At 35.1% G+C, this 144,179-nt stretch overlaps 9 protein-coding genes and 3 long non-coding RNA genes across 20 annotated transcripts in view; 7 read left to right on the forward strand and 5 right to left on the reverse strand.

Moving 5' to 3' along the window:
- Positions 1-419: 419 nt before the first annotated feature.
- On the forward strand, positions 420-3,631 carry echs1 (enoyl CoA hydratase, short chain, 1, mitochondrial). Of its 2 annotated transcripts, none has more exons than XM_073919409.1 (8): positions 420-1,211; positions 1,552-1,882; positions 1,964-2,091; positions 2,175-2,274; positions 2,378-2,482; positions 2,569-2,688; positions 2,790-2,857; positions 2,946-3,631. In XM_073919409.1, exons 2-8 carry the CDS (start codon positions 1,672-1,674, stop codon positions 3,009-3,011), a joined length of 798 nt encoding a protein of 265 aa, XP_073775510.1. In that variant the 5' UTR covers positions 420-1,211; positions 1,552-1,671; the 3' UTR covers positions 3,012-3,631. The 2 variants fall into 2 exon arrangements, with proteins under 2 accessions (XP_073775510.1, NP_001004529.1); NM_001004529.2 differs by having other exon boundaries at positions 428-518; positions 1,685-1,882; positions 2,946-3,556.
- Positions 3,632-5,720: 2,089 nt separating this feature from the next.
- On the forward strand, positions 5,721-18,508 carry fuom (fucose mutarotase). 3 transcript variants are annotated; one of them, XR_012388539.1, is made up of 9 exons: positions 5,732-5,861; positions 6,377-6,445; positions 6,667-6,734; positions 6,828-6,926; positions 7,046-7,119; positions 7,206-7,300; positions 16,037-16,171; positions 17,613-17,671; positions 17,876-18,488. XR_012388539.1 is itself a non-coding variant. In NM_001004530.1 (6 exon segments), coding segments are annotated over 6 exon segments (462 nt in total). In that variant the 5' UTR covers positions 5,721-5,776; the 3' UTR covers positions 7,273-7,797.
- Positions 7,454-9,027, reverse strand: si:ch211-217g15.3. 2 transcript variants are annotated; one of them, XM_009307389.4, is made up of 4 exons: positions 8,971-9,000; positions 8,785-8,851; positions 8,458-8,501; positions 7,454-8,365 (listed from the first exon to the last, which is right to left on the reverse strand). In XM_009307389.4, the coding sequence occupies exons 1-4, from the start codon at positions 8,976-8,978 to the stop codon at positions 7,849-7,851; spliced, it is 636 nt and encodes a 211-aa protein (XP_009305664.1). In that variant the 5' UTR covers positions 8,979-9,000; the 3' UTR covers positions 7,454-7,848. The 2 variants fall into 2 exon arrangements, with proteins under 2 accessions (XP_009305664.1, NP_001314692.1); NM_001327763.1 differs by having other exon boundaries at positions 7,464-8,362; positions 8,971-9,027.
- Positions 18,509-19,074: 566 nt separating the features above from the next.
- On the forward strand, positions 19,075-70,850 carry LOC141377184 (uncharacterized). Its single transcript, XR_012389307.1, has 4 exons — positions 19,075-19,101; positions 45,307-45,355; positions 47,381-47,586; positions 70,518-70,850. It is a non-coding gene; the product is annotated as an uncharacterized lncRNA (long non-coding RNA).
- Positions 23,259-27,986, reverse strand: si:ch211-217g15.4. The gene is made up of 8 exons (NR_186851.1): positions 27,841-27,986; positions 26,896-26,958; positions 26,620-26,691; positions 26,350-26,418; positions 25,998-26,145; positions 25,699-25,857; positions 25,454-25,546; positions 23,259-24,155 (listed from the first exon to the last, which is right to left on the reverse strand). It is a non-coding gene; the product is annotated as a si:ch211-217g15.4 (long non-coding RNA).
- Positions 53,019-72,176, reverse strand: LOC137487398 (uncharacterized). Its single transcript, XR_011005959.2, has 2 exons — positions 71,188-72,176; positions 53,019-53,311 (listed from the first exon to the last, which is right to left on the reverse strand). It is a non-coding gene; the product is annotated as an uncharacterized lncRNA (long non-coding RNA).
- An 11,380-nt stretch (positions 72,177-83,556) lies between these two features.
- msx3 (muscle segment homeobox 3) lies at positions 83,557-85,988 on the forward strand. The gene is made up of 2 exons (NM_131272.2): positions 83,557-84,073; positions 84,477-85,988. The coding sequence occupies exons 1-2, from the start codon at positions 83,668-83,670 to the stop codon at positions 84,890-84,892; spliced, it is 822 nt and encodes a 273-aa protein (NP_571347.2). The 5' UTR covers positions 83,557-83,667; the 3' UTR covers positions 84,893-85,988.
- Positions 85,989-86,652: 664 nt separating this feature from the next.
- On the reverse strand, positions 86,653-90,577 carry znf511 (zinc finger protein 511). The gene is made up of 6 exons (NM_001004531.1): positions 90,360-90,577; positions 90,173-90,246; positions 88,856-89,057; positions 87,180-87,304; positions 86,925-87,089; positions 86,653-86,819 (listed from the first exon to the last, which is right to left on the reverse strand). Exons 1-6 carry the CDS (start codon positions 90,558-90,560, stop codon positions 86,753-86,755), a joined length of 834 nt encoding a protein of 277 aa, NP_001004531.1. The 5' UTR covers positions 90,561-90,577; the 3' UTR covers positions 86,653-86,752.
- Positions 90,252-100,955, forward strand: adam8a (ADAM metallopeptidase domain 8a). Of its 3 annotated transcripts, none has more exons than XM_073919410.1 (25): positions 90,252-90,415; positions 92,996-93,090; positions 93,178-93,251; positions 93,335-93,413; positions 93,512-93,588; positions 93,803-93,986; positions 94,194-94,259; positions 94,345-94,413; positions 94,513-94,682; positions 95,009-95,093; positions 95,202-95,335; positions 95,830-96,007; positions 96,860-96,949; positions 97,060-97,255; positions 97,397-97,463; positions 97,548-97,716; positions 97,803-97,880; positions 98,106-98,190; positions 98,288-98,402; positions 98,497-98,680; positions 98,808-98,843; positions 98,935-98,991; positions 99,601-99,672; positions 99,778-99,852; positions 100,228-100,955. In XM_073919410.1, exons 2-25 carry the CDS (start codon positions 93,022-93,024, stop codon positions 100,270-100,272), a joined length of 2,454 nt encoding a protein of 817 aa, XP_073775511.1. In that variant the 5' UTR covers positions 90,252-90,415; positions 92,996-93,021; the 3' UTR covers positions 100,273-100,955. The 3 variants fall into 3 exon arrangements, with proteins under 3 accessions (XP_073775511.1, XP_068081042.1, NP_956931.1); XM_068224941.1 differs by lacking the exon at positions 90,252-90,415 and adding an exon at positions 92,783-92,903; NM_200637.1 differs by lacking the exon at positions 90,252-90,415 and adding an exon at positions 92,800-92,887.
- A 146-nt stretch (positions 100,956-101,101) lies between these two features.
- On the forward strand, positions 101,102-109,441 carry spef1 (sperm flagellar 1). The gene is given in 7 exon segments (NM_200527.1): positions 101,102-101,228; positions 101,457-101,568; positions 102,391-102,541; positions 102,675-102,717; positions 104,804-104,873; positions 104,981-105,077; positions 108,473-109,441. Coding segments are annotated over 7 exon segments (696 nt in total). The 5' UTR covers positions 101,102-101,113; the 3' UTR covers positions 108,581-109,441.
- A 13,659-nt stretch (positions 109,442-123,100) lies between these two features.
- erlin1 (ER lipid raft associated 1) lies at positions 123,101-138,731 on the reverse strand. Of its 3 annotated transcripts, none has more exons than XM_005156834.5 (12): positions 138,658-138,696; positions 137,641-137,768; positions 136,242-136,323; positions 135,013-135,059; positions 134,816-134,877; positions 133,439-133,564; positions 133,201-133,274; positions 133,064-133,122; positions 130,526-130,617; positions 130,355-130,444; positions 128,095-128,174; positions 123,101-125,881 (listed from the first exon to the last, which is right to left on the reverse strand). In XM_005156834.5, exons 2-12 carry the CDS (start codon positions 137,745-137,747, stop codon positions 125,672-125,674), a joined length of 1,029 nt encoding a protein of 342 aa, XP_005156891.1. In that variant the 5' UTR covers positions 137,748-137,768; positions 138,658-138,696; the 3' UTR covers positions 123,101-125,671.
- Positions 138,732-139,222: 491 nt separating this feature from the next.
- The window catches only part of cfap43 (cilia and flagella associated protein 43), a 25,273-nt gene continuing 20,316 nt past the window's right edge, over positions 139,223-144,179 (forward strand). The window contains exons 1-12 of the mRNA XM_692047.6: positions 139,223-139,288; positions 139,562-139,815; positions 140,235-140,331; positions 140,435-140,602; positions 140,728-140,878; positions 141,612-141,771; positions 141,867-141,946; positions 142,061-142,192; positions 142,813-142,929; positions 143,055-143,135; positions 143,238-143,386; positions 143,493-143,596. Coding sequence (XP_697139.4) covers positions 139,248-139,288; positions 139,562-139,815; positions 140,235-140,331; positions 140,435-140,602; positions 140,728-140,878; positions 141,612-141,771; positions 141,867-141,946; positions 142,061-142,192; positions 142,813-142,929; positions 143,055-143,135; positions 143,238-143,386; positions 143,493-143,596 — 1,534 coding nt within the window. The 5' untranslated portion in view covers positions 139,223-139,247. The remainder of the gene's footprint in view (positions 139,289-139,561; positions 139,816-140,234; positions 140,332-140,434; positions 140,603-140,727; positions 140,879-141,611; positions 141,772-141,866; positions 141,947-142,060; positions 142,193-142,812; positions 142,930-143,054; positions 143,136-143,237; positions 143,387-143,492; positions 143,597-144,179) is intronic.

The following is a 144,179-nucleotide window of genomic DNA, read 5'->3' on the forward strand; positions in this document are numbered from 1 at the left end:
TAGTGCAAATTCTTTACAATATAATGTAAAATAAAATAATATATATTTATCTGAAAATATTAATTAATAAAAACAAATAGAATATGAAATAGTATGTGTGTGCTTTAATAATAACTATAATTCAATAACAAGTAACAATACTAATAGACCATTGCATACACCATTGGCTAAAATGAACGCATAAAAGGTCATTTATGTCATTGGCAGTGACTGTTTTGCAGGTTTGGGTGTGGATAGTTGTGAAAATACAAAGTTAATACGATTAAATAATTACTCGCCTCGTTCTAGCAGCTTGATTAGAACTGTAAGCGGTTGTCAGAAAGGAGGGATTTTGTTACACTACCTGGCATCCTGACTATGCCGACGTCACTGTTGACAGCCAACCAGCGCGACTTCAGCAGCGCTACCCTTGACCCTGTACACAACCATGGCGCTGCTCTGCAGATCAACAGGGTTACTTCTCAAACACAGCAAACTGCTGCCCTCTGCTTTAGCAGCGACAAGGCAATCCAGTTCAGGTAATTTAATCATGTGTAGATAAAAATTATCGCTTCGTTTTCAGGATCTGGAGTTTTGTTGTGAATGGAAACTTGCGTCATTTGTCTGCTCTGGTTTTTTGTTACGTTACTGCTGAATGTGTTTGAGAGTATTATTGAGGTAAAGTTGGTCTTACTTTCACACATTTAGACTTTCTTCTTTTATAATATAATTTCAGAAAAGTATTCAATTCTAAGTTGTGAAATAATATAAGCAGCCACTGACTATCAAAGTACACCACTGTTCACAGTCAATCAAATAGTGCTAATGTTTTGAAGTCATACTTGCATGTTAATTTAGTCAGAATATTCAAAATACTGTGGTAAACAACATATAAGGAGCTGTCACTGAACGAATGTGCGAATATGAAACCAAATGTACCTCAATGTTGAGAGTTATAAGGAACAATTAGCTTTATATGAAGAAATAAAATTAGTGTCAGAGTCAGACTCTGAACAGTTTTCACTCAGGAGCGATAATAAATTGTAACAACCAATGCAAATAGATGGAGAGTTTACTTAAAATTTGAAGAACGCTCATAATCTTTGATCAACATAAATAAAAAAGGCATTTTGCATTGTAGTAGCTTCATGTATGCTTCTGTTTCATTTGAAACACTTATTTCAAACTTAAATTTGAAATTATAGAGATATATGTATACTCTTAATGCAGGGGTCACCAACATTTTATAAACTGAGAGCTACTTCTTGGGTATCGTTTAATGTGAAGGGCTACCAGTTTGATACACACTTCCTAATAACAAATTTGCTCAATTTACTTTTAATTATATGTTATTAATAATCATGTTAATGATTTATCACAATAGTTGTCAACAATGATTGGAAACAGATAAATATCAATCAATGCAAGTGTGATTTAAAAAGAATAGCTACAAAAAGTATTAGATGCAGCTTACTGGTATGTGGTGCTATGGTAAGCTAATTTTATAACAGGCCCACGGGCAACTCATGTGATCCTCAGGGGCACCATGTTGGTGACCCCTGTCTTAATGAGATTATTAGGGATATCTCCAGAATTAAAAGCTGAGTCAGCAATGCTGAGATCATGTATTTTTTATAATCATTTATTAAAAATCATATGGAGCCAGTGTGAGTTACTTTGACCCTTACCTTCATGTCTTTTGCAGGTGTCCAGTATGAGTACATTCTGGTGGACAAAAAGGGTGAAAAGAAGAATGTTGGCTTCATCCAGCTGAACAGACCAAAGGCCCTGAATGCTCTTTGTGATGGACTCATGCTGGAGGTGGGCAAAGCGCTCGATGCATTTGAGATGGACAGTGAAGTGGGAGCAATCGTCGTCACCGGGAGTGAAAAAGCCTTTGCAGGTGTGAAACTGTAGGTGAAGGCAGTTGTGTTGTATTGAACTGATTTGAAACTGTTGTTGTGTGTTTTATCTGCTTTGATAGCTGGTGCTGACATTAAAGAGATGCAGAATCGAACCTTCCAAGAGTGTTATGGTGGAAACTTCTTGGCACATTGGAACAGGGTATCAACAGTCAAGAAGCCTGTTATTGCTGCGGTCAATGGGTTTGCGGTGGGTAAATGTTTTTAATGCATTCACCTAAAAGACTTTTAACATTAATTTACATTTAGGCATAAACATAATGTCTTCTCCAGCTTGGCGGAGGATGTGAGTTTGCTATGATGTGTGACATCATCTATGCTGGAGAGAAGGCACAGTTCGGACAGCCAGAAATCCTGCTTGGGACCATTCCTGGTACAATAAAGCATCCTTTCATGATTTTTCAGATTTACAAATGACAAAGAAATATAAATGCAATACTTACAGATCACAACATTTCATCTTTGTATTGTTCCAGGTGCTGGTGGCACTCAGAGGCTTACAAGAGCAGTTGGAAAATCCCTTGCGATGGAGATGGTTCTCACTGGAGACCGAATCTCAGCCCAGGAGGCAAAACAGTCTGGTTTGTCTTTTAAATTTACTTTTGCACTACAGCCTTTTTCTTCTTTTCTTATTTTAATATATGAACTAATGTATTCTTCTATGTAGGCCTGGTTAGTAAAATATTTCCTGTGGATCAGCTGGTTCCAGAAGCGATCAAATGTGGAGAGAAAATCGCTGGCAATTCCAAACTGGTCTCAGCCATGGCAAAGGAATCTGTTAATGCCGGTAATGCACTTTTCTAATTAAAACAGATTCATGCATCCAAATTTGACTACAAAAAATGTATATGTATAAGTTTTGACAGTTTTAATGACTTTTGTCTGCAGCATTTGAACTGACTTTAGCTGAGGGCAGTCGGTTTGAGAAAAGATTGTTCCATGCAACCTTTGCTACGGTGCGTCACTTTTCTTCCATTTATTCATTTCCTTTTTTGAGGAAGAAAAATGACTTCATACTTAAACTTGTTGTGTTCTCATTTTTAGGAGGACAGAAAGGAGGGCATGTCTGCCTTTGTTGAGAAGAGAAAGGCTGCTTTCCAGGACAAGTAAAATTCCAGTGGAAAAAAAATGTGGTGACTTTTAAACCATGAATAGTTTGGGATCAAATGCTGAAGTTAAAATACTCAAATTTGCCTTAATTTTCTCATCAAGCATTTATGGACAACAAAAACATGAAGATTTATGAAACTGGGTTGTTTAACTGTAGTACAGCGAGTTCACATTTAGCTCAGATGATCTATATACATAAACTTTTTAATCATTGTCTAGTATTATTGATGATCTGGCATTAAATATTTGTTGTTGCACTGTAAATGGAGGATTGAAATGATCATTCATGCGTTGCAATATACATTTGAACGCTATAGAAGGGCCGTTGCTGTATAGCCTTCCTATACTGTTTGTAATCACCACACAACAAAGGTTTTGCGAAATATCTCTGATTTGACTGCATGTTGATCCAGTCATTCTAACAAATGTATTAGCAGAAGACATGAGATTCGAGTTATTGCTCTTTGTACACACTAGATGGTGCTGTGGTTGTATTTACAGTCACTCGTGTAGAGAATTCAGTGAGAAAATAAAATGACTGCTATAGCAGGCTGTTCTGTAGCGGTAATTCTTGGAATGAATATCTGCTGTTGAAATAAAATACTTGTATTATCATTTAATATTATTACATTTTCTAATTTGATGTAGTGCAAATTAAAGTTTTGAAGGCAGCTAGTTTCTTTATACAGTGCATAGATTATATAAAATAATATAATACACTTGTTTCGTGCTGCATCCTGAACTTTATTAATGGTTCGCCAATAAGATAAATTAAATAAGTACATTTATCTAAGCTTGTTCTCTGGAAAGTTCTCAAAAAACCTATCATATTTTTATTAATTCTATAGCCTATTTTTGAGGACGGACTATAATTAGATTATTTGTTTATTCGCATTTTATTAATATAAGCTCTTTCTTTTTAAGATTGTTTAATAAATAGCCTTTTTTCTCGTTTTTGCATTGCATAAATAGAAATATGAAATGTCTAAACGCTCAAACTTTCTAAACTTTTTCCAAACTTTTCACAGAAACAGCAAAGTTTTCAACGTCGCTTAATTGTCACATGTCATGTTTAGAATCACCAGAGGACTTACAGCCCACTTTTACGCATTAAACACCGACCATTTTATCTGACAAAACGGCGTCCAGAAAGACCACAGCAAATGTAATTATAAGACGAGCCTATTCATCTCAGTCGCACATCAACTGAGAGCATTTTCTCACTTGAAAATCTCGGCTCCTTTTTTCTTCGCACGGCGTCTTTCCAAACACTCTCAAAAGTCCATAGCCTAATTGATTTTAATTTTCATTCAATATTCCCTCAGAGTCCAGCTTTCTTCTCAGCCCCTGGAACAAAACTTCTAAAAGAGGAGAAAAAACTTTCTCTCCACACACCGCAACAGCACAAAGGTCTCCTTAAAGACAGCAAAAGAGAGGTTCCACTTTGAAGTCTATCCCCTGCTAACGAAAGGTCAAAATAATAAATGTAGACCGAATTGAGGCGCTCAGCGCAGACAAAAGGGGCAAAACGTTACATTTTGGCAGAGGCAGCTCCTCATAGCGTGATAAACTCATTTAAAAAAGCAGAACCAAAGAGTGAACAGCATGGCTCCTCGGTAAAAGAAAAGAGCTTTGAACTGATCAGACAGTCTTGGCTCCTCCGAATGTCTTTTCTTCCATCAGTCTTCCATCTTTCACTCTACATTTCGCAGCTGCAAAGCCTCCATACACACACACACCTCTATTGGGGCAAATTTCTCTAAATTGCAACCACATCAGCAGCAGCTCCTCTTCATCAGTAGCAGCAACACGTCGAGGTGTCCTTCTTCATTTTGACGCGAATTTAAGCTCAACTAGCTTGCTAATTATTCTTTTTTATCTTTAAATAAATGTCCCAAATAGGCAAGCCTATGTATAAAAAAAAATTTCAAGTGTTGTGTTTCTGCATAATTTACCTTATACCGACAATAATTTTTAAGACATTTAAGGCATATAAAAGCCAGTTTTAAGCATCATCACCTTGTGTGATTTTATTGTCAATACAATTAAAATAGCATGCGTTAAAAAATCATCTCAGAATCGTGGTCTCAGTGATGGGATGGAGTAGCCACACGTAGGCCTATATTTTTCCACAACATGTTAGTTTTAGTTCGAGATTCGCCTAATTAGCCTGTGTGGTTTATAAGATACATTATGGTAGTCTGTGTCGCTATTGCGGAGTCGTTTGTAATGTGAAACATTAGGTATTATGAAAACACCTGTTGATATGCTACATTTAAATTTAATAGCCAAGTCCTGTTTTATTGTAGAAGTTTTAATTCATTGTTTTGTATGTCGCATAATTACATAGGCTCACCAGTTATTTAAAACGTATGCTATTTAAAATAAAATAAAATAAAATTATGCTCGGCTTTAATATCGGTCATGTTTACCTCGACGAAATTCTAATTAGCAGTTTTTACCCTGTTTATCTGTTTAAGTTATTCTGTCTCAAATTTTTAGGTATCTTGCAAAAAAGTACGTTCATAAACACATTAAAATCCTCTAAATCATTATGAAACCAAAAAAGATGTAATAACCAGTCGTATATGAACACATAAAAGTATAAAATAGGATAGGCTACAGTCTGGTACGCAAATTACGTAGTCTAAACGCAGATTGCGTTTGAAACGTAGCTTTTATTGTGTTTGGTTTAACCAATTGAAAGACATCAAACGGTCACATGATTCCTCATAAACTTGCTCGTGTGCTGTCACTGCTTTAAAATGGTTATTCTTAAAGGAATTCCCTCTGTACTTACGCCTGAATTATTGTATGTTTTGGCGCAAATGGGCCATGGAGATGAACTAGGTAAGTCGATAATGAGATCAGATCACAGCATGTCTTTTTTACGAACGTCAAGCCAAGCATTCTGAAGCTGTAGGTAACATGAACGCACGTGATGTCTGGAGAAATACAGGACAATATACTTATCTGTTTGGGTTCATACATTGTCATCGGTCTGCATAAAGTTAGATACGATGTAAAGTCGCCATGTATATAACTCCTACTTCGCCAGCAAACCGGGAAGTGATCTTACTTTGGCTGCGCTCCTCACCGCGCAACTTTGCGCTTTCATTCCGATCATCAAAATGTCACTCAAAATCTCTGTAGGCTGTCTCTCATAAAAATGTCACATTTTTATTATCGCTAAGCCAAAGCACATATCCACTCTTTCGACTCCCACTGATGTTGAAGAGCGTCGGTTTTCTGTCCGTCTACAGCTTTAAGTGGCTCTGGTTTGTCTTGAGAACAGACGAGACATCATACAACAATATTATACCTAAGAAATGAACGATTGTCTTCATCTGTCACTTTTTTTTAAGTTCTTGCAGATGCAAATTTTCCAACCTCATCTGTTTGTAAATGTGGTCCGGTGGAGATAAGAGCAGATGGTATGTCACTTCAAACGTGAAAACCAATGAAATGTATATTGTTTATTTAAAAAATAAACTGCTAAAAAGTGTTATTATAAATAAATATATCATGCTTTTATACAAATCTCATGTTTATTTATTCTGATTTAACATAATTACATTAGTTCTAGAATAATTAATAAATAAATCATAGTTTTCCAATAAGCATTAATTGCAATGTTTAACCAAACTGTTTTAAGGTGTGCGTATACCAGAACTTCTGAAGGCAATCCTGAAGCTTTTTCCTCTTGATACTTATGATGAGTCGGTGAGTGCTGACATGTGGCATTTTTTGAAAGTTAAACTCAGTTTGCTCATGTTTGTAACTTTACATAATTGTAGGTTTTGTCTGAATTGTTAGGCAGCTGTCATGGACCTTGTGCCTAGTGACTTATTAAAGGGGCTGAAAGTGCCGATATGGGACCAGTACTCAGAGCTCCTAAAACAAGCAGGATCAGATGTAAGCAGTTACATACAAATAAAGTCATAACTCATATGATGAGGACTATTCATTGCTACTAAAATGTTGTGTATTCAGTATAGGTATAGTAGAAATTAACTTTTTTTTTTCCTTCTCAGGGTAACATGAAGCCTGTTGAGCGGTTTGCATTTTATGAGCGTGCAAAGAAAGCATTTGCTGTAGTTGCAACTGGGTGAGCATTTAACTATTATTTATAAGTGGTCTGTTTATTTCAGATAATAATAATAATAATTAATTGTATTTAAATCTCCCTGTTAGGGAGACTGCACTGTATGGAAATCTCATCATCAAGAAAGGTGTCATTCCTCCTGAAGAACAATGCTAAAAGAAGAGAGCTCTTTGTCAGTGCTAAAGTTAGTAGACCGATAGATATTGCACATACATTAAAAAGGATTGCATATAATTGTATAAAAATGTAAGTTATTAATTTTATTTTTTGATTTTGATGACAAACATTTTTCTTTCTGTTGATAATCTCTGTAGGTCTCTGGAAATCAGGCAATTCATTTAATAAAACAAATTTAAAAATAACATTTATTTTAGTTTAGCTTTGCAGGTGTAGCTCGATCCACAGCTGATCACATTTCATTTTGTGAGTTAACAATTAAGCTTTGTGAATAGCTTATTTCTAAAACAATGAAAATGTCATACTTTTGCCCTCTTATAAAATACATTCAGTCATTGTATTATATATTTTCAAAATAAAAGATTCCTACATTTGTTTAAAACATTCAGTACTAAACAATAAGTTAATAAGGCTTATTAATTATTGTTTTGATGAGTTCAAGACATGCTAAACATTTTGACATGCTAAAAAACATTTTCAATTAAATAAATGTATTAATTGGAATTAAAAGGATATGATCCATAATTGTAGTCCCTTAGACATGACATAATTTAATCATTGCTTATGATAAACATCATCCAGGTCTACCTCTGGTTCTGTGTGAACCCTTTTGGGGCGTATGGGCAAGAAATAAATCGGCTGAGCCTCTTGGTCAGACGGTTGTCCTCTGACTTTGGCGTGGTACAGGTCATCTTTGTCCTCTTCAGGGCTTGAGTAAATGGGTCTGACATTATTACCTCCAATTACATCCTTCTCTCTTCTGATTGGCTCCTTGGCTACATTAAACCTGCCATGGTACAGATCATCTCTGTCTTCTTCTGGCTTGTCATACTTCAGTACCCGGTCATATCCTTGTGGCTGAACATAGATTTCAGGGTCAACTGGATGTTTCATGTCAAAGGGGTGGTAGAGAGCGTCTTTATCCTCTTCAGGTCGGTTGTATTTCTGCAGGATTTCGTCTTTTGCAGCTTTCCAAACCATCATGTCAGGATCGATGTCAAAATCTGTAATATCCATGTCCTCCTTTGGCTCCACCTCCTTCATTCCTAGGAACATCTTCTCATCAAAACTGCTTTGGAAAAAAAAGATGGTCCTGATTCAATTATTTGTGAGATTATTTATTTATTTATTTATTTATAGTTTTTTACATAGACAAGTACTTACACTATAGTGTCCTGAACTGCATTGTCAGCCTTGAACACTCTTTCCTATAAAAGTAACAAGCCAAACGATAACCTTTAGATATTTTTTTATAACATATACACAGATCAGTGATCAAAGATAGATTCTGAATACGTCAAAATGAAAGCTAACTTGTTTACATCTTTTTCTTCATGCTCAGAAACGCAAGAAGGGTCATGGCAGACCTTGTAAAAACAGCTGTAATTAAAAGTGACTATAGCCATTGTTTATTTTTTTCTTTTTGTAACGTAAGACAGTCCAAATATTTTTCTGTAAATTAAGAGTGTCCATATTAGAAGTTAAACATACCCTGGGTCTGTATGGTTTGGCTGAAGTGCTGAACAGCAGCACTGATAGGCAGATTACAACAGAAAACCTTTAATGTGGGAAAAAAAAAAACACACAAATGTTCGTGGTCATATCTTTGCACACTGAAAAATATTTTTTAAAAAGATAGAAGAAACTTACAGAGAGACATAACAAGCTAAAGCTCACCTGATCATGGTGGTTCCTTCCACAGTGACTGTCACAGTGAAATAAGGAAGCAGTTTTAAATGCAAATATGATTACTAGCATACTTACCTGTGATAAATGGAGATCAAAGTTCAGCAACAAACTGACTTTGGACCTGCAGGTGCTGTGTTTTTATTTTTTCCTACCATGTGTCTCGGTGTAATCATTTATATGATGATGATGATGATAATAAAGTGTTAATTTCTTTAGAAGTTAACATCAAATTGAAATAAGCATACGTCACAATTTATCACCCAATCATTGAAATGTATTTTAAATAAAACTGACATGTTTAGCTTTTGATGCGGAATTGATATTATGCTATCTATATTATGGGGAACGAAATTATTGACACTCAACGTAAAGAGTCTAAAGTTCACAGCTGAAAACAAATAATCAATTTATTTATCAGACCTACGTTATCTACAATAATTACAATAAACGCAATGATACACGTGTGACTACAGGCAGAAGAAAATCGGAGACTATTCAACAATTATAGTTGCATTTACGTAACGAATTAAAATTTGAAAACGTAGGCTATTTTGACTTTATATAAGTTGATGTTAGTTATACTAAAATGGACTAAAAATGAACAACACTTGAAAATTTATGAACAATCAGTTCAACATTTGCTAATGCGTTAATAAAAAATCCAAAGTTTTAATGATCAGTTGTAATAACCAGTTAATTTAAAAAGTACCGTTGATATTCAGCAGAGAACTCCTAATGTTTTGGGTTAAGGATGTTTAAGGCAGGCGTCCGACAACTAGACGCGGGGAAATGCAGGAAGGGTCAGGTTTGGGTTGAGGATTAAGGATTAAAGGTTAGTTAGACTTCGGGATTCTGCCTGGGCTCCAACCACCCAAGTGGTGCTCTTTTCCCAAGCATCAAATAAAAACACAAGCGTGCAGTCACGGGGTTACAAACACGCCGCACATCCACAACGCGGAGCTCGAGAAATCATATCTGTCAAGATTCACGTGACGTGAAAACGATATGCTGTCTGTAATATTTCATAATGTTTTAAAAGTAGCAAGCCAAGCACAAGCTTTTAATGTAGATGAACTCTTTTGAAATGTTTGTGGCTTGATATTGGTAGGCTAATTATTAACAAAACTGAATTCTAGTGTGGATGTGGTGAACTCCTTAACAGATTCTTATGGCTAGGTTCAACAACTTAATTTGTGTAATTAAATGGTGTGAAGAAGTTAAAAGTATTCACAGGAATTTTTTTTTTTTTGGAAAATGTTTACAGACTAGCCCTATAGGGTTTGCACTGGATCAAAGCAGCTTCTAACTCTGATTATATTCATTTATTAAAATAACTAACGTCAACACTTTACTCTGAAATGCTTCAACACCGATAATTTAACTCTAATGAATTTGCTGTGTATTCAATTATGTCAAAGTATTATACCAGCATTTAAATGTATCTTTTGATACAACTCTCTTATAGTGTTATTTATTTTGTGGATAAGCTACATGTTTACATTATTCTTTAATACATATAATTACAGCTGTAATTAATTTCTGTAAATATCAAATTTAAAGCCCTGACCAAAATACTTATTAAACGTTGCATCTTGCATGGTCCCAGGGCCCACTAGGGGGCCTTAAAAACTCCTAATGGGGTTGCAAAATAAAATAAAAAAGATATAAAACAATAAGATAAAGCAAACTAAAGTTGTGTTGCTTATTAAATTCTTTTTTGTTGTAATTTAAAAGCCAGGCTTCTTGCACAATATGAGGCAATAATGATTTCAAAGAAGAAAAGTGTATTAAAATTAATTAAAATGTTATTTTTATAATAAGTATTAATCATTTTTCTAACTCAATGTTTACACTTTGTCGTAATTCACATAGTTAATTTAAATTACAGCAATTTTTAATAAGAATTCTTCATCTTCTTCTTAATATTATTATTATTAATATCATTATTATTGTTATTATTATTATTATTATCATTGTTGTTATTTCACAGTTATGTAAGGATTTAACATAATAATAATAATAATAATAATAATAATGAAATAGTAGTTTAATTTCCTTAAATGGAGAATAGAGAAAAATAGGAGAGAGAATCCAACCTAGTTATCTCAGAGGAAAATTGGTTAAATATCTACTAAGTACAGGCCACATCTTCCAGTACTGGTACTATATGTAGCGAGATTTTTGCTGGAGAAATCTGACCAGATAACCCAATCAAGTTAACATGCATGCATGTTTTACCCAGTGTAAACTGATCATTATATGTATTTGTTAATGTGGAATTTGTGACCAGTCAACTGTTCATTTAATTTCCTATGAGTTATAATTTTTTTTACATATGATTTATTGTTTGTATTTGTATTTTTTCCCTTTTTCTTCCTTAAAATATAATAATATTTTATATAATAATAATAATAATGAAAAAGATATTTGTTAGGAAATTCACTTGTTTAAAAAAGTTTATGTAAGCATTTAGTTATTAAAAACTATTAAATGACCACATTTACTTATTAATCTTGAATGAAATACTTTTTAAAAATATATCACTCCTAGTTAGAAAATGAGCAACTTTGTCAGTTTATCAGAATGAAATAAAAATATAAGTCTAATATAAATTTGGGGAGAGACTTCAAAAAGGTTGCTTTGAATCTCTAACTACTAAATCATTCCCTAACATGAACAAAAAATCTAAAAACCTTAAAAAATGTACTTTAACAATTAATCATTTAAAAAAATTTCTGATGCAAGTTTAGTTAAACTTAAAAATGTTTTGTATTGCTGCAGTGGTGTATGAATAATGAATAATTTTTGATGCAAGTACAGTTAAACACAAACCTGTAATTGTGTAGTGGTGAGGACAAACAACTGCAATTAATCAATTGCAACTATAGTGCATCAAAAGGCCTGCAAGACATTGATCTGTGTTGATTCACGTTGTAAAAATGGCTGCGTGACAGGCCTCACAGCATCATGTTTGTTCAGAAAGCCCCTATTGTAAACCCAATTGCTATCCCATAGTGACTAACGGCACCCGTGCAGACGTTCTCATCTCCCACAAAACTGAGTCAAGGAGGAAAAAAAAGAAGTGTGTGCAGTGGCGAACGGCGTCTGACTGTGCGGCGTGAGACTGAAGGAAGACGAGCTCTCTGTGATCTTAATGCCAAGTACTTGGCCTCATTACTGGGCTTATTGCAGGATCAAGAGAGAGATGATGTTTACTCACGGCTCGAGTCACAGTCTTGCTTTCACCTGGAAAAGGCTGTTGCTAAAAGCTTTGGGCACAGGAAATGTGTGGCACCTGAGTTCCTCGCATGCAGAGTTTATTCCAGTCAGTGCATCAGCAAAAGCCTCGCAGGCAGAAAACATTCTCCTTTTCTCACCGCCGTGACTGTGTGCTTACCTGTAATTAGACAGATTGTGATTTTAATACAGCCGAAGCACTGTTGGGCCCCTTACTGTGCTTTGATGCTTGTCGTTTAGCTGCTATAAGATTTAAGTGGTTAAAACAGGGAATGATCAAACCTTGCGTGGTTAATGAATGCAAATTATGGAGTTGCACAGGCCTGGTGATGTCTTGTTGGGATGTTGTTTGGTTGTTGTTTTAAATGCATGAAGAATGTATATGTGCTCTGCTCACAAACCGTGACTAAGGAGAACATGTTTGCTTATTTAAAAAGTTTATGAAGTAGATTTATTCTGTACAAACCACAGGAAATGGAGGAGGAGAAAAATGTAAGGGCAACTTAGAAGAACCTGAGAAACTGAAATGAACTTAATGTCTTTTATTTGTTAATTGTTTGTTTGTTTGGAGAGAATTTACATAAAAAATGGTCAGCATGTGAAACAAAATAGAGAAAATCATATTGCTCTTGATATGCATTAACAGGGGTGGATTTAACCAATAAGTGAGGTAAGCGGTTGCTTAGGGCCCCAGGAAGTCTGGGGCCCCCAATAAATATCTAAAAGTATAAAATACACCTATAAACTATATATAACATCATTTACTATCGTATTTTGTATGGTATGAGTTACAGATATTTTGAAATACAGTTTTAACAATTAAATATGATTTAATATTCAGTCGAATATAATATTATTATAATAATGTAATATGTAATCATAAAAAATATTACAAAATAAAATGTCCATTATGAAGCAATTCAAATAATTTATTTATATATATATATATATATATATATATATATATATATATATATATATATATATATATATATATATATATATATAATATTATTTTTAGTTGTAGTTCATTTTAAGAAAACAAATCATTTAAAATGTAGAGATTGCATTAATTTAAAATGTCAAAAAGAAGATTAAGTGATATAAAAAAAAGACAGAAATAAAAATGAAATAAAAGTAGGGTGCATTTCAGTACTTGGGCCCTATGGCTGTAATTGCTTAGGGCCCCAAAATCACAAAATCTGCCCCTGTGCATTAAGGATTGAACATTTATCTAAAATCAAATGTTATTAGTTGGTGAAGGTCTTATTTGTCAGATTTGTTTTGTCAATTTAATTTTAAAAATAGGATTATCTGTTAAGAGAAAATTTGCAGCCAAAATATTCAGTGGACATGAGGAAATAATGTTTAACGTTGATCTATAAGTATCTTTGTGGATATATAAAAAAACCTGAAATGTATGATGCATAAAAATCATAAAAAGCACAGTTGTTATGGTAAAATGAGAGGACAATATAAAAGTAAAGTGTCTTTTCATTTTAGGAAAATAATGGGATATACGCATATAGTGTTTGTCAGCCAATGATGAACCTCGGATGAAAGGTGTATGTAACTATTTTTAAATATTTCCTGAGGTTGCTTTTACAGCATCAATGTTGTAATGTACTGTAATTCAAATATAATCAGTTAAAAAGACTTAAGCATCTATTTGGTTGTTAAAGCGTAAAAAGAGACAAAAAAAAACAACAGTTTAAACACAGGTACTGCATTAGCTAGGCTAGCGCAAAAACTCCATTGAAAATTAAATTAAAAATAAAATTATTTTCCTTATGTTAAAGACATGGCGCAGAAAAATCTAATTTAATGCAGTGCTTCTTGTTTAGTCTGTTACCTACTTTATATTGTATGCCAGCCAATCAGTGAAGATTGCTGATTTTTAATGAAATCTGATTTTGTTTGGGATGACAATTATCCGGAAGCTCTGGGGTTGGCTGACTGAAATTAAAAGTATGTGTGCATATACCCCATTAAAAAATTCCAGTCAGAACACAAAGAAACATGCCACATACTATAACACGTTTACCTCTACAATTAACTTTATGGATTTGAGTTTTAAGTGACTTAGCATACAATTCTTAAAAGTTGTTGTTCTTCATAGTTAAAGTCTACAACAATATAAAATGTATTAATCATTCTGAATCAGTAGTTCATAAAATGGTATTTCTATTCTTTTTAGCTTTCATCACTTCTTGTGTGATATTTTCAAGCAGTTTAAATGTTTTTAAGTGCATTTGATGTGGTTGTTTTCTTAAGGCTATGAGGGTTATTATTTCAAGATTATGAGGGTTAGCGGATATCTTAATGACACTTAAAAGAAAACAGTATATCCGTAGAGTTATTACACTAAATCTGTTTATCAGAAAAATATTATTTTAGCACGTGACCATTTGAAAGAATAAAAATGGGGGTATTTAGTCTCTTTTTAGACAAATGTGTTGCATTTAGTTATAATATGTATTAAGTATTTAAAATATTCATTTTAAATTGTAATTGATTCTCTCAGATACCAAGTATGTGATGAAACTATTTTAATATTGGAGCTCATTCATTATAGTAGTCTGCTAATCATGCTGTCATTTCTAAACTGAAAACTAAAATAAAACACAGCATTTCTTACTCTTATGGTCCTCAGCAGCTTATAAACCACTCCTGACTCAATATTTTTCTCAATTTATTTCCATTCCGATTCCTTTAACTCCTAGACTATGTGTATTGAATATGTATGAAGACAGTTGTGCTTTGTCTACTAAAGAAAGAAAATTTGGTTGGTTTATGGGTCACACTTTACAATAAGGTTCATTAGTTAATGTTAATTAATGCATTTACTAACATGAACAAACAATGAACAACACATCTACTACTGTATTTGTTCATGTTAGTTAACGTTAGTTAATGAAAATACAGTAGTTCATTGTTAGTTCATGTTAACTCATGGTGCATTAACTAATGTTAACAACCATGGACTTGGATGTTAATAATGCATTAGTAAATGTTCAATTATGCTTAATAAATGCTGTACAAGTGTTGTTCATGATTAGTTCATGTTAGTAAATGCATTAACTAATGAACCTTATTGTAAAGCGAAAAACATATTAATTGCCCCTCCATTGGACTTAGGTTGTAAAACCTTACAATGTTTGGCTATTGAAAAGCTCACATATATAAGGAAAAATCCTCTGAATTTTGTGATCTGGCAGATGCCTTTGAACTTTGTGAAAAATTTAGATATTGAAGCAGCTTTGGAAGTCTGAAGTTGTGGAATGTGAATTGGTGTTTGATGAGATTTTTTACTTATTTATTTATTTTATTATTAATATTTTTAATAATAATTGTTATTTAATTTGTATTTTTCCCTAAACCTGTCTGGGGTACGTTTTGGCTATTGGGGTTTGATTTATTGTAAAACCTTGGGGAAAAAAACTTAATAAAGACATGTTGTACACATAAACTCCACTCCTGTCAATGTGTGTATAATCTGTCCTGCATTGTTCTTCAAACTATTTGGTTGGATATAAACAAATAAATTACAAATTGAAAACAACTACAAATGATTGTCTATTTACTTTTATCTAATGCTAAAACCTTCTTTGTTTAGCCTTCTGTTCTTGCACACTAGCAGTGCACTATAAGTATCTTTAAATAAAATGAACTCAAGAATAATAACACTGTTCAAAAAAGGCATCAACAGTCATTTCTGGTCCTGTCAGAAATGTGTTACACGCGGCTGATGAACAGCCACACCCAACCAAGCTGGATTTAATTAAATTGACACTGCTGTGCCTTTACTCTCCATCAGGCGCACAGTTGCTGAGTGACGGACTGTAGGAGCTAATGGCCCTCGGCATGGAACTAAATTAAGTGCTACAAAGTATTTATTGGGGCCAGTTATGTGGACCTCGCGCTTGATCAAGCACCTTTTCTTGTTGCCAAGGTAATCAGGCTTTGTATATAGAACAATTTCGAGAAAGAAAAGCTCTTGAGTGCTTTTATAAAGAACAAAGAAAAAAAAACAAGTAAACAAAAAATCTGCACCATCGAGCAAGGAAATATGAATGAGCTTTATACACTGTAAAACATGCAGGGTTCCACACAATCGATTTGTGTAGGGACAACATGAAGGAATGAATTTAACTCATTTGTTTTTATTAATTTAAGTGGACTGAACATAAAACAATTATGTTGTCCCTAAGAAAACGAAGAATAGTGTTGTTTTAGCTCTTTTAAAATAAGCAAATTGAGCAACCAGCAAACATAGTTGTATGAGTCCAAAATCAAACAAAAAGTGCTCTAGGGATATTTAATGTGTTGGTGCGCTTTAAATAAGGGATTCATAAAGATAAACAACAAAATCAAAAGTCCAAGGCACTCAAGTGAAAAAAAAAGCCTTTATTAACATGGCTATTCTTAAAAAAAGATTTTGTTGTTTAAAGTTTTTAAGTGTATAACTATTAAGGCCATTAAAAATTTTTTTATTAATATTTGAGCTACAGTGATACACTGAAACAAATGATGTCTGCAAAATTGTTGCAAACAATTTATATGTGTTGAATTCAAACAAACAAATTAAATTGAGTAATGTTCAACTTAATTTGTTATTTAAATCCAATGCAAATACATGGTTTACAACTACTTAACTTAAGAAAATTTGTAAATCTAAGGAATCATCTCTGAATAATTTATTTTCAGTAGGCATGTTATGACAACCTTGGATAAAAACTTACGGTATGGTATTGTGATTACTGCTTTAAAATAAGTTATATAAAAAAGTACGTTTATCCCATTGAACACAGTACATTTTAATTTAGGAAACATGTAAAATATTTTGGAACAGCAGATCAGGCTAAATAATTCCAATAAATCACTGACTTCTGCTGTCTTCATTCTTCATTAGTTTCAAACACAGATTTCTTTACAATATGTGTGTGTGTGTGTGTGTGTGTGTGTGTGTGTGTGTGTGTGTGTGTGTGCGTGTGTGTGTGCTTGTATGTGTGTAAAAAATGTACATATACCTTATGAACATAGCAGATTATTTTAGCGGTTTAAAAATGTGACTTTTCCAAACCACGGTAAACCTTGAAAATGGTTGTCATCCCATGTGAATGGCATACTCTAAAAAAGCTAGAGGTCTTTAGAGGTTATTGACATAGCATTTCTGTTTAGAACTGTTCGAAATGTCATGATGAACCTTTTATTTGCTCTATTGTTTATTAACTTTTCAAATCTGTACTTGTCAAAGTACCTCATTATTCATTTTTTATAGCTCAGTCATCCAAGCACACCCTGCCAACACTGTCAACAAGTCCTTTTATATTGTTATATATACATTTTAAATCTCAATCATGTCTTTTTAAATTATGTTTTTACCTTAATAGAACATAAGATGACCAGCTGTTAATTTGGGGATGCATAACTCATTCCACTTCTCCACGGGGTAAGTAACAGATATATTGAAGTTATGATTATGCATAAACACACAGTCACCAAAGATATGAATGCTATTCCATGACTTTTTAGCTCTTTATCTTTTAGGGTGACATTTTGTCCACTTTTGGCATTGATAATCCCGGCTGTTTGTACACAAACAAATGAAAGAGACTACTGTGACTGTATATGCCTATATTGTGTTTTATTACAGATGCTGTCGTATCCTACTGTACAATCTTATGGGAAAATGTCACTCAGTAACACCATAATAAACGCACCTAAAGGCATCGCAGAGAATGGAGAAGATATTTTACTGGAACTTTGTCTTCATACATTTTGTTTTACCTTTTATGCATTTATTTTGTTAATTTTTGACTAATTTATTAATTTATTCAGCTTTAACTGCTATTTGAGCACTGTGTTTTTGCTACAAGTTCACATAAAAACTAAAAGTGGCAAAGCCTATGCTGTTGTAGGGGATTTTCATGTGTTTATGTGCTTGTTAGGTCTAAAGCCAAGATTTAAGACAAATAAATAAACAAACAATAAAAAAATAAATAAACAACAAATAACATCAATAATACTAATTTTAATCTAGATTTGTTTGCCAAATACCGGGGCAGCTTCATTTCTTAACAGGACATAATGCTTAGATAGAACCTGTCTGTGTTTTCTTATTTAATTTTATTTAATGGTTTATTTGTGGCACTACGGGTGGAGGTTTAAACACAATAAAGATAATGTTTAAAAATTCCAATTCTAATTAATTAAAGGATGATGTTAACTGAAAATGAACGTATTAAACTAATTCATATTAAAAAAAATTTAAAAACTATATGGTCCTATAGCTTTGTTCTTTCTTTAATTATTTTGTTCTTTATTTAACCTTATATTTAAGAAGGGCTCTGCTTGTTACAAGCCTAAAAGCTAATTTGATACTCTTTAGAAATATGAACATTATAAACAAATTGCTAATGTTGGACATTTTTTTGTAACATTTTAACAGTACAAAAAGATATATATATATATATATATATATATATATATATATATATATATATATATATATATATATATATATATATATATATATATATATATATATATACATACATATATACATACACATGCCAGGGGGTAAGCATAAATCAAATAAAAAATATACATATGTAAAAATCAAATAAATACATTGTAGAGTTCACAAAGTTTTAACGTGCGAAGGGCTTTCTTATTTAGAGAGTCTCTGATACTACTAATATATAAGCATAATTCCGTCTTGTTAATGTTGGACATAATGATTGGCTTTTTACATCCGCGTTTTCAAACCCCGCGTAACGACGTTTCTGAGGTCAGTGTCACTGATTGGACAAACGCTGTACGCTTTAATGTAACGTTGTGCAGCTTTATGTCATCTAACTCACTTTTTGGACAACAAAGGTAGGAATTCAGTCTCTTGTTCACACAAATAATTGCCAACCAACGATAATACCACCATTAACTAAAACAGACCGTCTCTAAAATTTCGCGTTGTTTCCTTGACAGTGTACACATCGACTGTCGGTTGCCAAGATTCTAAATGCAAACATTCAAGTACCACGTTTGCCTTCGTTAACAGCTCAAGTCCTGCTAGCCAAGCTCTGGAGATTAATTTACCAAATTAACAATCAAACAGTGGCACCTGCTTCAAAATTACAATTAAATTGTGAAATGTTGCTTTACACGAGGTTAAAAAGCCGCGCTTTGAATGAAGATAATCCGGGGATAGGCGCTGTGTTAAAGGCTCTTTAGCTTAGTGAAAATCCGAGTTTCATAAATTTCTGAGAACTAACTTGCATAAATCCGTATTGAACAGTTGGTGGGCATAGTCAACATTGCCCCAGCTATTGTATTTCCAACAATTAAATCAGTGCAACCTTATTTTCTTGTACTCCAAGTCAATTATATAGAGTGTTAACTGAACACCCTAAATGCAACCCCCCTCACAAACTTAACATATTGTCAAAGGCTAAAATATTACAAGATGATCTGGTATATTGCTATTTATAAAATGACAAACAAATCTTACTTGGTTTGTAAACAGACAGAGCTCATGAGAAATGTGTAAAGCAACAAATGTTGTACAGAGAGTTAGCTGATTTATTAATCAACACAACCCCTAACCGCAGATGTCAGCAACATCATCACTGCCATATTTCTATACCCTCAAACACCCACACAAACCATATGCCTTGTGTAGACATGATGGGTTATCAAATCGAAATGAAATATCTTGATCTAACAGCAGCACAGACAAGCATTTTTGTCTCATAACTTTCAAGGGCCGACTAGATATGATCTCATTTACTCATAAAATGTAAACCTGGATTTATTTTCTTTGGGCAGGGTCCAAACTCCCACTGTGTATGTTCTTCTTTGAGTTTCTCCAGGAATGTTCCAGAACTCTGCACTCCTCAGTCACTGCGGCTAACAGAGAAACACGAGTTCTGTGTGAAACTCGGGCCGAGTTTACTCACTGCTGCCTATAGAACTTTGCTGTACAAAAAAACAAAGCACTTAATAAGGCACACAACACTGACTGTTTAAAAAGTTCAGAATGAACCAAATAATTGCGAATAAATACACATTTTGTTCCTGTAGTTGTCAAACAAAAGTGCACTGCATTTAAATTACTGAGAGCTAAATATACTTGGTGTGTGTAAACACCAATTTTAAGCTTTATCGGCACCAAACACATGCAAAGTAAATTTTTAATTTTCAGCAAATCTGCAGACTAAGCACAGTGAAAACAAGACGATTTATTTATTTGTCCTGGCTCCACATTAGCAGTTGAACGCTATTTGTTTTAGTTGGTCAAAGAGCAGTCTGTGGCATTGAACCGAGACAAGTATGTTACCTACATTCCTTCATGAATGTAACCCTAGCAAAATTGCCCGCCTCACTTTAGGAGTCAATGAGTCACCCAAATTATTCATTCTGCCTCTGTTCAGCATCTCGCCAATTAATTTAGATGACTGTTTTGACATGTCACTGTAAATCTGTGAAACCACAGGTTGTATTAAATTGTCAAACCCAAATATACTTTGGGTACATTAAGGGCTAAGTGGCAGAAAATGATATGGAAATGGGTTATGCTCTCTTTAGTTCTAAAGGATGCAGTTCGTGCCAGATTTGATAGTGTTTGATAACTCAGCATTTATGACTTGGAACCCCCTAATTTTCTATCCAGTAAATGACTTCAGTTCACCTTGTAACAAAAGTTACTGCTTCTTTTCTAAGGTTTTTAATGTCTGGAGATTTAGTTTTTTATTTTTATGGCACAAAATGTAACTTAAATAAAAGAGTCTCTTGTTAAGCTTCACAAAACATTACATTGGACTGTGAAATAAAATATATCATTTAATTATAAACAAATGCTAAATTGTTAAAATATAGCGAATTATTACAGTGACCGAGAGAGCTTAACGGCCTGCAATTTAAGAAAACACATGCAACATGCAAACATTTTACAAAAATGCACTGCATTTTCTCACAATGTAAACATTTGATAAAACCTGCTGCATTTTCTCACAACGCAAACAATTGATTAAACGCGCAGCATTTTCTCATAATGCAAGTGATTAATAAAACGCTGCATTTTCTTACAACGCAAACAATTGATTAAACGCGCTGCATTTTCTCATAACGCAAGTGATTAATAAAATGCTGCGTTTTCTCACAACGCAAACAATTGGTTTATTGTGCTGCATTTTCTCACAACGCAAACATTTTACAAAAACGCACTGCATTTTCTTACAACGCAAAAAAAATGTTAAAACACTGCATTTTCTCACAACGCAAACATTTTACAAAAAAACACTGCATTTTTTCACATCGCGAAAATTTGATAAAACGTGTTGCATTTTCTCACAACGCAAAAAATTTAGAAAACGCTGCATTTTTTTACATTGCGAACAATTGATAAATTGTGCTGCTTTTTTCACAACAGAAACGATTGATAAAATGTGCTGCATTTTCTCACAACGCAAACATTTTACAAAAACACTTTGCATTTTCTCACAACGCAAACAATTGATAAAATGCTGCATTTTCTCACAATGCAAACATTTTAGTCTCTTGTTAAGCTTCACAAAACATTACATTGGACTGTGAAATAAAATGTATCATTTAATTATAAACAAATGCTAAATTGTTAATATATAGCAAATTATTACAGTGACCGAGAGAGCTTGAAGGCCTGCAATTTAAAAAAACACATGCAACATGCAAACATCGCAAACATTTTACAAAAACGCACTGCATTTTCTCACAACGCAAACAATTGATAAAACCTGCTGCATTTTCTCACAACGCAAAGAATTGATTAAACGCGCTGCATTTTCTCACAACACAAATGATAAATAAAACGCTGCATTTTCTTACAACAAAAACAGTTGATTTAACGTGCTGCATTTTCTCACAACGCAAACATTTTACAAAAATGCACTGCATTTTCTCACAACGCAAAAAATTGATAAAACACTGCATTTTCTCACAACGCAAACAATTGATAAAACGCTGCATTTTCTCACAATGCAAACATTTTACAAAAACACACTGCATTTTCTCACATCGCGAACAATTGATAAAACATGCTGCGTTTTTCACAACGTAAACGATTGATAAAATGTGCTGCATTTTCTCACAACCCAAAAAATTGATAAAACACGCTGTGAAATGTACAAATAAAATGTATCATTTGATTATAAACAAATGCTAAATTGTTAAAATATAGCAAATTATTACAGTGACCGAGAGAGCTTAACGGCCTGCAATTTAAGAAAACACATACAACATGCAAACATTGCAAACATTTTACAAAAACGCCCTGGATTTTCCCACATCGCAAACAATTAATAAAACGCTGCATTTTCTCACAATGCAAACAATTGATAAAATGCTCTGCATTTTCTCATAATGCAAACATTTTACAAAAATGCAATGCATTTTTCTACAACACAACGGAAATGTTTCAAGGAGATTGTAAAACGTGACGAAAGCAGCTATTTAGGTTATGGTCATTAAGGCTAATAAATACTAAAGACATAGGAATCGGGATATTTAAAATAAACAAAGTATACACTGTAAAATGTAATTAGTTGACCTTACTTAAAAAAAGTATGCAAACTCGTTGCCTCAAAAAAATTAAGCAAAGTAAACTTAAGATTAGTGAGTTAGAAAAGCTTGTTTTTTTTAAGTGTGCAGTACTATATCAAGTAGTACCACTAACACGTTTTTTTTATGTTCATGTAACTTAATAGCCATGCTTAGTGTTAACTTAATTTTTTCATTTTGTGTTGATTGCTTGATATAAATTTAACCCCACTTAGAATTACTAAATACCTACAACTTAACACTATCAGTTCTGCTCACTCATTTTTTTAAATTCACTTAAATTAAAGAAACCAATTTCCTTTAATGGGTCCTTCTTGGACCCAAACCTGGGCAGCTGCAAAATGTGGCCTTTTCTCTTCCCCATTTATCTATTTTTGCTGTCCTTAGTGATAAAGGCAAACACAACACAAACATATAATTTAAAAGAACACTCACGGGTTTGATTCAGCTCCATTACAAAATTTATTCAATGCACATTCAAGTACAAAACAGCAGCTAAACAACAAAGTTGTGGTTTGATTTAACTGTATAAAATGACATGGAAAAATATATAAAAAAATAAAATAAAAACATTTCTGTGAGCTAATTGTATGCATGTCTCCCAATATTAAACAGGTAACTACAGGACGACTTCAGTGCATGCAAAATCAGTGCATTTCTGATCAAAACCGAAAGTACAACATACTTTTGTGTCCCAAAGTGAGCAGTCCAAGGATTAAACCAACACAAATAAAAACATCATTAAAAGTTTTCCCAAAACACAAATGTAAACAGGATAACCTTGCTAGGTTATTTTCTGACATTATCATCTAATAACATCTAACAACTCATTGCAACACAACATGGCACTATTTCCACCATTAGCATACCTGCATAACATGGTAGACTTTAATGGAATATTCTTTTTTTTTTTTTCCATTGAGAACGTAAATAAGCGAGAACAGTTCCATGAAAGCATCAAACTTTCTCTGATAAGAGGAGAACATTAATGGCTGCAAAGCTTACAAAGTGCTATCTGACAGCCGATGGCTCTTTACTGTTCTAACCCAGAAGACTGTTCTTCAGGAGTTAACAGTTTTGGTGGGAGGTTTTTCTTTACCAGTCCAAGCATCACAGTCTGAATGAAGTTGAGTGTATTTGCCATGCATTTTGGGTATCCAAATGCAATGCATATGTAAGACCAAACAAAGGACAAACTGCCTGAGGCAAGTTTTTAACATGATCCATGAGAATACCTCCCTCCAGAATGATGGCAGTGGAGATGGGCTGGAGGTCCACTGAGCTTTGACCCTCGTGAGGACTACAGTGATGCATTCTAGGGCCTCGTCTCTCTCTGTATCCTAAAAGACACACATTCTTCAGCATTGCAATTTATGCTATTCTAAAACAATCTTTTTTTAGTGTTGTAATGTTATCAGAGAATATGGTTTTAAAAATGTTTTCACGCTGGATTGTAACAATAAAGCAAACAAAATATATTTGTTATGGTTAAACTAAAGCTAAAAAGGTCTATACATCCTCAAAGAGTGACACTGACTTTTCAACCTAAAAAATACATCAATCACTGTACAAAATGTATATTGTATATTGAGCAGATAGAATTACATCTATGTCAACGCAGGTATAGTTTTATGTTCATGCAGACTGTAGGATTACAAATTTAAGAATATGTTTAAGATCTATGGAAGACATTTTCTGCCAAATTTAAGTAATTAAATGACTAAAATGAAAATTAAAACCAGATTAACGATTTCATTAGAGAAAACTGTATGCAAAATGTGTGACAAAATTGACAATAAAATGATTTCATTCTCATGGTGACAGTGCATCATCCCTGTCAAATTGAAAAATATAATGCAATTGGTGATTTCACATTTCATTTTCACTACAGTCTCGAGGCAAGACAGCCAATATTAAAATGAAAAGCCAAACGTGAAAAAGAAACTACAAATAGTTTTACAAAAGCTCTTTATTAACGCTCACGCAATAATAGTGACAACTCAAATTAAAATTGTAAATTTTAGTTTTCATTTTGATTCCTCTTTTATTTTGGTAAAGTGTGTGTGTGTGTGTGTGTGTGTGTGTGTGTGTGTGTGTGTGTGTGTGTCTCTGAGTCTGTGTTTGAACCTGTGAGTGAGTCTTTTTGAATGTGTGAGTGTGTGTGAGCCTGTGTTTAAGTGTGTGTGTGTTTGTCTCAGTCTGTGTTTGAGTGTGTGTGAGTGTGTGTCTGTGTTTGAATCTGTGTGTGTGAGTCTTTTTGAATGTGTGAGTGTGTGTGAGCGTGTCAGTAAGTTTGTGTGTGTGTGTGTGTGGTGTGTGTCCACCTCCAGGTTGGTGGGTGTGTGTGTGTGTGTGTAAGTGTGTAAAATTTGCAACAAGAAATCTGTGGAGCAGTCATAGAAACTGTAGCAATAGCAATGTCCTTAAGTTATCTGACACTAAGTGTTGGCAATGGAAATGTGTACTTGTCAATAAAATTATATGATATATTTAACCCTTTTGTTGTGCCTTGATCAGACTTGACTGCAGCAGCTCATGTTCTCAATAAAGAACCCTGCTGAAGAAAGAACCAAGTCTCCTTGTCTTCAATTCTAAGTGTTCTACAAGACCAAACTTTTTCTTATGTGCAAGTACTTACAGAGCAAGTCTTGTAGAATTCACTGGAGTCATCATCGAGTAAAATGGGAATGCCTTTGAGGACAACAGAGCGAAGTACTGTGTCGTCTGGTGTCTAATGATACATAGAGAGAGAAAAGACCAGTTAACAGAGTAATTTGCAAGGCACAAGCAGACAGGAAATAAAATAGGTTGGTCTGGATGGTCTCATTTAGAACTTGATTGATGAACTATCACACAGATCAAAAGCAAAATAAACCTACTTACCATCCAGCTCATGTGCTGCATCAGCTCCCTGAGTTTCTGGCCAACAGTTCCCTATTTTGTTTTGAAAAGTTCAATGAAACGTGGGGCATACTGGTCCAGAGCCTCAAAGAAGTCTCCCTCAAGATTCTTACTGGCGATTCTATTAAACTCAGCAAACACCTGAAAAAGTAGAGAGGAGTGGGTAGGGATGGAGAGGTGGCAGAGGGATTAACATTCCAACAAGTGTTTGGATTTCTAGTCACACACCTTGAATTTGTTTATTTGCATTATTTTATTGGTTGAGAACAAAAATTGCTTACCTGTCTCTCTATGATATGTGCTAATTGGGTATGTCAAAGAACTCTGGCCACTGTTGTCTTAGCGATGGTGATGCTCCTACAGGCGACAGGATCTCAGTGTCTGCTGTGCTGCCCTCAGTGTCTAATGTTGTGGTGGGTGATGACAATGCTGTTAAATGGAGAGTCACAAGAGGGATGATTTTGACTGTAGCTTTTTCAGGTAAATCAGTTATTTCAGTCAAATTGCAGAGGGCATTATTGGAGTCTTGATCTTCATACTGCAGTTTAAAGTCATACTGCAGTGACAGTTTATCCACCAGTTGCACTTTGAATTCTTCAATGGACTGTGGTCTCTTAATTAAAGTCAACTTACTTATATCATCTTCTGCGATGATGACTCTCAGTAACAACCTCTGGTCCATTTTGATAACTGTTTGAAAATCTGAAAAGAAAGAAAAGATAATTTTAGCATCAAGCCTAGCAACATAAAAAGACAAAAACACTCAAATGCAGTATCAGATTTGAAATACCAGAGCTATAGGAAAAACTAAATCCTTGCAAAAATCTAATTATCAAGCTTTTAATCAATGAACTTCTTTAAGACAAGTGAATACAGCAGTACAAAAAGTAAATGGTAAATTACTCGCTTATGTGGTTAGACATCAAGGGAACTGTTGTCCTGGGTATGATGGACTATAAATCGAACCCACAGTATCTATAGAGACAGTCCAGAAATACTAATTACATCAAATATTTGAAATTCAAAATATGCATAAAATATTCTGTATGATGAAATATACTATAATGAAATAATTTCAACACAAGATTTTCTTAGCTTTTGTTGTAATCCAATTGCTCTGATGTAAGCATAACTTTTACTTTAGCATGCAATAATAATACAGTTATTAGTTAAAAATACCTTTTATTGCTGGGATTATGGAATGTGTGGATTGATCACCATATGCTTGTGCCTGGAAGGAAACTGTTAAATAAAAATACAACAATTTAGCACAACCAAGTACATGTGAAAGCTGTAACATAGGCCTATAACCCACAATGACAGCTCCCAGTATTAAAATGAACATATTATGTACAAGATGACCTTAAAGAATAATGTAAGGCACTGAGTATGCCAGCAAATATGTTCCCTATCATAGCAGACTATGATAAACTGAGTGTAAAGATCTTTTCAGACAGGTAAACACTCTTGTCTGTAGCGAACCAAGACTGATCTGGGTAGTGGGCACTATGGTAAACATGGAAACAGCACAGCTACGAATATTGACTATGAAGTGCGACGTGTTAAATAAAATAACATTAAGTTAGTTGACTGTGGTGGTATCCCCAATCATATGTCGACACAGAGTGGTAACGTTAATCCTGTTTTTGATAAGCACAGACTGTTATTGTTGGTAGCTAAAATTAGCATAGTCTTTACAGACAATTTTAAAATAAAATTATACATCCAGACTTGTTCTGATGTTCTGCCTGAGCTTACAAACAACAGTTATAAAACTCAGGAAACTGCCAAACCGCCGGGATCAGTCTGTCATCATCATGCTAGCTGCTAGTCAGTACTCGATGACAAATGTTACTGACATATGCTGACATGGCAGGTGGGCGCGAGCGACAGTTAACGTTACTGCTACACTAAAGTTTTTCCTCAATTTTAACGTGACAAAAGTCTTGAAAATAATAAAGTATTGACCAAGTTTCATCAAAATATAGTCACGTTATGTCCATAATAAAGTTAGCTAGCGTTAGCCGACATTACTACACACATCATTACTAGCAGGCACAAAACACTGGCGCTGACACAGAAACAAAACGATCTGCGCAAGGGTAAATTAAAATATTTACTCACCAAATGAGTGTGCCAAGCACAAGAATCGCTGTTATGCTGACGATAATCACAAGTGCAGTTGAAGCGATGTTTAGGTCCAGCTCAATGATATCCAGCTTCATCTACCGTTTGCAAAATTACGAATCCCGCCACGCCAAGACCCGCCTCACGAAGCAGCTTGATTGGTTGGGGATGATTGATTGATCTGCGCATGCCCACAGTGTCATAAACTTACTTTTTCTAAATTAATCCAGCTCAAGCAGACTGAGCTGGTAAGATTTTTCAACCTCAAAGTACAAGTAACTTACTAAAAGTGAGTGTTAATAGCAGGTTGATAAAAATTGATTAAGGTCAATTTAATATTTTTAATTAAATACCATGTTTGCTTTTACAGTGTAAACTCACCTTACAAAGATCACCTACAACTTCATTGAGCAATAGTCAAGGCACAGCGGCGCCCGTCACATTTTTTAGTCCCCTTAAAACATTTCCGCTGTGCTCCATTCTTTTTGTGTTTTAGAAAATTCAGCTTGTTTTTGTACAATGTTTGTGTATTGTGTGAAAATGCAGTGCGATTTTTAAAAATGTGTTTTGCGTTCTGAGGATTTGCAGCACGTGTGCTGTCAAATGGATTCAATAATAATTTAAAAATCTTTTCTCAATTTGCTGGTGTTTTTTGTAACTGCATGTGTTTTCTTAAATTGCGGCAGCTTAAGCTCTCTCTGCCACTGTTAAATTATAAACAAATTACATTGTTTTGTTCTTCAGCAAAAGCCTGTTAATAGATTGTAGCTGCAATTAACTTAAGCTACAGATGCGTAGTTACACATTAATACACTGCAAATTCTCGTAAATACAGGTATATTTTATTCAAATGATTTTTTTTGTGTAATAAGTACTAATATTTTAAGTTAAAAGGATTTGCTGTTAATTTAGAGAACCATACAAGATGTTTGTGACATTTTCTCTTTAATTATTAGATTATTAGAACATAATTTTCATCTGAAACTGTGGGTTTTGTTGGTTCACAAAAGTCAAGTAAATGGCAACCAGCACTACGAGAGTCAAAGAAACAAAAATTCTCACAAATTCTAAAAGGCAAATTCAAATTTGTATATATTTATATATAGCTTTTAAATAATCTTTTATTTGTTTGTAATCTGAAAATCTTTTACAAATCACACTGGCTGGAGGTTCACCTTTGCATTTGAAAGAGGAAGTTGTTTGGAAGTTGTTCAAAAGTTTTTTTTTTTACTGCAAATGAAAAACAGTAGCAGACACGAACACCACCAGCTTCCTCCTCAGAACGAAGGATGGCTCCATGTCGTCTGCTTCTACTGTATGAAGGTTTGCCTATATTGGATCCATGTGTGTCAGTTTTCCCTTGCATTTCAAGGGGATACTCTGCTTTTCTAAACATGCTGCCACCCAGAGGACATGCACTTCTATTAGAGCTGACTCAGAAGTGAAGCACCCAACCAATAATGAGATATTCTTATTAAACCCGAAGTTTTTTTTCTCATCATTAAACACACAAAGGACAAAACTAAACATTCATATAAACAGAGAAAGATCAAAGCACTGACTGATTGAAGAGATGCTTTATGTAAATGATATAGAGAAATCTGCATGTAGGGCAAAAAGAGGGTTTCAAGCTTCCAAACAATAAGAGTGTAATGCAACTTAATTTTTGATGCTGTACATTAGACTGTGTCCTTTTTTCTTGAGCAGAAAAAAAGACTATCACAGTTTTTGCACATTATTATTATTATTATTATTATTATTATTATTGTTGTTGTTGTTTTAGCCTGCACTGTTATTTTGTTTTTTTAGTGATATATATTGCGTTATGATTATAATCTCATCAGATGATTTGAATAGCGGTCAAGGTTTTAAAACTGTCAAAATTTTCTGTTGTAACGTTCCTAATGTAGGGCTGGTTGATTTGGTCTAAAATCAAAATCTCAATTAGTTAAGCATTTTATCTTGATTACAATAAATAAAAGAATATTTCATTTATTTATTATATATGATGTTTGAATGAAGGGTGTAATATTATTGATTTTAAAATAATTGAAGGGAAACACACACTATCTACTATCTATGATTAGTTATTTAACATCAACGCTGAACAACTACTAAAACACACATTAAAACATTGAAAAAAGTTAAAACACTCATTGCCTTAACAGAGTGGGGTCACATTACTCCACACATGGTAGAGAGAGTAATTGGACAAAATTTACCTGGAAAAATTAGATCGATTATAGGCTCTCAATGTCGATTTTGATTACTTTTCGATTAATTACCCAGTCCTATCCTAAGTTTTTATTTATTTATTTATTTTTTACATGTTTTTCACAACTATTTTCAGCAACAGTACATCCAGCAGAAAAGTACCCTCCACATCAAAAGCTATATTTCTTTAAATGTTTTTTAATATAAAATATATTGTGTTCAATGTGGGAAAAAAGTTGTTGTTTTTTTACCCAAACAATTAAAAAGAATATATTTTAGAGCAGTAATCACAATACTGTGATGCTGTGAAACTTATCACTTCTGTGATATTTTTATTCAAGGTTATCATACCGTCAGAATCTTGTACCGGCCCATGCCTAGAATAAGTATGTTGATTTATTTTGAAATGTATTTGCTATTCTTGACCATATTTTAATATTTTATTTTTACAAATGTTATATGAAGCAAAAACAGAGAGAATTTACTTGCATTTAATATGCTTTATACTAAGCATGTAAAATCACTTTGTAATTGAATTTATTGCTGACACCAATATGGGACTCCTCATGTTCTAATAATGTAGAAATAATATCTATTATAATAATTATAATAATTAAAAAGCTTATTTTTTTAAGGTGGAGTTTTGTAGCTTTACGAAATAATAATATCATCATTAAACGAATTTAAAAACCATTAAATTAGCTAAATCTGTTTGTTTCATTGTTTTGGAAAGAGACTCAAAAAGCCCTTACGTTTATTAGTAAACAATTTATCCGAAACCAAACATGGTAATCTTGAGCTTTCATCATCGTAATGGCAAGAACAGTAATTGGCTACTTTGTTTGACCTATTTCAGAGCACAAATATTGTCATTAGTCATAGACCAAATCCTTTAATGACATCCTGTCATTATGCTGAAGCTAATATGCTAATGGTACAAATGAATTATAAAAGAGCAGAGTTGGTTTTCATTAGCGTTGGGCTTTTAGTTGAATAGCTGGGGCACAATTCTTTAATCTAAACCATGCATGCTTTCATTTAAAGCGTGGAGAAAATGAGTGCCAGCTCAGTTTGGATAAGGCCATTTCTGGTGAATCGAAGGCAGGGGATCGCAGTTGGATTTTGATTTCTGTTATGTTAGAGTAATTGTCAAAATACTCCAAGCCAGCCCGAGCATAAATCACACAGGGCCAAATTTAAACAAATAGCCACAATTAGTGGAAAACTCTTTTGTCACAATCAAGCCGTTGTGATGAATTAGGTGTAGCGTGTTTAGACTTACTAAAAACAAACTGAATGAAGTTGAGCAGATGATCACAATGGGTGAGTTTTTTTCTGCTCTGGCAAGCGATCACACGGTCCTGTGAAAACATGCTGGTTGGTTAGTGCATCTCGGTGTAAAAGAGTTTTTCACTTCTTTTTAAACCTCATTAAACAGTATCTTCACCTGCCGTGTTCGCCTGAGAATAATCGTCGTGCCGTGAGAGTGGTGTAAAACTAGTATTTTAAAATCATGAAAGGAACAATAAAAAGTAAAGTGACTCGTGAGCTGTCAGCAAATAATGACTGCTGGCAACTAAGCGTGACACACTCACACTCACACTGGCAAAGGTATGGAGTCCAGTGTGTGCCAAGAATAAATTATCTGTCTGTAACTATTTAAAGGCAGTATTATGGTGTGATTTATGCGCAGAAAACTGCATTGTGGGCTCAAACTTTTTCCAAGTGCTGCAGCTTGCAGCAATTTAAATTATATGGGGGGAAAACCACCAAAACGACTATTTGACTGTGGTCTCGTATTGAAATTGATATATTTATATGGATTAATTTGGCTCAAAGGAGCAGTTATGCATTTAAAAAAAAAAATCTATTTAGGCACTGCAATGGTCTTTCACAGTAAACATGTCACAAATTCTACACATGTGGAGTTCATGGTCCATGGATGGCATAACTAAAACAGAACAAAATGCTTTGATTCATTTCAACAGCATTATTAGGCTTATCCTACTTTAATTAACACTGCTAATGGCTGAATGTTGCGTGAAATACAGCATGGATGTACACATCCTAGGGCCAGATTGTGCAAACATGTTTCAAACAAACCGTTGTTTCTTCAAATGAATTGATGTATATTTTTCTCATGTGATGTAGACTAAATCACATGGCCATGTATACATAAAGGTCACATTTAATGGTAATGAAGGTTGATATGCTACATATGACGAGCCATACACTGCCAACGAGTAAAAAATAGGCCGTTGGTAGATGAGTATGTGCATAGTTGTTTAAGCATGTAAACATTTTGAATCTTATACATTTATACTCAAAAAACAAATATCTCTGGCCTTAAAATAGATTTCATTTTGACACATGAAACATTTTTATGATATAATATGTTTGAGTATAATTATGGCAGTTATTACACAAAAAAAAAATTACTTGACCAAAAGCCCTGACAACAAATGTTTTTGTTACTTTAACTAACTTTAATAGGAGTTAACGCTTAAATATTTTTTTTTGTTTAAAAATTAAAATTGGCTTAAGATAAAAAATAAATTACATACCACCAAGTGATTCCAAACCTTTATTAATTTTTTTTCATGATATAAGCACAATAAAATATACACTCACCGGCCACTTTATTAGGTACACCTGTCCAGCTGCTTGTTAATGCAAATTTTTAATCAGCCAATCACATGGCAGCAACTCAGTGCATTTAGGCATGTAGACATGGTCAAGATGATCTGCTGCAGTTCAAACCGAGCATCAGAATGGGGAAGAAAAGGGATTTAAGTGACTTTGAATGTAGCTTGTTTTTTGTTGCCAGATGGGCTGGTCTGAGTATTTCAGAAACTGCTGATCTACTGGGATTTTCACACACAACCATCTCTAGGGTTTACAGAGAATGGTCCAAAAATGAGAAAATATCCAGTGAGTGGAAGTTGAGCACAAATGCCTTGTTGATGCTAGAGGTCAGAGGAGAATGGTCAGACTGGTTTGAGCTGATCAAAAGGCAGCAGTTACTTAAATAACAACTCGTTACAACCGAAGTATGCAGAACAGCATCGCTGAGTGCACAACACATCAAACCTTGAAGCGGTTGGTCTACAGCAGCAGAAGACCACACCAGGTGCCACTCCTGTCAGCTAAGAACAGAAAACTGAGGCTACATTTCACCAAGATAGAACAATAAAATATTGGTAGGGTCAGAATTTGGCATTAATAACATGAAAGCAAGGATCCATCCTGGGGGTGGTGGTGTAATGGTATGGAAGATATTTTCTTGGCACACTTTGGGCCCATTGGTACTAATTGAGCATCATGTCTACCCCACAGCCTACCTGAGTATTGTTGCTGACCATGTCCATCTCTTTATGACCACAGTGTACCCATCTTCTGATGGCTATTTCCAGCAGGATAACGCGCCATGTTACAAAGCGTGAATCATCTTAGACTTGGTTCTTGAACATGACAATGAGTTCATTGTCCTCAAATGGCCTCCACAGTCACCAGACTCAATACAATAAAGCACCTTTGGGATGTGGTGGAAAAAGGCATTCGAATCATGGATATGCAGCCAACAAATCGATGCACAATGCTTTCATGTCAACGTAAACCTAAATCTCATTCCAGTACCTTGTTGAATCTATGCCACGAAGGATTAGGGCAGTTCTGAAGGCAAAAGGGGGTCTAACTCGGTACTAGTAAAGTGTACCTAATAAAGTGGCTAGTGAGTGTTTTTAGAAGAATGTTGGAAACCTTTAATTATTGAGTTTTGTTGTTGAACTAACAAATCAAGTCAATGGTTAGGTTTTTCCAACATTGTTTTTGGAATCTTTTTTGTGCTCAACAGAAAAAAGAAACTCAAACTGGTTTGTGACGAGTGAAAGATAAGTTCATGATTAGAGAATGTTTAGTTTTGTGTGAACTACACCTTTAAGTTACACAAAGTTTATTTTGAATTTTAGTCAGTTGGATGTAAGTTCACTAAAAAGTTTAGTTGATTTAGACAGCAAGAATTTTTCAGTGTAATTTATAAAAACGGGCGAGGCAGTGGCGCAGTAGGTAGTGCTGTCGCCTCACAGCAAGTAGGTCGCTGGGTCGCTGGTTCGAACCTCGGCTCAGTTGGCGTTTCTGTGTGGAGTTTGCATGTTTTCCCTGCCTTCGCGTGGGTGTCCTCCGGGTGCTCCGGTTTCCCCCACAGTCCAAAGACATGCGGTACAGGTGAATTGGGTAGACTAAATTGTTCGTAGTGTGTGAATGTGTCTGTTTCCCACAGATGGGTTGCGGCTGGAAGGGCATCCGCTGCGTAGAAACTTGCTGGATAAGTTGGCGGTTTATTTCGCTGTGGTGACCCCGGATTAATAAAAGGGACTAAGCCGACAAGAAAATGAATGAATTTATAAAAAACAAGTGAAGGTCTCAATTTGTTGTTAGTGCAGATCAAATCAAATGTCTTTGTTTTGTTTTAAAAAGTTTAATTAACGTTTTTCTAAATTCATGTGAACAGATCTCATCTCCCTGAAATTACTCAAGTGTAAAAACAGAGTTATGCATTTTTTCAGAAACGTTGCCACAATTTAGCATGTGGTCTCTACTTAAGGTTTCTCATTGTAATGCATACCAAATGTGTTCCGAGTCTATATATATTTAGCAATATCTGAAATCTCCTGTTTAATTCACATTTGAAATTAGTGTTAATAAATTTTGTATATACTACAATAATCCAATGGACTACTTATAGGTGAAGTATTTCATTTAAGCTTTTAGTTTTACTACTAGTGTCGTATACTGAAAACTGGACTGACACATTTTTAATTTATTTGAACTTCTAATTTTGTTAAGATGCTTGGACACAATCTACATTGTAAATGATGAATTGAATTGAATATATATATAAAAAAAAAACACTTACTGTGGCCCTTTTTAAGAAACTATACTTGAATTTAGCTGTTTACTATTTTAAAGTAAAGAGCAAACATGCATGGCAAAAACCAGAGTTTTGCCTATCGGTTAAGAAGAAACTACAATTTTGGTGTTTGGAATTAAAAACAAACATCCAACAAATTCTTGTAAATGCAGTAGAGTTTTGGCAAGTTTTTGACTTTGAATTTAATTTCTCTATTATCAAATCAGCTATAAACATTCTTCAAACTTTAACTAAATTTCTGTTGGAGTCTTATGCTTTGATCTTTTTTTTTTTGTCGATTTAGTAGATGTTTAATTTTGTAAAAGATCTTGTGCAACCCAAAATGTCTCCAGCCACTAGGTGGTTTCTAGATAGCAGCTTATGAATTGCCTATACACAAGGTCATACTATAATAGGGCTGTCATATTTTCTTTACAACCAAGTTAAAGAACGCAATGGAAACATGCAAGCTTTGTTCTGTGGTAAATTGATAAGTACTGTCTTCAGTGTCAGCCAAGGCCGCAGCAGATTTCCACATTTGCTAGGCATATGTGAGTAATTAGAAATAACTCATTTGGCAGACAGTCTGGTAATAGTGAGGAAATCGGTGTAATGTTTGGCTCACGGACCTCGGAGCCATACAATTACCATTTACAACGTGTTTGTTTTTTATAAACAACTGCCATTTGCTAGATACGCCTCATGTAATGGAGGGCTATCTCAATTCATTAGAACAACACCTTTTTAATCTCTTTTTGCTTTGGGCCTGTGGAGACGTTTTTCGTGAGGTGGTTTAGTTTAAACATGATCTCAGTGTAATACAGATGAACTCTAATTATTACTAGTGAACAGGTCGTAACAGAAAGTAGACAAAAGATAAAAGTAGGAGATTCAGAACATGGGATATTTGCAAGAAATCATGGCATATCTTTGTGAATGGTAATATTTAATGGCATAATAATTAAAAACAAATTACCTTTTAACCTTTAATGACCTTAAATTTGCAAAATGAGGTATTGTTAATACATGTAACATCAAAAGCACATTTACAGATTGTTTAATATTATACTTGCTCTTTCTTTTAATTATCAGTTGAATTTATTAGGCCCATATCAGAGTTGTTAAAACTTATGACACTTCTAATTTATTTTACTGCAATCCTCAATTAAAACTCCACATCCAAAAATGTTGTTCAAAGTTGTTAAGTCAATGAGCAGCAATTAGCATAATTTGAAACCTTTCCAGCATATAATAAATGCACACGAGATAGTTTAAACTGCGTTTTAAAAGAGCAGAAATTATAAGCCATTCACTCAGACCTCCGTGACAGACTGACGACAGTATAAAATGTTATTATGATGAACGAGTCGTGGTGTCTCTGCAACAAAGTCACATTTGATTCTCATTCCAAAACATGCAGCGGGTGAAAAAAAATAAAAATAAAACAGCCCTTCATTCAGCTACTAGGAAGATGAGCTTCTAGTGATGATTAACTGACAACTCCAACTAAAGCAACAGAATAAAAAAATAAATTAATAACATCTGCTTGTGAAAATGACACTCGATTCATGAATGAGGCTTTGCAGTTGTACTGTAAGTCTCATGCAAAGAGTGTCTGTTCTGTTCTGTTCTGTTCTGTTAGTTTCACTACAATATAAAATGCATGATTTTAAAAAGTGTTTTTTAAAACATTATCATTTAAAAGCTGTTACTAAACTGTTACTACATTTAAGGGTTAGTTCAACCCCAAAATAAAACTGCCTTCATCATTTACTTAACCCCATGTTGTACTAAATCCACAAGCTTCATTCATCTTTAAAACTCAAACAAATTTTTTTAATGAAATCTGTGGGATTTCTGTCCTTTAACTGAACATCTATTCAGCCAAATTCCTTCACCTTAAAACAACTTTGTAGAAGTCCCAAAATAAATGCATATTAGTCAAACTATTTGATTTAGACTTTTATTCACATGTATTAAGTGTCAGAGCTTTTAGTGAATAGACTGAGAGACAGATTTCATTAAAAAATATTTTCATTTTTGTACTGAAGATCCATGAATGTCTTGTGGGTTTGGAACGACATAAGGGTGAATAAATGATGGCGAATTTTCAGTTTGGGATGAACTAATCCTTTAAGAATATTTCTCAGTAGCAAGACAGTGGTTCAATTGTTTTCCAGAAAAGTTCCACAAACAAGCTACTTTTTCCAACTAGCGCTGTAGTGCAACCGAATGGTATTTTGTCATTTTTAATGCCAGGACTAAAGACATAATGCACTCACCTCATCTGTCATCTTTTTCTTAAGGAGCTCACTAAAAAATCTACTTCTCTCTATTTCCCCCTCTCTTTCCCTTGTTCGGTGTAGTCAGTGTGTGATTCGTGCAAGCGAACTGGTTCATCTAGATTGGTCCCCTTACATTTGTAAAGTTCGCTCACTCATGTGGTTCATGTAATCCATGAAAAGATCAAAGGATTATGAGCAATAGACCAGCTATCTGGTAAATCACAACAATGCAAACTTGAAGCACTTTTATTTGAAATTATGAAAATCAAACCAAAATGGAAAATCACAAGTACTTTACTGCTTTAATTGAGGGAAGGAAGAACAGTCGCATAAAACATGCAGAATAATGAATGAAAACTATTAATTAAAAATGGTTTGTTGTATCTATATAAACAATAGTAGGGGTCACCAATCTCGTTCCTGGAGGTCCGGTGCCCTGCAAGGTTTAACTCCCACTTGCCTCAACACACCTGCCTGGGTGTTTCAAGTATACCTAGTAAGACCTTAATTAGCTTGTTCAGGTGTGTTTGATTAGGGTTAAAGCTAAATCTGTAGGACACCGGACCTCCAGGAACAAGTTTGGTGATCCCTGATGTATAAGATACACACAAATTATGCAATTAAAAATATATTAGGAATTGTGCCAATGAAAATTTGCTCTGAGACAAATGTGTTGGGAGCATATAAATAAATGGAAAAACATGTACATTTCAAGCTACAGAGTATTTAGTTGAAACATTCATTCATTCATTCACATCATACTGTTAATTAACATATTTTTATGTACGCTATTCTTCTAAATTTAGAACTATACTTTTATAGCTATAGATATCGTACCTGGTGTGAACAGGTCTTAAGTTTAAAACTGGAAATGTATTTTTTTTTTCATTTATTTCATTAATTTTTTGTGAAATTGCACTTTAAAAACTGTAATGAACAGTTCCCCGTATTGTGTGATTCATGGATGTTTACTGTACCTTAATTCTACTTTTTGATGTTAAACAGTTTTACAAAGTGACTTTTATTGACATTTTAGTAGTTTAGTAGTTTTAGTATTGATGTATTGCATAGATTCCAAAAGACGATAATGAGCTGAGTTACGTCATTATTGAAGGCATTGGGATGATAACCGATTTTAAAGTTTACCATGGTTTGGAAAAATCAAGGTAATAAAACCACAAAAAAGTTCTGATATATTGTTCCTAAGGAATCTTGAACGTAAAGATTTTTTAAAGTGTTTTTTTTATGTGCTGTAAAGAAATCTGTTTTTGAAGAAGTCAGCAGAAGTCAACGATTTATTTAAATTATCTAGCCTGACATGTTTACTGCTGGGCGAAGCAGTGGCGCAGTAGGTAGTGCTGTTGCCTCACAGCAAGGTCGCTGGTTCGATCCTCGGCTCAGTTGGCGTTTCTATGTGGAGTTTGCATGTTCTCCCTGCGTTCGCACAGGTTTCCTCCAGGTGCTCCGGTTTCCCCCACAGTCCAAAGATATTTGGTACAGGTGAGTTGGGTTGGCTAAATTGTCTGTAGTGTATGAGTGTGTGTGTGACTGAGTGTTTGTGGATGTTTCCCAGGGATGGGTTGCGGGTGGAAGGGCATCTGCTGCGGAAAAACGTGCTGGATAAGTTGGTGGTTCATTCCGCTGTGGCGACCCCAGATTAATAAAGGGACTTAGGCCATCTTCCAGCCTCAACCACGGCGAATGAAGCTCTGCACAAGAATTTTGGCCAGCGGAGAAATTAAAATGGTCGTGCCCAACTGAGTCTGGTTCTCTCAAGGTTTTTTTTCTTCACTCCCATCAGGTGAAGTTTTTTTTCCCTCTCCGCTGTCGCCACTGCCTCGCATGGTTCAGGATTGGTAGAGCTACGCATCGATGAATTTGCTCTTCAGTGTTTGAACTCTCAGTAATGATTAAATCACACTGAACTGAGCTAAACTGAACTGAACTGAACTTAAACACTAAAACCTGAACCACACTGTTCCAGTTACTATGACCATTTATGTGAAGCTGCTTTGACACAATCTACATTGTAAAAGCGCTATACAAATAAAGCTGAATTGAATTGAATTGAACTTAGCCGACAAGAAAATAAATGAATGTTTACTGCTCCAAAATATATGAAATGTTTCCTAAAATGAAAAATATTGTGCTAAATGAGGGTAAAATGTAGTTCTTTTTTACTGAGATATTCAAAAACAGCATATTTTAGAGCAATAATAACAATATTGTGATATTTTAATCCAAGGTTATTACACCATCACAATCTTGGGCCATGTCTATAGCTCTCATAATTAAGGACTTTTTTTGTTTGTATTGTAGCTTGTAGTGCAACTAACTGCTTTCTCAAAACAGTAGTTTGACTATTTAAAATGAGCTTGAAGCTTGCCGAATTTAAAATCAGCTTCCCTATTCACACCAATTTTAATATTTGTGGCTGATGAACTTTCACAGGCATTCCTTTGCGGAACAATTTAATAGCTGTCCAGTGGCGTTTTAGACTAAACAGATATTGATTCACGAGAGACAAGGGACCCACATATAATTTCGGATCTCATTTTCTTTGAGCTCCACGGGGGCAGCGGGAAAAAAAAGGCGAAAGTGGAGGAGTTGTATTATCAGAGGCCCTAACTCATCTTTAGGGGAGCTCGATTCTGCCCATTGTCTGAGAAGAGGAGCGAGCCCCACACTGTGGCGCCGTGCATTTGAATTGCTGACATGGCAGAAAGCTGTCTGGGTCACAGAGTCACCTGGCACCAGCGGTAATGGCCGGCGAGGCAGGGCGATGGGGGGTGCGCTGTGTTCAGCCACTGCCGGGCATCGGGGCCATTATGGCCATGCTGAAATGCTCCTCTTCTCGGCGATGACAGGCCAATCTTCCTCCAACAATGTGGTGTAATTTGTGAGGGACCTTGCTGTGGGAGTGAGGATGGGTAATTAAGGGAAGAGAGGACAGTTGGGGACACACACAAGCCCGCAGTGATGACAGGCATCAGCTGACTGCTGTATGGAGCCTTGTTTTACGCTCCATCATCATGGAACTAAACGCTCCCTTGACCCGGCGATGAGCTCCGACTGAAGCTCAGAGGGACGGGCGTCAGAGGGGGGCCGTTCGGGAACGGGGAGAACATTGTCCCCCCGTTCGCTTGTACGTGGGAAAAGCCATAGAGTTGTACGACGGGAAGTTATTATGAGGCCTCGTTCAGACCCCCCTCCATTACTGTTACTGGCCAACAAAGCCAGCTCAGTCCCAGAGCCCAGCACTGACATGTTGAGGCTGAGCTCTCGCCACAGTCCTAACTGCTGAATTAGGAACTTTCATTTGGCCATTAAGTCATGAATGGGATCGTCCCTCTACTGGCTCTTTAAATGTGAGGGCCTTTATGCTTTTCAGGGGAGTTTAGACTCTATACTTAGGGGAAAATGATTGGCTCTATTGTGGACAGAGATAATCTCTCTTGTCACTTAACAGCTCAGACTGCGGTCAAAGAAACAGCACAAAAGTCCTATTTAGTGAAAAGGCCATCTCTAACACTAATACACAGCTTGGTACCCATTTGTGTACTAAATGGACATTAAGCTGCTTAAGGACAAAATACGATATGACTGTAGGCAGTGAGGGACTTTAGTGGGACTAGTCATACTGTCACAGTGTGTTTGTGGCTTCTTCAGTAAATCTAATCTACATTTAAGTTTATTCATGAAGCAGACACTTATTAAACCAATCAAATTACAAAAATGAGGAACTTTGTATGTAGCGTTAATATAACAACTAACCATATTTGCATTAAACATTGGTTTAAGTTTAAAAACATTACAAAAAGTACATTTCTGCTATTAATTACTCACCCTCATGTTGTTCCAACTCTAAAAGACTTTCATTTATCTTCAAAGCACAAATTAAGATGTTTTAGATGAAATCTGAGAGCTCTCTGACACTTCATATACAGCAAAAATTCCAACAGAACATATGCGTTCAGTGGATCAATCTAAATATTATTATCTATGAGAACTTTTGTTCACACAAAACAAAATCAATGTTTTTATCCAATGGTTCTTCTCCTCAGTGTCAGTATAGGGCGCATTTTCAGGAGTGCGCTGTGCTCTTTATGTATGTTGCTCTTGTCACAGTTGACGTATCTCGGATGCATCTGCGCTTTGTTTCACACAAGGACATCCATGAACGTGTGCTGTAATATAATAAATATGTTTTAGCTTTTTTTTTTTTTTTTTTACTTTTTTGGGCCTATCTGAACTTTGAACGGGTGGGGATAATTGCTGTCCATAGAGGAGGAAAAAGCTCTCGGATTTCATCAAAAAAATCTTAATTTGTGTTCTGAAAACAAAGTTTTGGGTGGGTTGGAACAACATGAGGGTGAGTAATTATTGACAGAACTTTCATGTTTTTTGTGAACTATACCTTTAAGATAGATTAGGTACAGCTAGAGCACAATTGAAATGCAGAAAGGGAGAAAGTAAAATGAAGACAAACAATCTTAAAACTGGCTATCAAAAATTAGTCAAAATCTTTTAAAATCTCCCATATCAAAGAATTAAAAGACTAATAAGATATAACATACATTATTAAGTTTACCAATACATATTTATTTACTTAAAGTTCAAAATCGGTGACACAGTGGCTCAGTGGTTAGCACTGTCGCCTCACAGCAAGAAGGTTGCTGATTTGAGTTCGAGCTGTACCTAATCTATCTTATTATAAACTACTTTTGAACAGTTATTTTATAATGCAATTACATTTCACAATTTTACAGTTTGTACTTGATTACGTAAATGCAGCTTTGGTGAGCAGGACAAACTTATTTTATAACTTTTTTTTAAAAACAGCAAAAAAAAACATTTACTGACCCCAAACTTTTGACCGGTAGTGTAAATAAATATATGAAGTTCAGACTGAGACTTGTCAACCTCCATTCAAGATCATGGAGTCTGTTGCTCTGAATGGCATTCATGAGATGAGGTTGAACATCATCTCAGTACTTCCACACAATTTCAGCTTTCTATAGTGCTTCACACCCGAGCAGATATAAGCCATATGAGTGTGTGTGTGTCTAGAGCTGCTTGGCACAGTCATGGGCAGACTGTGGCTTCCCCCTCACAGACAGCACACTTTCAACCACACTTCAACCCTCATATTCACCATGAGACCGCCGCTCTGCTGACAGATTCTTGATTTACGATTGCTTTGCAAATTTTTTTATAGCAAATGTTAACGTGACATGGAAGTCATTTTGGCATCAGCGATGACGGCTGTATTAAAGTACTTATGTTTAGCAAAAGCAATAAGTTAATGATATGCTTTTCATATCTTTGTCGATTTTTAGGCGGGATCTGTAAGAGATGACATTGCACCAGTCATTTAATCCAGTCATGCATCTCTTAAAGGGATAGTTAACGCAAAAAAAACGTTTGTTAACCCAAAAATTAAAATAGTTATTTTATTTATGCTTATGTCAAACCAGAATCATTAGTCTTTGGAACACAAATGAAGACAATTTTAATTAATATTATGAGATATTTATCCCTCCTTTAAACATTTTTTTTTTAACAAAAAGTCTCACACCTCAAAATGAAGAGCTCATATGCAAAAAACCTCCAAATGCCGTCTGAAATGTTCTCCTAAAATGAGTATTTTTCTCAGCCTCCAGGTTTATGTTCAGTTATTTTGACCCTGCTCTAGCTGTTACACTGTAAAACCCAAAAAGTTAAAGTAACTTAAACCATTTGAGCAAACCAATTGCAACAAACCATTTAAGTTCATAAACTAATCCTAATGAGTATTGTGAACTTAATCCATACATTTTTTGGAGCACAGTAAAACCCGATAAATGAAGAGAACACAAACTAGCTTAGTACTGTAAAACCCAATAAGTTAAGGCAACTCAAACTGTTTGAGGAAACCAATTGCTACAAAAATGAGTTAAAAAAATAATCTATATGAGTACTGTGAACATTTAAGTTGAAGTAATAAGTTATTAAATTAACTCATTTAATTCAACACTGAGTTCAAAACTCTTTTCAAATGAGTAGAATTAACTTTGTCGATTTTGAAATAACTACACTAATTTCATTTGATAAAGTTGACTGCTGGGTTTTACAGTGTTTAATGTTACTTTGCACAACATTGATGATTGACGAAACTGCGCCAGATACAGCATACTTTCCATTACATGAAAATAATTTTTTCTATTAAAACATTTGCTTACAGAAATTGCAAGAAATACACTGTTTAAAACATTATTACAGGATATGCAAAAGACATTTAATATAAAAAACAGTGAAAATAATGTATTTTGTTTTCAAAAGTGCAAGTTATTTATTGTTACTTTTTTGTATGAAAATGTGACTGTTTGTTTTAGCCAATGTGTGTTTGAATTTTAGTTGTTCAACATTGATGTTCAATAAATTATCATAGATGGTGTGTGTTTTCTTTAATTATTTTAAAATCAAGTAATGCACTCTTTATTCAAAATCTCTCACTTGTAACATGAAAGCATATTTACTGTACAAAACTTGTCAGTGAACTATGAGGGCAAAAAAAGTCAAACAAATAAATAACATAATCGTTCATTAATTGTAAAAGAGTTCAAATATTCAATTAACTAAGATTTTAATTTTAGGCCAAATCGCCCTGTCTGCCCTAGTTTTCAGTGAAAAGACTTTCAGTAAAGAAACTCAAGTCTCTCAAATTTGATGTAATAATATCCTAATTTGAGTTCTGATGATTAACAAAATATTAATAGATTCTTTAAACTACGAGATTTGTGTTCATAAAACTGGAGGACAAAATAAAGGCAACAATGTAGCTGGCTGTGTGAAGCTGGACAGTAACCGAAAGCTCGCTGCATGAATAAAATACAGCCATGCCTACAGGCTACCCTGCATTTTAACGTCCCCTTAATTAGGCTCTTTTAAAATGCCTAATTATACATTTATTGTTGTTCACAAACACACAGACGCGCACACACACAAACACACCTTCCCTGCCACAAACACATGCATAAACATATGGTAACGCTTATATCCATTTAATAGCTATTTACTGTGATCTGTACTTTTTATTTAAACACATTTTCCACTCTGCAAATGCCATTTTTTTCATAAAACCACTTTTTTTCTGTTTTGAATTACATTATTATTGTGCCAGCACTTAGAACATTAGCTGTTACATCTGCGTGTGAAGTGATGCACTTGTGTATTGGAAAAAGTCAAACAACAATTACCTCCGTACGGCTGGAAGAAGCTGATGTCAGGCTATCAGCCCCTGCTCTCCTTAGCAACACTAGGCCGCCCTGATAATAATAAACGAGACTCTCCCAGCGAGGGGAAAAAAGGCTCTTTGGCAGCGCGTGAATCATGCAGTTTTAATAAACAGTCATGAGAGCTGGCCAGGCTGAAGCTTTGAGGTCAGCGGTAGTTCTGCCATCTACAGCGAGTCTCAGTCGCTACGTACTGAAGGCCCTCGAAAATGAAACCCGACTCCACAACAGCACAACGGGACATGTGTTCACTCTTACTCTAATGTGAAAATGGACACTCATACATTCAGCTGTGACCTGTTTTATGGTTTTACACACTCATAGAGCCCTATAACCTCTAATGGGACACAAACCTGTGCCACAGAGCCATAACACTCCACCAGCTGTTTCACAGGGAGAGTGACGGCGAATCTTTAAAAATGTAAAATACAATTGCGCTGCACATGGAGGAAGAAATAACTACGAGGAACCACAACAAGGACACTTTACGTTGTCTCTAACCATTAACATGGTTATTTTATAGCTGCTGGAATTCCTCTGACATAATGAATATTTTATTAAATATTGCGTCAAACTTTATTACATCCAATAAGTCAGATTTTGTATCATAATTCAATATTTTCATGAACAAAATAGGATGTATAAACAAGCGTGCTACAAATCTCTTTAAAATAAGCTCGTAAAGAGCCAGTAAATAATGTTTTGTTTAAGAGGATGACAGATACAACTTCAGGAGGCCTAAAATGGCCCATTAAGCATTTGGTTCTTTGTACTTTGGCAGGAGAATAACAGCTGGCAGGCTGGGCACTCCTCATTTGGCAGCTAAAGAGGTAAGAATTTGTTTTTTTTTAAGGTAATTACTCAATTCAGAACTGACATGTGCCTAATTGGTATGGAATATGAAACGACTTGTTAAATATACTTTGCTGTTGCAATCAATCTAATGAAATCAGATAATAAAACTAAGCTTTCTATTACATTTACATTTTCCTGACCTGAAAATGATTTCATTCTGCTTTGCCCTACGGTATTTTAAAATATATGTAAGTTAGGGTGTTCCATAATTCATCTGAATTAATATTGCAGTAATGTTGGCAAAAAAAGAGTGATTGTGTCCTACTTTCACCTTAAAAAAATGCCATAGTTTCTGACATACTCCACCCGTAATTCATAGACGCTGTTAAAGATGTGATCTGTGGGTACAATTATCACACAACTTGTCCCTAAAATATGGGGAATGTCAATTGTGCTCTGTGGCTGTAATCTCCGATTTATTCAAACTATGTCTTTTTGGTTGGAAGAAATGCAAAACATTTAAGAGCGCCATTATTCACCATTTTCCTGACAGGTGATTAACTGGAGTTTTCCAGGAACTAAATGTCACCCATTACAGCAAGTAGTTTTGTGTGTCATTTTTGTCCTTTGGCTGCTCCTTTGCTGACATGTAAACTCCTGATCTTTTTAAGTGTACTATAAAGACTGTGGGATGTTTTTTAAAGCATATACATGTGATTTATTTTACAGTTAGTTGTCGGGAGTTCATGTACTATTAATGGTGTCTAATTAATTGCTAAATTAAATGAATCACTCTTTGTCTAAACTAAATGGTGATTGAGCACATTGTTAAATGTTTGGCCTCAAATTTATTTTACTCGCACTATTCAGAGCAACTTTAACCTAAAACAGAAAATAAGTTGCAGTGCATTAGATAAAAATGAATCCTGAAATATTGTCAGGTAATGTCTTAATCCTCTTAACAAATAACAAAAGCATCTCCCTTGGGTCACACCAGTGGAAGATTCGTTTATAGACCACTTCAATGTGGTGATGCCATTGGCCACTTCAATGTGGTGATGCCATGATGCCATTGGCATGAACGTTTCCTCCTTGTTGTCAAACTATTTCATATCTTTAACAAGAGGTGATTCAATCATAACTTGGTGTTATAACAGCTATTGTAACATTGTTTATCAATATGGACTCTCAGAAGCTATGGAAATTTAAAATGTAAAACAGGAAATAGGTCAAAACTATTGTTATTGTTTACATCCCTTAGAATGGTCTATAGGTCAGATCAGGTTCTGTAAAAGCTATAGACCAGAGATGGCCAAACTAGGGCCCAAGGGCCAAAGTTGGCCCATAGTAACCTTTAATTTGGCCTGTCAAAAGAGGGAGAATAAATATTTGTTTGTTTTATTGTTGAGCTACAAAAAAGCTAACTGAAATTGAATGTTTCAATTTAAGTGAAGTTTCAAAAGCTAATTTCGAGAGGAGCACATATTACTGATCACAGCTGGTGTCTCATCTGTAATTATTAGTAAGCCAATCAGATCTTTCCAAACTCATTATAAAAAGCCTGACTAGCATTACTCTCTCATCTTCGTTTTTTGAAGAGTCCCCCCATCCACCCCATCTCCCCCTTTTCTCCTTTACCCCCTCACATGCTCATTGACCAGACAGGAGCCTTGAGCTTAATTATCTCCAAACTCAGGGTTTCTCCTGGGACAGCATGCCAAACCTGCTATTACTATCAAGCAATATCTAAATGTGTACACTTGAAATCATGTCAATTAATCAGATTTGATTTAAAATGTAAACAATGTCACCTGACAGATAAAATCAAGGCAAAGGCAGATTCTGCTTAAAAATCCACTTTTATAAATGTTATTGTTTCTGTTTTTATTGAAATGTTACCATTTAAAAAAAGGTATTTTTTGTACATCTTTGGCCCAAGGCTATTTGGTTTTTGGCCCTTCCTACAAAAAAGTTTGGGCACCTCTGCTATAGACTTTACAGTGAATAACAGCAATAATTTATAGAGAATGGCCACTCTGTGCATCTCCTTCTTTTCACAGAGCTGAATTGCGGGCCGAGCCAGCGTGGGGCTGAACACATGGCCAGCGCTCAGTCAGGTGAAAGTGTCTCCCCCATGCTGGCGTCTGAAATACCCGTCTCCAGGTCCCACTGTGGCCCCTGCCTGCCAGCTGGAGCCCCCTGACCTTTCTAATACAGCCAGGCCTGGAGTGCCGTCACTGGGCAGGACACAGAAATGAATGAACGGGTAAGCCAGGACCCCATGAAGACCACTTGGGGTTAGTGCACAATGCAGATACTGATCTAATAGTAGATGAAAGTTAATATGAGCTGACAAGGAAACACTTTGGCATTATTGAACAGACATTATATAGGAAAACAGATCGATTTTGGATCATTTTTATGAGAAATGTTATATGGGGTATTTTTTTGTTTATCCAAAAATGAAACTTCATTAATTTACTCGCCTTCGGGCCTCCCAAGTTTTTCTGCTGAACATTTAAAGAATATTTTTAGCTTAAATGTGGTTCTTGGTAATTTATACAATGCAAGTCAACACTTTGAAAGATATAAAACCATATACAGGTAAAAACAATTTTAATATGGTTCTTGATACCATAATAGAACAATTTTGGGCTCCCTAAAATTGTCTAGGGAAACTGTTCATTAAAGGATTTTTTTTCTTAGTGAGAACATTTTAATGATCTAAAGAAGCTTTTTTTTTAAGTAAAGTTTCATAGTATACTGAGTTTTTAAAAGTTCTTTAAGTAACCCTTGATGCAAGTAAATAGCCTTAATTTTTAAGAATTTGACAGGAAAGTGCCATCTAAACTGTTGTGAACTCATTTGCCAAGGCTGGTTGAAGGTGATTAACGGTAATAATGTCGCAAAGTATGTTTTATTTCTTGCACATTTTGCTACACAAGACCTTATTATATCACCATGTACAGAATTTATTTAGTTTTACTAACATTTTATTTATGGTTTAAACAAATGCTGAAGTTACTTATTTTGGTGATCATTTTAAATTTTCTATTTACTGTAAATATGTCCACATGGTCTTAAAAAGTATTAAAAGTTGATAAATCAATTATGAGAAAATGAAGGCCCTTAAAAGGTATTTAAAATTCTTAATCGCGTTTCTACGATGTCTGAAATGTTGTTCAACCGATGAGGTCTTAATATATTCTGAAAAGGTTTTTAAAAAGTTTTGAAAGGATATTAAAATTATCTTTAGGAATCCTGCATATACCCTGAATTACATTGCTCAATGTTTGCCAACACTTAATTTTGATAGTCCTTAAACTTTCAGTTGACTATTTACTTTGCAAGTATATTCACATATTTCTAAATTAATACTTTAATACTTAAATATTAATTAATTATTACTTTACAATCTACAATTAGCCTGCAATAATGACAAAATATATAAAGAGGATCATTAAAGTGTAACCAATGTAAAGTAAAGCATAAAAATACCAATAAGTTTTGTATGTTGCCACATGAAGCTGTTTTGTTTAGCTCAAAACTTAAGTTATTTTATTGGCATGTTTCTCCTAAAGAGCAAAAGGCTAATTAATTGTTTTCTCAAGTCATAGAACCATAATAGCAATGTTTATGACCTGTCGCCGACAAATGTACAGCGCTACTTTAAATCATTACAGTTTATTTAAAGGAGTCAGAATGAATTGGACACCATAGACCCGAAAGCTCCACGGAGAACGTAACTCTGTAAAGCAGACAGTCGTAAATTCCCTACATGAAAACCTTTCTTTCCTGTACTGATATCTCCCTCTTAAGCACTAAATCTTCGCTGCTAACTCGAGGCCATTAGAACCAAACACAGGGATTGCTGACTAATTGATAACGTTACGATTTGAAACATTCTCAGAGGCCCTAATTGAAAACATTAGGGAGGAGGCCTGGAGATGTCTGGGGAACGAGAGGGGGGAATCGAAGGGGGTCTTTGATCTTGGTGCTTGTCTGTCATCCTGTTTTCCTTCAAGGTTTCCTGGTTTGTTTCAGCAGACTGAGGCAGACTCTTGGGGACAGGACGTTAATGGATCACTTAAAAGAGACCTATTCTTTACGAGGAGGCTAAAGCGTTATCAGCTGGGTTAAAGACAGTCAGGCCGCAGAGCTGCATTTATGGGGGCAAGAAAGGGGGGCTGACAGATAACCCTACTGAGTATTACAGTAGCTTTTTGTTGCAGGGGAGGAACTGCACTTTTCAGGGAGGAAAAATGGAAGAAAATCATTGCAGAGTTCAGGACTTTGTTTGAATCATTCTGTCACATAGAATACAGAACCACATTTTACATAATGCAAGAGCAGAACGCAACATGCTCGTGTGTTTGTAGATCCCTACAAACATTTTACAGAAAAAAAGAAAAATAGTTTTCAAAATAGGTGCTTAAGATGGTAAACAACAGACATAAAGTTGGACTATTGAATCTTACACAGCTGACAGAATGTTTTAAACAATATTTGATGTGCCATCGTTTATATATACAGTGGGATTACTTTTGTTAAATGGCACCAACAAAGAATTTGAATGTTTTTCTTAACATATTTGTTAAATAATCAGTCATAACTTCTTCAAAAATGGCACAGCATCTGCTGGAATCCAACTAACTTTTTTAACACTCATAAATCATATTGCTGAATGTATTGTGTGTGATCTTAAGTCCTAAAAACTTGAAAATAATTTATTTAAGCACTTAAAAATTAGATAAAATTAAAGTATTAAACAATTTATTATGGTAAACAAATAAAGGCCAACATGTACAGTTGAAATCAGTATTATTAGCCCCCCTTTCATTTATTTTATTTTATTTTATTTTAAATATTTGCCAAATGATGTTTAACAGCGCAAGGACATTTTCACAGTATGTCTGATAATATTTTTTCTTCTGGAGAGTCTTATTTGTTTTATTTCGGCTAGAAATTATTATTTTTTTTTTTAATCAGGTCAAAATTATTAGCCCTTTAAGCTATATTTGTTTTCAAAAGTCTACAGAACGAACCATCATTATACAATAACTTGCCTAATTACCCTAACCTATCTAGTTAACCTAATTAACCTAGTTAAGCCTTTAAATGTCACTTTAAGCTGTATAGAAGTGTCTTGAAAAATATCTAATCAAATATTATTTATTGTCATCATGACAAAGATAAAATAAATCAGTTATTAGAAATGAGATATTAGGGGGGCTAATAATTCTGACTAATAATTCAGAGGGTTAAATATTTCTGACTTCAACTGTAAATTATAAAAAATAGAATTAAAATAATCATAAAAATAATTGAATGGTTATCATAAAATGATTCCAAATATAAATAATCTGATCGAATAAACCCATTGTTTATATAAACTTGATTAAATATAAACAATCCATTTGTTATTTAATAAAAATTTGATATTTTCTAAAAAATATATAGGCCCATTTATAATATTTTTTACACAGCATTGTTTTTTTTTTTATGGAAAGATGAATATTCATAAAGGCCTATTACATTTTAGGAAGAGGGTCCCTCACACACAACTCATCATATTTTTAGATCTTTGCTATCCAGTAGACAATTTACCAACTTATGTCACACATGACATCACACGGGTTCCCAATTGCAAAAAGATACCGGTGGCAATCATAAACATATCGTGTTGTGCAGTAGGATGCCAAGTTCGAAACTAGAAAACTTCAAATTTACCGTACACCACACTGCTTTTAATGCCGACTGTAGACGTCTTTGGCTAAAAGGGAGCTGAATGAAGTGACGACCTAATTATAAATGCTGGACTCTGCAGTTCTCATGTTATATCAGGTCAGTTCACAATATGCTGAATCATACACATTACTTGTTTTTGATTGCAGCAATGATTTCAGCATAAACAGATAAACATGGTTAATTGAACTGCGGACATTGAATGCTAAGAATGAAATGTGAAAGTGTAAGTTATTAGGGTAAAGTTGGTTTTATATTCACACATTCATTCAGTGACAACTTGTGACACACTCCCTATATTGTTTACCACGGAACTTTGAATATTTAGTATGAAATAACCTGCTAGTGTGACTTGAAAACAACATTAACACTGTTTATTTGACTGTCAACAATGTTGTACTTTGATAGTTATTGGCTGCTAATATGATTTCGCTATTTAGAGTTTGCAAATAATGCTTTTATAAAATTATATTATTAAGAATAAAGTCTGAATGTGCAAATATAAAACCAACTTTACCTCTAGTTGTAAGTTCACATACCCTGCCGTAAGTTCTGGTGTAGTTTACTGTCAGAATGCAGTCATTTTGCTTGTTGATGATTACCCGGGCCTTGTATAACGTTAGCTGTCTTTTTTCCTTGTCATTGGCTAGGCAGAACCTCGGTTTTTAGCACTACATAGTTTTGAATCTGGTAATCATGGAACATTATTTCTTGCACATGACCACACATCTTGTTAAAACACTTGGAGCTTCAATGAGGTTGTATATTTGGGGCTGGATGCTTGCCCATTTTTTCTTATCCAATATTCATTGGGAGGGTGGTATCGCAAATGGACCTGTCAGATGAACGCTGCCTACTTTAACATTAATTTTGCCGAATCACTGTGCTTATCACTGGGTGACAAGCTGTTAGAATATGCTGAAAGCATTATGTAAACAATATATATACTATGTAATCAATATAACTTATTTCTAAGACAACAACAAGCTTTTTACCACATCTTATGTCATTCCCTCACTGTAAATGCTAGCACTGTTGTTTTAGTACAGGGTGTATGCAGGGTCTTAAAAAGTCTCAAAATGTCTTAAATTTCAAAAAGAAAATTTTAGGCCTTAAAGTCTTACATTCACTAAAATGTTGTCTTGTTTATCTTAAGTAAAGCTGTCCAAACGATCAAAGACATCCAATCACCAATAATACGAAACTTTTAGCAAATCTCTATTTATAAATATATCCAGTCTGGCGACGTGGTGGCGCGTTCGAGTGGGTTTCCACCGGGTGCTCCGGTTTCCTCCACAGTCCAAAGACATGCGGTACAGGTGAATTGGGTAGGCTAAATTGTCCGCAAAACATGTGCTGGATAAGTCGGCGGTTCATTCCGCTGTGGCGACCCTGGATTAATAAAGGGACTAAGCCGAAAAGAAAATAAATGAATGAATGAATATTCAGTCTGTTGTTTAAACATTTAGTTTATTATGTTTTTTTTTTGCGTCTTAAGTAATGTTGAATTAAAATATTATGTATACCCCTATCTGTTAGTTTTGACGCATTAAAATGTGTGGCTGAGAAATAATTAAATAGAATTAGTTTTTTGATGGGAAAAGCCTATTTTTTTCTATCTGCTGGGCCATTAAAAAATCTGTTGCGTTTAGCCCTATATAAGTCTGAAAATTTGTTCTTGAGGGTCTTAAAAAGTCCTTTATTTGACTTGGTGAATCTTGCAGAAACCCTGTGTGTAATCTTGAAATACTGCTGATCCCTAAGACTGAAATCAGATGAAACCTGAAATGAAAGTGAACTGCACAATAGTCTAAAACGTTTGGATTTGATCTTAGGCAGTCCGGCATTCTTAAATCTTTACACTTGATCCAAAGCGCCAGCAGAAAATTGTTTCTCGTTCTTTGCAACTGTATATTTAGATTACAAATGAAGCGTGAATGAGGTGGGATAAATCATTGTCCAGAGTTTTTTTATTGTTGTTTTGCACTGTGAATTAGCAGCAGTCGTCTCAGTTGAGTAAAGACTCCACAGAGGAGGACTCTTCAGAGTACATAACACAACATGATTCTCCAAGCTGTCCAGGCTCCGGAGCACAGTTGGCTTTGATAATGGGATTCCAAATCACAGTTGGCTTTGAGCAGAAACATTTACTTTAGAGAGATTTTTTGTTTGCGTGTCAAAGCCCCATCCATTCCAATGACTCTGAATTATAGTGGAGATCATGCTGTTCCAGCATGAAATGGTGCCTGCAACAGAAAGATCAGATTTCATGAATTTTGGTCTTTCATCCTTATGAAAGAAATGTGTGCGCTGTCCCAAAACGTTATGAACGACCCTTTAAAGTTTGCATAGAAAGTGCACTATTTGAAAAAAAAAAGACTTTCGATTGTAAAATCGAATTCCACCGAAGAGCCAATTTGCTAAATAAGGAGGAATCCCTAATCGCACATCATCATTTTAAATGTTTCATAGACCTGAATGTCTATTGACATCTAAATTATAAAGCGATGCAAACGGGAACTTTAATCTAGCTCTTCCTTTTCATTTAAAACTCAGGCGCTCGTGATGGCATGCCAGCACTCCTGTTTGCTCCCTTAGGCCTTCACACTTTAATTGGACTGGTGCCACGGCTGCAGAGAGGCTGGAGATCAATGGATTGCATGGCCAGCAGAGCGTCCGTGACCCATACAGTCAGACTCTCACTGAGCGTCTGCCTCTCCCTCTCTCTGCTGCCTCAGGCTACATGTGTATCCAGGCACGCCAGTCACACAGACCTTATCACAGTCTGAGTCAGTGTGGGCCCACACTTAAACACTCTTAATTGTACCATGATTACGTTTGGTAAGCTGCCTCCATACAAAGGAGCAACTTTTTGTTTTTTCATAGCACGGGGTGAGAAAATTTAATCAAGTTTTAAGATGGTAATTACTATCAGACTGTGTTTTCAATAACGCAATAAGACCACGGCTGTATTTACAAGCTATTTCATATTGGAAAGCAAAACATTTAGGTTTTAAACAAATTTATGAGGTCATTAAAAAGTAACTATTAGAGTTTTAGCTTTTTTAATTTTGCGAAACGATGATAGCAAAACATTAGAGGAGACCAGGCATTTTTTTGTTTTGGAAAACAAACCAAGTATTGTTTTCTTCGTTCTTAACTCAACAGGGTAGCTCTTTATTTTGCTAGAAATTCTGTTTGTAGCTGCATCTAAAGTAGGGTAATTAAGCAGTAATTAAATTGGTTTCCATGGGAATTTTTCTTTACGTTTATGCTTTGTTACACTAACTGGAATTTGTCACAGAATCTACATATTGTTGCTGTTTTGTTGTATTGATTTCTTCTATTTTCATCTGTGCAATTATTAAATGTAAATATGTAATAATTACCTTATTAACTGCATTTCTGTTGTCTCCTGTGTTCTCTAAATGTTTCCAATTATTTACTGTTACTAATTACTTAAATGTTACTTTAATGACCAATTACAGTGAATCATTATATTATTTATTTTACCAACAACAAGCACAGCCTGTTTACAATTATCTGTAAATTATACAAAGGGAAAAAGAAACCCATTTCAGTATAGGGCTGCTTATATGATGGCAAAGAAAAATCATTTTAATAATGAGGACCCATGTTATCAGCTTGGTTTCAATAAAAGCTTTTTAAATTAAGAAATTAAATTGATTAAGGACTATTTTCATATCTGTGTGCTTGACATGATGCCAATTTTCTGAATTGAAAAATTGTTCATAATGTGATCAAGTGAGGAAGTTCATGTCCTCACATAATTAAACAACAAAGACTAAATTCTTGCGTGCTTCAGTATGTGTATTAACCCTTTTGTACTGTTGGGGATGTTTTCATTTTGTATCCTAGTTTGGCCATAACTGTTTCTGTGTTTCATCTAGCTGAATAAATCTGTTAATCAACTTCAGTCCTGATCAAAACTACAAAATTGCTTAGAAAATTACAGGATTTGAATTTTTTATGTGGATAAATATGACATATTTTCAATACAAAGAAAGATTTTGGACTGGATTTTTTTAACCTTTTATCAAAGTCTTGGACAAGTGAAATAAATAACATTGCCTTTGATGCATGGATTTTTATTCATTTTCATTTTTTTTCCTAATGTACTGCTGGTGGCTGTTTTTTCCCCATTGGCTTTCATTATAACCACATTTTTACATTATAAAACAATGACTCCATATAATCATGCAATTTTGTTGTTGGTTTCCCTGTTGGGAAGAGGTAACATTTGTAATTTTTACTGTTGATCAGTTGGCACCATTAACCATTTATATAGGCCTGTGCAAAAAAAAAGCTTAGTTTCTGGATTTTATATGGAGTAAAACATCAAATTAAAGTGTGTGTCTGAGTGTGTGAGAGTGACCTTTATGCACTTTCCTTGGTGTGTCGGAGAAAATGCATCTCAAGTCTCAGAACTACATTGGGTAAATAAAAAGAATGATATGGCTATAATAGGCAAAAACAGATACCAACAATAAATTAGGAAGAAAATTTTTAAATCTAACAATGCATCAAAACCAATGTTACTAATCATTCACATGTCCAAAACTGTGATGAAAGGTTTTTTTAAAATCCAGTCACTATTACTTTTTATATTAAAAATACGACATATTGTGTGTGTTTTTTCACCAAATCAGTGACATTATTTGTGAATTTGGCAATCAAAGAGTTAAATTCGTGTCATTTTAGTAGTTTTGATCAGAACTGAAATTGATTAACAGAAGTATGCAGAAAACTTGAACTTGCATTTTTACAGCAGTTTAATTCAGGGGATGTTTTCATCCCTATAACATAACAAAAGGGTAGTAAATTTGAACAGTGCACAAGGGTTAAACAAAATAATATATAAATATAGACACAAAACATGTAGGACTTGTAGAACATATTGAAATGTAGGACTTTATATTTTATTCTTGCAGTTTTTTTAGACACTGATCCATGTTTTACTTTTTTTAAGTGACATACTTTTGTTTATTCATCCAAAATTTGACCATGACCATGTATTTTATGTTGTCCATATCTGTGTTATCCTAATTTAATGCCATGATTTTAAGACTTTATGCTTCAGCTCAAGATTTTTTTAGAGCCTTAAATTATAAGGCGCCATTTCAGACCTTTTGTAATAATAGGACAAACATTTAAAAGAAAGAAATCTTTGGAGAACGGCAAAATCTGCCTACACAGGCAAAACAAGTTGGTTCATGATGTGATAGTACAAATTTGAAAAAACTCTCATTATAATCAATGATGTTGCAAAATAATCATTTCAGTAGTCATTTCAGAATTGTATTGTTTGAGTAGACTATTCTATATGCCTTGATGCCTTGATATGTGTGATCAGTTTGTGAGTGAAACTGAATTGAGTGAGTGAGATAAATTGAATCATTTATTTTCAAGTAGTAATATAATTGCATTGTTTTTGTAATTATTGCATTATTTTGAATATGTGGGACTTTTTTACCACAAGCCTCATAAATGTATGACTCTGAGATCATCAGCAGAGTGTTATAAAAAGGTTAGTTACAGATTATATATAATCTGGATTTCTGGGTAGAAACTGATTACAGGTAATCGAAATTACATGATCAGATTAAAATAGTGTAATGACATTACATTGTTTAAAATGCTTAATCAATTACATTCACTTTTTATAACATGATTACAAATTATGCACACAATGGGAGTAAAATTATTCCTAATTTGCCTTTTCACTTACAAAAAGTCTACTGTTTGTCACAATGTTTAGCTTGATTGATATCAATATTGACATTATTCTGAAATGCAGAAATGCACTTGTTTTTGCAATTGCTTTAGAACTTCGATTCAGGAGAAATGACTAGGAATAACAAACATCAGAAAGGGGTCAAACCACTTGCTCTACAAACAAGTTTGTTCTTAACTATACATAAAAAGTAGAATTTAAGAAAATGTTTGCAACAGGCAGTGCGGTGGCGCAGTGGGTAGCGATGTCGCCTCACACCAAGAAGGTCATTCGGCTGGGTCAGTTGGCATTTCTGTGTGGAGTTTGCATGTTTATGTGGGTTTCCTTCAGGTGCACTAGTTTCCCCCCACAGTCCAAAGACATGCACTATAGATGAATTGGGTAAGCTAAATTGCCGTAGTGTATGTGTGTGAATAATTGTGTGTGGATGTTTCCCATTACTGGGTTGCAGCTGGAAGGGCATCTGCTGCGTAAAATAAATATGCTGAATAAGTTGGTGGTTCATTCTGCTGTGACAGACCCTGATGAATAAAGGGGAAGCCGAAAAGAAAAGGAATGAATAAATGAATGAATAAATGTGTGCAACATCAAGCAGCATTACAAGCTGTTTTTAATTTCTAAAAATCAATAGTAGTGATTGAGACCAGAAGTCTTGAGCCAAAAATATTCTAATGGAAGTGCCCATTCATACGTCAAAAATAAAATCAGTACAGTCTCCATGTATATGATATGTAAATCAATTTGCAGTCCCTGCTTTTAAATTAATAAAGGGAAGTCAGAATTATTAGCCCTTATGTTTATTTTCCCCCCCAATTTCTGTTTAATGGAGAGATTTTTTTTCCTTGTCAGCTTAGTCCCTTTATCAATCCAGGGTTTCCACTGCAGAATGAACCGCCAACTTATCCAGCATATGTTTTACGCAGCGGATGCCCTTCCAGCTGCAACCCATCTCTGGGAAACATCCATACACACTCATTCACACTCATACACTATGGACAATTTAGCCTACCCAATTCACCTGTACTGCATTTCTTTAGACTGTGGGGGAAACCAGAGCGCCCGGAGGAGTGGGGAGAACATGCAGCTCCAAGGCTCGAACCAGTGACCTTCTTGCTGTGAAGCGACAGCACTACCTACTGCACCACCTCATCGCCTATTTCTAAACATTATAGTTTTAATAACTAATTTCTAATAACTGATTTATTTTATCTTTGTCATGATGACAGTAAATAATATTTGACTAGATATTTTTCAGTACATTTCTATACAGCTTTAAGTGACATTTAAAGGCTTAACTAGGTTAATTAGGTTAACTAGGCAGGTTAGGGTTATTAGACAAGCTATTGTATAACGATGGTTTGTTCTTAAGACAGTTGAAAATATATATAGCTTAAAGGGGCGAATAATTTTGACCTTAAAATGGTTTTTAAAAATTAAAAACTACTTTTATTCTAGCCGAAACAAAACAAATAAGACTTTCTACAGAAGAAAAAATATTATCAGACACACTGTGAAAATTACCTTGCTCTGTTAAACCGCATTTAGGAAATTATTAAAAATAATTTAAAAAGGGGGCTAATAATTCTGACTTCAACTGTGTGTGTGTGTGTGTGTGTGTGTGTGTGTGTGTGTGTGTGTGTGTGTGTATATATGTATATATATATATATATATATATATATATATATATATATATATATATATATATATATATATATATATATATACACATTTAAATATTTATGTAACACAATTTTACATAAATACGCATAATACACACATACTGTATATTATGTCAAAACAAACTTTTATTTTGGATGTAATTAATCATTGCACAGCACTAGTATTAAGTCTTTATTTTTATATAAAAAATCTAATCCATGTTAGAAACAAGTTTGGCTAGAATACATTACCAAGAATAAGTATTTTAGATTACATTACTGGCTAAAATCATGTTCATGTACCCTAGACTACAGCATAATTAAAAACCTAGCACTTGTGGTCATGCGCATGTAAAGTCAGTTAAAATCAGTTAAATGTGTGTTGAGAGACTTGTCAAAATGAAGTATTATCAAGCAGACAGTCTATTATACTCTGCGTAGTTGCAAAGCTACCACTGGCTTGCTTGGCTTGGGACTTGTGGAGCTGCACTTTGATGGATTTGCACTTCAGTGTTTGGACTTTCAGCAGTGAAAATTACACCACACTGAACTGAACTAAACTGAACTTCAACTCTGAAAACTCGACTGACACAGTTTCAATCTACTAGAACTTCTATGTTAAGCTGCTTTGATACAATCTACATTGTATAAAAAGCCCTATAGAAATAAACATGAATTGATTTGAATTATAGTCAATAGAATAACTGAAGTGGACAATTAAAATAAAGTGTTCTGATTAAAAGGGTGACAGATTTATAAACGTTTGTGAAGATCGTTTACATTTCATCTATAATGAGATATGATTAGCACTCATTACTGACCTAAACCCTTAGTTTCACTAAAATACAGTTAGCATCACCTCCTACTACAATTTATAATCAGTCTTAAATGATTAACCCTCAAACAAGCTCATGTCTAGTAGCACAGACCTATTTGCCACTGCTCTTCACCTCTAAAGAGTATTCACAAGGCCGAGCACCATCCAAACTCAATTCCATTTGAGGAAGAGATAGTAATTCATATCTACAGGGCTCTGTAGGAAGTAGCCAGGCCCTTTGCTTTTGAAGCTTTGGGTTCTCTTTAATGTGGGTCAGCTCGGAGGTGTAGTCCAGAGGTGTGGGGTGATATTACAGACTGCGAGAGAGAGAGTGTTTGCTCTCTGCTTATTATGGAGAGGAGCCAGTCTTCTCCGAGACCGTGGGGAGAAGATGGCAGCACTGATAGCAGCCACATGGGTTCCATCAGACTAATTGAAGCAGGCTGCTCTGCACCAAAACTGAGCCCTGAAGGACGTGACAAAACCAATTGATTTAAAGGCAATAGAAACAGTACTCAAAAAATGACATTTCTACCAACAGCCCCTAATGCGAAGCAGGGTTGTTTACGGCCAAGGAGGTGTCTCCCGAATATGTATTTTACTTTTGCTGATTAGAGAGAAGTTTGGACTTACACGCTGGAGGCTTTCAGTAACAGAGCTGCACTTCAAAAAACACAAGAGTGATGAAGGCATTCTTTCCAGTGCAGGAACCCAAGTATGATATTACCATAATCTGAGCGATTCCCTGCTTGTGTCCGTTCCATTTGGAGCACTAAAAGATGCTGACAGAGACGAGGATGGAGAAAGGAAGCTTCACGTGAAACTTTTTAAAGACGCATGTAACATGATCAGAGAAATGACAACAAAATAAAGGTCATTTTTAAAAGAATATGGGAAAAAAGAGCATGACCACAATGTGCATCATCAGATACATGTATAGCTAAGTGCATGCTATAAGATCTGTTTTTGACTGGAACAATTTATTATTGCTAACAATAGGATGTCAAATGTTTGGTCACCAATATGTCAAGATTTCAACAACACTGTGCTTATGAAAAAAGGCATGCTGAAAAGATCTTTCCAAGGAATGTACATCTGATCATCTTAAGTTTCATCTGACTGTGATGAAAAGTGCTCTCATAATACAGTGATGGACAAGTAGCTTTCATAGTCTGTCAATCTTATGATTGCTAGCATTTTATTACAATTAACAACCAAAAAAGATAGGTATTGGACTTAATAGTATTTGAAAATGTGTACAAAGCACACTATTTATGAAATTAAACAGATTAAATTTTAATTAAATTACATTAAAATCATTGTTTAAAATAATATTATATTGTTAAGAATATTGCTTCAAAAAATAAGACTCTCTGTTGGTGCCAATGGCATAGTGGTTAGTGCGTTGACTTATGCAGAGCGACCCAAGTTCGATTACCGCCTCGAGGTCCTATGCTGATCCTTCCCCTCTCTCTGCTCCCCACACTTTCCTGTCAATACTCTACAGTTCTGTCCAGTAAGGATGAAAACCCAGAAAGAAATCATTCTAAAAAAATAAATAAATATATAGCTTAAGAGCATGGGCTAGTCAAGCGCTGATCTTCTTGTGCGCTCTCAAATAAATGCTGCTGAAGTGCAATTTAGTGCGTTCATGTAACAAGTATGTCTCCAACAGTTATTAGATTTGCTAGGAATATTTATAAATGTCTCCAATAAACCTACAGAGCCGTAATAATGTGTCCTGAAGTAAAGTGAAACGGCTATACATCGTGTTTGCTGGCCTCACGCATCACACAACTGTCAGTCAGCACGTAACCTTAAATAGAGCTATATAATATATATATATATATATATATATATAAACCATAACAAAGTCAAATCACTGGCAGCTATGGCTGCCAAACAAAAACCTTCAAATTACAGTAAAATTTCTTTGTTGAAATAAAGTGCAAAAATAATTATCTATTTTTATTTAAATGTTTACAGAAAAACACTGTTATTTTACAAACTTTCCCTAGATTATTATGATCAAATACATTCAATAAAGTGACTGCACTAATAGTTAAAGAGTAAAGAGAAAACAATGTTATTTAATAATTTTTCCCAAATCATTACGATTAAACACCTTTAATAAAATGTCAAGACATGCTCAATATTGCAGTTGAACAGTTTTTATTTTGGATAAAGTCTAAAAAAACAACAAGATACAAGATACAATGGAATAAAATTCTCACAACTTCAAAATTATAAGAATTAAAAAATTATTAGCATGGTTATAAACCCTAATATAGTGAGGTACACAAGTAATTACAATTTATTACTTTAATTTTATCGAATTTTAAATGTACTTAAAAAAACATGAAAAAATGTAAATAATATGGCAATTTTATTCTATAAAAGGGATGAATTGCTGTAATTTGTCGTTAATTATATAATACATAAAATAACAGTCAAGTTGTTAATTTACAGATATTGTTTGTAATTTGTATGTAGTTTTGAATATAAGGCTAAATTTTCCATAGTGTATGAGTGTGTGTGTGTGGAAGTTTCCCAGAGATGGGGTGCGGCTGGAAGGGTATCCGCTGCGTAAAAACTAAAAGTTTAAACTAAAAAAAATGGCGGTTCATTCCGCTGTGGTGACCCTGGATTAATAAAGGGACTAAGCCGACAAGAAAATGAATGAATGAATGAATTTTGAATATAATTTCAAATAACAGAAAAAATACTGGATAAATAACACTTTCCCTATAACAATTTCCCTATATACAGAACAAAAATGACAGTAATTTGTCTTTAATGATTAAGTACCTAAAATAAAAGTCAAACTCTTATTTAGAGAGATTGTCATGTTACTGAGTTTTGAATATAATCTGAAATGAACAAAAATTACTGTAAAAAATGTATAGATATTCTCTGTATCATTCAGTGTATCATTCAGTCATGCATTCAGTTTCATAGAGGATTCAACTGAATCACTAAAACCTTTATTCAAACTTTAATATAGGTTATTTAAAACATAAAACAAACTTATTGATAAAGTTTATATTTACCTGAAAACAAAATACTAATTACAGGCTACAAGTAAGGGGAAAAATATCATTGCACAAATATTTGAAGCTATTACAGTTGTCATGATTAAAGTAAAATGTCAAAATGAACAAAGAATATCAGTCCGTGGTTTCATATTGCATCACACACCATTCACACAGGTTTCTGAGTTTGACTGACTGCTGTGTTCAGAACATCACAGAGGCGTTAGTGTAGTCAACGCTGATAAACAATAGGATTCACTTACTGAATTTTATGCTATCCCAAATTCTCTACAACAAAGTGCAGACATGATGTATTTAATAGATTCCTTTTACAGCTTTAGAGATTATAAAAGTTTTGCATGCATGTAACCAACATGTTTTGTTTGCGTAGCCAGATAATAGTGTGCCATTTCTTCAAAAAAGAGTTTATGTTATATTAAGAATCATTATTACAACATCAAGAGCTATAATAGACTATAGTTACTTATTTTTATTCTGAGTTTGAGTCTCAGCTTGAAGATCTCATCCACTTCTCTCTCTCCAACTTCCCTTACTTTCATCATACTGTCCTGGTAAATATGGGCCAAATATTTTTTTAAATCATAATATTGCAGCCCAATTCTGGAATGAGGCAACTTTTAAAAAATGAATAGTTTACATACAGTATTAAACAATTCGCTGTTATTTTGGTTGTCCTGCACTTGTAACTATAACTATTGCACATCATGCAGCCTCCATTTCACATGTCATTTACATGTGATCAGTTTGATCCTCCAAATAAATGGCCAAATAGCATAAAGTTTTCAGTTTTTTTAATTATGTCAATAGCCTCTAAAATTAACTACATTTTCTCACCACATATGAGACACTGAATGTTTACATTAGCGGTTTAACGATCACAAATCTCACGGTTCGGATCACAGTGGGGTTTTTGAGCCACAGATTGGAGAATTTTTCAGTTATAAATGTAAAAAATAAGTTACAAATGTATGATTAACCTAAAATAAAAAATAAAAAAGTTATTAATGTGCGGGTCTGATGTGTTCCGAAAAGTGGGTTGTAATCAGTTGTGATCATGGACATCAGTACTTGAGTTATTTGCCTTAATCTGAATAAGACAATAATGGTATTAAGGTGTTTACATGAGTTGCTTTTTGAATGTTCCTTTCATGATCCTGTTTTACATGTTAGAGGACATAATTCGATTAATGTCATTGAATCACCATGCTTTTTAGGCCTGTCACAATAATCAATACATCAACTTATCGCACTACACATGGACATGGCCTCAATCATTTTTGGTGATGCAGTATATATCGCCCATATATATAAAACAATTCTAGCAACATTTTAGCTGATTGCACAACCTCTTTATCTCTGTTAAATGTGTCAGTGTCAGTATTGTTAAAAGAAAAAACACTATAGTATTTACTATAAACGACTAGTATATTTTCATGATGGTGCCTGACAACTGAAAAAAGATCTGGTAGCAGATATTGCAGCCTCTGTTATTTTTTACCTTGCACTTTTTTGTTAACTTTATTTGTTTAGGATATACATTTTCACATTCTGATTTCAATGCCTAATTATTAAATTGTTAAAATTACTAAAATTTAATTGAGTGAAATAGGATGCGTTTTTTGGAAGAGTGTACTTGCATTGTGATGATATTATATTGTCATTCTGGCATTATATAATGAGTGGCATAAAATGACAATAATGTCGTTTATCGCAATATATTTTGGTGCAATATAACATACAACAAAAAAAGAGATATCGTTACAGGCCTTACGCTTTCCAGGTTTCCTCAGAAGTTTCATGTAATTTCGGGTGTTTCATTTTTAGTTTTTGACTTTAACTGGCATTTTCACTTTCAGTAAGGAGGATTTCATTCATGCTCCTGTGACAAACTGAGGTATTAGATGCAAGTATGAAGTAAGGACTGGTGAAAAAATTGTTTTAATGAAATTTTATATTTTGCAATTTGATGTCTGTGGTCAGCCTGATCTCTCGAGAAAACATCACTATTGTCAGATTAGTATCTAATTTGTATGTAATAATAATAATAATAGTTATTCGAATAGTAATAATAATTTGAATTAGTTAAGTTGTACAAAAAATTAAGATTTTAAAAAGGTAGCGTGGCATCCAACCCCAACCTTAAACCAATCCGTAATTCATTCATTTTCTTGTCGGCTTAGTCCCTTTATTAATCCAGGGTCGCCACAGCAGAATGAACCATCAATTAATCCACGCAGCGGATGCCCTTCCAGCCGCAACCAATCTCTGGGAAACATACAGTACACACACACACTCATACACTACGGACAATTTAGCCTACCCAATTCACCTGTACCACATGTCTTTGGACTGTGGGGGAAACTGGAGTACCCGGAGGAAACCCACGCGAAGGCAGGGAGAACATTCAAACTCCACACAGAAACGCCAACTGAGCCGAGGTTCGAACCAGCGCAGGGGCACCGCGTGATTAGGGGGCCCCACGTCGTCGCGATTTTCAATAATTGAAATTCCAGGAACCGCAATAATCAAACTCTTGGGAACAACTGTGGTCGGAACCAAAGTTCACAGGTCTGTGTTCTCTGAACATCTCTTAAGCGGTGGTCTACTTCATTCTGATTGTTTGCTGCCGAACTGCGTCATAGCCAATGAAGACGCGCCGCTGTTTCTCGCCGCCGGTTCTCATTAAAAAAATGAATGACTTCTGGCTACTTTGACGCTTTCGCCGCTTTGGTTTGTGATCGCTCCTCAGTTTGTGAAGGATTCCCGGTGTTGTCCCTCCACCCGCCTCCTTTCCCTGCTCCTCAATTTGTGACATAGATATATACACTAGATATCGCATAGGGACCCTGAGCATGCGTCAATAGCGCCGCCATATTTGTACAGCGCTCCCTTGACAAATGTCATTCAGCCGCACTAGTCAAGACAGTGTTATTACGTGAAGATGCGGGACTTTAGCGCTGTCTATGGGTGTAGTAACGAGCAAACAAAGAAAACAAAGCACAAAGGCAGAACATTTCATAAGTAAGATTAAGTTTTTTTACGTTTTTGCTAAACATGTAGCGTTATTGATGATGATACAGTCACTTACTACCTTCACCATAAGGCAAAGTAGCTCCAATTCGCACTAAATACTCGGCTTATGCTAGTTTTGTTAAATAAAATCAGCAAACAATGCAAAAGAAATTTGACAACGAGATGCAGCGCTGCCAGAAACTTGTATTATTTTCGGCTAGTGAAAGAGTCGTTCATAACGGATTTTCATTCACAAACGAATCGCTCCCTCCGTCAGTATGAGAAGTGAAAGCAGGAGAGGAGCTGTGTTTCAGGACACGGATTAGATCAAATTTAACAGGGAGGATTGATAGTACATTTCTTTACACACAAACACAAGCTTTTTGTCAGGAATGCCTGTGCGGTCACTGATCCATCAATGTAGAAAAGTGATATCAAATTATGTTTCGTAATAAAAAAAAATTGCATACTAACATCCAGGAAAACTCCCGATCATAGATATATGTGTATATGTGTATATCTCTGCCAAATCACACGTGGCGACAGCTGACCGTGAGCTGTTACCACAGAGAGGGCAGGCGCACACCTGTGAATGAAGTCTACATTAGTGAAAAGAACCTGCATATGCTGTGAATAACAGGTAATAAAGTTGTAAATAAAATTCTACTTGTGGTACAGAGTGATCGATTGGAAGCCACGCAGGAAGTATGAACCGCACTTGGCAGTGAAAATGAAACTGAAAGCTTGCACATCATTTAAATTATCATATCACATTTTAGAGTTATGATTACGAAAAACATTTCATATGTTTTTATTTCATAGTGAACACAAATTGTTGTGTATGAGAATAAATGTTTAACAGTGTCATTATAACTACTAGATGATTCGTTTTTTGAGAGCAAATACTGACTCGGTAGGTGCAGAGAATAGTGTCAAACGGCCGTGTGTCTATGGTATCTACTGTTGCAAAATGCGCCAAAAGTCCTACATGATTGTAATAGTTTAATTAGGATGTTTACATATCTGTACTGCACTTCAATGATGCGACTAAAGTAGCCCTATGTCCTAATTCAATTTCTAATTAGTTCAATTATGACTTTAGTCAGATTAAGGTAATCAAAAATCGCTGTTTATATGTTAGACTCTTAATCAGAATCCTAATCTTATTAAAATCTGATTATTATTGTCCCTGTAAATATCCTCACTGGTTAATATAGATAACTTTATTTATTACATTAGATAAAATACATCAACTTTTTTGTCACACCAGAATTAGCAAATGTAGCTCATTACAGAAAAGTTTTTTTTTGAGAAGCCACTGCAAATGAAGGGTGGGGTACAATTGCCACTTTACATGAAATTACTAGTTACTCCCTATAACATTATGAGCAAAAGAAAGAGACAAAAAGTCCTTCAAAAGTTCCCTAACCCTCATTCAGATGAGATTAACATAGGTTTTAGATACAGATATGCCGCAGGTTAAACAGTCAGTGCTCACAACAAGCAGTTGACCTAGAATATCTATTTCTAATTGTATGTCATTACACTAAACTGGACATCCTTGTGTGTGAAGAGGCAGAGAGAGGCAGGGTTCACATGTTCGGCCTGCACATTGTTCAGAGCCATTGTCCCCAGGATTGTCTGGCTCCAGACCTCAGAAACCTTAATTACATGTCTGCAAAAACCACATACAATACCAGACCAACAAGGCAGCTTATCACTTGAGACTCTCCATGCGCAATTTTCATCCTCATTGTTTTGCATTTCTCTTTGTCTCCTGTCAGAAGTAAAAGGGAACTTATTGTGTTATAATTCTGAAACAAATAAAGCAAGCAACAATGAAACGCACACAGCTAGATACGTGTCCAGCTGTTTAGGATGCTGCACGGCGTACTGGTCATGGTTTTAGTGGTCGAATGAAAAACCTGTAAATGCCAAGTAAAATAGGATCAAGATTCTTCATCTGTATGTTTGTTATAATTAAGATAATCACTGCTTAATGAAATCGATAACTGATAAAAGGTAGGTAGTCCCACATACAACCCATAACTTGCTTCTGCTTATCTGGTGTTTCTTCAAAGGCGGCACAGAAAAGAACATTAAGGCCATTTGAGTCAGTAATAGGACATGACATACAGAGAAAAACATACAACCAGGGTCAAATATGGTACTTGTTAAGATAACGAATGCCCCATGTGAACACTGTGCTGTACAGCTCCACATACCCACTCAGATGAAACTAAAGCCAAATAACAGAGGCTTGAACTAAACTGTATTTTATGCTGAATATTGCTCAAGTTTTCACTGTCCGCAAACATTCCTTTGCATTCAACATGGCAAAGACCCACATTCTCTTACCGAAGCGACGCCAGTCGAAGTCAGTGAAGTCTAAAGTCTAAGCAGAAAGCAATATATAAATAATGTAAAATGGGATTGTTTTTGAATGTGCTGCATGTTATGGTGCTAAATAGTGTGCATGTAATAGTTTTAATTGTTTTAATGACGATTACTTTGTCGCTTTCTGTGTTAAGACTGCAACATTGAGAAGGATTTCTCTAAAAGCCTTGCACTCCATAGTTGGCAGTGAGGAGATGTGCAGTTTACTGGTCTGTATTAAAATAAAACAAGCTACTAAAAGTCAACAGGGAAGCTTGTGCTCTTTTTAAACTGTGCCTCATATAAATAATGCAGAACTTGGTGATTCTTACTAAACTGGATTATAATTACATTATTGGTTTACGTAGCCTCCCGAAGTATCCCAAAGGGAAGTTCTTTGGCAACGACTTGTTTTAATATGTCTTGAAATTGTTACCAGCTGACTTGGCTACAGGAAATGCGTCTCTCTTAAAAACCTCAAAGCAAATAATACAAGTAGCATGCAATATTCATAACCCTGTTTGGTTTTATTGCCGTCCATCCAATGGCGACATGTAGACATCTTGCCTCTCGGTATTTCATTACATGTATTTTTGTTTAATACTTTGCACAAAGTCTGTGATATCATTTAGTCTCATCAATCTGTCGTCTCCCGAGGCTTAGTTTTATCCATGCTACTATGAAAGCATCTCTTGACCTTCTAACCCTCCTGAGACTATCATCAGAGCCTTGTGGAGCCAGATCAAACCCATAATAGCCCTGTGTTCTTTTTTCTTCTTCTTCTCTCTTTCTCTGCATGAGACAGGACACAATGTCTTCAGGCAGTGGTGTAAAGTACACCCTGCCAGCATACTTAGATCTTAAATATCACACTAAAAAGGTATTTTACCTTCTCCACTTAAACAAGCAGATTTTTGGGGAGGAACTTGTTTACAACTACCATGAATTAGTCAAATGGCCAAATCTGGTCAACACATGATAGATACACTTTATTGCATTTGATTATGCATGAATTAGACAACCGGCCAGGGGTGCATTTACCAAACAACGACGTAACTCGCGGCTCAGCTATCATGGTTCGATGCATCATTTGAGAAAAGAACAATGTAGTGACGAGTGTTTCCCAAACTTGTAGTTTCTCTGTTGCAGATCCGTCATTTGAAGCACGTTAGTTATAACGTAAAACGTCCACAATGACACTCTAAACAGGGTGGAGTAACTACTTTTTTAGAGAAAACTGCCAAAATGTTTTGTGTAAATTAAATTAACACACACACACACTTTAAAAAATCCAATATTAGTTCTGGTAAAAACATGCACTCGTTTTTCATATTAGTTAAAATATATGTTAGCGACACATATAGGATACAGTTGAAGTCAGAATTATTAGCCCCCCTACTTTATAAGCCCTCCTGTTTAAATTTTTCCACAATTTCTGTTTAACGGAAAGAAGATTTTTTTCAACACATTACTAAATATAATAGTTTTAATATCTTATTTCTAATAACTGAATTATTTTATCTTTGCCATGATGACAGTAAATAATATTTGACTAGATGTTTTTCAATACACTTCTATACAGCTTAAAGTGACAGTTAAAGGCTTAACTTGGTTAATTAGGTTAACTAGGCAGGTTAGGGTAATTAGACAAGTAATTGTATAACGATGGTTGTTCTGTAGACTATCTGAAAAACATTTAACTTAAAGGGGCGAATAATTTTGTTCTTTATATGGATTTTTAAAAATTTAAAACTGCTTTTATTCTAGCTGAAATAAAACAAATAAGACTTTCTCCAAATTAAAAAATCTTATCAGACATACTGTGAAATTTTCCTTTGTCTGTTGAACATCATTTGGGAAATATTTAAAAAAAAAAAAATTCAAAAGGGGGCCAATAATTCTGACTTCAACTGTGTCCTTTACAAATATTATTGAGAACATTCCATATAAAAGCACTAAGCTAACACGTATTCTTATCTCATAAGTTATATAAATAGTTATTAGTTGTAGGCCTAATTTACAGTATAATCTATTTATTAAGAAATGAAAAAAATCTAAAGGATATATACATTTTGTTATTGACGTTTTTTTTTTTTTTTTGTCTAATTTTACAATTCAAACCACTACAGATATCTTCTAACCAACAGGCCCATGTCATATACATTACAGACACTTAATAAATAACCTACTATAAATTAAAAGCATTAACATATGCTGTTTGTTGTTTTCAGGAGCTTTGGAGATGTAACGTAAATTCCACTTTTAAATAATAGGTCACCCATAGCTTTCGTCATGAGCCATGGCTGTGTTCAAAATGGTTTAAATGTAATCAAATCGATCGAGAAATCGATCAAATCAAGATAGCTAAAACTGAAGCGCAAAAATACTTACTCTTCAAATAACACCAAAGAGAGATGACTCTCTTTAAAACTTTTTTTTTAATTATTCAGAGTTTAAATGTTAGAATGTTCTTAAGGAATAGGACATAGGGGGGCATAACTAGAAATAGAACACAACCAAGATCTTTGCTTCTAACTGTGTTGTTGCAAGCGGTGTTGTTGCAAGCGTAGAAGTTTGCAATGCAGTTTGCGAATGTTTGTTAGAAAGACGGATTTGGGAAATGCCAATCAACTAACTATGTTTGTAATGACAGACCTTAGTTGGCTAGCGATGGTTTTCAGAAACGCACCCCAGATCTGTTTGACACATAGATACACTTTTGCATAACCTTATACCTCACTTTGGGCTGCGGGAGAGATTTCATTTATTTCCCTTTTCAGACAGGCAGAGAAAGACAAAGTGTATTTGGACGATGACATCATACATGCTGAAGCATTCAAATGGGCCCAATGGAGAGCGTATGGCCTGCATGTCTGGTATCTACCTGGTCTCCAGCTTTATTATTCAGGACTTCTGCAAAGTGGAGGATAACAAGCACTGAAGGTTCACAGAGCTGTCTAAATGTATCCAAGGAAGTTAATACTATTTTCACAGAATACATGACGAAATATCCTACATGCAACATGCGTAGTGGAAAATGTGAAAACTCTAGGAGAGTTAATTGTGAATGAGGCCATAAAAATATGTGAAATATATAAATATGAATGGCTTACTGAGTTGATTTGGATTTAATTTAGTTTTTTTTTCCTTACATGCTGGATGAAGCCTTCACTGAACGTTTTTTTTTTTTTTGATCCAGGTAGTTGTGTTTTGTTGTAACGCAAGTTAAAGCACATGTAATTCCATTTGCGCTTCATCACCTTAAACTGTGTGTCTAAAATTCCAAGGTAACTAGTAAATAGAGTAGTAATTCACCCTATCGAATTGTGAATGTAATTAAGAGAAAAGTAAACAGCCCCGGGCAGGCAATAACACGAAGTGGAGTTGATTCAAGAAAACCCTCCGAAAGTACTTAGTGAAATTAGACCAGAACTGATAACATCTACTTACCAAACTTAATTAGTTCAGGCACTCAGATGTTTCAAAGCATTCCATGCTGTCTATGGTAAGGCTGTCCCATCCTAGCTTTTTCTTCTTGGCACATGCAATGCTGATGTTTGTCATTCCAAGACATGCACAAATCTAATACAACAGGAGATATTTTAAACCAGTCAAAAACTCGGCTGTCTTTGATCTGAAAAAGGAAAATATCCCACAGAGAATCTACAAGACGAGTTCAGAGAGAAGATGCATGATTGAGATATACTTTGTCAAAAACAACTAACAGCACATTTATTCGACAACACAGATGACACGCAAAACACGAAGGGGGGAGCAGGCACACTGGTGTGAACTTAGAAGTCTGTGTTTTTTCAGTGCGGCCCCCACTCCAAACCTCGCTGATGTGAAGGAAAGTCATGCAGTGGTGACTTTCGGCCGTCAGCATCGGGGAGTCCAGCTCCCTTGTCTACTTAAGCCTCTTGATATGAGTGTGAAAGCTGTTGTTAATAAAAGTTTCAAAGGGAGAGATGAAAAGGAGGAGAAATTGAGCAGCCTGGGCAGCATTATGCCCGCTCTGTATGGTGGCTGCCCAGGCGGAGGTGTTCCGCCGACCGCAGGGGCTCGCAGAGGTCGCCGGAGATGTCGCCACCATCGCCCAAGGGCAGGGGCGAAATCACTCGCCTCTCACAGGCTTCAAAGAGCCGGGCAATTACACTCAAGTAGCCAAATGAATAGATGTCTCAGCTTGCCAGCAGTTCCTTCAGCAAAACAGAGGAGGCCTTTGAGAGGGAGAGGAGGGGAGAGCCACACCTTATGAGTAATGTGTAACAACTCGTTTGATAATTGCAGGGGGAAAAAGCTGCCCGTCTTCTATCCCGAAAAAAGCAACCCACGCCAGCCGCTGGCTCTGATCGCAGACAGAAAAAGCGCAAAGAAAGAGGCCGAGTGGCAGGACTCCATATGAGCAATGTTGTTTAGAGAAGGCATCCATTGTGAATGCTACTCTCGAGCAGTGGCACATACGAAGTCAGCTTCCCATTGAGTGGGCTGAAAAGGGCCTTTGATTGGAAATTGCTCTGGCAGGAGAGCACACCTGCAGAGAGCGCTCTATAGAGCCTTTTGGAGGGCCCAGCAGCTGCCAGAGCTGTAAGTCTGGGCACCTAGTGGGCCGAAGAATAGGAGCTGTGGAGTCTTTCAATGCAAAGCCACTTAGTAACAGAAGGCATGTGCCAAGCTTGCAAAGGCAGAATGAAAAGTGCCCTTCGGAGTTGACTAAATATCAGGGGGGCACTTCTTCCAAACTCCCCCACCCCCTCTTGCACTTCTATTTGTGAGAACAATAACAGACCTGAGAGCCCAAACCGCAGAGATATACCAACAATTGCCAGGGAGAGGGGCGAGGAACTCAGCCGGAGTGTGGAAGCCATCAATTACACAGAGCAAAAGTTAAAAACCCAGCGGGACCAACGCATTAGAATGCATAGATATGCAGGCCTGCAGGCAACGGACAGCTCTACTGTGCTGTGGTCAGGGCCCCAGAAAAGTTCTGTGTGGAAGAATATGGACCATGACTGAGAACATTCGACCACAAGCCTCGGTTTTATGCAAGGTTCCATCTTTCATTGTTCAGAACGCTATCTTTCGGTGGCTTGCATAACGCGGAATGGCCCTTAAAGAGGCCATGCACACACATGCTTTACAGAACCTGCATGAATTTTAAAAATATATATTCGTATTCACTGAGAAATGTTCTTTCGGGTAGCTTGACTTTGATTTTACAGGCAAAAACATTTGAAAACATATTTTGAAAAAGATGCAATACAGGTTTGGATCCATTTTCCTCCTCTCTCTTGTCGAATGCAACTTGTTGAATGTAGTTTTAACAAACATACAATGAGATTTAACAAGACTCACTGTATACCACTTTGGAAAATCTCAGCTGAAAGACTTCAAGGGATCAAAAGCAGTTGACTGTCCGGGCACTGAGGTCCCCGATCCCCTCGCGTTCTTTCGCGATCCTTCTGAAGGCGCCGCCTGACACATAGAGAGCCATGTGCAGGAATCACACAAAGCATTGTCAATTGAAGTATCTCCCAGCAGCTAATTTATGATGCCCTCAAAGCAATTTTCACAGTCAGAAAAGTGCAATTGTATTTTCCAGCTCATTAAACCCAAGCACAACAAAGCTTTCATCCTCCCGCAACCCCCTCCCTCTCTTTCCACCCCTCCAACCCACAGTCTGCATTTCAAAAGAGGCAACATGAAAACACAAGCCTCTGCTAAGTGTAAAATAAACATTGTGCTCTTATTTCTGTTTTTAAGCTCACCACCAGGAATCTCTCAGTGCGTACGGCACGGGTGAGAGCACGGCAGCTTCAAGTGTTCATAAATGTGGCGGAGCTCAGATTCACCCAGAATTTAAGGCTTGTTTATTCAGAGGGCCTCTTTGCTCTCCTCCCTCCTCTTTGTTCTGGGTTTCATGGGAGGACTTGGAAATTGTAATCTCAGGACAATCAGGCTGACTTATTTGTTCAGGCCCTGTCTCACTCGTAATCGCAGTAAACCCTTTAAATCATGTGAGTACCTGTTAAAGAGCCGCACTGTGAGGTGCCTGCATTCCCCGGCCTCTCAAATCTCCCTGCTTGAAACGCTCTCTCAGTCTCAAGTGCTTAATAAGTGTTAGCAGTTAAATCAATCTCGTGCTAAAAAGCACTCTTGATAGATGGCTCTTGTTGAGTTTTGATCTTTGTTTGTGGGACTTGATCTGGCTTGAAAAATCAGAGTAAATGAGGAGTGATGCTAGGATATGCCGACTGAATTTCTGTCCTGACTGTGAAACTTTGAGCTGAAGCAACATATTTTCCATAAAGAAATCGAGAATTGCATTTGCAGTGATTCAAATGACAAACATAGTGTGAAAGACATACAGACAAAAACTTTTGGAGTGGTTGACAAGTAAGGTCTGTTCAAGAACAGCCCCTTCTTATGGAATACTACATTTCTGCTGATGGAAATGTGCTCTGAAGAACATTGAGTGCTGGTTTTCGGTCAGGCCTCAATCAAAGCTGGGCTGTGGAACCAGAAGGGATAATTCACACTTCTGTGAAAACCTAACTCATTGATTCATACAGCAAGCCACTGCGGGCAGAGTAAGAGCAGATGGAGCATTCGAATGTGTGGTCACATTCTTTGGTTCTTCACAAAACCACAAAATGGCCACAATTAGTTTCTCATCCCAATAGTCAAAACCATGTGACCACGCTCATTGTCCTTTGCTTTCCCTCAAAAATCTCGGCACTAATCCAAAGCTGAAGTCCAGAAATTGTCCACTGTCCTCTTTGTGGTGCACCTTATCCATGATTCGCTTTTTAGTGTGTAATGGATATTACATTTCCACTGGAGAGAAAACAGAAAAGTGACTGTAAATGCCAGTAAATGAAAAAAATATGCCTAGTCTGTCAGGACATGCAATTAAACTTGATAAACATTTAGGCAATTCCCTCACAGTGTGCTTTATAAATGATCCTGACATGAAAATGACACTGCAAAACCTCATTCTCATTTTCTCAAAATCTACTTGCACATAACAATATCCTTTTAGTGAATAGTTCGTCCAAAAATGAAAATTCTGATATCATTTACTTGAGTCTTGCCCTAATGTTGTACCAAACCTGTTTGATTTATTTTCCTTCTTCTGTTGGACTAAAAGTAGATATGCTGAAGAGTGTTGTTGTCTAAACACAATTGGAGCTTAATATATGTATTAAATAATTATTGTTATCTATTTAGAATTTTTAAAATGTTACATAAAAAAGTTAATAAAAGTTCATTATTTGCATTTATAATTCCAGAAAGAAATCGTAACATCATGTTCCACAAAAGCTTTTTCATAGTTCAAAGAACATTTTCAAATTTTAAGAGCCTTTTTGTGCTAAGAAAAATTCACTTTTTCCACTCTTTAAATAAATGTTTACTGAAAAAATTTTTTGGCAACAATTTTTTTTGCAACCATAATTTTTAAGAGTAAACATTAATAAAGATAAAAAACAAATTTAAAAAAAGATGACCTTGAGTTTTCATTGTTTAATTAACTGTCCTATATGTTTATAATCCCTTTTCGCAGAAATATATTGTTATTTCCAAACCAATATTAAACCAATATTATTTTATATTCTTGTTTTAATTTTTAAATACAAAAATGATCTTAAAGATGAAAACTAAAAACTAAATGACAAACAAACACAAACTTAGATATTGTATATACATACAGATATTAATATAAATATTTTTTTCCCTTTTTTTTTTCTTTACATTTCTGTTAAAAAAATATTTCCAATAATTTAGACCAACTGTTTGGTTTGTAACTAATTAAGCAGTCAAAATAACTCATACATCATACAATAACTAATACAGTAAAGTACAATGTGTTTTATTGTATATAAATTCCTTATATTTGCGTGTCCATATGCATTGCACTCTGCATAAAATTAAAAAATGGACAAAAGCACGCACATCACTTTTAAGTGGTTCCTCAGCCAAACAGCAAAAAGTGCAAAAATATATGTTTAAAAAGGCAGCAACAGCAAAGCTCCAAAAAATGCCAATTAATTAAATGTAAAAGGTGGATACAAGGCGTGTAACAGTTTAAGCACAACGGCTCTTCATCTGTGTTCATCATAATATGTTGCTCTTTTTATACTCTTCTGGATCACATGATCTCACACATTATCTCACAACAAAAAATAAAAGAAATACACATTTATAAATTATACATATTATACATACATATTCAAAACGAAAATACAAAAACAAATACTAATAATACATCACAAAATAAAGAAAAAAAAACATAACAGAGCATAACAAAGAAATACAACAAAATATAGCCAATTACTCTACCCAAACAATAACACTGTAAATCCCAATAAGTTAAGGTAACTCAAACCACTTGAGGAAAATTATTGCAACAAAACATTTAAGTTAAAAAAACTAAACCCAATAATTACTGTGAACTTAATGCATTTGAGTAAATCAAGCAATTTGAGCACAGTAAAACTCAATAATTGAAGAGAACTCAAACCAACTGAGTACTGTAAAACTCAATAAGTTAAGGCAACTCAAACCGTTTGAGGAAACCAATTGCCACAAACCATTTGAGTTAAAAAAAAAAACTATATGACTATTGTCAATTTACTCCATTTAAGTTTAAGTAATGAGGTGTTTAACTAACTCATTACCTTCAACACTACTGTTCAAAACTATTTTCAAATGAGTAAAATTATCTTTAAGTAAATTTTTTTTAGTTAACTACACTAATTTTATTTGATAAAGTTGACTGTTGGGTTTTACAGTGTAGTTAAAAGTTAAAGAAAAGTACTAATATCAATCTCTTCATTTAAATCTCTTGGAAACAATGTATCTAGTGTGAAAATAAAACTTTTTGATTATCTATTTTTGCACTCTGCATAAAATTACAATTATTAATATATGCCTTTAAAATAATGTATACAAATGTGTATGACAGGAATGGATGGGCTGGATTAATAGGTTGATGGCTCTGTGGTGGGTTAAGTCTCTCAGCTGGGACACTCTGTGGTTCATGGGCGACTTAGCCTTATAATTGTTCAAAAAACATGAGTGCGACAGTTGAGCTAAAGCAGGCAAGATTTTTCTGCGAGAAAGTCAAATGGCTTTAGGATTGGGGCCATGATGTTAGCCTAAACTGATTGGGTCAGGTCAAGCTCTTGTTAAGTCAAATAAAAGGTCAAGATACTTTCTACTTATCCGTGTCACCCGAGGCCTCTGTTTTTAAGTGCCCCCTCTGGGCAGAGTAAAAAATCTTAAGGAAACCCTATGCGCATGGACATAAACACAAGCCCAACTTGCCAAAGCAGTTTCCCTTTCGGGGTAGTTAAGCATTTATGAGGCCTGACCTCCGTTGGTAACTCGCAAAAAAACCTATTGGGTTCTAGTTCAAAAAGACAGCAGGAGTATGCTGCTCAGAATGTGTAGAAATAAGGAAATAACTCAAACAAGACTAAAGATATAACTCAACCATTTGACCATAGCAACAACAAGTTTAACTTTGTTTACACAAGCTTCCAGACGACAACCTTAGCTTTAAAATCCTAATAATGCTATGTATCACATAAAGAAAACTGAAAGGGGACAAAATTGACAAGAAAACATTTCTCAACAACTTTAAAAAAAATCTATGATACAAATAAAAACCCTACTTTGACTAGAACTTTTAGTAAAAACATTTTTCTTAGTGTTAAGATCAAGATCATTTAATTGTCAGAAGAACCACTTTCTTCTTTCAACCTTATTCTGCAATGCAAAAGTAAGCTCTTTTCTGCGAATGTGCTGCTGTGGGTAAATGACTTAGAATAACAAATGACACTAAACTGTCAAAATGCTTGCATTACATGATTATGATTATACATTACGTCCAGCGACATAATGAGATATATCAATGGAAGTGAAAAAGACCATGAAGTCTTGACATATTTAAGAGTTAAAGTGTGTGCGCGCCCTGTCTAATGTGAAAAATAAAGTTGATGAAGAACTTTTTGTGAAATGAAAAGGTTCTGTTGATGTAGTTTCTTCATAGAAGCTTCAATGTCAATAAATAACCCTTAATTTTAAGAGAGGAAAGAGGCAATAAAATAATAGCCCAACAACACTTCAGTGAAGAGCAATATACATTTTGTTAACACATTTTAGAGGCCTGGGATTCAATTGATGTTCTTGTTTGCTGTCACTGATACAGCAATAATCATTATCCAAGAGGTAATTCTCCCCAGACTTGGCAAAGCCATGATTGTGAGATGTAAATGATAGTTTTAATTTTCCCTCAGCGGGATGCAGCCGATGTGCTCTGCCTACTTCTGTCACATCAACACTTCATCTTGGCCACCATTTCACAGAGGGCTATAACTATGTCCCATTGTGCCTCTGACAAGGGTTTAAGGTTCCAATTGTCTCTATAAAAGCTGGGAACAATGATCAGATGTAATCCTGTTGGAGCTTGATGCCACTTGTTGGATTTTTCTTTATGCGAGCGGTCAGTTAACGGACATCATGCGCCTTGTGGCGACAACTTCATCTTGACTTGACATTTCAAATGCTCTTCTAAGCAAACTTATACTCTACAATCTTGAGATCACCTTGGCAACTCAGCACAGTTACTTGCATGCATTCCTATTACAGCTTTTAGCAGGACTAACAATTAGAGAAATTGCTCTACAACATACTTGTTTGCAATTCAGCCTCAAGTTGAAATGAATCATTGCACTGAATCAGCCAACTTTCAGTCACACTATGAAAATGTCCATCCTGCTCCATGGCGACCTTGAAGGACAGATCTGCTTTCAAGGTCTGTAATGACTTCTGACATAGTTTACTTGCCTCCACGCTGTGACAGAAATGTCTTCTGGAGTCAAAGGCGGAAATCTCTGAAACAGGGCACCACTTTAGAAGCCTTAAGCTAAACATTGTGAGATTATACTTCAAGGGGGATTTCTTTTTCATAAAGGTATATGTATAAAATGCAAAAGATAGTAGCCTAGATATATAATAGTCTGAAGATTGTCCAGCATAATTATGTTGATTTGACAGGATAAGATCATTTGCAGCAATAACCTTCTACCGCAAAATGATTTGGACTTATGAAACGGAGAAATAAAATAATAATTATCTAAACTTAAATCTTGGGCGAGAACCTCATATGCACAATAGGCCAAAGCATAGCCAAATTTAAGGAGAGTCATGGAGAGCCTGCACCCCACTAAGGCACCGCTTGATACAGAGATGAAAACGCTCAAAATTGGACTACTGTAATGTGCGTATGTAAATTGATCTTGACAAGCCAAAGTATTATTCACAGAACAAGATCTGATTAAAAAAACAAAAACCATGAAGCCAAAAGTTCAAGTTCTGTGCCTTGGAGTATTCAAAAACACTGATCTCATTTAAAATGGTTACTCGCGCCCTTTGAAACCTCTGCAAGGATTTTCTTTGATCGTCTAAAAGCCTATGATTATCATAACATGATGCCAATACAATCTGTACGGATATGCCGCAAGATTTAATGTTTGTAGACGGCCCGTTTTAGCGGTGACTACAGAAAAGCGTACGCATGGTTATGAAGATGGAAATCTGTGAAGATGACAGTCGGAGATTTTAGATGCTCAGAAGTATTGCTTTCTCAAAGGTTTTCATACTCCAAAGAGAAACAAGGCACAGATCAGAAAGACACTAACATGCTAGGATGAGATCACAAAATAGAGTTGTAAAGCCACTGAGATGAGATTGGTCTGTGACCTTAACTCTTTAAAGGGCAAATGTGTGTGTGCAAGGAGGGGGTCGTTTACTTTGTACTACAGCAAAACCACACATCTGTGATTGGCTCAATGTACAGCATGTCAGCACGGCTGGAGAGGGTATGAAATGTCTTCAACTATTAATGTCAGTTGGGCCAAGATGATGGCAATGTAACTTGAACTATGCTTCATACATTTGCATACACTATCGATTCTGAAATATTAGTTTCAGTTTTCATTAAAAAGGTTTATACTTATACTTACTATTATACAGTTGAAATCAGAATTAATAGCCCCCCTTTGAATATATTTTTTTCTTTTTTTAAATAATTCCCAAATGATGTTTAACAGAGCAAGGAAATGTTCACAGTGTATCTGATAATATTTTTTCTTCAGGAGAAAGTCTTACTTGTTTTCTTTTGGCTAGAATAAAAGCAGTTTTTAATATTTTTAAAACCCATTTTAAGGTCAAAACTATTTGCCCCTTTAAGCTATTTTTTCCTGATTGTCCACAGAACAAACCATCATTATACAATAACTTGCCTAATTACCCTAACCTGCCTAGTTAACTTAGTTAAGCCTTTAAATGTGACTTTAAGCTGCATAAGTATCTTGAAAAATATCTGGTCAAATATTATTTACTGTCATCATGGAAAAGATAAAATAAATCAGTTATTAGAGTTGAGATATTAAAACTACTTTGTTTAGAAATGGGTTGGAAAAAAATCTTCTCTCCGTTAAACAGAAATTGGGGGAAAAATGAACGGGGCTAATAATTCAGGGGGGCTAATAATTCTTGAAAGAATATTTTACTAAAAAATAATAAAAATTTGCTGTTAAAGGTGTTCATAATCCAAGACATTGGTGACTTTTTTTCTTTAGTTGAACATTAGCTGGAATCATGGCACTTGATTCAAACCAGCACTTTCAATTAAAATAAAGAAAACATGCAGGTGAAACAAAATGAATTGTACATACATTGAAAACTTTTCTTTAATTTTTTATTTTTTGAAGCCCCTCTTTTTTCTATTTTAATGTTCTTCAGATGAAAAAGTCTTCAATATCTATATTGCATGGCCTGAGGGTAAATATACATTTAAATTTGCTTTTGTCCAATGATCCAGCAGCAAACTGAAAATGTATCGCACCATAACGACAAAACTTTTCCCCAATAATTTGTACTTTGAAAAGATGCACTTTCCAACCACAAGAGACTCTCGGCAATCAGCACAGAATTCTGCTTGGCTTTATTTTTTTAAACATGAGAATCAAAGCTAAGGATGCATGAGAAATCTATGTAACCCCCCTTGGACATAGACAAACATTCCATCAAGAATCAGATCTTTGCAAAACTTTGAACTCATGCACAGAGGACTAACATAAACAGTATTGTACTGCTTAAGAGCAATTGTTCCATTGGCACAGCAATAGTCGAGTCATGAGGGATTCCCAAAGAATAACATTGTGTGTTTACATTTCTAGCAATTATACTAACCTCAAGAAGAGTAACAGGAAAAATTAATTATTCAATAAAAAAGGTTGAGAGTCAAGGGAGACGGGAGGAAAGTTACGCATGACATTAAATTCCCCAGAGATGAAATAACGTCCTGAGATGACGGCAAAGGAAATCACTTAATAGCTATATAGAAGCAAAAGGCAACAGTGATGTCCTCAGATAAAAATCTTAATGTGGTCTTTTAACATATCAACTTTGACATTGGCTCTGCAAATATGAAAATCTTGGTTTGTTAACAAATAATGAGGACATTGTGGCACACAATATACGGTACATTGAGTCTGGCTTCTGGAAGTACCAGGATAATCATATATTTGTCTTCTATGTTCTTGTATAATCATGTGAAGCTTTAACAGTGCAGTTGCACTATTATTGTAAAAAAAATAATGTATCTCTTCCGCTAATGCCTTGCAATTTCCAAAAGCAATTAATTTAATCTATTGCACTCCATCTTCATTTTGCAGAAAGCTAAATGTGTTTTCCTATTAATAATTGTCTACAAAAAATCCTCATTAGACACTAAATTATTCCAATTTTGCATTAGTATAATATGGGCCTATAATTGTTGTTTTCTTTTTACATTTATATGAACTTGAAAGGTTTGTTTGGGCTCTTTCACATCTTAACCCTGTCAGCTACTACCATTTTGGGGTAATGAGTAGCACATAGACACACTACACTACTTACAGTATTTTGCTTTGTAATAAATCAGAGAACCACTTCCTTAGTAAATGTTTCAATATGTGCACTGGTTTTGAAGAACACTTGGAGTGGTATTCTCATGGGAGGAGGTTACATGGTCCCAGCAATTACATTCACCAAGGATTTCGCTGAAATTCCGCCTTGTCGAGAGCAGGGCAGGCACTCTGGATCAGCAAGAAAAAAGTTCAGAAAAAAAAAATCCAAAACTGTCATCGATCGCGATGGCTTGACCCTTTGGAGCAGGACGTCATCGACATGAATGTTTAAAATACTTATTAGAAAACAAAACAATTTTTTTTTTTTTTGCGTTAGACTAGGCCTACTTCAAAATTATTTCTCGAATAATGCCAAACAGTGAAATATTTAATAGACTGCATCAGTAATTTCCGTTAATTTGAACGATGAGCGTAAGAAGCCTTGCCAAACCTCGGTTTTGACAGATGAATCATGTGACTCTGAACTGAATCGTATAAATTACACATCTGGCTAATAACAGCTGGCCTAATATAGCAGGTCAACAGTCGAGGTTAACACACAAAAATAGGCTACGTTTCTAATAACATTTTTGATAGGCCTACTAAAATATCCCTGTCAAACAGCGATATTTTATTATACGAATGAATGCTTCTGAGATCTTGACAAGAATGTAACGTAAAACTCCCATCATAAATGTAAAAAAAAAATTATCATATTTTTTTATTTCATGAATTATGCCTAAATGCTAAATATGCGTACTACACACAATTAAACCAAATGTCACAGAAGTCGCTCATTTGGTTGATTTAGGCTAGACCGAAATCCGTTTAAAAAAACAGGCTTGTTTTTGGTTACTTTTTATCTTCTCGCAGTAAACTACAATGTAAACATGCTCTGATAATAAAAATGATCAAGTCTAAGTCTTCTAGAAGGAGACATATAGTGAGGCAACAGTTAACTGAGTGGTGCGCGCTGTCTGTGGGAACTGATTGCCCTCTGGCTATTGCCTTGACATTAAACTCTTCGAGGACAATTGGTTAAGTGGAGTTAACTGTTGCATATTCTCCCTGAGGTAGCTTCCTTTTTGATCTTGCCGAGACTGGCGCCTTCCAAAACAGGGCTTGTCTGCGTTATGAAATGCTTTGACTTACGGTGAGGGGTTGCCAGTTGCGCCTCAATGGAGGCTTTCTGCAGTCTTAAAGGGCCAAGACAAGCTTTAAATTGCTGTAATGCAGCGTGACAAAATCATCGTCAATTCAGTCACATCATTTTGTCCCGTCACATTTTACGGGAATCTTTGAAAGCGTTTCTTCCTCAGTTAAACATGATCCTGTTTATAATGTGAAACAGACGCATTTTTTAAAGTGAAAACTAAAATGCCAATCAAAAACATTTATTATTATCATTATTATTATTAGCTATTTTATGCATGTTGAACAAACACTTCTATGACACGTGTGATATAAAAATGTTCAGTTTATCCAGCGCTTTTATAAAGTAAATATCCCAGAAATCGTGGACGAAGAGGCCAAGGAAGTGGTTTGTTTCGCTGTATGTTTTCAATAAGAGTTCAGTTAATGAGTACGGAGGCCCGCTATACAGACATCCCCTCTGGTTAATTGCAACAAAACTTCTCAAATGGCTCCTTGCCTCCAAGACTGGAGCCCCCAGAGCAATCAATAAACCACCTCGGCAAGACAAGTATGATTAACCATGCAACATTTCTTTCAAAATCATTGTGACGTCTCAAAGAAACTGCTTGGACCAATCAGGACGAGTACGCGGAAAGTCATGTGGGTGAAATGTCAAGCCGATTGGAGGGCGGCAGGGAAAAAAGCGAACTTTTGGAAGTTTATAGCTGCGAGTGCGCTCTGCTTGGAGAGCGAGGCAAGCGTCGCAAAAGCGCGACGGCAGAAGGGAAGCGCTGCTGGACCAGAGTACAGTTCAGGACGACTCACATATTCTTGTTGTATGGCCCCTTTATCATCTATGATGAATTCTGAAGGGCCACTCTCCCAAGAAGGAAAACTACAGGAGCGCAAAAGCGCGGACAAAGAGGATGCTCAATCCAACGATAAAGCGGCTGTCAAAGGATGTAAAGGCAAAGCGCTGAGTCTCCCGTTCAGTGTGGAATCTTTAATATCAGACAGAACAAGCTCACGGACTTTATACACGTCTTCTGAAGCTGGTATTATATCTCCGACATCCGGTGCGGATGAGCGGCTGAAGCTCTCGCCCATGGCTCTTTACGCAGATAGGAAGATCCCAGTGGAGAGCGTCTCCAACCTCTCCGACTGCAAGAGAGGGGATATGGAAGAACTAAGTGACAAGGGACAGTCCGGCTGGTTTCAGACAACCTCGTACACTTCTCCGCCAAGTAAGCACCTCAGCAATAATTGTACATGATGATGCATGACAGTTTGACGATTATAAAATACATGCAGTTAAACGCGCTCAGGAATGAAGCTGAATAGCTGCTAATACATATACACAGACTTAAAAAAAAATTACACTACTATGTGATGTGCAGATGAAGATATTGATGTCATCTAATTGTAGAATTATTATCCAGTATTCCTGCTACGAATACGCATTCATTTTAACAATGAAAATTTAGTGAATACATTTTAAAAAAAATGTTCAGGCCTATGTATAATTCAGACCTTGGGGATAGACTAGTCTTTAAAATTAACTTCGGCAGAACAAAAAAGTATAAATAGCACCTGTTACCTTGCCAATGTAATTGTAATTAATCTGTTGAATGTTTTTAATAATTTCAGGGCATTCAAGTCCACCCCCCTGTACCCTCAGAAAGCACAAGAACAACCGAAAACCGCGGACCCCGTTTACCACCTCGCAGTTGCTCGCTTTGGAGAGAAAATTTCGTCAAAAACAGTATCTTTCTATTGCAGAGAGAGCGGAATTTTCCAATTCACTCAACCTCACAGAGACTCAAGTTAAAATCTGGTTTCAAAACAGACGGGCGAAGGCAAAAAGACTCCAGGAGGCCGAACTAGAGAAACTGAAACTTGCAACCAAGCCGTTATTACCTGCGTTCGCCTTTCCGTTCCCACTCGGAACACATGTTGGTTCTCCACCACTCTACGGACCGTCCAGCTCCTTTCCCAGACCTGCCTTACCAGTCCCGGGACTTTTCGGTGGGCCAGTGACCTACGGAATGTATTATTTGTCTTAACAGACTGAAGCACGTCCTTCAATTCACCGTCTGTAACTGCTGCAATTCTGCCAGTCAAAAGACGTGTGAAATTGCAAATATGTTTCCTTTATAGAACTTAAGCAAATGCAAAAATTTAAAATAAATTATTTTTGTAATCCACACGGTTTATTCCAAAAGTAATAGTACCCAAATTGGTTTTAAAAGTGCAATGAATATTCCCCTTAATACAGAAGACTTTATGCTGTATTATACAAGTATAGCCTACAGACACACCGCTATGTGAATAATTGTCTTAGTCTCAGAGAAAATATTTCCAGTAGATTATTTCAAGGGCACAGCCGATCTAGAAAGTTTCTAGAGCAGCATCATTTGTTGATGTGTGATGCGAAAATAAACTCCTGGTTTGTGCCAGTTCCAAAAAGCTCTTAAAGAAGACCTTATAATTACTATTTTTTTTTAAATTAAAGTGCTTGTTTCGACTGGCAGCAGAATAGGCCTATACCGTAAAAATAAAAGTTTTACTGTGTCATTGCTACTTTCCATAGGTCTGCCCTAATTGGGGCCTAAATGGATTGTAAGAGCCTTTTTTAAATTAATCCATGTATTTTCACTCAAACCAAATATTTTGTAGAATATTACAAAGATTGTGCTCAGATATCAAAATTAGCAAATTCTCTACTGCCAATCTGGTTACTTGTTTTTATTTCTGCCCGCTATTAGTTTCAGATATTCGATTTGTTATTTGGTTGGTCTTTATTGAATATGATCAACGAGAAACAGCATCTTCAATTACTCTATACTTTTTCTTCCCAAACCTTTTGGGACACAGAGTATTTTGGCCTGTGTTTTTTGATTTTCGCCTGTTTAGCCATAATCCCTTCAGTAGACTACATGTATGCTAGTTTGCTAGGTTGTAAGAATAATGTCTAGATTTTTTTATTATTGTAAATACACGTATATATTACAGATTTTGCATTCCCTTTGAACAAAAATACAAACAGAATTGCTGATATTTATACACTGTTTACATTTATCTTCTGTAAATTATTGTATATTTTATATGTATATACAAATTAGAAATAATCTTTTGCATTAAAATAAATCTTCACAGAAACTGATGTGTACAATGTCATTATTTAAAACCTTTCAATTCAACCTAACAGTCCTGCTGTTTTAATCACTTACGTTTAGTGAATCTAAATAAAAAGCGCTTTGTAACATTTGTGACAGCAACGCGTTGCTCCATATATTTTTCAGAAATCGACGATTGCAAAGGTTTAATTACAAACGATCAGCGCTAAATATACAAAACGAACATTTACAAGATACACGAACATGCTCCTAAAATTAATATAAAGATATAACAAAAATAATCTATTTACTGAACAGACCAAACTGTAACGGTGAGAATTCCTGGCCCATTGGGTATTAAACGCAAGCCCTTCATATAACCTCTACACGTTACAAAATTCAACCCCTGTAAATCTGATTCAAAAAAACATGTTTGTTGCAATTTGTCACAAGTTTTTTATTAGGTCCCCCATAATTACACCCCGTGTTTTTTACCTGAAGCATGAAGCGATTCAGCAAACAATTCTGTGCCATTCGTTGAAAGCAGCATCTAGAAGCACTTACATTTACTGCAATGCATAACATCCCTGAATTGAAATTAAGATACTCCGCTTGACATTTTACTTATAATCTTTTCACTACAATCATCTGTCAGGTTTTGCATTCTAAAGCCATATGCCACATAAGAAAAAAAAACCTTTTTAAAGTTTGCTTTCATGATTTTTATTATAAAAATACAGCTCTCAACAAACAAATGCTTTACTGAGCTCATGTGGTGAGCTGTTAGCGATGAAGAAAAGCTTTGGCCTATTTCTTCCTCCTTCCTCTGAAGCCTCTGACTGAGCCTTGACCGAAACAAATGGATGATGGAACTCTGAAGGAAAGATAATAATCAACAGATAGTTCTGATCACTGAGTCTACAGGGTAATGAAACTTAATCAAGTATTTATATTAATCCATGACCTAGAATCCACCCACTTGTATGAGTATCGTGGTTTTAGATTAGCTGCCTGCATTGGTTCTGTTTCCACAGGCTCTGGGGTCAGCGAAAAATCCATGGACTCAGAGCTTTCTTGTTGCAGAACGGTTGCAGAAACTTCCATATGTGCATCCTTCTTCTGTTGAGTCTTTTTTTCTGTTGTTCTGTTGATGTGATTATCATGCTTAAAATTAGCACATAATAAAAAAGCCAAAATGTAATGACAAAACTGACATTCTGTATTAACACCAAACCTTCCGATCTTCTTTGACTTGTCAAATCTGAAGTCCGCTGGATAGCTATGCGTTCTGATTAGATGATCTTTCCTTTCTTTGCTCGTTTTGAATTTCAGTCCACATCCTTCAACCAAGCACTCATACTGAAAAGCAATATTAGTAAAACAGAATTAACAGATGTTTATCAGAGAAAAAGCAGAGAAAAAAATATATTTGCTGGTTTAAATGGCGTATCGAGAGTAGGGAAGATATATAATGATATATGTACTAATATTTAATTTCACTTATTTTTGCTTCTTTTAAAATGAGTTTCAACGTTTTAAGCGCCAAAATGAATCAGTATTTCCTCAACCAAACTGTTCCAAAATTGTATTTAAATTTTTTTCTGCTGTATACAAAGAATATATTTTGAAGAATTTCGGTAACCCATAGCCACTGTCTGACATCCATCATAGGAAAATATACAATGAAAGTCAATGGCTAGCATTATAAAAAATATTATAATAAAAATAAAACGTGTATTTTTGGGCGTTTAACAGAAAATAGTCAAAGATGACAGAACTGTCATTTTTGTGTTAGAACTATTCCTACTACAACTTGCGGATGAAACCAGTAGATGGCAGCATTTCTCTTGGATCTAGTTAAATGTGAAGCTTACTTCTGTGAGTAAATGTTTTTACAGTTTTTCTAATCTGGTAGGCATTTACACAAATAATTCATATAAGAATTCTCTCTAATATATTTGTTTTATCAATCTGTGGTCAATTTATATATCTATAACAGTTAACAGTAGTCAACATATACACTGGATCAAAAACTTTTATCAAAGTGGTCCTAAAACTATTGACTTATTTAGAGGTTTTGCTAATGTCCTAAAAACAACAACACCCATTTTTAGCTTGACAATTTTGATCATTTTTTTATATACTTCAAATGATTTATCCACAATTCACACGATTCTATAATGAATCACGTGGCCACAATATATATATAATACAGTTGAGTCAGAACTATTAGCCCCACTGAATAATTCCCCCTTCCCACCCTATCAAACATAATAGTTTTAATTACTCATTTCTAATAACTGATTTATTTTATCTTTGCCATGATGACAGTAAATAATATTTTACTAGACATTTTTCAAGAAACTTCTATATTGCTTAAAGTGACATTTAAATGCTTAACTGGGTTAATTAGTTTAACTAGGCAGGTTAGGGTAATTAGGCAAGTCATTGTATAACAATGGTTTGTTCTGTAGACTATCGAAAAACCAGATATCTTAAAACGGGTTGATAATTTTGAACTTAAAATGGTTCTTAAAAAAATTTAATACAATTTATTGTAGCCTAAATAAAACAAATAAGACTTTCTCCAGAAGAAAAAATGTTATCAGACAAACAGAAAATTTCCATGCTCTGTTAAACATCGTTTGGGAAATATTAAAAAAAGAAAAACAATTCAAAGGGTGATATCACTCACTGCACTCCAATCTGGCTTTAAAAATGTCCTAAAACTATTAAACAACACCCATTCTTGGCTTGGGACCATTTTGATTAACTTTTTTGATACACTTCAAATGTTGACTAAAGTATAAATCTACATCTACCACACATTCACACAATGCTATCATTATTGGCCACAACACTTTATATATCACTCTCTACACTCCAAAATGGTATTGAAAATGAGATTACCATGCATTGTTTCTCCGCCATGATCTGGAAGAGAGAGTCATGCCACTCCAATATGTGGATCTCCAGCAGGCGATTTGATGGAAACGATCGCTTACAGTTGGAGCACACGTTTCGATGTAATGCATTGTAGTGGTGCTCATATCCTTCCAGTGTGTCGAATAATTGTTTGCATCCTGCAATGTGACACCTGAACTCAGAGATACTGGGAAGAGGTTTAAGATATAAGTGGCACATTAGTATTAAGTCACAAGGATGTTGCTCAAGACGTTTCAGTCTTTTCCAATTGTGGAGTCATTAATTGTATTCTTGATGGTGGAAATTCACTGGCACAAAGGTTTTTAAAATAGGTCTGCAGGCTGGGAGGAAGCACTATTGGAAATGATTAAAATTTTTGGGCGGGGGAAAAACTTATAAAGTATAAAATAAATGACAATTAATAAATAAGTAAATACTTCATAAACAGGATGATGGTCATTTTAAATCATATGTAATAAAAGAAACTATTTATATAATTCATAAAATAATAAATAAAAATGAAATACTAACTAACAAATAAAGAAAATAATAAAAATAAATAGAAAAATGATATATTGTAAACAATCTCAAACTCAATCTCTCTCTCTCTCTCTCTCTCTCTCTCATATAATATAAGAAATTATCTTAACAAAAATAAAAAAATATTAATATTAATTAAATGAACATTAAAGATCCATATATACTATTTATTCTTTATAAAAAATATTAGGTCTTTATCCACTTTATTTTTCACCTAGGGGATAGTGTTTTTTTCCAGTGTCTTTTCCTGCCAGCTATACTTTTAGCTTTATAAAATTGCTCTTCACGCTGCTTGATTAGCATTCATATAACATTGTATAACTTGAGTGCACTGTATTAATGTAAACTCACTGGTGCAAACACTTTTACCATATGCAGATCCTTGAAATTATTCTGATTATTTTCCTGCAACAGCTAATGAAATCTTGCACATTTACAAAACACAGCTTACTTCCAAAAAAAAAAACACAGTTTACTTAAAAAAAAAACACCCAGGGGCTTTTTATTGAACAATGATTGTATTTGGGAAAAGATTGAAAACTCTGTAAAAATCAAATTACCTTATACACAGTAACTGTTTTAATTCTGACAACACTAATACTATCAGTAGTCATCAGAAGTCACATAAAAGATACATTTGACAGCTACACAAAACAAAACCACCAACTAACTACATGAAACATACTTTAATGTTTAACAAACTCTGATTTATTAGCGGTTTTGATAATTAACAAAAGTCATCTCAGTAAGAAAATCACTCACGTTGGAGGCTGTTTGTCATCCACAAATGACGTCACGATATTCTGTAGGTACATGTGTCTGTTTATGTCGCCATCCTGTTGAAGAAACATCACACATGTCATTGCTGGTCACGTCGTCACGCTGAGAAGTAAACATGCGTTGTACGGCACTTTCCTGTAGTGCAACCGATAAAACACAATAGTTTTACCTCAAAATATTCATCTTCCACAGCAAATCGAAGTCGTTGAGGTCTGAATTCAAAAGGTGATACAGCTTTTTCTTCTCCAGCTTCGGCTTTTTGTTGTATATCATGCCTCTTGGATTCCCTGTTTTCAGTTACCGGTATGTTCTTTGCCAGAATTTGTGGTGTAGTAGAGGCCAAAAATTCAATTATTTCGGGTTGCAACATTATATGTTATTAAATATAAGTTAACACAAACATACTCTCTGCGAGCACCCGCCTTTCGATTGCCTGTTCAAAAGCCTTTCAAAATAAAAGCCGCTTTATTGGATTGACGGCACCCAGAGCTTGCGAGAAAGTATACATTTTTATATTGTTTCAAAACAAAGTGTTAGCCAATTAAAAAATGTATTATATATACATCCATAGGAGGCTGTAACAGTCTGTACACACAAGTGAGACTACGTAAAAAACAAAACAAAAATAAAAGCAAAATAAAAGTAGCTAAAAACAAACCTGCACCTGCAAAATATAACCACTTGATGTCAGCAAAGTTATTTTCGCAATTCGATCCCTTTTCCGGACTGTTTGTCCTATCGAAGATGCTGCAACCGTGTGTTCATGCAGCTGAAATTCCCATTCATTCATTTTCTTTTCGGTTTGGTCCCTTTATTAACTTAGGGTTGCCACAGAGGAATGAACCGCCAACTTATTGAGCATATGATTTACACAACGGATGCCCTTCCAGCTGCAACCCATCATTGGGAAAATACCCTCATTCATTTACATTTACATTTAGTCATTTAGCAGACGCTTTTATCCAAAGCGACTTACAAATGAGGACAAGGAAGCAATTTACACAAGAGCAACAATGAATAAGTACTAAAGGCAAGTTTCAGGTCTCATTCATTCATTCTTTCATTCATTTTCTTTTCGGCTTAGTCCCTTTATTAATCTGAGGTCGCTACAGTGAAATGAACCGGCAACTTATCCAGCATATGTTTTATGCTGCGGATGTATTTCCTGCTGCAACCCAACATTGGGAAACACCCACACACTCTTGCACACACTCACATACACTACGGACAGTTTAGCCTATTCAATTCACCTATACCGGCATGTCTTTGGATTGTGGGGGAAACCGAAGCACCTGGACGAAACCCATGCGAACACGGGGAGAACATGCAAACTCCACACAGAAATGCCAACTGACCCAGCCGAGGCCACCGTGTTGCCATATCCTCATATATTAAAGTATTAAAGAAAATATCACTGCAAGAAGTAAGCTTTAAAATATTTGTAAAAAATGTGTCACTTTTACTATTCATGGCATTTTTGCCTTGGCTATTTATTAATAGTCAAGTGCTTCATTGTTGGATTTTCACTCTAATTATTTTTATAATAGCTTATAACTATTTTAAAAGTAGGTTAAATATTTAAAAAAGATCAATCAATATATAACATCTGGATTTATTTGGTGATAATTTTTAGTTTTCTCCCTGTGTCTTCAGTTGAACTCTTTGTCCCGGATAGTCTTTTGTAATATCCTTTTAGTAATAACGAACAAAACCCACATCCTCAATGACATCATCCTCCAGGTGATGACAAAATCTCATCTCAGCACAAATTTACAAAACCGCTCTTCCTATAATTTCATAAATTCACCTGAAACAATTTGTATGCTTTTGTGAAGTTGTGCCTCAAAGAATATCAGTGTAATAAATAAAATTAATTATAAATTAAATTAATTGGCACTGGAGGCCCAGAGTAGCATTTTATTAATGCAAATTGTTTAGAAAATGTTATACTATGTATAAACAAAATCACAATAGTCAAGAAAGAAGTCAAAAGTAAAAAAAAAAGAAACTAAAAGGACTATATAGTATTTAGTGCTGTAATATTTAGTTATTTTTTTAGTAGCACAAATTATGTATAAGAATAGTAATGTATACATTTATAGTCCAATTATACCATCTTGCTAAATGTTGACAATGCAAAAAAAAAAAAAAAAAAATCCACCTTGGGAGCTTAACCAGATTGTGCAGCTTTTGTTTCAGTTACAGATTTGAAAAAAAAAAAAACAAGTCAGCTGTTTTATTATGGAAAATAAATAAAATCTTAATTATAGATAAATTAATAATCAAACGCATAAGAATAAAAATAAATAAATAAATGTATGAATAATTATATTATATTATATTATATTAAATTATATTATATTATATTTTAACAATCACAAAGTCCTAAGATACAGATATAATAACTATTAACTATTTAGCGTATTATGATATTGATGCTTCATAAGAAAACGGTCACATTGACCGGTCTGTGACTCATTACTGACCAGTTTGTTATTACCGGATGAGGAGGTCGTAAACTTCTATGCTAATTTACCGTATAACCGAGGCGGAGCTTTAACTTTCAAGTAGCCCGAGTTTGTTCCCACAGACAGCAGCAGCAGCCCTCGAGTCCCGGAGCGAGAGCACACACAGCACAGCGAGCCATGCGATACACTGGACTATTTATAACGCTGCTTTCTTTCGTTTATACATGGGGTGAGCGCACAGATATGTGAGGATTCTTTAACAGCGAGTCATGTCAGTTTGCGTGATGTGTTTTACATGTAATTTAATCCTGTGGTGGTGATTTGTTTGTTGCTGTAGAGAGTCTGGAGGCTTTACCTCATGTGATGCGCTATGATGTGGTCCGGCTTCAGGCATTGAGAGGGAGAACCAGAAGAAGCGCCTCTTCCCTCCAGGTCCTTACTTTAATAACTGACTTATTGACATTTACACTGGATGATTGAGTTACTTTTATTCATGCTTGCTTGCTTTGATTTATTTAGAAATATCCTGAGCAACTTGAATATGATGTGGCTATAGATGGGAGAAACTTGACAATATCTTTGCACAGAAATAGGTGAGAATGGGACTGTCTATTGCAACAATGTATGTTAATACTATGTGGAGGCATTGCATTTATACTCGTCCTTTGTTTTATAGAGAACTTTTAGGGAAACAATACACTTTGACACATTATGGCGAAGATGGGATTTCCGAGACAAAGTCATCAAACAAATTTGTATGTGGAAATTTTCAACTAACATGTTAATTTGCTGTATGTTTGACACAGTGTGTGTATATGAAGCTTAATGCTATTGTCTTTTGTGTTCATATCAGAATCACTGCTACTATCATGGACACATCCATAATTTTGAAGATTCCTCAGTCAGCGTGGGACTTTGTTCTGGAATGGAGTAAGAAAAATTAAATATTAAGCAACTTTTGAAAAGAATAGATTGAACATCAAATATGTTGTAAAATATACATAAATATATATTAAATATTCTTGATGTCTACTTTGTGTAGAGTAAAAACATTGATTCGCAGTTGCATTTCTTTGGAAAACATTGACAAATGCTTACAAAATTTCCACTAATATTTAATGCATGTATTCTTGTTGTTGTACAGAGGATTTCTGAGAGTGAACGATCAGGTTTATTTGATAGAGCCCTTGGAAGAGTCTTTGGATGGGGACCATGCTATTTACAAGCAAGAGCATTTAAGGACCAAGCGAGGGGCCTATGGATACATTAATGACACAGTCTATGACCTTGGCCCAAAGTCTAGTGGGCTGTATAAAGGAAAAAATATGGTAATGATTTTATAATAATCTGTTATTAAACCTAAGCTGTAATTATTTCAGTGATATTTTTAGCATTTTATATTTAACCATATATTTAGTGACGGTTTTCAATGGAGAGAATTGTTATTATTATTAAGCAGAATGTTTAATTTGTACCTCAGCATCTTTTTATCTTACCAGTTTTATGACAAAAACTTTATGTCATCTGCCATTTAGAGAAACAAAGCCCCGAGAGGAGGACAGCAGATCGTTGAGATGGTTTTAGTTGTTGATAATACAGAGGTATGAAATGTGGTTTAATGAAAAATAGATATTGACTGCAGTGTTTTGTTTATATTATTAAAATTCATCAATACATTTTCTTTAGTACAAGAAGTTTGGAAGTTTTAAGAAAATAGAAGAAAGAATGATGCTGGTCGCAAACCACGTAGACAAGGTATACTACGACTTTTGATTTGTTTGATCTGCATGACATTATATATTGTGAAAAGGATTTTCAAAGTAATATTTTTAATATTTTCCTCCTTACCTTTAGCTTTACCGGCCTTTAAACATACGTGTCATGTTGGTTGGACTGGAGGTTTGGTCTCAAAGAGACTTAATTGATGTCAGCAGTAGGCCAAATCTTACTCTGGAACGGTTTTTAAAATGGCGTCGCGATAGCCTGCTTCAGAGGAAGAAACATGATAATGCCCATTTTATTACGTGAGTCACTGATTGCTCATTTTAATCTTCTGTGTTGATCATGTATACTGTCTGCATTTTTCCCTTTAAACAATTTTTATTATACAATGTATATGGTTATATCTCATGATGTCATGAGTATAGTATAACTACATTTTAAGTACTGTGCAATATTAAATAACTGCATGTGCTTACTAAATGTTTAGGTTTATGTTTAAGGGTTAGTTGCACACAATATTGCATAATTTATTATTATTGCTTTACTAATTACATGGAGCATGTGTGACAAACATACTGTAAATATCAGCGAAATATCCATTTATGACCGTTGTTCTTTTTTTATTCAGTGGTATTGATTTTGAAGGGTCCACAGTTGGGTTGGCTACATTATATGCAATGTGCTCTTCTTCATCCTCTGGTGCTGTGAATGAGGTATACCTATGAGTGTGTTTGTTTGTGTAAATAATGGATTAAGACTTATCACTGATGTTGGAAGGTAGTGGTAAATAGCATTAATTAAGATGTGCTTTCTTTTCAAAGGACCACAACAGCAATCCCATTGCAGTGGCTTCTACAGTTGCACATGAAATGGGACATAATCTGGGAATGTCACATGATGATTCAAGCTGTGGATGCTCCTCTAACAAGGGCTGCATTATGGGAGATACCATTGGGTGAGTCTCAGTAAAAATACTTCAGAAATGCAAGGCCATGAGAGAATCACTTATTGGTTTGCAAACATATGCAGTGAGGTGTGTGTGTGTGTGCGTGTGTGCGTGCGTGCGTGCGTGGGTGTGTGTATACACACATCTTACTGCATATGTTTGCAAACTAAAGTGCAAACATTATAAAAATGTATATTATTTATATAAACTGTATATATATTTTTTATAATCAGTGTGTTTAGTCAAAAGCCCCCAATAGACAAAAATGAACTTTAAATATGCTGATGATATATGTTCTTAATTGTAATAACAAAGTGTGAATGCTGGACACTTCGTGCACTCAACTGTTGCAGCTATCATTACGCAGTAGGAGGGCGGGGCTTTCAGACTCTATGCTGAATGGTAGAATGAGATCATAACGTTCAACTCTAGATAATCGAGTGCATTGCATAGCATTTTAAGTCGTTCACTGACCATAATTTTCTTACATACTCTTCCAACAGGTCTATTTACCCAGATTCATTCAGTACTTGCAGTCAGTCATCTTTAAAGGCGTTTTTGGAGAACTATGACACCAACTGTCTAATAGATGTGCCAAATGAGGGTCAGATATATGGAGGTCCAGTTTGTGGAAATGCCTTCGTTGAAAAAGGCGAGGAGTGTGACTGCGGAACTGTTGAGGTTTGTCACTTTTGTTTATATATAAAAAAAAAAAAATGTTGGTTTCTCAGTTACAGCATGACATCACTAAAATTGATGTGTGTATTTGAGTCTATATATATATATATACACACACACACACACACACACACACACACACTATATATATGACAATTTATTATTTCTCCAAAGACCCATGACTCTTTTGTCTCTCAGTGGAATTATATCATCATTAATATCATTATCACAATAAATATAAAAAAATATTGTTATTATATAAGTCCACATCACCTGTTGCTAGTGGAATGGCATTTGGGTGAATTAAACAATGATAATTAATAAAATGAATCTTCATTTTGGGTTTGCGGTTTCTTTTAATGATGAAAGTTTTGTGTCTCAGTTAGTGGTTCAAAAGGTGTAAATTTCTAATGTGTTTACAAAATACAGTAAAACAGCTATTGTAAATGTTAATATAGTTTAAAGTACAATAACTGTTATATTAACTGATTTCTATTGTAATATATTCTAAATATAGAATATTTTCCTATAACCAGTAGTTTTCAGTGTCACATAATCTCTCAGAATGAATTCTAATAGGATGCTGTGGTCCTAGAGGAACATTTGTTAATAATAATTCTTAAATCTTTTTGATTTCATAAAAAAACATTCATTTGTGCACTGAGGTACTCATTACTTAAAGTTTATAATCACATGAGGGTGAATAAATAAGTACAACATCTTCACTGTGTTGTGAACTAACCCATTAATTTTTCATGCTGAAAAAAGTTATATTTAAAAAAACATTTAAGTAATTGTGTGTTCAGCAAAAAAAACATGCATTTTGTTGACCCATGAAAACTGATATGATTTTAGGAATGCAACAACCCCTGCTGTAATGCCACCACTTGTCGACTAACTGAAGGTGCCCGTTGTGCACATGGCGAGTGCTGCCACAATTGCCAGGTATCAGAAAAGCTGCCCATCAGACTCAATACCGAACACAATTTTGAACTTGTTCTGAACATGTGAAAGTAAATTACATCTCAGTTTGTCTCATTCATCCGCCATTCTAGCTGAAACATACAGGCAGCCTGTGCAGAAAAAGTGCTCACGACTGTGATTTGGACGAATACTGTACAGGAGAGTCAGCTTTCTGTCCTGAAGATGATTATAAGATGAATGGACTCCCCTGCAATTATAATCAGGGATACTGTTACAACGGACAATGTCCAACACACAAGGAACACTGCAAGATGCTGTGGGGATCAGGTACTCATTTCTCAAATACTGCATTATGGATCATTTACTACTACTGTTTTACTATTTCAGTGTTTAATAATCAGCGTTTTTTTATTAAATGAAGTTTCATACAAGTATTTTTGCTATAACCTGTAATATCCCTGTGCTTAGGTGCTGATGTGGATGATGACGCCTGCTTTCAGTATAATGTGATTGACAGAACCTCCAAAAGCGCTGAGTAAGTTCAACCTTCCTTTTTTTTTGATGGCTGAAGGCTAAAGACTTTTGTTTTCTAACAAGACTTTTTAAAAAAAACCTATAGACACCGAAAATGTGGGAGAATATACTGTTATGGTGGGAATCCTTTTCCAAAAACCAACAAAAAAGCAAATGTAAATGTTCAATCAAGAACCTGCTACATGGCTTTGGATTCATCACCCACAGAAGACTTAGGCATGGTTCCTACAGGCACCAAATGTGGCACAAATAAGGTCATTAAAGAATCAATGTGTAAAAATACCCAGTGGACAAAAGCTTTATTTATTCATTTATTTCCAATATATTTTTCAATCAACAGGTGTGTTACAAAAGCCTTTGCCTCGATATCAGTATGTACGGCACTGAGAACTGCTCGAATAAATGCAACAATCGTGGGGTATATGATTTAATTCTAACTTTTCGTTTTTATGTATATAAATTTTATTATTTATTTATTTTAAAGTGTATTTATCATTTTTAAAGTTATAATGTCCTGCTTGTCATAAATTCATTTTGTGTTCTATTAATAAGTCGTTTTAAAAACAGTATATTGTCTTGTCTGGAAAATATATTGTTGAATGCATAAACACATGTAACTTTATTGTCTACTTATATTTTAAAGGTGTGCAACCACGAGTTGAAGTGTCACTGCGATCCAGGCTGGGCACCACCCTATTGTGATATTCAACTCTCAGAACTTCACAAAAGTAAAACAATTACATTCCATTATATTCTGAATTACCTCAAGGTATTCAACCGAAAACTAATTCTATTTACTGTCAACTGTCTGATTTTCATCTTCAGTGAGAAAATCTGTGGTTATTGGTGTTACTACATCTTTAGCCATCCTTGTGCTGATCATTATTATTGGAGCGCTGGTGTATAACAGAAACAAAATAACAGAATTTAGAAAGAAAAGGTAAGACGTCTTATTGATTTCTGTGATCATTCATTTATGGTTGTATGCATTACAATTGTTTTGAGATTAAAGTAGCACTTTCTTTTTCTAAAAGGCCACAGAAGGGCATCCACTCTTCTTCAGGCCAATGCAATCCTGCATTTCAACCAGGAAGCGCAAAGAACAGCCCCAGAATTGCACAGCCACGTATCAGTCAACCAACTTTCCTTGAGTCGTCTGCTACTCAGGCCTGTAAACCTCTTCGGTCTGCGGCTATGCCCTGTAGACCAGCACCAATGGTAAAATTTAGGCTTGAAATGAGCTGCTTAATTTTATATTTTGTATTGAATGTTATTTTTAGAATAAATGATGAAGGAAATTACTGAATATAAATCTAAATACCACTTTTTTTTGCATTACGCACAGCCTCCAAAGAATGCACCACAGACCAGAAATGAACAGGTAGTTCATCTTCTGCAACAATTAAGCATTTGTATTTGATTCTATTCCTGAATAAAAATCTTTAATGTTTAAACATGTTTTTTTTTTTTAGATAATGAAGCCTCCTGTACCACCTTCTGCCATTTCCAAAAATATTTATCCTCCTCAGGTGAGAAAATCTTAATTAGCATTTACAAAGTTGGGTATTTTGGTAATGCTTTTTGGAAATAAAGAAATACTTTTATTCAGCAATAATACGGTAAATTGATCAAAAGTGACAGGAAAGACATATAAAATGGTACAAAAGATATTTACATTAAATAAATAAGGATAGTTTATTAACACATTTTTGTTAACCAAATTAGAATAATTAAATTATTTTTGAAGAGTCATGTGACACTGAGGACTGAAAATTCTGCAATTATAAGAATGATTAGAATTTTAGTATATAGAATAATATTTATTTTTAAAATATAGTATTTTTTATGTAATATTTTTGTAATTTTTGTAATATTTGTTATATTTCTCAATATATTTATAATCAAATAAATGTGAACATCGAAAAGTCTTCTTTTAGAATGATTTACAAATCCTCTTTAAATTTTGAACAGTAGTGTACATACAGTACTGAATAATAATAGTCCATATAATTGTCAATTTAATGGAGGTACTTTTAATGACTAAGCTCACTTCAGAAATGATATGAAGGTAAAGCAGTTTGTCCTTGTGAAACTAAAGAGTGTTGTGAGACTTATGTCTTGTCTAAATTTTGTTTTAGGCAAAACCCCTACTGCCAGCAGCTAAACCCCTGCCTCCTTCAAGACCATTACCACCACTGGCATCTAAAGCTGTAAGAGCACATTTTTTCTAAAAGATTTGGTCTTGATTCAATTTGCTGCACTCTATATTACATAAATAACATACAAATATCTCTATTTGTTTGCATATACTGTAGGTGACTAAATCCAAATCACCTCCAGTGCCTCCTGTGAAACCCAGCGGGCCTCAGCCAGTATTCACTCCACCTCAGGTAATCTTTTATCACTTTGCATAGTGAAATATCTTAAAGAGATTTACATAAAATCTCATACTCCAATAGTTACAAATCTTGATGAGATTTATTGCTTCTGTTGTTCACAAAGGAAGATATTCTGAAGAATTGACCTCATTAGCCATTGACCTCATTAAACTTTTTTTCAACCTTTTTGTCCCCATTATGGATGCCAAAGGCTTCAACATTCTTCAGAATATCTTGTTTTGTGTTAAACAGTGGTTGAGTAACAAGTGATGACAAAATTAATTGAATAATGAACTGTCTCTTAATTCAAATATTTTTGAGCGTTTATACAGTCTAATTGTGTGAATGAATGTCAGTGCTTTAAAATCTCTTTTGCATCTACTTTAGGTAATCCAGAAAGTTGCACTGAAACCTCCAGCGTGGCCCAGATGATCTGGAGCAGTATGAGTTACTATGAATCACTGGGAGCCTCAGAAGAAGCGGTTCATGAGCTGAACAAAGCTCTTTCTTTGTGGTGTGGCTCTGAATAGTAAGATGACGTTAAGGAAGGGAAAGATGGTGACCGAATTTGCACTCAAGGAATCACTCACTTTACTGATTTGGTACGATTTGTTTGTACTGTCGTCTGCTGAATTTTGTGCTTTCTTTATTATCTATTTATTTTAGGCTATTTTAATTTTAAAGAATGTTATTCAGCTGTTTACAGTCAGCAGTTTCTGACTGACTCCATGTAAGTCTACTAAGTGAGAAAGGAAAGAGTCTGTCATGCAGTATAAAAGTGTGTTCATTCATGTTTCTGAAACGTCATGTATTTGGCATTTTATATCTTTAAATTGAAATCTTATTTTCATTATTTTAGGTAATTTCTTGTAATTTCAACATACTTTATCTATTTGGTCTTGTTTACCTCATTTCCTTTTTACAATATTTAACTTTCATACGTTTTTCTTGTGATCCTTTTGCACTCAGACTAAGGCAAACATTTGTTTTGCCCGCCTAATGTTTAGACTTCAAGTTTGCAATGATCTCAGCTGGGCTGATTTTACTCTTTAAATGTGAGAATGCTCTCTTTTTTATTCTGTGTACTGTAATAAACTTTTTCACGTTTCTCAAAATGTCTTTATACTCATTTAATATTTCAAATCGCATTTTCAAGTGAGCGAAATGACCTCTACGGCACCCTGTATTTTGTTGCCTAGTAACAGGTCAAACATTTTAATGATACACCTGAAATAATAGTTGGTTTTGATTACTCAAAGGCTCGTTTTAAATTATGGACGGGCCAAAACAATTAGACGAAGAAACCTTGCAAGACCTTTATGCGTGGATAGACAAGATACCGCTCTCCAGACCCAAACGCAACATAACACGAGATTTTAGCGATGGAGGTAACGTTAATGAATTCATCCTGGTAACAAACAAAACCACTTGTTATTTAGCCCTTTATGTTTGTTGACAGTGATACCCTCAGGTTTAATTTAAGCAAACCCGTGGTTAATGTTTGTAAAGAAAGTTACATTTTTATACGTGGTCATGATGTTATTTTAAGACTTTTAGCAAATTATCAATATAGCATACAGTATATTCCACTGCATTTTATCGATTTGCGCAAGCAGTTATGGCTGCTGAAGTGGTGAAGCATTTCTTCCCTAAGCTGGTGGAGCTGCACAACTACACGCCCGCACATTCCACGCAGCAGAAGCAGAGTAACTGGATCACCCTCAACAGGCGAGTGTATTTATTTGTTCTCCACTCACAGACAGCAATGCAAACAGCGCTCTGCTTATCTGACCCTGCGTGTCGCGTGAAGATTCCCCGAGGATTACGGGAATGCGACTTTACACCTCAGCAATAACAATTTTAAGATCTCAAAAACTATTAACACTGAATGAGTCCTAAGACCTAGTGTGCTGCCTACACATGTTTTAGTGCGACATCTTACAGTACGTTTTTATTTAAGCTTAGGGGTGTTTGTCACTATACAGCACAATTTGGATTTTATGTGTTTTATAGATGTCTAATAGACGTCCAAACATGGATGTCTTCTCTAACACAATGTAAAATGTAACAGTAGGCCAAAAAATGGTCAACAAAAAGACAAGAATGAGTCATTACACGTTTAAAGTCTGTCTAATGTGTGTATTTGATGAGTAGTCCATTCATTCATTCATTCATCCATTCATTTATTTTATATTCGGCTTGGTCCCTTTATTAATCTGGGGTCGCCACTGCAGAATGAACCACCAACTTATCCAGCATATGTTTCACGCAGCGCATACCCTTCCAGCTGCAACCCACCACTGGGAAACATGAGTAGTCTATATTTGGATATTTAGATTTTCACTAGATTTTCAATTTATCCTTGTTTTAACCAAGATGTCTACATGTGGAAATCTATTAGACATCTTTTCAATACATAATTATTTGGTAGGACTACAGTATATATTTTAAAACACGAATGAAGAAAACACAACGCTACATTTTTATATGTAATATCATTATTTAATTTAAATAATTTGCCCTCCTTTTTAAATCGTAAATTTTCTTTAGAAAAGTTTTCTCCAAGCTAAACTTCCATATACCTGAGGACACGGTGAAAAAAATTGTAGTGAGCACACCAGGCTACATTGAACCAGCCCTTTGCTCTTTGAGAGAGAAGATCGAGGAAAAGAAAGAAGGAAAACAACCAGATAGCGCACAGGTGAGAACTTTTATTTTTATTCTGCATCTTTCTGTATTATTTCCTCCTTTTCAGTCTGGCACTGAATTTAGTATTAACATGCAAGGTTTAGTCACACTGTCGAAGTTATGATCCTTTATAATTGTTTTTATAGGACTTGGAGTATTACACCACTTCAGATGGACAGCAGGGATCAGGTAGATGCTCTAAAACATATATTATGCATATAAATATGGCTCTTGCTTCCCAAGTAGAGTAGAGCAGGAAAGATAATTTAGAGGAGGTCTGACGTGGAGTTCATGTCCTGGTGAGCACCCCTGGACTGTGGTGTGTTTTAGTGGCAGACGCAGTAACTCGGGTTTTAAGTTAAGCTTCATTTATTTTTATAAAAGTCTCTCCACTATTGAATATGCCTTAGTTTGTAACTTAATGGGACAGTCTGCTTAACAATTCTGCCTTAACAATTCTGCTCAGTCGGTAGAGCGTGCGACTCTTAATCTCAGGGTCGTGGGTTCGAGCCCCACATTGGCCGTTTCTGTGACCTTTAGGCGAGGCAGTGGCGCAGTAGGTAGTGCTGTTGCCTCACAGCAAGAAGGTCGCTGGGTCGCTGGTTCGAACCTCGGCTCAGTTGGCGTTTCTGTGTGGAGTTCTCCCTGCCTTCACGTGGGTACAGGTGAATTGGGTAAGCTAAATTGTTGGTAGTGTGTGTGAATGTGTGTGTGGATGTATCCCAGTGATGGATTGTGGCTGGAAGGGCATCCGTTGCGTAAAAACTTGGATAGGTTGGCGGTTCATTCCGCTGTGGTGACCGCGGATTAATAAAGGTACTATGCCGACAAGAAAATGAATGAATAAATGAATGAATGGACTAAAACTTCAAGGAGTTTGACATGACAGCCTGTTACTGCAGAGACATAGGCGTTAAAATTTTTTTTAAAGGCACTACTGATGGGCACTTGATCCCTTTCACCGGGACTTTTTTGTGTCACAGGAAAAAAATTAATAAAGTATGTTTGAATGATCTCATTTATGCACCACCTCCTTTACCTAAAATTAGTCACATTGTCACCCTCAGTCAGCACACATCTACAGAAAGTAGCCGGAGTGAGATTGGTGTATGATCAAATATGGTGATTCTTTGATGCTACCAAAAGTAGAGATTAAAGCCATTGCTTAATCTAAACTCCTGAGGATGTGTCAGCATGAGACTTTTAAGGAAGCTAAGCGTTCTTGGTGTCTGTGGTTATAGATAAACTCATAATACTCAAAAAAAACTAAGCTCTTGCCTTAGTAAATGGAAAAAAACTTTAAAATTTGCAAGTTAGATGTTGCAAGTACATAGAAGTTTATTTATGCCCTTAAGACGAGCAGCATTTCTTGAGAAAGTGTCACCAAGTGTATTTTGAGATGGGTTTGTGTTATCTTTAGTTCATCCAAAAATAAGATTTTTATCAACTCACCCTGTTGTATTTTCACACATGTATGCCAACAGTTTTTTTGTACATACATTGAAAGTTAAAGCATTCGAAAACAAATCATGACTTCGCTTTTAACCAAGTATTTTCCAGCTGCGTTTTTGGGCAAATGCACTGCATTGTCAGCACACTTAACATAGAATAAATGATGTCACCTCCTTTATTTTTCACACCTCATCATCATCTTGGGTTAGTCATGGCATCATCTGGTTTCAGGTTTGACTCATGCTTTTCATGATTGAAAAGTTTCTGCACCCCTCAGCTCAATTCACCAGATCACTCTTATCGCTTCCAACAGGCTCAACACATGTAGCTAAAAGCTTTTCTCGTCCACAGCAAACTCAAGCCAAGAGTATACTATTATTAAGTCTATTATGAGACCAGAGTGGCGAGATTAGTTCTGATATATTTTATTATCAAAGCACAGACCTCTTCTATTGAGGCAACAGGAGTCCTGTGTTTTCAACTTTTCTTTTTTCAGTAGGTGCTGTTCAATTTCAACCTGTTATTTTATCCTTATGGGATGTTTATAAGGTGAAGCACAGCTGGTGTTGATGATTCGAAGCTTAGAGCCAAATAAAACTCCTGCTCTGTAGTTACAGTCTGGTGCCGCGTCAATGTGTCTATTTGACCTTATTGTGTTTAATAGGTTCAAATGGAGTCTAATTAGTTTAGTCTTCCTGGCTAAGCAATTCTCACGAGCATTCAAATCTTCAAGTATGGGGGAGCTGCACTCCGCTAGAGGAAATTGAAGCAGGGTTTCATAAGGGTAAAGTCTCAATGTCTTTGTTTTCCCAAATTCCTGCAGGGAATCATGTGATGGTTATTGAACCCAGTCATTTAAATCCAGCTACTGTGAAGAAAACAGAGAAAGTCAGGTATCAAGCGATGTGATTTTGTTTAAAATGTTTTTTAATGCAGTCATTAATGTAAGCATGTGAATCAAGTACAAATTTATAATTCAGTTGTTGTTAATCTTGCATAGGGCTGCTGGAACCATTGGACCAAATGTGGATCCAGCTGTACGTTTGCTTTTGGAGGAAAAGGAGCAGGCCATTTTGGCTTTACAGGAGACTGTTGGTGTAAGTTTTTAATCCTATATTTGATTTTAAAATCCAGTTAATTATGCAGGCAGGTACATGTGGGACAGTTGATTTCTGCCACTTTCAACATTGTTCAATATATCTGCAGACCAAAATGGGGGATGGTTTGGTAAACCTGCATGAAAACAGTCATTATGCTTACAGTTGCTTTATTGGTGAATGTAAGCATGGAAGGAAAATATACTTACTAGAAACAAGATTTTAATCCTATTGTAAATTAATTTAAGCATGTCTTATTTTGTCAATTGTTTGACATCATGTGTCACAATTTAAAGATTAAACTAGACTGCTGAAATGACTCCATTTAAATGCTTTTTCAATGGCCACATCTCAAAATCAAATGAATACCCCATGAGTAGAACAAATTCACAGGTCCAATTTTTTTCCAATTACAGTCATATACAGTTGAAGTCAAAATTATTAGCCCTCCTATGAAATTTGTATTCTTTTACAAATATTTCACAAGTGCTGTTGAACAGAGCAAGAAAATAGTTTTCACGGCATTTCCTTTTGTATTTTTCTTCTGGAAAAGGTTTTTTTTTCTTTTAGTTTGGGTGAAATAATTTTTATTTTTTTTTAAGTAAAAACTGCTAAGGTCAATATTATTAGCCCTCTTAAGTAATTATTTGTTTGATTGGCTCCAGGAAAAAACTACTGTTGTCCAATGACTTGCCTAATTACCCTAACTTGCCTAGTTAAGGTAATTAACCTAATTAAGCCTTTAAATTGCATTTGAGGCTTAAAACTGCTGTCTTGAAAAACAAATAGTTCGATAGTGCATTCTGTTATCATGACAAAGACAAAAGATATAATTTTAGACTTGAGAAAAAGAATTGTTGAGGCTCACAAAGAAGGAGAAGGATATACATGTTTATCAAAGTGCTTTCAAGTGTCAAGAAGTGCCGTGAGAAGTATTATCAAGAAGTTTAATGAGATCCACACCGTGGAGAACATGACTGGCAGAGGTAGAAAGCGAAATATTTCCAAAACTTTGGAAAGAAAATTAGTAAGAGAGGTTTCTAAAGACCAAAGAACAACTGCCTAGACACTAGTGAATGACTTAGCCAAGTCTGAAATTAATGTCTCAGCAAAGACGGTCACTACAGCCCTGCACAGGAGTGGACTGAAAGGTTGTCGACCAAGAAAGACTCCACTTTTAAAAAAGAGACACCTCCAAGCTAGACTGAAGTTTGCCAGGGACAATCTAGAGAAAAATAATGAATACTGGAAATGTATCGTTTAGTCAGATGAGACAAAACTAAAGCTCTTTGGCCATAGAGATGTTGCCTATGTTTGGAGGAAGAAGGGAGAGGCATTTAATCCAAAGAACACTGTTCCCACAGTGAAACATGGCGGTGGGAGTATAATGCTATGGGGATGTTTCAGTGCATCTGGAACAGGGAATCGTACCAGGGTTGAAGGAAACATGAAAAAGGAAGACTACCAGAAGATTTTGAAAAATAACCTCAAACAGTCTGCAACAAAACTTGGTTTGGGTCGACGTTTTGTATTCCAGCATGATAATGACTCAAAGCATACATGACTTCTTGTAAAGAACTACCTCCAACAGAACAAAGTGAAAGTCCTTGACTGGCCTGAACAAAGCCCAGACTTGAACCCAATAGAAAATCTGTGGGGGACACTGAAGTCTAGAGTTCATGCCAGAAGACCAACAAATCTGGAAGAGCTTGAGAGATTTGCTAAGGAAGAATGGGCTAACACTCCTCAGGAGACATGCTTGAAACTTGTTGAGAGCTACAATAAACGACTGATGGCTGTTGTCAAGCAAAAGGATTACACTATTGACTATTAACATCAGAGGGCTAATAATTTTGACCTGCAAGTTTTTTTTATATTTGATTAAAATTGTGTTTCTGTTTGTATTACAAACACTCGAAGCTTTCTGAATAAACTGTTATGTTTAAAAATTATGTGTTGAAAAAATCTTTAGTCAATTAAACAGCACTTGGGAGTTATTTGAAAAATAATGAAATATTTTATAGGGGGCTGATAATTTTGTCTTCAACTGTATGCATCACATTACATTTTTATTTATTTATTTATTTTAAAGTATGTGTAATTTACATGTATTTACAGTATAGTTACCTTATTAAAGGTTAGGTCATAAGAGTAGGTTCAGGGATAGGTTTAGGGATAGTTGTACAGTACCTACACTGTAAAAAACTATTAGTTAATTTACTTTAAAAATGTGAGCAAACATGTTGTCTTAAAAGCATCAATTTGATTTTCATTAGAATAGTTTGTTTACTTAACAATTATAAGGTAACAAGTTTACTCTTTTTTTTTTTTTTAAATAGCCTAAACTAATCTAATTTTACAGTGTAGTTATTACCCAATTTTTGGGCGACACAGTGACTCAGTGATTAGCAATTTTGCCTTACAGCAAGAAGGTTTGCATGTTCTTCACGTGTTGACCTGGGTTTCCTCTGCGTGCTCCAGTTTCTCCCACAGTCCAAAGACATGCGCTATAAGTAAATTGGATGAACTAAATTGGTCAAATGTGTGTATGAATGCGGGAGTGTGTGGGTGTTTCCCAGTACTGTCCTGCGGCAGGAAGAGTATCCGCTGTGTAAAACATATGCCGGAAAAGTTGGCGGTTCATTCCGCTGTAGCGACCCCTGATAAATAAGGGACTAAGCCAAAGGAAAAGGAATGAAAAAATATTATCCAATTTCATATGTCCATAAATCCAAAAAAAAAGGAAAGAAAGAAATATTTCAAAACTTAAACTAATACGTTTAAAGTAGGAATTAATTTTAAATCTTTGTTTCTTGAGATCTTTCAAAAATATTGATATTTCTATTATGACTTGGCAATCCCAAAACCTATCAAGTTAGTTTCAGCACCTTTAGCAAACAATGGCAGGTGGCGAGAGATGCTTATGTCGCAAAAGGAAATTTGTCCTTCCTGTGCTTTTCTGCAGGCAATTGGTCAAGGGCTGCAGGTCACATGTTCTTCCTGTCACTGATGCAAATGTGATAGAGTTTGCAAAAATGTTTACCGAGTCACTGTGAGTTCAGCAGCTGTGAGATTTGTCACCCACCAATTACTGTATATCAAGCTAAATGTTAAGGTTGCATTAACACATTAGATAGAGAACTGCAACTTTTGCATTTTTCAGTTTAAAAAAACAAGGAAATTCAGTAACGGCCTAGTTTTTGGAAATGTTATCAATTTCTGTATCAACTAGTCAGTTTCTACGGAAGGAAATTACACTGCTCAATGTCACTGTGATTGTGACATCAGCTTTTGTTTGTCATTTTGTATCACTGCAAAGCAATTGGTTTGCAAATGTTATATCGTACACTTACAGCCGCTGTTGAATACCAACTAAATGTTTAACTTTGCTCCAGATTTTACAGATTAAAGTAAACCGATTGGAGCACCTTGTGCATCTTAAGGACCTACGCATTGAGGATCTCACAAAGCACTTAGAGCGATATAAAGCACGCAACTCATGAACATCATTTCAAAAAGTGCATAGGAATACGTAAGACTTACAAAAAGCTGGCCCATGATCCATATGAAATCATCTCTTTTTCCTCATTTGTTTTATGCTCTGTGATTGTTAGATTTTTTCTTTTAATTGTTGGCACACCAATTGCATTACCAAGGACCATCTAGAGCAGTTTATGCTTCACTGTGAAGTCCAACAAACTTTGGCAGTAAAGTTTTTATTCCTTGATGCATTTCAGACATTCTGGAAATGATTCACCAGTATTAGTACTTGCTTTTTATTTTGGAATTTAAATGATATTTCTAAGTGTTTTTTTTTTCTTTCTTTCTTTCCCCATGCATTTATAAATTGATTTCAATCACTGTTAAACTTTATAAATCTTTAAGCAAAGCTTGCTCTCCAAATGAATGACTAAGTGTTGTAATTGCTCTGTGTTTTCCCTAAATTTTATTTTGGCATTTGTGTTAATGATACATTCATTTTTATGTTTCCATTCATGTTGATATTCTCAAATTTAGCTTTACTCTATTTTGGGATTTGCTGATCATTGTACATTTTTGTATGTCACAGTATTATTAGCTGTCATGTCATAAGACCAGTCTGTAATTTTTGTGGACAGCGTTAGATGTTGAAAGTAAAGATTTGCATTCAAATGGATTTGGTTCCTATGCAAGCATGGAGAAAAGTTGCAGAGGTTTTTAAGCAGATGGTTAACAAATAGTTATGGTTGTTTGTTTGCATGGACACATGCTGTCACTTACAGAAAGCAGAGTTAATTTTGACTAAATTTCACTTCTTCTTTCTTTAAGACCAAAATATCCTATTCCTACTGATGCTGACCTATAAAACTAAAGATGTAAAATTACTTTTTTTTGTTTGTGCTATTTACCAGCAATGTAAAAAGTGATGTGTTGACTTAAATATACAGATTTGTTATTTAAAAAGTGAGTAAACCTGTTGTCTTATAATTATTTGGTAAATTCATTGTGCGCAGTTGTACAAATTATGTTAACATAAAAGATTCAAGTTACAGGTTTACTCCCTTTTTTTAACAAAGTCAACATGTCGGTTTTAAGGCAGTGGGTTTACTCACTTTACAGTTTTTCCTCAATTGCTTTAGCACATTTTTCAAAACAGACTTAACATTCTCTAAACTGTGTGAAAATCTCAAAACGATTTGTTGGAAATTCAGAACTTTGTAGCATGTCTGCAAAATGTACTCACCCGAAACATTTAATCTATGCTTCAAAACCAACTTGTTGTATCACTAATTTGGCCAAAAACATAGTGCATTTCTGATTATGTGAGCCACACTTGTCAAAATGATTAGTTGTTTTTTCACCATGAAAATGAAGGTTTTAAAAAATCTGATTTTTATTGAGAAGAGTCAATAGTACATAGAAAAAAATGAATTTATACAGTACATTTATTTGAGTACAAATGTAGTACATGCATAGATCAATCTTGCTTGTCCAATAACTCTATTGTATATTTCTTATGTTACCACAAATAAATAAAAACACTACAAAATAAACATCCAAGAAAAAACAAGTTTTAGTGGACATCCTGTCGCTCTTGTTGACTTTGCCAGAGATTAAACTTCTTTCCATTTCTCTTCCACAAGCATGTTACTGCAGTTCAGGATTGTGAATGCAGTTGTGCTGTGGTCATATATATATATATATATATATATATATATATATATATATATATATATATATATATATATATATATATATATATATATATATATATACATTTAGGTCCATAAATATTTGGATATCGACACAATTCTAACAATAATAATTATAAATCAAATTTTCTTTTTTTATTACTTGGATGGGTTTTTTTTTTTTTTTTTTTTTGGGGAAGTGTAATGTTATGCAATGACCAAGTCAATCACCTGACCTGAATCCGAGTGAGCTTGTATTTCACTTGCTGAAGATAAAACTGAAGGGAAAATACCCCAAGAACAAGCAGGAACTGAAGACAGTTGCTGTAGAGGCCTGGCAGAGCACCACCAGGAATGGGTATCTGGTGTTTGGTGATCTGGTGTTTGGTGTTTGCAGTCAAGTTTTAAAAAATGAAAATTTGATTTATGATTATTATTTTATTTCAATTACTTTTGGACCCTTAACAAGTGGGAGGCACATATGCAAACTGATTTGGATATTAATACCCTCAAATTAAAGCTGCCAGTCTGCAGTTAAAGTACATCTTGTTCGTTTAATTTCAAATCGATTGTGTTGTAGTACAGAGCCAGAAATGTTAGAATTGTGTCGATATCCAAATATTTATGTTTGTGTGTGTACAAATTGCTGATGAAAATTGATTGAGAAGTTGTGAGAAGTTTTGACTATTTAAATGAGAATTGACCTGTCAGTTTTGATCAACAAGTCAAATGCAATTTGGTTTTGTCCAAACTACAGAAATTTGTACTTGCTTTTTGCACATGTGCCAAAGCATTTGAAATTTGCTTAAATCAATAAAAAATGCCACTATGAGCTGAACAATAAGCTAATTGTTCAGAGATCTAAACTTATTCTTTTGAAAAATAAAACTTTCATTCAAGAATTGAGCCAAAGCAACTGAGAAAAACTAAGAAACCAATTGTTACTTTTTATAATGGTGAAAGAAGTTAAATGCCTTTTGAAGATTGCTATAAACAACCAGCCTGATCTCACGAGAAAACGTTTAGTATTTTACGTTTTGGCAGTTTAGTGGCTAATTCGTATGAATTCATACGAGTTTAGTCAAAAGAAATTGTACGATTTTAAAAAGGAGGTGTGGCACCTAACCCCACCCCTAAACCCAACCGTCATTGGGGGATGAGCAAATCGTACTAAAATGTAGGAATTAGATTGTATACGAATTCGTGCGAATTAGCCACTAAATCAAAAAGTTATGAATTGCCGTGAGATTGTGTTGAAACAACACTGCTCCTTGTGTAGACTGATCATTGGTAAGACCTCAATGTGCCACCATGAGCCACATCATTTTGTTTTGCCTGTAAAGGTTTCTTTTTTGCTTTTTTTTTTTTGATGGTAGCCTTCATCTTATTCACTGGTCTACTGAAGAGGAAAATGTAGCCTACATGTTGGATCGTTTGAGGGTGGCTAAAACTTTATGAAACCAAATATGCCAATAAAGACATTTTATTCAGCGGTCATCAAATCTCTATCCAGTGTTTAAAGGTACATTATATTCTCCATGATTCCCTGGGGGTTCATCAACATCTGCCTCTTTTCACCACATGCTACTCTTTATCACCAAGTCATCAAGGGGAGATCTGTAATTTGGGGGTTTCCGACAAACAATACAGATTTGGCTCCAGCAGACTTCTCTTCTCTCTGCTCTTTTTGGAGTTCACACAGCTTTTTTGGATGCAGGATTTTCAATCATTTTATGTCTCTCTCATGAGGCATGTGTTTGTATTCACATCAACCCCATTTGGAAACCTCAGACCAAATGTAAACAATTCGGCAACAAAAGTTGATAGCATAAAAAAAGCTTCACTGTCTATATTTGAGAGATTATTATGAATTTTGAAGGATTTCTTATAATTGGCTGGATGTTGCTGGATATATCCTGAAAGGGATATGTTTCATAGGGGTCATAAATATAAGATGCTGATCCTCATTTCACATCTGTCCATGAAGTTCTCCAAGCTCCCTGGTGACTCAAGCTGAGCTCTCAGAGAGAGGAATTCGAGGGTTGGATCTTTGGGTGGTAAAACAGCATTAAAGCGCTCTGAGTCACATTGAATTACAGTCAGAAGCAGGCCTGAGCCCTTCAGCATACTGGCGGCATATGAGGCACACTGTGAGAACGTCTGGAACGGGAGTTGTTCTGATAAAGAGAGAGTGAGTGTAAGACTCCCTCTGGTCTGTAACAATGTCTCATTATTAAGACCATCTTCCAAAGGTCAGAGTACAAAAGAATCCAAGAGAGGAAAAGTAAACTAAAGTTCTGAAGATTCACTTCTTCAGAGGGTTTTTCCAAGATTGTTCAAATGTCTTCTGATGAAAACAATAGCTTTGTTTTAGATTTTTGTAGTGTCAGCTTCACGTGTGCTTTTTTAAGGAATTTTTTTAACTTTTAATTTGCCGACCATGTTTTTGCACAAGCTATTAGTGGAAGGTCTGGCAATGTATGTTAATATAAATATTTATCATAAGCTATGTTTCCATCCAAATCATGCAAATAAATTTATGCGCAATACTGGAATATCACATTTATCACAATATCACAATAACACGTTTTCTATTTGTGTAACGTGGCATGGCAAGGATTGCTTCATGTGTGCTGTCAAACCAATGAAGATGTTTTCTTAATTTGCTGGTGTTTTTTATTTTTTATTTTATTTTTTAATTTTTGCACATGCTGAGTTCACTCAGCCATTGTTATTGTTTGGCCAAAGGAGAAATGGTCGTGCCCAATTGAGCCTGCTTCCTCTCAAGGTTTTTTTTTTTTTCCCTTCACTTTCGTCAATTAGTGAAGTTTTGTTTTTCACCACTGTTGTCACTGGCTTGCTTAGTATGGGATTTGTGGAGCTGTGCATTTATGGACTTGCTCTTTGTTTAAACTTTCAGCAGTAAAAATTACACAACACTGAACTGAACTAAACTGAACTTGAACTCTGAAAACTGGTCTGACACCGTTTCAATTCACTTGAACTTCTATGTTAAGCTGCTTTGACACATTCAACATTGTAAAAGCACTATAGAAATAAACTTAAATTTAATTAATTATTATTAGATAAACTATAAGCGACAGAATAATATTAGTACAGCAGTGACGTTTGGGGGTCTAATTTAGCAGACTACCCTAGTCTGTACATAACTGTTTATTGATCGGACAAATGCATGTCGTATGAAACACTGGCGCAGAATTGTATAGAAGTGTTATAAAACATACATGTACAGAAGCAGAATTCACTTGCTGCCTTTATCTGCAGTTTTGTGTTTTTTTTATCAGCTTTGGTGATGTGCAACAGCACCAGTCATATGGAATTTTTGCCTTTCCTTTTGCCCTTTTAATTGCACAACTTGTACATTCCATCTCCTTTAAAACAAAACCACAACAAATATGTTACATCAAAACTTCTTCCCTCCTCTACATGTTGAAATTGTTGAATGCTGGTTTTGATGTTGCTGTCATATGGCTTGTCTTACTTAATGTTTAAAGTGATGGCCATAATGGAGTAAAATTTAGTCCTCAGGGATCAGTATTTTGGCTTATAGTTATAATTACCTGATGTGAAAAACCCTATGGCAAACTAATTGTTCTGTGACAAACCAAAGATTATTGAAAACCAAGCAAACCAAAGTTGGATCTTCTCTAACATCACAGCAAAACTCCCCTTGTGAAACGTTTTTCTTAAAGATCCCATGAAAATTAAAATATACTTTTTTTTTTTAGATGTCAGTAGTGTTAGTTTTTTTAAATATCTATTTACTAAAGTGCCCCAAAACAGTACTAAAAGAAGATATAAATAACAATATAAACATGTAAAGCTTGTAATTTGTTACTTTCACCTAAATGGATCAACAATTTTATTCACGTCACCCCATACTACGGTTTTTCCTTAAATTATAACTCATCAAATGCTCTCTAGTATCTGACATGCCCCACCCCTTGAAGATGCTTCTCTTTAGCTTTTCATTTGATGCAATCTCAACCACTCTCACTGGCAGAGATGTGATAAAATCTTTTGCTATTGGTTGTTTTTAAAAAGCGGGAGGGGCTACATTATGTCTCACCCTGTTTTTGTGTTTTGATTAAGATGCAAAAAATATTAAGGCTCTATTTTAACAATCAAGGCGCAAAGTCTAAAGTGCATGGCGCAAAAGCATTAAGGGCATGGCTGCATCTACTTTTTCTATTTTAAGGATGGAAAAATACGCTTTTTTGCTATTTACATGGTGGACAAAATAGCACATTTGCTATTTACATGGCGGACTTTGTAAAGTAAATGAAAAAAACTGGATGCTTTATTAGCGAGTAAACAGTAAAACAGACCCTCTGCAGCACGAGGATAAAGACCGAGCCTCCTCCATTCATGCAGCCTCTTTACGTTTACTCTTTACTTTACTCCTTTACTTTCGTGGATAAGGAAATGGTGTTGTACTCACTCCACTGAAGACATCCATTAGCCTACAAATTTAATTTTGTTTGTTAAGTGCCAAGATTTGTTTAAAACTATTTCTAAATTCAGTTCTAATTTTCAGCAAACTAATTAACTAACAATAATAACGAAGAGTAGTCAAAACAGGTGGACAAATATAACAAGTGGACAAATATAGACTTGCTTTTATTATAACAAATATAAATATGCATATAATAAATAAATCTGTTAATAATAATTGCATTATACAAATGAAATTCAAATGTAAAGATATATGTATTGCTGTACATCCTGTGTGCATTAAGTAACGTGTACACTTTTAGGGTACATAACTAATGTGCCCTGTTCTGGACTTTAGACTTTTAGTTGGTCAGTGACACAGTCTATTTCAGTTCCTCAAAATAGCAACATACCAACAATGCACCTTAACAAATCTCCTTTTTTGACCAGAGCACTCATGAGTCCAAAATGTGGTGCAAATGGATTGACTATTTAAACAACGGGGAGCAAAACATGAAAATTAGGGTTGCGCTGGTCTGAAAATAGCCACAAATCGTGCCAAACACAACTTGTGCCTTATTGCGCCAGGTGTATGAGCATTTAAACATTAAAGTATATTAGGGTTTTTACAATGATTTGCTTCAATCATTGTTATGGTAAGTTTATTACTGTATCCCTGATTTCTACTTTTGAAGTATTTTCGTGGTAATCAAAATTCTGCCACAAATGTTCTCAATTCAGATAAACTTGAATTGAACCTAGACTATTCCTGTAAGAGCAATAGAAAATGCAGTCTTCATTACAGTGCTGTTTGCGGTTTAGCATTCAAGCCGTGTCCGTTATGACAATTTATCAACATATGGGGTTTAGATCATCAGGTCAAGTAAAGAAGTGTAAAATAACATGGCGGTAGTGTTGGTTTGTTTAGCTGACAGTAAAAACAAACAAAACTCAAGCCATGACACTGCACAGTAAATTCATAAAAAATGTGATGGTACAATTGAGCGAAGAAAAAACATATTTGTTTGACGGAGTTCAGATGTAAGGGATAGGCTTGATTACTATCCCAGTGCGTCTGTTTCTGTTCAGAATAAGACATGACTGTCTGAAGCCTAACTTACTTTTATGTTGTTTAAATGACTCTTGGAAGATTAATGAGGGAGGAGTTTGTAACGCAATGGAAACCACATGGTAATCAAACTGCCTGGAGAACATTTAAGTAAACATTCTGTAGATGAAAATGTCTTTTTTATCAGTTAATTGGCATGTTTATTGCGTTTTCTTCTTTTCTCATAGGATGACTGAAGATGATCCATAAATGTAGTTTGGGATTGATTTGCTCAGATGATCCCTTCTGCATGTGACTGCAGATGTTCACTTAACAGAATCCGTGCTCTCTTCTGAACTTAGGATACCAAACAAGCTGTCTGCTGTCATCAGAAACGCAATCAATCATCGAATATCTATTAGTCTAAATGAGATGCATCCCAAAAGCAAATACTTTACTAATTGCTGTGTAAGGCATGACAATTCAATGAATTGAAGATGGTTTCAGTTAGGTGTCATTTAACTTAATGTCCTTTAATATTGTGCCAATCTTGAAATGAACCAGTTCAGGAGTTGACTGATGACAAGCATGGGAAAGCTCTCGGAGTGGAAAACAGATTGAGTGTTAAAGTCAGATTTCAGACAGGTGTTATCAGGAGAGATGTTAACCCTATGACACACCCAGGGGGTTAAACAAGACCTCAAAGCATTGCTTTCAAATCTCTCCACCTTAAAAACAGACCTGCACTGAGTCGGTATGAGTAAGTGGTTGTGCAAGCTGTAAGATAACTGTTGCTTCCCTTGGCAAGATAAGAGAGCCACACACATGTGCACATTAACAATCACCAACAGGTACAGAAGCAAGTAAAGATTGACTTTAGCCAAAGAACTGACTTGCTTACCTGATTAAAATGCACAGGCTCTATTTGTTTAATTATGAATGCCTGAAGTCCTTAAGTCACTGATTTTTGCTTGATTCAGCATGTAGAATGAGCATTGGCTGTCAGTGAATGACAGCACTCCGATTTGACTGTTAAGCTATAAATCAGAGCACAGGTACAAAAGCTAAAGTGGCAAAACTAAGGCACAGGACACATCAAGTTGACACCAAACTTTTAACACCAACAAAACACAACTGTATTGGATCAAGCCTGGACCAAAAAGCTGCGTGAACACACCAAAGTGATGAAAGCTGACTGAAACAAGAGCCACATTCTGTGACTGCACAAGAGGACTTCTGCACTAGTTTTAGTTTCCTTGGTGGAATGACAATACAGACTACTGCAGGTATGGAAACCAACATCATCTCACATGGGCACAGGGTCATCCATTTGGTGTGTTCACATGCACATGCATGTCCCAGATGGGACAAGATGATTAGGAAAATTTGGACTAAAATCTCCAAAGTGACCAAACCTTCATAAGCAGAAAGAATCAAAGCATGAGGCTAACATTTTCTGAAGAGCATGTTGTGTGGACAGAGAACTTTACATTGTGATGAAAGCAAGTATAATTTATTTAGATACAATGGGAAACATCATGCTCATCAAACTAAAATCAGCCAATAATGTTCACACAAGACAATGAACACTATCACAGAAAAACTAAATCAGCAGTTCTTTGAACCTGAAAACTGAAGCTGAAATAATGAAATGGTAGCCCAGAGTCCTGACCTAAACCAGACTGAAAATCTCTGCAAAATCATGGTGACAAACTTATGGCTAAAATGCCACTACAATCACTAAACTGTGGAGGATTCTGGAGGATAAGTGGAGTAAGAACAAAGCAGAACAGAGTGAGAGTTATATTAAATCTTTTTTTTTTTTAAATACATGTTTTTTTTTTATATGTAAATAATTTCAAAAGAAAAAAATCATTTAGTAAGTATTAAATAATTTAGCTACAATAAGTTATAGCTACAGTACACCATGTGTCACAAATTCTGATTTGTGCGCATAAAACTCCCCTCAGAAAGTTCTGCATTATTGTGTTAATCAGAGCTGATTGAGAGAAGCCAGGCTCATCATCCGTCATGTCCTTACAGAAACGGCCTCATGACTGTCGCTTCAGGGCTCAAGCAGAACCATGAGGCATACTGAACACTGCACGCAATTGTTCAGGCTGATGCCAGTAATTCATAAATCTCATCAGGGTTGTCAGGGGAACAGGGCTGTCTGTAACACCAGCTAAAACCTGGCCACTGCCCTTCCTCAGACGTTTGCCATCGACTCCACACAACCAGGAAAAACAACATGCATGCGTCCTGCTGGGATGATGGCCTTGTTTTTCTGGTAAAAATAAATAATAAAAAGAATGTGTGGATATTTAATTTGCTAACAGCGTGCATGTGGTTTATTTTCATTCTACGTCAATGAAGGACGGAAAGAAAAGTTGGCCTTCATCCCTGTGCTGAGTAAGGCCGTGTTAGTGATCCTGTATAAGTCATTTGGGAGTCATTAAAATCTCTTTCCGGGCTGCTTTGTTATAGCGACTTTAAAGTCAGTTTTGTGCAGTTAATACAAATGTTTATTTGATGAGTAAACAATATTTACAGTAAATACTGATTATTAATGCAGTCTGCAATAATGTAGGTCTTAAACAAAAGCTCACCTCCTGCTTTCAGCCTTGGTGGAGCCACTTCCTTTGTGTCATCGATGAGTAGAGCAGGAAGGAAATATGTGCTTCATCCAAAATGTGTATGGGGCAACAAGCACAGATCTAAATTAGAGACTTTTTTTTAAACAGAATTTTTAAAATCATATTTTTTTTTTTAACATTACCACATTAGTTCCACATTACCATTGTTATTTTACATTGGAAAAAATAACACAAATTAGCATTTTACTCTAAATACAACTATTAGATCAGTGAATATTTTCCATATTTAAAAGGAGTTTTTGTTCTATCCAACACCTGAAATTGTTATATTAGAAATGGTCTCTATCTCTTGCAGCTGGACAACAGAAAACAGACAAAAACAGGTACACCTCATGCGCTTTATTCAGTGTTAAACGCTAACAATGTGAGATTGAAAGCCATTTTACATGACATTTATTGTCATACTGCTGAAAGCAGCAGCAGATAGTTCACCTCTGATCTTGAAAATAAAATAAACCCTTTGAAAATGAACAAGAACTGAAACCCAACATATATCAGGGATTCAGCATCATTTAATAATGTTGAAGAGGTTTAATATGTATTAATTAGATTATAAACCTTACCATTTCGTGAGTGAGTGCATATTCTGTGTGGAATGGCTGTATTTAAAATTCTGTCGAATTTCGTCTGGTGCAAACAGCAGATTGCTTATCACTGCAAATCTTGTCACATAGCGTGTAGTTATAGGACATGGGGTTACAATGTAATCTGTTCACCTAATGTTTACATTCAGGGGCGCCGCTAGGGGGGAACGTTAGGACGAATCTAAGGGCCCACACATTTTGGGGGCCCCCAGAGACATTATCAAGTGCCCACAATCCGCAAACCTGCAGCTCATGTGGAACTCTGAATCTGTCTCATTTCAGAGTCTGCTATGAGGTCTCAGCACATTTTCAAAACAGAATATCTGACTTTAGCATTGTTTTTTCAAATAAAAAAAAAGAATGTTCACTTAGCAAGTTTCTTAAATATCTGCAAACGTCATTCCCTAAATGAATGTGTTTGACCATTGTGCTCGCATCTCCTGGTTTCTCCCCATTGCACTGCCACACATTTTTACTTGTACATTAAAAATTGAGTCATTTAACAAAATCTTTTATTCAAAGTTACTTAAAAAAAAAGAAGGCTTCAAGTTATTTATCATAATAAATCAGTACTTGCAGCTAATGACGTTTCTGAGTTTGTTAGAAAAATTCAAGCTAGAATAGAAAATGATTAAAAATAAATAGGTTTTCATGATTTGATGATATTTTAAGTTGCCCGTTGCACATTACAAGAGATTCAGCAGTCTGTTTGGGATTGGGGATATTCCACCAGCAAGGAACAGATAATGAAAAGGTTCTGGAAGGTGACTTTGAGGCGGTGCCTACTTCCTGACAGCAGACTTCTTATTTTTCTAAGCTTAAACACTTTGTGTAAATCACCCTAAAAGTTTAAATGCAAAACCTTCTAAGGTCACCTTTATTGCCTTTCCGGAAGAGGAAATGGGTTTGTGTCTGGGGATTGACTTGGTCTGGTGACAGAAGCTGATCTAAATGGCTGATATTCGCTCAGGAGGTCCTGAGGGAGTTTGAGCTTCTGTTCCCTTCGTAAGGTCAGCTGAAGACCTTTTTGCCCACTTCCGTCAGTGACTGTTTCCTTCCTTTGTCCTTCTTCACGCACTGTTAGTAAGTCTGTGTCCAGTATCAAAAAGTTGAAGCAGGCTCATTTGTTAGTTGGAGATGAGAGTTCTTGACATTTCCTGTGCTTGGACAAATACCACTGACTGAGACGCTCTGAGTTTATTTGCAGAATAAACACTAATATGTGGGTCATAACTGCCTGTTGGGATTGTTCATCAACTTGATGAGTTGTGCTTGGAGAAAAACTGAAGGACTATCAGATTATTCCCCAAACGGGTTGTAGGACTGAAGATAAAAGCAAATATATCTCTATTGCACTATTAGAAAACACTAGGCCAGACAGACTAACATCATGGGCCAGATTAATCCCTCTTCTCCAGTAAAAAAAAAAATACTGTTCCATTTACTATACTGCTATTTATAGTACATGTATACAATATAATGCTCAAAATATAATAATACAAATTTCTTAAAGGCACAAAGTGTAAGATTTTTATTAAATTTGTCCAAAAACCACTGGAACAGTGTTATATTTTGCTGACTTATGCAATCACATTATTGCAAACGTATTAAAGTATGTCCAAATCCAAAGAAATAAGCTATTTGAAGTAGTGACGCAGGTGTTTCCTGTCACTATGCTAATGATGTCATATACCCCTGATTTCCTTTTTTGTTTTATTTAAAACAAGGAAACTCCAAAGACACATAAATATGTTGTGTTTTATTAGATCATCGCGCAGTAGAACTGTAAGAACCCTTAAATGTTTTTAGTTTAATAAAACAGCACTGCTGCTTCTCCATGATTATGATCAGAAGAATCTGAAGCAGTCGACTCCAATGTTTTCAATCTTGTTTTGCTTCAATGGCTTTCAGCCTTACTCTGCTTCCTACTACCATGCTATTAAGTTTTGAATAGCTCAGTCATGAACATTACAGCAGGAGTCTCATAGGATGTAGAAGACAACAACTCCCATGATTCCACACTCAGTCATGCAGCAACAAACTATGCTTTTGTTTGTTGTAACTACATGCCCTTTAGTGGTAAACATGACAATGCACCTTTAATACATTTTTTGCACCTAATTAATAAGATACCCACGCCTGATTATCCTTGGCTGAGTTTGTTAGTACCCTAAGGCCCTGTCCACACAAACACTGGTATTTTCAAAACCACACTTTTTTTCTACTTGGTTTGTCCACACGAAAATGTTTCATGATGGAAACCACAACTTTCTTAAAACTCCAGCCAGGGTGAAGATTTTCCAAAAAGTGTGGATGCTAAAACCAGAGTTTTAGCCTTACGACATCAGCATGCTGGCTGTTTTTCTCCTCTTAGATTGGCAAAAATGGCTGGGTCCAAACCAAACATTAAACACATGAATAAGGCAAATTCTGCACATTTGAGGCAAATGAATAACATATTTCGTATTGTTCAACCACAGGACCATGAACAGACTCATTCACGTACTCATGTTTGCATTGACTTTAATGCTATTTATTCGGGAAATGTACTTAATTCCCCGTTTGATGTGAACAAGACAAAAGTGCCATTATTGCCACCTGTTGGTTCGGCCTGCCCTTATAATGTATCACAGTGCATCGGAAAAACTTTTATTAAACTTTTATAAAAATACCCATGTACATGTGGACATGGCCTAGATCACGCTGGTGTTTATGCTCTTGTTTATATGATAATGTCTGTTCTTGATCATATGACCTAGTTAGTTTCTAATATACCTGCTAAGATTTTTTTTTATATAGGTGTAATTTTTAAAACCACTTTTCATTTAAAGAAAAATTTGTAACCGAGTTTTCCAACTTAAAGATATTCTGTGGAATAAATCTAGAAAACTAGTTAGACAATTAATTCATTAATTAATTTTGAGTACCATTTTCAAAAAATCATCCTGAGGCCCCTTTGTTAATAACTATATAAAAACATATAAGCATCTAAAAACGGTTCATGTGATCCTGCGTGGACCACAAAATCACTCATAGGGGTCCCTGTTTTGAATTTGAATAAACGAGCTTTCTGTAAATGTATGATTTTGGGGATAGGACAATATTTGGCCAAGATACAATTATTCTAGTGTTAAAAAAATCTAAACATCGAGAAAACTACCTTTAAAATAAACAAATGAAAGGTATAGTTCACCCAGAAATCAAAATGTAACCTACCTCAAGTGGTTGCAAACCTTTAAGTTTCTTTTTTCTGTTTAAATCGGTTTAAATTTTCAGCTTTCTTCGTTATATATTATTCTGTGTTCAACAGAATAAACTCTAACTGCTTTTTGGGGACAGGACAATAATTGGCCAATATACAACTATTCTAGTGTCCAGAATTAAAGGGCTTAAGAAAAAAAAAATGTAAATATTGAGAAAATTATCTTTAAAATGAAAGGGACAGTTCACACAGAAATGAAAATGTACTCACCCCCAAGTGCTTGCAAACCTTTGTGAGTAGCTTTTTTGTTAAAAATCTGAAATAGTTCACTTTGGAAAAAAAATACTATTGAAGTCAATACTATCCTATACTGTACTAAAAAATACTATTCAAGTGGATTTTGTGTTCAACAGAAGAAACTGTTGACAACTCTTGCAAGAAAGTTCTTGGCAATGCATATTGTTAATCAAAATGTATGTCTTGATATATTTATGATAGGAAATTTACAAATTGGAACATGATCATGTCTTATTCTAATAATTTTTACTGGTATATTTCATTGTTGGCTACTCTTATATAAACCCATGCAACTTAAGACTGGTTTGATTGTCTAGGGTCAAATACACAAACAACAGTGAGACTTTCTCACACTCCGTCAAGCAGGCAACAAAAACCAAGGGCCAAGTTTGGCATATACTTAAATTTATATTTTTATACCGCACTTCTTACATATGAAAGATGAGATCTATTTCCTATTCCTCTATATTTCTTGGAAAATAGCTCAAACCAAACTACAACACAATTAATCGTGACACAATCTATGACATAAAGCTATGTGAAACACTTCCTTAATAGGACATGAAGTGCACTTCCCTAATGTGAAGGAATATGATCACACAAGCGTCGTTTTCATGGTATCAAAATAGGTTTTATTTCACAGAATTGAACATTGTCAAAATTTTATAAATTTTGCATATAAATGTTTTAAAATTAGGAGCTTAAATTACGCTGACATAAAAAAGTGACATTCACAGAGTGGGTTTATTCCAGGGCAGTCAAAGTCTGTCCTCTCTCCATTTAACAACCACAGGGAACACATCGCTTTAAGACAGTCATATTCACACTCTAAAGCAAAACCATGGATAAAGTCAAACTTAAGGGATAGCTCACCCAAAAATTGACGTTTCCTCATCATTTGCTCACATTTAAGTGGTTCTAAACCTTTAGGAATTTCTATCTTCAGTTGAACACAAAACAAGATATTCTGAAGAATGTTGAGAGGAGAAAGCAGTCACAGAAATCCATAGTAAAAAAAAAAACTATTATGGAATTCAATGGCTGTTTTATTTCAACATTCCTCAGTGTTTCTTCATTTGTGTATTCAAAAGAAGAAACAAACTCAATTAGGAGCACAAGTAAATGACAGAATTTTGGGTGAACTATCCCTTTAAAAGGGAAAATGGCAAAAGCAACAGGATGTAGCATCAACAATCGGACTAACTGTATTAAATCAGTGCTCATCTCTTTAATCGACCAGTCTGCAAATGATGAAAAATCAACATGTCGTGTGACAGATTCACACAATCAACACAAACTGACACCCGACTCAAATTTCAGTCAAGTTTATATTGTTTTCTAAGAAAGAAAAAAACAGGCCATTCAAGTTAACACGCAGGTCTCTTTTCCTGAGATAGTACTGACAGACGCTATTCGAAATGATTTGATGCAATGCATTGCTATTATTGGCATATGACTGCAACTTATACAGATTTGACAACTTCCAAGAAAAGCTAAACCACAACGTTTTTTAACTGTTTGTTGCCTACTCTTGTAGTTCCTGAAGATCACTGGCTTCCCCTAGTGGTGACACTTCTCAGTATAAACACCCGCTCATCATAATGCTAAATGTTTGACAGTGCCTAATAATACAGCAGCCCTTATTGTTACTGAATTCCCTTTGAAATAAACTCATTCCAGTAATGACCAAATAAACAAGTTCAACTAAAGTCAGAAAGGCATTTGTTAGTCACTACACTATATATACACGACCATCCGAAAGCAATCCAATCTCATTGCTTGTCAAAGCCCTGGAAAATGAAATCTGAAATTGTATGAAACCCTGTTCAGTATGAACCCAACAACTTGAAAAATCCACAGGGCCGCCACAAATGAACATGCTACACAACACTATACCACAACCCACTATTTCTGACATTACATGAAATCCAATTCACAACAAAAGTATTCAGGCGTCAATGATGTCAAAAATCTTCATCTTGAAGACCAACAAAACTCAAGCAAGGGATGATTTTAAAATGAGATCATTCTTACAAACATATAATAATCAGAATTATAATTAATAACATATAAAAGCCGCTGATCTTTGCAGTCTTGGCTCAACTAAATTAAGATTTTAGTGCTTATCAAGTTAGTGATGATGGACATGAGCACTTTTGCAAAAGGACTACTCACCAACATTTAATATTGTCATTGCTTACTCATCCTCACATCATTCCAGACTGGATTTAACTTATTTTGGAAACAAAGTTATTATTTTTTAATTATTTTTGTCCATTTAATTAAAACCAAAGTGATCCAAGCAAAGTTCAACATTGGAGACTGTTGGTTTGCACTGTATGGACAAAAAAAAAAAAGATATTGAAAAATGTAGTTTATCTTTTCATGTTCCACAAAAGAAAGCATCACCGCTTTGAGGATGAACAAATGATGACTATTTAGAGGTGTAGTGAAACATCCCTTTAACAACATATGAAAAAAAGAAGATGACAGTTTGGCTGCAAAATGAGTTTGATCATATTGTAGATATATAAAGGGATAGTTCACGCAAAACTCAATCATCATTTACTTGTTGAAAACCTTTTTGAGTTCCAAAAAATGGTGGACACTGGTAGCCACTGACTTCCATAGTATTTGTTGTTCCTACTATGGAATGTTATTGGTTACATGTTTTCAGCTTTCTTCAAAACATCTTTTGTGTCAACTATCCCTTTAAGCCACTCACTGCCTTCTAATTAGTGTGATGCCTTATAATTCCAGTTTCAAAAGACAACACAAAAGATGAACCTCCAAATGTTCACATACTTTACGCAGACGCATCTGCATCTAACAAATAATTAGCATGGATCTGTAAAAGAGAAGAGAAAGCTGAGCAACAAAAAAAGGGGGGAAGAAAGCATGCTGATGTGAAACAGGAACATTTTAGCTTCGAATCTGGCGATAATCAATAGCACAATTGCTGGACGTTACCATTTAGTCCACTAATGACTGCTGGAAAACCAAAGGCTCTGTATGTCAGTCTCCTCAGCGAGCCAAGCACCCAACACCACTGCAGCAGAAGAGGGAAAATATCCATGTCAGCATGCCTCACAAGCACCCCTGCCCCAAAACAAGAGACAGAGAATGAGAGAGAGAGAGAAAGAGAGAGAGGAAGAAGGGGGTGGACAGATCTCAGGCCCTTCAGTGGCCTTCTGAGGCTTTGGGCTTGGACGCTTTCTTAAGACTCTCTCTCATGCTCAAGGACTCCAGCTGCTCGGATTCTCCTGCGGCCGGACGGGAGGCACTGCTGTCTACAAACATGTTTGGGATGTCCTGACCGAAGTAGATCTTGCTGTTGGCAGCTATGGCCTGGTACTTCATCAGCTGCAGATACTCTGGCGTGAGCTTGAGCTGTGGAGGAGGGAGACAGAGAAGTGTCTGATGAACGATCTGAGCTAGTCCTGTGTGGAATGTGCCTTCGTGTGTTCAAGGTAGACGCTACAGACTCCTAGAAGAGCTTTCGTAACATAGCATAGCTTGAATGATGTTTGAGGTTTGTGCAAGCTGAAAAAAAAAGTACTTCAGTATGTGGTTTTATTAAGTTTCTTTTTTTTAATCAATTTATCAGACTAGACTGGTGTATGTAATTTAGAAACAGTGAACAAAGCAACAGTTAAGTGTCTGATTTAAACTTGTACGTTAAACAGAGTTATAACACGGCTGTCTGGAATACTCGATTCTGATTGGTCAGTCGTGACATTCCAAGGTATGTTATTCAGAGTTAACAAATAATACAGGCTCATATGGGATCTTCGAATCGTTGAGCGTCAGTGAATAAGTTCAAATCCTTAAATCTGCATTTAAATAGATCTCCTTGTTTGTACTGCTGTGGTTTTAAACTTGTTTGGCGACATCTTCTGAATAAATAATGTATAGTTTGGTACATGGTTTGTTCAGTCGGTTTCACTTCTGTCAGCATAATTTTTTGGACTGTCTGGCAGCATCTTGTGACTGAATAATAATGTACAAGTTAGTGTATAGTCCATTAGCTGTTTTAGTTTTTGTCAGTTTAATTAAAGTCTTATTGTCATGTTTTGTGGCAAGTAGCCATGCAATAAGCAGCATAAAGTAAATCCAGGAGGATTGTTTTTTACAGAAACAAAGCCCTTGAGTCTTTGCGTCAGACTGCTTATAAGCAGGGCCAGACGGAATCTGCTGACATTTTTTGCTAATTCTGCTGAGAATTTTGCTTAAAATCTGGATTTCTGCGGAATTATTTTGGGAGTATCATAACTAAAACCTTAAAAAGTAATCCATCTTTTATTTAATGTTTAAATTGCAAATCCAATTATCAAGTCTCATATAATATATCTACTAAAAGACATTAATCAGATGAACATTTTCATATTAGTCAATAATATTACTGTAATTAATTTAAAAACTAAATAAACTTAGATTTACACACATTTACTAAAGCAAATAAACAGAATCAATGATGGGCTAAAAATCTGCGGAAAATCTGTGGAATTTTGAGCGTGCAGATTCCGTGTGGGCCTACTTATAAGCCAGTCCGGCTTTAATCTGAGGTGATAACCCAGCGGATGTACTTTATCTCTAACTTAATGCACTTAATAACATATTAAAACATCTTTAAAATAAAAAAACTCCCTTCATGCATTTGTCGAAATAGATTTTCCAGAATATGAAATAAAACAATTAACATCTAGCATGCAAAACATGCATGCCCAGTGTTTGAATTTCTTTCTACTAAGATGTAGGTGTTTGTGTAGCACATTTCGCAGACAATGCTAAATTTCAGTTCTGCTTTACGAGTAATAAAATGCTTGATGTTTATAATTGATGTGGTTTACAGTAAATTCCACTAAACCTTCTGTTTGTTTTATATGCGACCCTGGATCACAAAACCAGTCAACTTTTTGGAAATTGGGATTTATGCATCCACAATATTTGGCTGAGATACAACTATATAAAAATCAGGAATCGCAAGGTTAAATAAATATCTGATAATTGATAACATCACCTTTAAAAATGTCCAAATGAAATTCTCAGCCATGAATATTACTAATCAAAAAGCTGATATATTTACAGACAGACATTTTACAAAATATGTTCATGAAACATGATCTTTACTGAATATTGTAATGATTTTGGTAATTTAAAATGTATTTTAGGCTACTGCCAAATACATACTCATACAACACAACATTTTGTGGCTCAGGGACACATATATGTAGAGTTTCAATTAATTTAACTACTCTAAATACAGTTTAAATAAAACCCTCTATTTCGGAGTGAGGGAAACTAAAATAATGTCTATCATTTCAGTACATGTTTTACATTATTTTAGAGCTACTACTAACCCATTTTACATATCTTCTTAAAATGTGAATAGAAAAACTTGAATTATCAGTATCCTTTCATTTTCCCAACTTTGAACTGGAGAAAGTCAGGTGCAACATCTTTTCTAGAAAATGTTGGCAGGTTTTAAACGCAAGCATGTATTACTAAACATCTAGCCCCATAAGTTGTACTAAAACACAAACACACAAACAGAGCAACAACAAAAAATCTGATTTGTTAAATTGTAGTTGTGGTTTATTTACCGTGTTGGCTTCAGCAAATTTTGCAGCGGTGTAATATTCAGCATCTGCTCGTGCCTTCTCTCTCGCCAGGAAAGCAGCATCTGTTAAAAGAAAATCAACAAATCTGATAAATATGCATCTAGATCAGTCTCATAAATAAAACATTTACAAAATAAAATTTAAACGTGCACAGCAATGCATTTGTAAATTCAAAACACAATTCATAAATTCAAAAGGCATAAATATTTCCCCAATGCACATAAATGCATGTTACCTAAATACGTTTTTAATACTTATGTATTATGTAAATATGTATATAGCATGATCTTAAACAGATTTTCACCGCACATTAATAAAATATGTTAGGCACTGAATATGCATTTGAAAATAGTCATGCATACATGAAGTTCTTTGAACTTGTGTGCAGTATTTTTGAGACCTTCCTGGCAGGATATGATTCATAAATATTTTTTGGATGATATTTTGATTAGCCAATCATGGTGAGGGGCGACGCAGTGGGTAGCACGTTCGCCTCACAGCAAGAAGGTCGATGGGTCGAGCCTCGGCTCAGTTGCCGTTTCTGTGTGGAGTTTGCATGCTCTCCCTGCATTCGCGTGGGTTTCCTCCGGGTGCTCCGGTTTCCCCCACAGTCCAAAGACATGCGGTACAGGTGAATTGAGTAGGCCAAATTGTCCGTAGTGTATAAGTGTGTGTGTGTGTTTGTGTGAATGAGTGTGTGTGGATGTTTCCCAGAGATGGGTTGCGGCTGGAAGGGCATCCAAACTTGCTGGATAAGTGGGTGGTTCATTACGCTGTGGCGACCCCGGATTAATTAATGGACTAAGCCGACAAGAAAATGAATGAACCCTTCTTACTGAACAGACTCAAGAAACTCCACTTTGTGCTTGTACACCGCATGCAGCAAGTTGTAACAATTTTATTATCATGTCATTTTACTTGATCAGGATGTACATGCCAGGTTTTCAAACTCTTCCACACCCATTAGGACAAATGGAATGTCGTTATAATAGAATATGTCTGTAATCTGTAAAGCATGGAAGAAGTTAAGCCTGGTTTATACTTCTGCGTCAAGTGACCGTCGTTACCCACGGCGCATGCAACGCGCGTAGGTGTGCATTTATACTTCTGCGCGCTGTCTCTGTTGGTCTGCATTAACACTTCTGAAACGCTAGTTGGCAGTGAGGTGTAAATGTTCCTCTGTGTCAAGATTCTTCACTGCTGTTTTGGTTTCCTGAACACTTCTAGGATGTACAAGTGGCTCAAACTCGCTCATTTTGAGGCAGGAACCGGCGGACGTGCAACAACTTTAACTATGAGGTAAACACAAAACAAAACTTTCCATCCGGAGCTCCTTCACGGGACTCCACACTTGTAAACAATCGCTCCATCAGGCTCGCACTATTCACGCGGCTCTCGGTCCCACCCAGACTCGTTAGCGCTACCAAGCCGACCAATCACAGAGCTTGTGCTACGCTTCGTTGCGACGTGTAGTTACATTTTTTGAGAGGTGCACGTCAGCGACGCCGATGGCGAAGGGCTATGCGTCAGCGCTGTAGCTTATGCCGGCGTTTGACGCAGAAGTATAAATCAGCCTTTAGCTGTATGAATGCACTGTGCATTTCGAGCATGCAGTTGTAATACCAAACATCTGCTTGTTTGAGATAACCCACACTATTCTGCGACCGGCTGGCAAGATCTGCCAGTTGCAGAGGCAGCATGAGTAAGAGATTGCGAACGGTTGGACACTGTGCTATTCTGCAGGCACCAAATAACAAAAGCTCATTCGTCATAAAATAAAATAATGAACATTAAAACTGCATTTACTATCATTTTAACATTAAAAAATTATACGTTTTCAGCTTGTTTTCATTTTTAATATAAACAATTACATTTTAATATTAATAATCCAATTTTTGATGTAAAAAAATTTTAACTGTTGATGCGAACAATTGAATTATTGATATCAAAAAAAATAAAAAAAGAGCAAAAATATCCATTTTGTTTTTCATGTTTTCTTAAACCAATTGTTGACTAAAATTGTATATTAAGTAATTAAATGACATCATTGGCAACCATTCAACTTACATTGTTGGATCAAATTATGGAAACATTTATGTACTCTACTGAATTCATGAACTGTGTTGCAAAATGGATTTTGTAAATACGAACTGTGCTGTGCACATATATACATTTTGGTAAATTATTATTTTTAACCACATTTTGTGACATGCTGTGATAATACAAAGTAGACAAACCAGACCTTCAATTTCTGAGATCTTTTTCTCAGTTTCCTTCTCCATCACTTTTTGTTGGAACTGAATCTCTGCCACCTGAGCCACTTTCTGAGCCTCTAAAGCAAGAGCAACACACAAGACGAATGAAGACAGAACACTAGACATGATCGGCAGTATATTTGGATGCCTAGACTGACCTATGATGGCCTTCTTTCTTTCAGTTTCTGCCTCCTTTTCCACCACTTTTTGTGTCTGAACGGTGATGAGCAGCCTGGTCTTCTCTGCTTCCCTGCAGATGTACAAATTTGATTAAAATGACAGACAGATGCATCCAAGAACAGCTTATAAAGATGTCTGGTGGTTTTCAGCACACTAAAAAAATTCAACCCAGAGTTCAGGAACATTTTGTTCTAAATGTAATGTTACACAAGTTCCAAATAATGTTTATGAAAAAATGTACATTTTAAATAAAAGCTGATTGTTAGAATCTTCCGTTCACCAGAAAATCCTTAATTTTTTTATATTTATACAAAAGTATTAGTTCGTATGCTCATTTCGGTTTTTTCATTTTGCTAACCGACAACCGCCGCTCATTAATCGGTTATTAACGGTTAACTGGTCAGATTACTATTAATTTTATATTAAACAAATTGACGTGTCTATTTTGTGTCTGACACATTAAAAATTGCATAAAATACTGATTTATTTTTATATGCTAGCATATTAATAATAGAACAATACAACAGAGCATTTTCACGCACCTGCAGTGTTTAGCACAGAAGAGCAGAATAAACTAAATAAAATGAATAAAATAAATAGGACTGCCCTAAATTATTTTCCATTTAAATAATTAATTTATATTTCAAATCGAAAACACTGACTGATAATTTTTTAATAACCGGCATATAGGCTGTTTTTTTTTCCAATCATATTTTTGTCTTCTGTCAAATAAAAAAGCTGACTTCCTCAAATTGCTCGCTCCACGGAAAATATGCATTTATTAAATGCCCCGCTGTTAGTATTATAATAATCACAAAACCTTTTTACATTTTTAATAGAAATCATTATTTTAAAGATTATGTCTTGCTATATGGTTTCCTTTCTCTCCTTCGCGGTTCAAGTGCACGCTGCATGATAAAAAGACAACAACGCGCGCATATGTTGACTTTTTGTAAACAGTTTTGTTTTTTAAATATGATATTGCATTAATGTGCATACATGCTTTATAAGCTGTAAAATAAAGGTAAAGCCTATTTGTTGCGTTTATGACGCAGATCCAGGTCAACATAAGCGCTGGTTTGGCATCAACACATCTGTTTCAAACAGCAATATTCTTCTTCCATTTTGCTTCTTTGGCAAATGTGTCTGTAGGCACGGGTTATACGTTATCGTCCCGCAAGTTAAGTAGGCCTATTTCTTGCAGTTGAACAAGTGGCCAACCACAGCTAACATGCTTTTTTCATTCCAAAAACGCGAGGCGCACCTTACTGCCTTTATGTTGACAAGGAAAAAAGAAGAGAAGTGCAGCCCTCTTATGAAACGACTGAATCAGCTGGGTATCGATTGAGCAAAAGTGTTGCTGTCTATGTTGTTACAATTTTTATATTTGATAATATTGTGATATTGAAGATTTGTACATTCATACAGCTCTGGATAACTTAAAACAGCGATTAGACCTTCAGAGCGGTGTTAATGCATCCTGAAGTAAAGCGAAACGGCTATAAACTCCAGCATGATAGAGTGATTATATGCAGAGTCATACTTTATCTATAAATAAAGTATAACTATAGAAACAGTGTTCATCTTAACTGAAAGCTTCGGCGTGTTTGCTGTCCTCACGCATCATGCACCTGTCAGTCAGTCAGTCAGCACGTAACGCCAAAGGATTAAACAGATAGCGCACAGCACTATACGGTTACAGAGAAGTTTGCGCTGTTATAATTCACTTTCCTTTTAATACGTTTTGATGCGATTATAATCCGCTATTAAAAACAAAAACAACTATAACTGAATGTTTTGAATGGGTATGTAGCTGTGGCGGGAAGCATTATGGTCCCCGCCATGGAAGAATGAATGTAGCGGAAACCAAGCTCTTTAAAAGTTCTCTCTAGTTGTCTTGACAACACAAACTGCTGCTCTGGGATGAGCCGCGCACAAAAGATGCTCCTCTTAACGCAAAGGCGCATTCAATCGGCCCCTTATGCAGCCAAACTAAAACTATATAAAATAATAATTTTAATCGTTTAACTGATAGCATTAATCGATAACAAACGCACCCTTTCGGTTAACGGTTAATCGATTATTTTGAGCATCCCTAATTAGTTCCTATGAAAAACTATTTAAAAATTGTGAAAACACTATTTTCAACATTGATAATGATACTGTTTGTTAATAAATAATAATTAAATCTTCCTTAAAAATCAAAATAGCCTATTAGAATGACTTTTTAGGGATTGTGTGACACTGAGAACAGAACAAATAGTTGCTGAAAAATCACAAGAACAAAAAAAAACATATAAAAATGTCTTACCAATATTATTTTAAACTTTAATATTTCACAATATTCTCTTTTCAACTACATTTTTGACGAGCAATGAGAAACTTCTTTTTATTTAGCATAAAAACTTTTTATGCATAATGTATATTAAATGTTATCAAAATATTTTTCAAATAAAAGTGTGATTTAAAAAGACTTAACAAATATGTAATATGGACAGAACAATATATGAACTCACATGAGCTCATAATTTCTTCTGATTGCCTCTGGAATTTTAGGTTTGGTGACTCTCACGGCCTGCAAATGTTAACACAGAATTAAATAAATCAAAACTAAAACCTTATTAAAAAATAGCAATATAAAAAAAAATGATACCTGAATGGTGAGACCAGGGGCCATACAATTCAAGTCCTTCTGTAGTGCAGTCTTCAAGTTCTCATCAATTATGTCTGTCATAAAACAAACAACACAAATGCCAGTTCAAGACCAATGTTCATCAAGTAAAAAGGCGCCAAATATGAAACCAGTGACACAACAGAAACAGGGCTCACATAAACAACAGAAAGTTCAGTACACTTAGCAGAATAAACTGTTTGACTTATCGGTGACTTACCGAACAGCTCAATGTAGACTTCCTGTAGTGTGTGCACACTGCAGAACTGGTTTAACTCATGGTGAATTTTATTGAAGATTAGCGTCTTGTCATAATCTGCAGTGTAATTCCTCACTATATCCACCACTGTGAAGGAAGAGGACAAATGTATGATCTAATTTAGGCATTGGAAAGTGGTCAGTTGAGTTAACTGAAAAAATATTACATATTACAGTTTATGGTGAGTGGAAATGTAAGAAAATGAATAGGATGTGAATGACTGATTATAAACCATGTGTTTTTGTACAATACAGTGACATATAGATACTTTATTTACTCATCATTTCACGTTTGTAGACAATGTGCTAGTGTGGCTGTTAGATTGGATTCAACCATAAAGTATAAGTGTTATTTTGTGAAAGCAATCAATCTAATGCATTTTTTGACTACCTCTGGAAGTGGCCCTCAACTCAGTTTACACCTATATTTAGTGTCATCTGCTTCTGATTGGATTGATGAAAGCACTTCTTAATAGTATATGTAAACAGAGCATTCTACAGACAGCATCTTTGGATGAAAACAGCTACTGACTTCTAATTAGACTCATGCCTTTTTCTTATATAATAAATTACTTGCACCTATGAAGATAAACAATGACAAAAACTGAAAAGAATGGAATGAACGTGTGGCTTTTGGAGGCACGGAACCACTCTTTAGGAGTGCAGCCGCTCAAGACTGGGAGGTAATAATACCCAACAAAAAAAGGCTTTTCTTAAGATTTTTTGTGTTATTGTCAAAATATTTAAAATTTCTTAAAATCAAAAAGCATTTTTAAAACAAGCAAAACATATCATCATATTTCTAGCTTAAATGGGGTAAGCAAAATAATCATTTGTAAAAGGGAAAAACAACATTACTCACCCCGTTTGGACTAGAAACAAGACAAAGAATATAAGAAACATTGTTGAAAGAAAAGCTTTTTTTTGCAGTGTACTGAACCACTTTAAAGACAGACTTTGGCTAAGGGATTTTAAAATGACCAAAACAACATTTCAGATGGTCTGCTGGTTGGTCCATAAATGTTGTTTCATCCTGCCCATTTTTTGTTATCACATAATCTGTTGCACCTGCTGGAATTTATTGTTTTCATCATCTAGTCTTGCTGAATAAAACGTTTATCCTACTCAGATGTGCACGTATGTTTTTAGTGCATTTAAAAATTGTGTTCACATCTTTATGTTTTCATTATGCATTTTTCATGTAATATTCCAAAATGTGCATAAAAACAGGCAAATGAAAACCGAGCTAGTTATACAGGTTTGGAAAAAAAGATTGAAGGTGGAAAAAATAAAGACGGACCATCCCTTGTTGTGTAAACTCTCTTGTTAAGAGTCTTACCTGAGGTTGGAATGAGCATGTTGACCACTTCAATTCTGTCAAAATAGATCATTACACCCCCACTGTGGACGAGACAACAGAGAAATTGTTCATTCTGGAGTACTAGAAAATATCCTATACACAATTATGACATTACTTTTCCATTTTAAGCAGTTGTTTTAAGACCTGTTCAATTAAATAACAACAGAAAAGTTTACCTAGTTCCACAAGGCACATTTTTTATTTCATCTGTTTGCAGAGTTGTCTATAAAGATGAAGGGGAAAAAAGATCAGTGTCTTCAACAAACATTTCTAATAATCCTGGTATTCACACATAAAAGGATGGTTCACCCAAAACTATAAAACTCAAGCTGTCATCATTTTCCTCAGCCCTCATAAACCTGCTTGAGTTACTTTTTTCTGTTGATCACAAAAGATTATACTTTGTAAAATGTTGGAAACCTGCAGCCATTGATGTCCATAGTATTTGTTTTTCCGATGCAGGTCAATGGTTAGTGGTTACTAACATTCTTCAAAATATCTTATTTTAGGTTTAACAGAAAAAATAAAACTCAAAAAGGTTTGGAGCCTCTTGAGTGTGAGTAAACAGTGAGTACATTCTCATTTTAAGGTGAATTACCCCTTTAAATTCCAAACCCCAGATAAACACAATCTTAAGTTATCTTGTGGCACAATTTACACTTCTCATAATTTACTTAGGATTAACAACTCATACTGCGTATTATTCATACACTAATGTTTCACACTGTAAATTCCTAAATCCTGGGATAAGATCAATGATTTGCATATTTGCAGTGTCATTGACTGCATAAATGAGGCACATGTCCGTTTTACATCCACACATCCTTTTACATTTGCATCCTAATTATATGTTGACAACAACTATCAGTTTTTTCCTTAATTAACTTTTCAGAAAATAAATGGAATACTGGTTTCTCCTTGACTCCAGTTGTGATTTTCCATCACAGCTTCACATCTTTCCTTGAAAATGCAAGACTATACAACACACATTGCTTTTGTGACTTTCCAAAGCATGTGAATAGGAGTCACATGATAGGATGTCGGTTACTGTGCATTTAGCTGTAGTATTTGAACACTATATTATTTTATAAATTAATTTTGGCACCACAATGAGGTGGTTGACAGTGTAAATGCAGAACTAACTTGGCTTAGAAGTACTGCTATACTAAATAAAAAGTGTGAAATGGTCTTTTGCCATATAAGGTGTAAGCACAGTGTGAAAAGCCCTTATAAATATCTTTGGCTCAGTTAAAATGAGTTTCTTTAAATAAAAGCATCTGCTAATTGCAAAATATTAGATAACCTTATAAATAAATTAATATAAAATTAGCATCAATTTACAGCTTTAAACAAAGCCATAATTCCTTCATAATTAGACCAAATGATAAATAAATGACAGTCGTACCTGCACTGATCTATAAGAAGTGATGAAAGGCAGCATTATATGGTAACCTGGGCCATTTGGAGAGGTCAACAAAGCTCCTCCTCTGTCAAAAAAAAAACATTATAAATATGGCAGCAATGTTATCTTCATGTGCATAGTGTTGTAAAAATTGTTAGAATAAAGATGATAATTCACCCCAAAATTAAAATTGGGTCATCATTTACTCATCCCCATGTCATTTCAAACCTGCAAAACTTTATTTTTTTCCTGAACAAAAATTAAGTTATTTTGAAGACTGCTAATAACTACTGACTTTCATTATATATTCAAAATGCACACATTTTGAATTATTTGGGCACAAGGGGTGTCTTTATAAACCACCTTACCCATGTCATTTTACAATTTGGTGTCTTCATAATCCAGCACACGCATATACACACTACACACATACACGAAAACACGTCAAAATATTATGTCCCCACATTGATCCGAACAAAAAAAAAAAAAACTAGTAAGACATTTTCAGAAGTGGACCCTGCATCTAATCGGTGTGAGCTAGAACCGGCATCCCTGGCTCATGTTCTGGAGCTGCCCAAAATTATCATCTAACTGGGAAAATATTTTTCTAACAATCTCAAAAATAGGTCAAAATCCAATAGATCCAGATCCCTGTATCGCAGTTCTAGAAATTTCTGATTTCTAGATAGCTAAAAACAAGACAGAACAAAATAGTTCCATTTGTCTGTCTACTAGCAAGGTCAATATCATTAAACTGGAAACAGAAAGCTGCTTTACATATATACATCTAATGACGGTTGTAATGAAATAACATTTGTAACTGGAGAAAATCAGACTCTCCTTAAAAAGAAAGAAGACTAATTCTATAAAATCTGGCAACTTTATTTTAAATACATAATTTTTGCAAGAAATAGTTCATTTGAAGAGGATTAGAGTAATTTACATAAAAACAGAACATTATTGTTTTTTTTTGTAATATTTATTTATTAATATTTTTCCTATTCAATTTTAGTTTCCTTTTTTGTAAAAATAGTTTTATTTTGTTATTATTGTATTAATCTTTTATCAGGATATTTCTGTAAGTATTGTTTGTATATTGCAGGTTTTATTGTCACTTATTGTGAGAATGTTTGTTGGATCAAAATTGTAAGTCGCTGTTTGAATTTCTAAAAAAAATAAAATAAAATAAAAAAAATGTTCCACATGGAAAAAATGTCAGCCGAACAGGTTTTGAGACAATATGAGGTTGAGTAAATGACAGAATGTTCATTTTTAGGTACGCTATGATTTCAGTGAAAAGCACACAATATTGTCTTTAGCCTTTTATAAGTGTTTTACAAATTAATAACATCGGCAGAAAAAAAATATCAATGCATCTGCAATCCAACTTCCTCAAACTCACCTGTAATACACAGCTAAATGTCCTTCCTCGATCTTGTGTATGGAAGAATGAAGCAGAATGGCCATTAGACCGGCCATAGCAGCAACAACTGCCCCAACATGTGCCATTATCCCTCAGTCTGCACTCACCTGCACGGAGACAAAGGGGAATGTTAAGCTGATCCTCTGGATATGGATAAACAATCAATTTAGGTGACAAAAGATCAGCTTATAACACAAACTAGTGCCCTGATTGCAAACATATAATCAGATCAGCCTGTGCTGCATAACCTCCATCCACACACAAATAAATAATCTCTAGGCAAACCGAGATAACAGGTTTTCAAAGTCCAACAGACCCACCCACAGCCCCCACACACGGAAGTTATACGAAAATGCAAATGCACAATACAAACATATGCAAATAACTGCATTCTTATGGCAACAGGGTGCATGCATTAGTGAAAGCTACACAAGACACACACTGCTATTTTAGGGAAACGACAGACTGTCAGCGAGCAGGCGGTTTGGCTGTGCTTTAACACCCAGTAAGCCTTCTACATAGGCAGCAAGTGAAGAAGTGCAGCTTTTTATTTTAAGACGCCTATTAAGCTTTCTTAGTAGCCTATTAAAACACAGCCTGCCCATTCCCTGTCCAGGCTATGTAGGCTAGCTCTTACTTCCTCAAAATGAAATCATGACTCGCCTGTATTACTGTACATTACACTGCAAATTCTGACATGAGTGAGATTAATCTGTAAGAAGACTGGTACATTAATCTAGTCACGTAATCCACACATTGTAGACGCCACAGCACCACGCACACACGACTCAATTCACGCTAACCAACGCCCGCGGCTCGCTAACTAGGCTAATTATATGAAATGCAAAGCAAACCTTGTGGCAAAACGAGCTTCTGTCAAGTTAAACGACATATACGAGGAGCTAGCAGCAGCCGCAGGAAGCATTTACAGACCATTCGTTCAGTTGACGGACAACGCCGTCCCTTCACTTTTGCAAGACATTACTTTTTACTCACGACGCTGTGCCCAACATTGTAGGTTGGAAGGTTCCCACTGAAACGCTTTGTGAATCCGATACAGATTCCCTTTCAAAATCTGCCCAAACAACCTTTCAAAATAAAAGTCGCCATCTGGGATAAAACGAAAAACATAGAAACAAACAAACAAAAAAGTAATGATAATATTGATGATGATGATTATTATTATTTATAGTAGAAGTAGTACTGGTAGTAGTAGTAGTACTACTACTGAAATGGCTGTTATTTTTATTACCTAGTAACAATAAAAGATTATTACAATAGCCTATTTATTATATAAATTATATGGGTATTTTTAATCCACGGACAGTAAAAATAATCAGTAATAATTTTAATAGCGAAAGCTTGAATCTATAAACTCTGTAGTCAAGTTATACAATATAATTTATATTATATTTCGTTAATCATTATAATTTTTAAAACATATAATATATATATTAGTAGTTTAATAATAATAATAATAATAATAATAATAATAATAATAATAATAATAATAATGTGTTAAAAGCTATGGTTAAAAGTCTAACGTTATGTGGTGTTGGTTGCTAAGGAAACGGACGCAAGCACAGATGGTGGCTGAAATGGATGTGCTGCGAAACTTCGAAGTTCAGTGAGTTACAGTCCATTGATTAAAAAGCGTGGATAATCTTTGATTAATTTACGTAACTGTTAAATAAATTGTAGCTTGTGAAGGTATCCAGTCTGTAAAACAGGATTATCTATGCTAACGCTCTACCTAGCACTAATGGTAAAATGCGTCTTCAACGTGCTAACTTTAATCCAATCTCAAAATATGTTACAAATATTGTAGTATTCGTTGCAAGGGCAATATGGCATACAAAAATACAGAAATGCTGTTTTAATGTTGATTATTATCTTCAAGATGGGTGCAAGGATTCACCAATGGCACATTTAGGTTTGTCGACAAGAAAACAGTTTGCTACACCTGCGGAAACTTCATCGTTTTCCTCAATGTGGAAACTAAAGAGAGGAAGACGCTGCAGAGTCCCGGCTCTGGTATTGGAGCATTTACAGCCAGTGGGCAACGTAGGTGTATTGCTTTCTCTGATCTCGGACTCAAGCCTTCCATCTTTATCTACAAATATCCAGAGCTTGAGCTGACAAGTGAACTAAAAGGTCAGTCAATGCTTAGTTACAGCTTTAGCACAGGGGTTGTCAAACTGGGGTCCAGGGCAGGGACACTTGGGAGGAGCAGATGTGTGTACTGGGGGTTAGTGGAAAAGTTTTGAGAAACACTGTAAAAAAAAAAGTAATTATTACAGATTAAAGTAACTAAATCAATTTAAAATTAAGGCACTACCCAACGAATGTAGTTTATTAAAAACATAAAAATACATAAATATTTAGGACATTTAGCATTTATGATATACATTTTTCACAAGTATGAATTGTGTCATTATACAGGAAACTATATCAAAGTGTGTTACATTTTAGCTGGTCATAGTGGTCATATCTGGGAGTCTGTGTTGTCCAATCTGTTTTGGTACAAAGTTTTTATACAGTCTATGGTACAAACTCATACCGTTTTTTTTTAGGCACAACTAAACTGGGCTATACGGCTTTGGCACTTTGTGATACTGGTCCTTATTTAGTTAGTGCATCACCCATGCCTGATCACATCATTACGTTATGGTAAAATACATGTTTCACTTGCAATTTTATTTAATAAATAATAGCTTTTTATTTTTATGTATTTATTTTTGTTTTATATTACTAACTAATACCCACTTTTTAGGAACTGGGAGAGTGGCCTTCCACTTTGTAGCCATTCTCTTTTGGATGAGGACATCTCAGCACTGGTTTTTAACCCCATGAACTGGTGTCAAATTTGTGCAATAAAATCAAAGTCTCTAACCATCTGGAATGTTGAAAGATGTGACAACTACCATTTAATGAAGCCTAGGTAGAGTGTCTCTCCAGCAGATGTCACTGTTATTTGCACATGGATTACATATACTGTACCAATGATAGTAATGCACAGGCATAATTTATTGTCCACGTTACCCTTTCTTTATGTTTGCTTGGCAGTGCTGTCAATCTCCCTGGCACTGATGGGTCAGCTATTGAGTGTGAACCAAATCAGTCTCATTTACTCAATGGGAAGCTGACATACTTAGGTCCTCAAATGCCCACTTCAGCAATAGCTGGACTGATTGGAGACCAAGCTGACAACTTTGTGGTATAAGCTATATCTTTAGTAGTGTATTTTTGTGTAGATATCTCCTGAATATTTATTAATGTTGTACAATTATTTGAAATCTTTTTTTTTTTTTAGTAATACTGTTTTCAATATTAAAAATCTGGATATTATAATGCAATTTCCTTTGTTGAAAGTAATATAAAATAAAAATTTAAAAAGGAAAATGTGACTTTTATTTCATATTGCAAGCGCAAATAAATATTTAACTACTGAGAGAGACTTTTCTTCACAGAATTGCAAATTATATAAACTCAGCTACACTGTACAAAATTATATGAACAATTAGTTATTACAGCATATGTTTTTAATTCATTGTAACTTATTAAACTAAGTTTTCAATTTTGCACAAGCTGTTTTAAGTCAGTTTAACATATTATAAGTTCAGTGTACTCATAAGGTTAAGTTGATTCAGCTTAAATTTAAGGCAACCAGTTTTTTTTTACAGTGTATTACACTTTATTTTAATTCAGTTTACATCTAGATTAAGATATTCTATTTTGTAAACTTGCAATTCTAAGAAAAGTTTTATCTTAACATTAATTAACTTTAAAATTTCAAGTTTACATACAACAATAATGATTTTTATATCTTTTATTTATGAAATATTAAGTTTCAGTTATGAAATGTTAATTTACATTTACAATATAATAAAAACTCGCATTCTCCTTTAAAAATGTTTATTCTAATCATACATTGTCTCTGTCCTTTACAGCCTTTGAAACTAATAAAACCTAGACTGTGTCCTAGTGCCATCTGCTGGTCAATTTCTTCTGACCTGTATGTTGGTTGCAAGGAAGGTTTTCTGCTATGTGTGAATCCTGAAACTTTGCATGTCTCCGTTTTATATAAACCACAGACCGAAGTAACCACAGGTATGCATGATTCATATTGAACTAGATGTCTATTTGTTTATTTTTAAAGTTTTGTGTTCTTGAGAGCTTATTTTAATTGTTTTAATGCATGACAGGTAATAGTGAAATGCCCATGCAGGAGGGCAGTTTCCAGAGCTTAGTCCTCCAAGACTCTAAACTCTTTGCTGCAGGAATGGTAAAAACTGTTATTTATTTTTACCCTAATAATAGCTCCGAAACTACAAACTACTCTCTCTTCAACTGAGACATTATTTCACCCTGATTCAAAAAAAAATCTAAATGATTACAGGAAAGTGTTTTACGAAGCATACAAATTAAAGGAAACAAACTGGAGGTTGTGCAGACCTGGGCTTTAGAAGAGGCAGCCTCTGCTATGTGCTTTTCTCCTGATGGTGAGACACTGCTGCTAACTTCTAATACAGTAAGTGTTTTTTTATTGTTCTTACACTGTCAGTGTCATTTTTGATGTTTTTTTTTTGGCTAAAATAACGTTAATGTAAATCAACTTATACAGGAAAATAATATCCTGTATATTACATGGGTCCTATTGTGCTTTTTACACAATTTTGGTTTTAAAATATATTTATTACATTTTAGAATATTATAGAAACAACAAAAAACGGGCAAGCGAGACAAGGGGAGAATCAAAATGCAGGAAAATGAAGAAAAAATAAATAATAAAATATTTCCCAGTACTGAGTTACAGCTGGAAGGGCATTCGATGTGTAAAACTTGCTGGATAAGTTGTCGGTTCATTCTGCTGTGGTGACCCCTAATGAATAAATTGACCAAGGGAAATGAATGAATGAATAATTAAAATATAAATAAATATTTTAAACTGAAACATCACAATCTGGGACACCTGAGATCCAAAAATGGCATAATAGATTATAATAGATAAATTATTATTATTATTTTTCAATTAAAATGTTATTAGAAAACCTGTTACAGACTTTGTATTTTTATTAAAACACAATGCAGAACTTATAAAAGAAAGGAAATTCACGAGAATGCTTAAAATCTTTTAGTTTTCTTTCTTAGGGCTGTGTTTACAGATTCAAACCACTGCTAAAGGATAAAGCTGTCAAAGTCCTGGATGTCCTTTGTGGAGATTTTGTGACTGTTGCTCCAGTTTACACTGATAGAAGCATTTGTTTGGTAATTATAATACATATATTACTTTAATATAGTAAAAAGTAGAATGCAAGGCAGATCTGGAATGAAAAGTGTTTAATTCAGTGGTTTTAAATATTAATAAGGCATGTGCATCTCCATTTATTCAGTCAGTTAGAGAAGCAGGAGTTGTACAGCTTTGGACTCTGGATGATGGACTTTGCATGGGCTCCATCTCTCTGCAAACTCACGTTAGTGCTGTATTTGAGGTTTTGTATGACACACACACTATTTTTCGTAAAACAAGTGAATCAGTACATAAATGTTTGTCATTTGGTGTGACTTTACTTCAGGTAACTAGTATGGCATGCTGTCCCATAGCGCAGTACATTGTGGTAGGGACTGCCACCGGAGATGTGCTGTTTGTGGAGATGACCACAAAACAGAAGCCCAGACTAGTTCACAGAGTTCATCTCTACCACGTCCCTGTAGACCATTTGGTGTGAGTTTCACAGCTACAGTATTATATCATATTTCTTGTGAAGGGGAAGAATGTGAAGTGAATGTTGAGCAGACTGTATTATTATTATTATTTGTTTGTTTAACAGATTTGATCAAGGTGGCAACTGCTTAATCACAGGGGCGTCAGACTCACGTGTGTTTGTGCTGGATTCAAGACCATCAAAAGGATTTGATATTATCGGATGGATTGGTAATTTATCATTGATCATTTTGCAACATAGCTTAATGCAACAATGGTAGAAAATATACATTCTTTTAACACGTTTTAATTAACAAATCATGAAAAAAATTGCATTATGATTTCCAAAAAATATATAGGAGCACAACTGTTGAGATATGCTTCTAAAATATCTGTTTTAATCACTTAAAAAGGCAATAGATAACCTTTTTTTTAAGATTCATTAATTTTTTTATTTTGTTCATTAACTTAACCGTTCCATTAGTTAAGACATTTTTACCTCCATTTAACACCCCCCTTCCCCTCCCCTCCCCAACAGCGACAGTTACTGTAATTAGATGTTGCAATCATTTATCCAAATATAGATAAATAATATATTATCAAATAAGATAATTACTTTTACCGTGCGTCTCACCACTGTGACCTTATTTGGTTTCCAAAAATGCCAAATAGTTTCCCCATATTCTCTGATAAACATACAATTTATCAAGTAATCTACATGTCATTTTTTCCATATGCTGCCGCATTTGCTAATCCCGTAACCCATTCTTGAAATGATGGTTGACCTGCTAAACGCCATCCACTCATAATGATT

This window comes from Danio rerio, chromosome 13, assembly GCF_049306965.1.
Source record: "Danio rerio strain Tuebingen ecotype United States chromosome 13, GRCz12tu, whole genome shotgun sequence".
In the NCBI taxonomy this organism is placed as follows: Eukaryota; Metazoa; Chordata; class Actinopteri; order Cypriniformes; family Danionidae; genus Danio; species Danio rerio.

Excerpts from the sequence above, each read along its gene's own strand:
- echs1 (NM_001004529.2), top strand. The coding sequence starts at position 428 with ATGGCGCTGCTCTGCAGATCAACAGGGTTACTTCTCAAACACAGCAAA. Across the intron at positions 2,483-2,568 it reads CCAGGAGGCAAAACAGTCTG|GCCTGGTTAGTAAAATATTT; the intron begins GTTTGTCTTTTA and ends TCTTCTATGTAG. Across the intron at positions 2,689-2,789 it reads AAAGGAATCTGTTAATGCCG|CATTTGAACTGACTTTAGCT; the intron begins GTAATGCACTTT and ends TTTTGTCTGCAG.
- si:ch211-217g15.3 (XM_009307389.4), bottom strand. Across the intron at positions 8,502-8,784 it reads CCAAACCATACAGACCCAGG|GAAAGAGTGTTCAAGGCTGA; the intron begins GTATGTTTAACT and ends TTACTTTTATAG. Across the intron at positions 8,366-8,457 it reads GCAGTTCAGGACACTATAGT|CAGTTTTGATGAGAAGATGT; the intron begins GTAAGTACTTGT and ends TTTTTTCCAAAG.
- msx3 (NM_131272.2), top strand. The coding sequence starts at position 83,668 with ATGGCCCCTTTATCATCTATGATGAATTCTGAAGGGCCACTCTCCCAA. Across the intron at positions 84,074-84,476 it reads CTCGTACACTTCTCCGCCAA|GGCATTCAAGTCCACCCCCC; the intron begins GTAAGCACCTCA and ends TAATAATTTCAG.
- znf511 (NM_001004531.1), bottom strand. The coding sequence starts at position 90,560 with ATGTTGCAACCCGAAATAATTGAATTTTTGGCCTCTACTACACCACAA. Across the intron at positions 90,247-90,359 it reads TGGAAGATGAATATTTTGAG|GATGGCGACATAAACAGACA; the intron begins GTAAAACTATTG and ends TTTCTTCAACAG. Across the intron at positions 89,058-90,172 it reads GATGACAAACAGCCTCCAAC|TATCTCTGAGTTCAGGTGTC; the intron begins GTGAGTGATTTT and ends ACCTCTTCCCAG.
- adam8a (NM_200637.1), top strand. The coding sequence starts at position 92,836 with ATGCGATACACTGGACTATTTATAACGCTGCTTTCTTTCGTTTATACA. Across the intron at positions 93,589-93,802 it reads GGACTTTGTTCTGGAATGGA|AGGATTTCTGAGAGTGAACG; the intron begins GTAAGAAAAATT and ends GTTGTTGTACAG. Across the intron at positions 98,403-98,496 it reads ACAGAATTTAGAAAGAAAAG|GCCACAGAAGGGCATCCACT; the intron begins GTAAGACGTCTT and ends TTTTTCTAAAAG.
- erlin1 (XM_005156834.5), bottom strand. The coding sequence starts at position 137,747 with ATGGCACATGTTGGGGCAGTTGTTGCTGCTATGGCCGGTCTAATGGCC. Across the intron at positions 133,275-133,438 it reads AGTCTACATTGAGCTGTTCG|ACATAATTGATGAGAACTTG; the intron begins GTAAGTCACCGA and ends GTTTTATGACAG. Across the intron at positions 128,175-130,354 it reads AAAGATCTCAGAAATTGAAG|ATGCTGCTTTCCTGGCGAGA; the intron begins GTCTGGTTTGTC and ends TTCTTTTAACAG.